The sequence below is a fragment of the Aphelocoma coerulescens genome, chromosome 8 (genome assembly GCF_041296385.1).
Source record: "Aphelocoma coerulescens isolate FSJ_1873_10779 chromosome 8, UR_Acoe_1.0, whole genome shotgun sequence".
Lineage (NCBI taxonomy): Eukaryota > Metazoa > Chordata > Aves > Passeriformes > Corvidae > Aphelocoma > Aphelocoma coerulescens.
In genome coordinates, this window is record NC_091022.1 from 28,475,671 (window position 1) to 28,617,563 (window position 141,893).

At 45.0% G+C, this 141,893-nt stretch overlaps 4 protein-coding genes and 1 non-coding gene across 9 annotated transcripts; 4 read left to right on the plus strand and 1 right to left on the minus strand.

Annotated features, from left to right (window-relative positions):
* The first annotated feature begins 8,716 nt into the window (after positions 1-8,716).
* On the plus strand, positions 8,717-15,820 carry TMEM61 (transmembrane protein 61). 3 transcript variants are annotated; one of them, XM_069023482.1, is made up of 3 exons: positions 8,717-8,784; positions 12,182-12,589; positions 14,703-15,820. In XM_069023482.1, exons 2-3 carry the CDS (start codon positions 12,243-12,245, stop codon positions 15,046-15,048), a joined length of 693 nt encoding a protein of 230 aa, XP_068879583.1. In that variant the 5' UTR covers positions 8,717-8,784; positions 12,182-12,242; the 3' UTR covers positions 15,049-15,820. The 3 variants fall into 3 exon arrangements, with proteins under 3 accessions (XP_068879583.1, XP_068879582.1, XP_068879584.1); XM_069023481.1 differs by having other exon boundaries at positions 8,730-8,784; positions 12,131-12,589; XM_069023483.1 differs by lacking the exon at positions 8,717-8,784 and adding an exon at positions 8,992-9,199.
* Positions 15,821-16,457: 637 nt separating this feature from the next.
* BSND (barttin CLCNK type accessory subunit beta) lies at positions 16,458-20,218 on the plus strand. The gene is made up of 4 exons (XM_069022709.1): positions 16,458-16,747; positions 17,785-17,864; positions 18,213-18,455; positions 19,205-20,218. The coding sequence occupies exons 1-4, from the start codon at positions 16,571-16,573 to the stop codon at positions 19,479-19,481; spliced, it is 777 nt and encodes a 258-aa protein (XP_068878810.1). The 5' UTR covers positions 16,458-16,570; the 3' UTR covers positions 19,482-20,218.
* Positions 20,219-21,864: 1,646 nt separating this feature from the next.
* TRNAG-CCC (transfer RNA glycine (anticodon CCC)) lies at positions 21,865-21,935 on the plus strand. The gene has a single exon. It is a non-coding gene; the product is annotated as a tRNA-Gly (tRNA).
* Positions 21,936-23,597: 1,662 nt separating this feature from the next.
* Positions 23,598-28,983, plus strand: PCSK9 (proprotein convertase subtilisin/kexin type 9). Its single transcript, XM_069023485.1, has 12 exons — positions 23,598-24,036; positions 24,117-24,302; positions 24,402-24,525; positions 24,721-24,854; positions 25,204-25,345; positions 25,421-25,617; positions 25,736-25,919; positions 26,201-26,371; positions 26,840-26,988; positions 27,092-27,257; positions 27,506-27,687; positions 27,948-28,983. Exons 1-12 carry the CDS (start codon positions 23,899-23,901, stop codon positions 28,113-28,115), a joined length of 1,941 nt encoding a protein of 646 aa, XP_068879586.1. The 5' UTR covers positions 23,598-23,898; the 3' UTR covers positions 28,116-28,983.
* A 1,768-nt stretch (positions 28,984-30,751) lies between these two features.
* On the minus strand, positions 30,752-92,702 carry USP24 (ubiquitin specific peptidase 24). Of its 3 annotated transcripts, XM_069023486.1 has the most exons (68): positions 92,221-92,698; positions 80,045-80,210; positions 79,024-79,091; positions 77,441-77,584; positions 76,806-76,928; positions 75,870-75,905; positions 75,223-75,288; positions 73,652-73,717; positions 72,769-72,843; positions 71,642-71,800; positions 70,455-70,569; positions 69,814-69,917; positions 68,544-68,651; positions 67,971-68,066; positions 67,708-67,869; positions 66,444-66,488; positions 65,762-65,869; positions 65,001-65,150; positions 64,220-64,351; positions 63,606-63,717; positions 63,272-63,348; positions 62,250-62,390; positions 62,041-62,094; positions 61,746-61,861; positions 60,896-60,962; positions 60,626-60,736; positions 60,158-60,256; positions 59,908-60,078; positions 59,235-59,320; positions 59,000-59,093; positions 58,582-58,737; positions 56,155-56,252; positions 55,328-55,423; positions 54,946-55,174; positions 53,922-54,081; positions 53,484-53,639; positions 52,882-52,952; positions 51,997-52,157; positions 51,524-51,585; positions 50,980-51,171; positions 50,612-50,729; positions 49,162-49,306; positions 48,330-48,449; positions 47,984-48,109; positions 47,670-47,768; positions 47,372-47,454; positions 47,023-47,164; positions 46,596-46,715; positions 45,992-46,212; positions 45,435-45,559; positions 44,719-44,860; positions 44,259-44,409; positions 43,132-43,227; positions 42,366-42,469; positions 42,169-42,282; positions 41,328-41,424; positions 40,987-41,103; positions 40,140-40,232; positions 39,716-39,818; positions 38,731-38,852; positions 38,145-38,258; positions 37,826-37,891; positions 37,489-37,555; positions 35,459-35,537; positions 34,806-34,881; positions 33,982-34,068; positions 33,403-33,513; positions 30,752-33,246 (listed from the first exon to the last, which is right to left on the minus strand). In XM_069023486.1, exons 1-68 carry the CDS (start codon positions 92,524-92,526, stop codon positions 33,184-33,186), a joined length of 7,839 nt encoding a protein of 2,612 aa, XP_068879587.1. In that variant the 5' UTR covers positions 92,527-92,698; the 3' UTR covers positions 30,752-33,183. The 3 variants fall into 3 exon arrangements, 2 of the variants coding, with proteins under 2 accessions (XP_068879587.1, XP_068879588.1); XM_069023487.1 differs by lacking the exon at positions 66,444-66,488; XR_011152549.1 differs by lacking the exons at positions 30,752-33,246; positions 33,403-33,513; positions 33,982-34,068; ... (2 more) ...; positions 37,489-37,555; positions 37,826-37,891 and having other exon boundaries at positions 38,170-38,258; positions 38,731-38,832; positions 92,221-92,702.
* Between the last annotated feature and the right edge of the window lie 49,191 nt (positions 92,703-141,893).

Below are 141,893 nucleotides of genomic sequence, written 5' to 3' on the forward strand. Positions count from 1 at the left end.
AGCAGCTGTAGCTGGGGTGGCCCTAGGGAAATCAGTCAAAAAGGGAAAATGAGTTTTCAGTTACTTTAGGAACTTCCAGCTAGCTCTCAGGGAAGGTGAAACACCAACTGAGGCTTAGGCAAGGTTAGATTGGTGAGGCTATTTAAGGTGTAGGTGGACCTAATGTGGAAGGACTCGTTTAACATCCGTGGTGAGGAAAGCTCTCCATGGGGATTGGTCTACCCTGTCCAGCACAGAGTCCTTGGGGTGACTTTGCTCTTTTTCCCTTGCTTTCCTCTGTCTTCTCAAGGCTGCAGTCACCCTGTTCACGTTGGGAAGGGCTTCACCAAGAGAAGGAATAACTGGTGCTGCAGGGGATACATGGGCTGTATCCATGTGCTCTGATACCAGTCATGTCGCAAGGCCCCACTCCTCTGGTGATGAGCTATTGTAGGTGCTGGTGGGACCCATCACCACCTTGGGGGGAAGCAGATGCAGGGTTGGAAGTGAAATCGGGAATACTGACGATGGCAGAGTGTGTCCCATCCTTCAGTGGCTGTGCTCTGCATCAGGAGGCAAGGTCAGCTGCTGGTCAGCACGTTCACAGAGCCACCAAAAAAACCCCCAGTGCTGCAGAACGTACGAGAGCTTTCGTGTATTCTCTGTGACGTGTATTAAATCCAGCTTTACACTGCCTCTGAAAGGATACCCTGTCTGGGATTTATAAAAAGAATCACTTGTCAAAACAGAGAGCCAGACTGGGAAAGGAATTCAGCCCTCCCTTCACTGTCACCAGGGTAGTGTCCTCTGTAGCAGAAATGAAATGCCTGTGGCATGGTAGCAGGCGTGGAGAGCTGGTTACTGAAGAATTTGGGGTTCCAGCACTCAAACTACAGGCTGAGGGAGGCCACACTCCTCTGGGTGAGCAGTGGGGGACAGCGAGCTCATGGCGACCATCCGTTGGCTTCACAGCCCTGAGAGTGAGGAGGAGAAGTAGATGAAGAAGAAGTGATGGTCCCTTGTCTCCTTCTATCCATGAGATCCTGGGGACACCAACTGTGCTGGGCATGAGAAAGGAGCTGCAGTCATTGGAAGGCAATACATGGATTATTTCAGACTCATGATATAATGGACACCAGTGCCAGTGGCTTCCAGGATGCACCTTGTCATGAAGGCAGTTGTGAACCACAGCTGGTGGGGAGTGACTGCAGGGTACCCTCTCCCATCACTTGCCTCTGGAATCTTCTTGCTTGGAGTGGCAAGTGCTATGGGAACCTGCAGCAATCATTCAGGGCTAACATGATGGTGAGGGCTTGCCAATGTCACTGGAGAAAAACACTACAAGTTGTTTCTCTGTACAGGCCACATTTTTCTCCTGTTTTCAGCTCCCAGCAAATCTGCCTGTGTGTTTAGCCTCCCAGTACCAGATGTACTTGCAGGCCCTTTTCCTCCAAATAAAGCTAAGACTGGCACTGCCTTGGCTGTGGCCATTCTCTCTGTCTGGTGCTGTCACTCTGTCACCTGTCTGCTTTCATTTATTTCAATGTTTTAAAAATTCCATGGGCCCACTCCCAGGTGATGTAAACTGATAAAACTCCAGGCCATGCTCCAAAAACATCACTGTAACTGTAGGATCTGGCCTTTTGGGTTTACTTATGCCAGAGAAAAATAGAAAAGCTGTGAGCAGAGCAAAAAAAAAAAAAAAGGAGAAGAATGGCTGGAAAAAAAGAGTTTAAGATGTTGGTTATATAAGAGTTGTATAGCTGCTAAAGTCACCCAGAATATCCTTTTAATAAATGAAGAAATCACAGCCAGATAAGTTAATAATTAAGGGTGACAAAAATATACCATTGTTCCAATAGTAAGGAACTGTATTGGTCTCTTATTGAAGATAAATGGAGGCGTATTTAATGTGGTTCAGTGCTATGCTGATAGACTACAAATGTCCTTTTTTTCACTAGAAAACTCAGTATAAAATCAGGTCGAAAGCTGATTGCCAGTATTTGTTCCCTCCAAGTTGCTCGGCTCCTTTCAACAGCAGATGTGCCTTGGAAGCAACTCCCACGTGTATGGAACTGAGCAGAAGGAAGCTGGAGGCTCTGAGAAGAGGTTCCTGCCCCTTTCTGTGGAGAACGACAAGATGTGCTCCCACGTGTGGATCATCTCATGGAGATACAGAACGATTTTCAGACTGAGGACTGGATAAATCCACTGGTCCTCAGCTCTGCAAATCAGTGACTGGAAAAGGTGTCTGCACAGAAGGTGATGAGGGTGTGATTGCTCGGTTTCCTTTAATACAGGAAATTGCTGTAGAATCCAGCTTGGCAGACTTGGTTGGAGCCATACCTAGTAAAATGAGACAGCAATTTCAGTACCTCCTAACACAACCAAACCCCGTTTTTTTGATTGCTGCAGCACCCTGCCCATGGGAAACAGTGGCCTTTAAATACCCATCCACAGAAACCCTGTGACTCAAAACAAATAAATCTGAGAATGGGTAAATGCACTGATCCTGCCCCCAGCTCATGTTGAACTCCAGGTGCACTTCCAAGCCCTTCATGTGCTGAGCTGCAGACTCACACAGCTACCTTCTGTCTCCTCCTGCCCTCTCCATCCTTGGCAAGGCCCACTTTTTTACAGAATGCTTAAGGAAGCATTGAGAAATCAGCCAGCAATAAACCATTCTCATCCCAGAGCGGTTAATTACCATTATCTATGGTATCAGCCCAGAGCCTGTAATAAGCCCTGAACTTTTATCGCACTGAGGTGTCCACTTTCATCCAGGCTAATGCAGATTATAGGGCTGGGATGAATTTTCCCTCATGTTGGAACTGGCAGAGTAAATCGCAGGGCAGGAGAGTTTAATCTCTCTGTGAGGCAACCAGTCGCCTGCCAACAAGAGCTGACACTTCTCTGGCACAGGAGAAGCGCCAGGGAAGTAAAATCACACCTTTTCAAATAAGATGAGTAGCCAAAGAAAAGGACAGGATACATTTTGGGGAGCAAGATTAACTCTCTGGATGCTGGATGACTTCCCAGGGAAGTCGAGCAGGGAAGCCGGTGTTCTCCATCTGGGATGGCAGGTCTGTGTCTCAGGGATGCTTCTTATGGGTGCTTTCTGTGAGGTCCTGTTGCAGTCTGAGGTGCTGATGTAAGTCATCTGCATATGGTAGATAGAGACTTTTCAGTCTGAAGGTAACTAATTTAGGCAATGTCTTCCAGCTGTTTCTTCACATGCATCTTTGCAAATGCCTGTTACTCACATTCACATCCCCCTCTTTCTTCCAAATCAGTACAGAGTCTGTTTTTCTGACAGATCGAGGGAAGACATGGGAGCAACCTGCTCCTACACCTCCATAGGAGAAATCTCCTGCTAGTGCTGTTTCTTTCAGGTAGAAATCAGGAGGACATCAGGAGTGGGGTCTCCTCAGAGCTTCATCCCACAGAGCTAACCAGAGTGCGAGGCAAATTCCCCATTGAGGGAGCTGTGGCACTGGAGATGTGTTGATACCCTCTGACAGCCTGGCTCTGACTCTTTTAATGCCATTACAGAGAAGCTGCAGCCTGTTATTTCCCAAACTCACCTCCTGTCATTTCTTGCAGAGTTTCAAAATTGTCTTCAGTTACCTAGAAACCCGTGTAAGAAGATGTAAGTGTTCTGGGTTAAAACGAGGCAAGGTGTGCGGGCAGAAGTCACAGAGCTCTCACTTGCTCAACAGCTGATGTTGCAGATGAGCTTTGAAGAAAGCAGACAGGTTTTTGGGCACAGCAGAGCAGCAAAGGCGTCCCAGGTGAGTATTTCACTGAATTAGAAGGGAATTTCTTACAGGTATCTTGTACAGACTCTTTACGTCTGTGTGCATGCAAGTGTGCATATGCTACATCAAATGTCCTGGGAATGCTGCTCTCCTGGATTCTTAAGTACTTTAGATTTGTAAGTAAGTTAGGCCTGTAAGTAAGTTGCTGTTGTGGTATAGTAAATCCTGTATGAATCCTTTGCTACATTGTTTAACTTAACTGATAACGTAAGTTCAATCTGTTAGGTTTAAGTGCTGTTAAGTTTAAATGCTGTTTATTGAAGTACTGTTGTGCCTTTAGGATGTATTCCTTTTTATCCTTACATTCTCCCATCCTTTTGTCTCCCCCTCCCCAGCCCAGCCTCCACAGAGATAATTTTGGGTTTGTTTTGGTTTGGATTGATTAACGTTGGATTTTTTGTTTGCTTTTTTCTCTCTGTGCTTTAACCATCCAGTAAGTAGTAGAGTGAACCTTGTTAACAAACTTTGTTGTGCTGTTGCTTTTATATTAAATCTGTTTTTGCTGGTACCTTTGCCAGTGATTTTTTAAACAACCTTAAAACACTGATTGACAACACTCCTCCCCTCAGCCATTCCTTGTGTCTCTCCTCAGGCTGTCACGCCTCCCACAAAATGTTTGCAAGGTTTGCTGGCAGTGTAATGTCCCTCAGCCACCTCCCAGCACAGCACAGGGATGTGAACAAGGGCTTGTGGGCAGCCCGATGCCGAGGCAGGCAGTGGGATAATGCAGGGGCATTGGAAAAGGAAAAACAGCTGTGGCACATCTGGGACAGGTGTGTGTTGGACACCGAGGGCTCCACACATGGTGGCAACCAGAAGAGCTGGATGCCATCCAGCTCTTCTGGTTGCCACCATGTGTGCCACCATGTTTTTCTGTAAAAGTTGTAATTAATGCTGCTTTGAGCTTCTCTTTTGCACTTTTGTGCTGAAAAATAAACAAAGCCCAACCCATTCCCGACTCCCTGGAGGGCTCTGTAATAGCTGCATGCAGCAGAGGCACGAAGAAGCACCGGATCTCGGGGATGTCAGCATAGCTGTAGTTCATCTCACATCTAATGCTGAGTTCACTGGGAAGCAAATTTAGCCAGTTTTGTGTTTAATCAAAGTGCTTGCTACTTCTTTGAACATCAGCATTTGGAATGAAGGATACACAGGAGCTTCAAGCTCAGATATCCAATGAGCAGAGTAAAGCAAACTGCTGCTGTGTTCCAGCAGCCAGGGCAGGTCTCCCATAGCTCTCTCTGCTCAGGTGTGATAGATATGACTAACATCAAGCTTGACTGAGGAGCCTGCAGGGCTGGAAATCAATGTTTCCTCACTGCAGCTCACACTCCAGCAGAGCTGCAGCAGCTGTGGCATGTAAAACACGCTTCGTGGTGGGTTACCCACGTGTAACACAACCGTGGTACCTCTTCATGGAGAAAGAAAGAAGCTCAGACACGGGGCTTCCCCGAGGCAAAAATCTCCAGGAGCTCAGGAAAAGTTTTGTCTGACTGAAGACTGAGCTGAGACATCAGGATTTAACTCTTTTCTGCCCCCATCCCTTGTTAGGCAAATTTCAAAGCCTTTGTAGATTTTGTTGGAAAGTTCCTAGGAAGCTCCTTCTGTCCTCATCTGCAACACAGAGATTTCCCTTACAGGAAGCCCAAAGCTTTACCATACCTATTTATCTACACAACAGCCCCAACAGGAGTTGGCACCTCAGCCAGGAACTCCTGTACTAACACAAGTCCCAAATGAAGAGCTGAAGGAATTTGAGAACACTGCTTGTCCATAAAGCCCTCTGTGGATGATGCTATCAGTACTTTCCAAGTCCCTTTCCAAGACTTTCCACCACAGTTGTGTTCCTCAGTGTGGTGCAGATTTACAGGCTGCTGGCTGGGACATCATTGCAGACATCAAGCAAATATTTAAGCTTTAATACACTCAGAGGATTTGGGTCCCGTGGCCTGCTAGATGATGGACATAGCTAGTGCAGGAACCACTTCAGAAACTGATCTTAGACAACTTTGTACACCTCTTGCTCTTCTGTTAGAATTCAAACTCAGTAAAAGCCATTTGAACTAAATAATAAAATATATTACAAAGTACATATTATGGTACAAAAAGGACTTTGGCAGTCAATAAAGTCTCAGGGCGAAACCACAGCTGTCTGCAGAAGGAGTACTTCTAAGTGAACTAGCCAAAAAAACAGACGCCACTTTGTGGTCAGGGGGATGATCCCCTTTCACATCCAAATGCTTGGCCTTTCGTGCTGGAGAGCACAAAGGAGTGCTTCCAAACCCTCAGCTGCCCATGCAGCAGAACCACCACAGAGAGATTCGTGTCAAGCTGCAGGTTCAACCCCAAAGGACACCGGTGAATGTTGCATCATGTGAAGACGTAGGACAAATATTTTCAAAGCCTGGGTTTGCTGACTGGATTAAGTAGGAGTGCCTGAGCCAGTACATCAACCAGCACAACTAATCAGGCATTTTAAGAAGATGCAAATTAAGGCAAAGATAAACATCAGGAGGTTTCTCCTTTGCTTTACACGTGTTGGATGCAGGAACTCTCTCCCATCTGCACATCCTCGTGGCTACGTGCTGCAGCCCCTTATCAGCCTGGTAGGCTGCACTCACTCCTGCTGTGCCCAGTGGCCCATGCTAAGGGAAACACGAGGTGGGCCAGGCCCTGGGAATGGCTTCTCTATGGATCTGGACAACATGGACGCCTTATGCCTGCAGAGAAATGACCCCTGAAGCCACATCAGTGCCCTTTAGTGACTCTGTCACAGGGGGCATGACCAGAGGTGCTTGCTGGGGGCAGCTGGGCATGGGGAGAGGAGTGTCCTGTGTGCCAAATCACTGATGGACACCTGTGGCCTGGCCCAGGTCCCACAAACAAGGTTTCTGGCAGGGAGCCTGTGCTCTGGACTTGGTGCATCCAAATTCATTTTTGACTTGGTGCTCTTGGTATCACCCCCCTGTTGTGACAGGGCAGAGGGTCCATGCATCTGCACACACACCCCTACTGGAAAAGCTGACTTTATTTATCTTGATTATACAGTGAAATGCACTATTTTACATGTGATTTGCTGCAGCAGCAAAATTAGGTGAACAGTGAATCAAAAAGCAGCACTTTTTTTGTGCCAGCAGCATTGCTCAGGCTCAGCATCCTTACCTGGGGGAGGCAATTACTGGAACAATCTCTTTCCCCGTTCCTCCTTTGTTCTTGTTCCTGCAGGGGCTGTAACTGTCTTTTATATCTCCTTGTTTTCTCCACTGCAGTTTCACCATACATGGGATGTTTTACATATTTTCCACAGATATTCTGTCTTTATTCTGGAAAAGCCCTTTCCCTGTGCTCTGTGTTGCAGCACCTTGTCCACCAGCAGGAAAGTTCTCGGAGAGGGAAAATGCAGTTTGGCCAAGGTGCTGCTAAGCAGACAGAGGTGCTGGTAGCACTCAGCACTTCCAGCCTCTCCTTTGGGGTGGAGTATTTGGCATGGGTTTGTGGCTGCCTGTAGGCCAGACCTCTGGGGAAGGCAGAAGGTTGTGGATGGTTATGGGGCTTAAAAACCAGTGTGCTGGCACAAAGCCACCTCGCTCTGCAGCCCTGTGCTGGGAATAGCATGGAGCTGTGCACTAACGCCACCTTGAAGTGCTTCAGATGCTGTTTGAATCAAATTTCAGTTAAATACAATATCTGATCAGGTAACGAGCAGAAAAAGTTATATTATTGTCCCTCAACAGGGTAACTCCTGATTCACAGTGCCCCTACATCATTGGGTGCTGGCCTTGGGGGCTCCTGCCCCATGCTCCTCTCTGAGGGAGACCCACCCTGCTACAAGGCCACTCCTGTGTGAGCCAGCCTTCCATGTGCCTCGGTTTGCCATTTGTAAAACTCCACAGTGTCTGCTGTAAACCTGCATGTTCTCAGCTTGGCTGAGTGGCTTCTAAGCCACTATTCCACAGCGGGGCTATGCATCAGCCCCTGCAGCCTGTGCAGGTAAACCTTGAGCTGCTTTCGAGCTGGTGAGGTGAGGAGCTCCAAGCAGTGCAGGAACAGCAGCCCAGGGTATCCATAGAAATGGCTCTGCCTGTCAGTGATGCTCAGCTGTAGCCCGAGAGCCGTGTGGTGGATCTGTGGATGTGTGAGATGCACAGCCATAGCACAGCACGGTACGGCAGCTCTTGATCAAATCTCCCTCCAGCTCCGTGATGAGGAGTCGTGCCTCAATCCAGATGCTGTCATACTGACCATCCTGAAACGCAGATCAGAGCACCTTCAGCTTGTTTAATATCCAGGTGTCCTGGGTGCTGCAGGATAATGGTTTTAAACTAAAAAATTATATTAGCTATTGGACCCCGACAAGCTATAAAGAAAAAAGTTTTTTTTCCAATGAGGCTGATGAAACACTGGCACGGGCTGCCCAGAGAGGTTGTGGATGCCCCATTCCCAGAAAAATCCAAGGCCAGGTGAGATGGGGCTCTGAGCAGCCTGATCTAGTTGAAGATATCCCCGCTGGTTGCAGGGGAGTTGGACTACATGGCCCTTAAATGGTCCCTCCAAACCCAAACCGTTCTGATTCCGTGAACGAGGGCAAGGGACAATATCAGCGTTTGACAGAGAGCTGAGGAGAACTAAAGTGGTCACAAAGCAAGGCTGGGACAGAGACCCTCCTGTGCTGCAGCATGGCTGTCCCACGCACGGGACAGCGGTGATGTCTCCAGGGCAGGGGTGTCCCAGCCGCGGGGGACCCCTCAGGGGCCCTGCATCCCGAACTGCCGGGAGCGCCGCGCCCCGACGGGACGGACCGGGAGCAGGAGCGCGCTGCGGGGAGCCGGGAGCCGCCCGCCCGCCCGCCGGGCTGTGCCGTGCCGGGAGGGAGCGCCGGTCCCTGCCCGCCCCGAGCCGCCGCCGCCCCCCGCCCGCCCCCGGCCCCGCCCGCCCCGCGGGCCGGGCTCGGCGGAGCCGCTCGGCCGGAGCGGGGCTGCCGGCGGCGGTGAGTACGCGGCGGGGCCGGGGCGGCGGGGGGACACGGGCACCCCCCGGCTGGGCGCTGTGCCGGGCGGGACAGGGGCTGTGCCGGGGGACAGCCCCCCGCGGGCGCCGCCGGGGACGTGGGGCTCAGGCATCGCCCCGAAGCCTGGCTGAGGGGAGACATGTGCTCTCCTCTGTCCGCACCTGCCTCGGCAGGCTGAGCACGCCGGAGTTCTTGGATGTTCTTCCCAGGCATCACTGTTACTTTGCTTTGAATGGGAACCAAACCCTCACCGATAACTATCACAACAAAATAGCAAATTCGGATAAAGGCAGGAAGGGATCTCCCTAAAGACATGCTCACGCTTTGGTGCATCTCTCCCCGGCGTTCTTCTTCTGTGATTAAAGGTCTCCAGCCCCGCTTGGAAGGACGGTCTGTGAGTGCCGTGGAGGGACGGGTGTGGAGGTGGATTTCTGCTTGATGGCGGTGGGAGAGGTTCAAAACTCTTTTCTTTTCTCGTGTTGCTTGAAAAGAGCGTTTTTCTGAGTAATGCTTAGTAGACCCTATGAATCACCATCTGCATAACTTTATATGGGGGCTGCTATTCTCAGCATTTCACTGGAACTATGTAAAACAATCAGCATTCGTATCTGTTTGTACGTGCAACGTGCAAATCTATTCCCTGGAAAACTATTTCAGAGCAGGTCAAAGGAGGAGACAGAGCAGAGCAAAATGTCAGGGTGGCTCGGAGCGTGGAGAAGGGTGGGAGCCGGCAGCTGCCGTGGTCGGATGGGCAGCCCCTCCGTGAAAACTTGTGCTGGGAATGCTCATGGGCAGGGAGAGCTGCTGTGCAGATGCTGAGTGCCCCGGGAGCGGCGCCGAGAGAGGCTCCGGGAGCAGGGACGCGGGTCCTGCTCCAGCCTCGCACATCTCTCCTTGCCTCTGCTCCTTCAGACTTTCCTTCCAGCGGTTGGTGTGCTGAGAAAACACCGTGGGTCTTTCAGAGAGGCTCAGGAGAGCTGTGCCAGGCCGAGAGGGGGCTTGGCAAGGGGACGGTGCGGTGGCAATGTCACCCAGCGGTGGCAATGTCACCCAGCGCGGCGGAGCTGCCCCCGCACAGGCGCTGCGGGAGCACGTGCGGGGAGGCTGGGGGAGCTTTCAGCCCGCTGGATTTGTCAAGAGAGAAGAGTTTATTCTCTCGAGCTGTCAATCCATCATCTCCCAGAGGCTTCTCCACCTTCCCTCTGCCTCCCCCTCATTGCCAGAGCTCCCAGATGTGCTCAGTGCTGGAGGCTGCAAAATTCCCCGTGCCCAGGCAGGGGAATCACAGCGTCTCCTAAATCTGACCAGGGAATTCAGAGCATCTCCCAAAGCTCACCAGTCTGACCCTAGAATGAGGAGAGTGTTGATTGCAGGAGTTGAACATTTCAACTCTTGATGCTGGTTCAATCCAGGATTTCGGTTTGGAGTGACCTGACATTTCCATGCAGTGCGATTGAGAGCTTTGCTGTAGGGGCTTTTTTGGGTGAATTTTTTTTTTTTCTCCAAACAATATTGGCTGAATTTTTTCTGTGAAAATGCATTGCTATCCAAAGGAGCTGCATTCACAGGTCAGTGGGGTCCTTGCACTTTCCTGAGCATCTCCTGCTGCAAGGCAGCCTGAGTCCAGCTCTTCTGTTGTGTCCTGCCCACATTCAGTGATGGTTTGGGGATGCTGATCCCTGATGGCATCTAATACCATGTCCAACAGCCCCTTCTCCATCTCAGCTCAGCCAAGCCCCTGCCATTCAGGAGGGAGCATCCAGACATGCCCCCCATTACAGAGGGAAGCTCTGCCTTTTCTCAGCCCAGGAGCATGACCTCCTTCCCAGCAGGTGGCCACTGGTCACCATGAGCCTGGACAGCAATTTGGGCTTGTGACCCTGGGACAAGCCTGGAGTGAGCTGTTGGGGCTCGCAGTCCTGCAGCTTTCCTAAATCCCGCTTCTCATCAGATTCCTTCATTAAATGTCAATTAGATCAGATAGTGTTTCTTTCACTACAAGGTAATTTGGCTTTCCATTTAGTCGGCCCATCTGATAAATAATGGCTTGAAATAACGTAATTCCACCTGACCTTGATGACACCAAGTCCATGCTGGACTTCTGCTCCCTGCCCAGCTCTGGGTCTGCACTTCCAGATCTCAGGGTACAATTTAAGACCCCTGTGGAGGAGATGAACCCTGCCTGGAGGAGCGGAGACCAAAGCCACCACATTATCTTCGTGTTACTGACACACAGGCAGAGTGATGAAGGCAGAGGTGACAGCTGAATGTGGGTCGTCCATCTGTCCACCCACCTCTGCTTGAGCTCCTCCTCTGTCCTGGCCATCCTTCACGTGCAGGTTCTCCACTGGCACTTGCCACCACGCGAAACCTTCACAGTGGAGTCACCCAGGTCTGAATCTGTCTGGGAGTGTTGGTGCTTAACTCCCACATGGGCCAAAGCTTTTTGTCCACTGAGAAGTGGGAGCTGAACCTGCATCTTCTTGCTGGGCAGTGAGCAGGGCCAGGGGGGACATGGTGGGACCTCTCTGCCCCCTTGGTTAGTTGGGAGCTGGGGATGCAAAAGCTGAGGGAGCAGATGCTTGCTGTTTGCTGGAGAAAGTCATGGGGACTGAGATCAGAAACCAGTTCCCCCTCCCCAAGTTTTCCAGCACCAGGGAAGCACGGTTGCTCTCTACATGTGACATTTAGCTGAGAGGAGCCACCCAGCAGAAACATGCAGCACTAGCTCATCTGTTTGGTTATCAAACCAACCCAGACCACCCTGATAGGGCAGGTGAAAGTGGTGATAACACCTTCGGGGTCGGTCTTGACAGAAGAACTTGAGAAGGTCTGCACTGGAGCTGACCCAGGGGAGCAAGATTTTGTGTGCCAAACCTCATGTGGATGAAGATTGAGCAGATTTTTCCAATGCCATCAGTTCTGGAGGAGAAAACAGGCACACTGATAGTTTGGAAGTGACGACATCTTAAATTTATGTCCCTCTCTCTGACCTCTTCCATAAGTCATGCTTTGAAAACCCAGCTGGCATTCCTCCCAGTTTGGGAGGAAGTCTGGAATAAAACCCAAGAGAAGAGCTGTGAAAGCGCCCGGAGCTGGGGTGTCCATCCTGCCTTTGTGGGAGTGCTATGTGATTCCTTGAAAATCAGGATGTTCTTATGAGGCTGTTGGGAAGTTTATGGGTCTAACCTGGTGCTGACTTTGCTCTTCCCAAGGGCTTCCCATCTGAGATGGTGGAAATGTCCCTTCTGATGGTCAGTAATAATGGCTAAAGAGGCTGCAACCCCAGGAGAGGTTCTAACTCAGTCATTTTCTCCTCTGGCAGGTCTTCCATGACTTTCTCCTGCTCAAACCTGGCCCCCCTCTTGTCTTACAGGACGTGGGGTCTCTCATGCTTTGCCTCACTCTTCTCCCCTCCTAAAACCTCCATCTGAAGGATGGCAGCCGCCTCTTTCCGCTACGGCCTGACCATCACGGGGGCCGTGCTGCTGGTGACAGGGACACTGTGCTTTGCCTGGTGGAGCGATGGGGAGGTGGGCTCCGGCAGCGGGGCTCGCCTCCTGCCTCCCCGGGAAGCCGAAGCTGTTCCCAGCTCCTCCTCCTCCAGCGCCCTGCTCCGCTCCGTCAGCTTCTTCTGCTGCGGCATCGGTGGCATCCTCCTCATCTTCGGCCTCCTCTGGTCCGTCAAGGCCAACGCCAGGGTGGTGTCCCGGCGCTACCAGTACCATTTCCCCAGGGACCTGCAGTACTTCACGGCGGAGCCTCCGGAGAAGTGGAACTGCAGGTGGGAGCCACGTCCCTGCCAGAGCTTGGGTGGGCAGAGGTGGAGGGTGGGCTTGGCTGTCCCTGAGCCTAAACCTGTTCCCAGCCTTGCTCGCTGGTGAACTCACAGGAGCAGCAGCACTGCTCAGTGCTGTCCTGCTGCTCCCCGAGCAGATGCTCCTACTCATTAATGTCACCCCGAGCCCCCGCAGTCCTCTCCCTGCCCACCCCCTCTGTGCCCACGCTGGCTGTGCCCGTGGCCAGCTCGGCTGCATCCAGCTCTCCTCGCCCTGCAGGGCCATCACGTGCCGAGGGACAAATCTCCTTAGCAGGGCCACCAAGCAGAAGAATGCATTGGTTTTCTGGCAGAAGGTTTGGATGTGGGGGTGGGGAGAGGTCACTCAGAGCTCCAGTCGTGGTCTCCCAGGTCTGCAATGCTCTGTAAGATGAAGGTGTTTATAACATCTTTAAGGGAAGCAAAATCTTTCTTACGAGGGAGTTAAATGAAAAAAAAAAAAAAGGAATAATAATCCTTGGAATGGCAACAAGATAGGAATGTAGGCAGAGGGTCATTTATGAAGCCAATTGTAGGGTATGGAAAGACTCCTTGCCCTGCCCTGAGCTCCTCTGCTGCTTTTTGGGTTCCCTGAATCTTCCAGTGTGAGCCTGAGATTTATTCCCACTTCTTGATTTAAAAGTTTTTTGATCAAAAGGGTTTTTTTTTTTTCCAGGGACTGCTATGGAAGCAGAGCCAGCCAGCCCTTCCCAGTGCTGCTTTGTGGGGTCACAGCAAAGATCTTGGCTCCAGCATAAATTGGGCTCTGGGGAAAAGCAGCACTAAAAGAAACTCTTAAGAACATTAAACCATAAAAACACAGTTGGAGTGGGAGGCACGTTCCTGGTTCTCCAGGGGTTTCAGTGCCCATCTGGATATCTGTGAGCTTGTGAGCCAGTGTGGGTATCTGGGGGGAGGCTCCTTGTCCCAGGGAGGGACTTTGCTGTGCCCCTGTGGGGAATGTCCCCTTCCCTGAGCTCCCAGCTCCCATGCTGGGTGGGATGTAGCACTGCTGGTGCTGCAGCAGCTCCTCCAGCCCCAGCAAAGCATCCTGTGCTGGGATAAATCCCCCTCTATCCCTCTAAGGCAGCATTCCTGTGCAAGCTGAGGCTGTTTGGCAAAATCCCTGGCGCAGAAACCCAGGGCAGCCTGTCTGGGACAGGGATCTGCCAAGTTCAGCATGGAGGCATCCCTGTGGAGCACATGGCTTTTCCTTTGGACCAGCTGTGCCCTCCCATGCCTGCTGCCTCCCCAGCACACAGGGCTGGGTTTCACCTGCAATGATGAGTTGCTTTCACAGCATTCCCAGCTTTGGGACTGCGCCGTTCCGTAGGGTGCCAAGCAGGGCCATGTGCAGGGCAAAGGTTGTCCGGAGGTTTTCGCTGTACACAAGTTGTGTTTGCTCAGCAAAGCTCTGCTGGAAGTGGCACTAGGCTTGGCCAGTGCAGGGAGGGCTCTGGCTGGCATGGGAGTGGTGTTTGACCACAGTGACCTGGGGTGCCCGGTGCTTGTCCAGGTTCTTGTGCCAAACTGCTCCCTCAGCTGTCAGCAGCCTCTGCTCTTCTGGGGTGAATTAGGGGTTAGGCATGATGAGGATGCACTTTTGCCTGTGGGACCCTCTTGCAAGACCTCCGTGGATGGCTCTGCGCCCTCATGATGCCAGGAAGCAGCTGACATGGTCACCCCTTGACCCTGAGCATGCAAAACCTGCCCATGTGCTGTCCCCAGCACAGATGTTAATCATGCTCAAGGACTGGGGCTGATGGGGTGTTGGGATGCTCCAGCTGATGGATGCTGAGATGCTGCAGTTGGCGGGACACTCAGATAGCTTTGGGTGACAGAGTACAGGAATCCTACAGTTGACAAGTGCTGGGGTGCTCCAGTTATTGGGTGCTGGGGTGATCCAGTTGTTGGGTGCTGGGATGCTCTGGGTGATGGGATGTTGGCATGGCTGTGGTTGATGAGTGTTGGGATGCTCCAGTTGGGTGCTGGGATGCTCCAGTTGGATGCCGGGATGCTCCAGCTGGGTGCTGGGATGTTGACGGTGTGCACTGCTGGATTTTTCCCTCTTCCCTCGCAGCACCTGGGACTCCAGCGCCATCCCCACCTATGAAGAAGCCCTGAGCTGCAGACCTGCCCACGGCGCCCCGGCCTACGTGCAGCCGCCGGGGAGGAAGGAGGAGCTCACGCCGCCCCTGTACCGCTACCTGGAGGAGGACGAGGGCTGGCAGGGCGGCCGCCGGCGCAGCTCCTCCGACAGCGCCTTGTTCCGCCCCAGCCCGTCCTGGCTGGACGCGCCGCAGCCCGAGGAGCCGCAGGCAACGCCTCCCCCCAGCTATGAGAACATCAGCGTCCGGGGGTCTGAGCTGGGGCAGCCCGGGCCGGGACTCTGCGGGTGGCTGCCCAGTCCCTCAGCTTTAAACTGAGCCTCTTCCCTTGTGGGGGTGAGAGGAGGGTGGGCGAGGAGTGGGAAGGGTCAGCCTGGCTTTCCTGGCTTTCCGAGCGATGGGTCTGGCGCTGTTGGGATTGTGGGTCCTGCGGGGGATGTGTTCGGAGCGTCGGGGGTAACTGGCATGTTTGAAAGCTTTCATATTTTTAATAAAGCCACTGCTGGTTTCAGAGGCTTTGCATTCCCTGCTCTGGCCTGCCCTGGGGAGTCAGGCCGGGGGCTGCCCACTCAGTGTCGAAAGCTGCAGCAAAGAGCGAGGAATCCGGCCAGAGAAAGCCCAGCTCCGTCTGCACCATTCGCTTCTCTGCCTTTGCAATGCCCCTTCCAGCCCTGTCTCCATCCCTTCCACCTTGCTTCCCTAAATCCTGACTTCCCACGCCTCACATCATGTGGTGTCAGAGATGCTCAGTGGGTCGTGCCTGTGGTCAGAGCATCCAAGCGCACTTGGCATTTCAGGCAGCCTCCTGTAAAAGCCATCCCGAGTGGCACAGCCCCCTCCCTCCCTGCCCTCCGCGGATGGCTGTGCAGCCTTGCCCAGAGGAAAGGCCAGCTGTGGCAGGGGCTGCTGCCAGTTCCCGCATCCCACCAAAGTAAAGGGCTGCCCCGGGCCCCCTGCAGCCCTGCAGGGCTGCACAGCGGCTGAGGAGCCACAGCCACGTCTAAGATTCTGTTTATAGTATAATTATTTGTCATAAGCCAGGTGTATCAAGGGAATAAAACAAGGGAATAAATCAAGGAAATAAAACAAACATTGTCTGGCTGTCGGATGTGTGGTGGGAAGGTGACACCTTTAAACACCCCAGCTCCGAATTAAGTGAAAACAGGGCATAGGGATACTCTGTCTTCATTCCCCCTGGGTGGACCAACCTCAGTCCATCCTTTTCTGGCTTTAGTCCCCCCTTCACAGCCCACTTGCCACCCAGTGAGGCAGCCTTAGCACTCGGCCACAGCAAGACAGGGTCTGTTCCAAACCCACTGGCCTCCAAAAAGACCCCAGAGCACTCTCTCTTTTCCTGTCGCAGCCCCACAGCCCCTGAGAACATGCTGGGCCCTGGCATCCCCCTTATCTGGGGCTCTGCCAGCTCTGATTTATGACCAAGTCCAGCTCCAGTGCCCAGGGCTGGGAAAATCCCAACAGGACCAGCTGATCTCTGGGTCCCCACCTCTGCAGCCGTGCTCCCCTCTCCCTTCCTGTCCCTTCCCCGGGTGTGGGGTCCGGCTGAGTGTGCCTGCAGGGAAGGTTACCCGGACACGTGCCAGGCGGCTCCACTGGAGTGTGAACGGCGGGTCAGTGTTTGCATTCATTACAAACCCATTAAAAACTGGCTGGCTCAGCCCTGGGCAGGACCAGCTCAACGTGCAGCTGATCCTCAGCTCCTGGCAGCCTCCAGAGAGAGAAACCACTCCTTGCCTCACCCTGCAGGTGTGCTCAGCAGGCAGCAGCCGCAGGTGAACGGGCTTCCCGGCACCTCTCCTCCTGCCTCTCCCACTCGGAGCCCATGGCAGAGGAGAAGACTTTCCGCTACGGGTTCATCATCTTGGGGTTCTTCCTGGTGATGACGGGGATGTTCATCATGAGTGTGGAAAAGCCCCACATCTACATCACCTTCTGCGTCCTGGGCGTCCTGCTCGTAGCCGTGGGCATCACCTGGAGCATGTGCCAGTGCTACCCAAAGGTAGGATCCATCCCGCTGCTGAGCACTCTGGGGGGCTCGAGGGCTCAGCTGGGTTTGGGGGGCTTTGGCTGCTGTGGATGTGTAGCCTCAGGCTGTGCCTCAGCTTCCCCAGGAGAAGCCAACTGCAGCAATCTGGAGGGGGAATTGTTGGTTTGGGAAGCTTGTGCCCTGCTGATGCCTGCAGGATGTGGCCACTCTCCGTCACCCCCTGCACAGCCTTGACTTCGCTTTCAAACCGGCAGCAGGGAATAATCCCAAGGAAGTAAACCTGTGTTTATCTCTCCCATGGCACCCTTTCCTTGGGGTCTGGGGCTTGGAAGGCTCCCAGGACTTCCAAGAAGGGACTGTTGTGGCCATGGAGGTTGGAGGGCCCCAGCCCCCCGAGCCCAGCCCTCACTTGCCAGTCTTCTTGGCAGAGGGCACTGCCAGCACAGAGGGCAGCCACGCGCCCTTGCCCTGGGAAACGGGTCTGGCAGAAAAGGGTTTTTTTCCAAGGAGAGGGCATCTGTAGGACTGATCTGGGCACTGCTGGATGGCCTGTCAACAACTTGGCTGCCCTCCAAAATGTGGGGGAGTGACCTCAGGGCCTGGGAGCAGCTGGGACCTCTGAAAGCAGCTGTGTTCTCTGGGACTGGGGTGAAGCAGAAACCAGCTCCCCTCACGGCTGAGCTCAGTCCCGGCTAGGAGGGAGATGTGGCTTTGCCACTGTGCTCGAGGCTCAAGGATGGGAAACCCTCGATGTTGTCCCTGACCACTGAGCTCCCGTGTGGGCCTTGGGGCTCCCTCTGGGCTTGAGGCCATGTGTGACGCCACAGGGGGAAAGGCACTGAGAGCAGGGCTGGGCTGGATTCATTCAGGGCTGGGCTGGATTCATTCATTCCTTACTGATTTCCCTCAAAAAAGCTATTTCCAAGCAAAACATCCAAATATGGTAGGAAAACACCCTAAACCCAGCTGAAGGGACACTCCAGCCCTTTTCCCCTATGAGGGCTGAGGGTCCCTGTGATGCCCAGGCTCTGCCCTTCTTTTCCCCCCAGATAACGTTCATCCCTGCGGACCTCGAGGCCAAGCAGTTCCTGGACCACAAACCCATGATGCTGTCGCAGAAGGAAACCCGGTGGGTCCCACAGTGGTGTGATGTGTGTGCCCTGAGGGCAGGGCCTGAGACTGGGGACAACTGCACTGATTGCAGCACAAAATGCCAAGCAGGGATCAGGGTGGGAGAGGCAAGGGCTGCCTGAGCCCCCCCGAGGCTGAGCTTGAGTGATGCTGGGGGATGCAGAGCATCCAGTGATGTTCCTGTAGGCATCTCCTGGCTCTGCTGCTGGTGTGGGCAGTGATGTGGCCTTGGTGGCCTCTAAAGCCACTTCCTCTGGTGATGGAGCCCTGTGTGCCTGTGCTTGAGCATCTCCCAGCTCCATGAGGTCCAGGACTGCTCAGCACCCTGTTATCCCTTTGCCTGCAGCTTGATTGCCCCCTGCCCCAACCAAGAGGCCACCAGCACCTACGAGACGAGCCTGCCGTCCTATGACCAGATCCAGAGGCAGGTGGTCAGCTCAGCTCCACTCCCACCCATGGCCCAGTCCAGATTCCGCAGCTGCTCCCAGTCAGCCGTGCAGGCCAAAGCAGAGGTCCACCGGGAGCTGGGGGGTGCTGGAGACCCCCTCCAAGAGCTGGGACCTCGGCTGGAAACAGCAGAAGGCAGCTGGTATGTGATGCCTGTGGGGTTGGGGTGGCACTGGTGGCATGTGGGGTGAAAAGGGGAGGGGGGCAGACCCCCAGTATTGGGGGAGGGAGAGGGGGCAGAGAGGTCTTTGCTGCTCTCACAGCACTGAGCCAGCCCCCAGACCCTTGGCCCCACTGGAGCCTGGATGGTGCCTCATCCCACGAGGAGTCTCTGAACCAAATTATTTCCCAGGAGGAAATGGAGATGGCCTTTGGTTGTAATTTGCATTTTGCTTTTATTTAATTTTATCAGTATAAACAGTGTCCCTCACCAGAATAACCCCAAAGTTTCTGATCAGACTTTGATAGAAATGAGATGCCCAGAACGTGACCCTCAAACCAGGTGCCACATGTGATGCCCAAGCATTGGTTTGGGAGGTCCCAAAGGGCTCTCCATGTGATGGGGATTACTGTGCAGGCTCGGGGCATAGGACTTGGGCACCTGCCAAAATGTACCTACAGCTGGGACGGGTGCACTGCTTTCCCCTCAGGATGCAGGAAACGCAAAGACAGCCACTACTTCATCCCATGGGCAGCAGGAACCTGGCAGGCAGGTGTCCCCATAAAGGCAGGCACCAGGGGCTGGGATAGGGACATCCCAGGGCGCTCCAGCCACCCAGCAAGGGGACTGGTGATGCTGGGATGCTGCCTGAGCAGCGCTCCCGCAGCCCCCGGCTCCGGGGGAACCGCAGCTCCGGCCCAGCCGTGTTTGGTGTAACCCTGTCCCCGCAGCCCCGCCCGGCCAGCCCCGGGGGATGCTCCGCTGGCATCCCTGCTGGAGGAGATGGACACGCCATCGCTGGAGGGCTCCGTGCCCGGCAGCCCCACGCCACAGAGCCGGACCCTGCCCTCCGCCGCCCGCTCCCCGAGCAGCTCCCCGGCGGGGGGAGAGCACCCCGGATCCCCCCGGAAAGGCCCTGGGGAGCAGGATGACCTCTACTACGGGCTCCAGGAGGAGCCGGATGCTCTGCTCAAGGACAGCGACCGCCTTTTTGAGCCTGAAAACTGATTTCCCCGAGGGAATGGCCACTTGGCATGGGCTCCTCTCGTGGAGGGGACACACAGGTCACAGCCTGGAGGGAAGGGGGCTGTCCCCGAAAGTGCAGTGGCCCCGGGTTCCTGCCTGTGCCTGTGCCATGCTGCACCCCTTGTGCACACCCAGCCACTCAGGAGACTGTTACTCCCCCAAAACCGAAAGGGGAACTGCCACCTCCCTAGTTCCACAGCATAGGGACAAGGCTTCCTTGCTGGGGCCCTTCGGGTGGGCACAGAGAAGCTGGGCTGGGCAGGATCTGGGCTAAATACTGTTCTTGGGAAGGGATAGGATTGACTGTGCTGCTTGGAGCAGGATCAGGTTTGGGTAGGTAAAGATGTGCTCAACGCAGGTGGGTTTTATGAGGCAGAGATGTCCTCAAAGTCTTTTTCCCACTTATCCAAGCTCTGCAGAAATTAAAATCCAATCCTGAGTCTCCTGCAGCAGGCAGCCTTCCTATCTCCAGGCTGGGAGAGGGGTGATGGAGGTGACAGACCATGCTGTCCCCTATCTCCTGCACAAGGACCAGCTTCCAGGACCCTTGGGGGCAGAGGGAGGAGGACTCAGCTGAGCCAAACCCCTGGTGATGGCACTTGAGGTGGTGGCTTTGGACACTGTCTGCTGGGTCAGTGCCAACAGCTGCAGGTGGGTTTGCACACTGTCACTCACTGTCCCCAAACTTTCTGTGAATAATAAATGTTTGTTCCAAACCACGTGGATGGACCTCAGCCGGGTTTGTCACCACCACAGGGACAACACAGGGGCTCTCCACAGCCTGTCTCCAGCACACAGAGATGGCAGCACAGGTGGGAGCCACAGCCTTTGGCTGCCTGGGACAGCAGGGATCTGAGAGGCTGAGCCTCCCCTGGGGCAGCTGGGTCTGGATCAAAGCATCAGTGGATCCAGCAGCATGGGGATGCCGAGAGTCCCTTGCTCTGCTTTTGGAAAGATGGGCTGGATGCTGCCTGTGCCTGGCATGGCCCCAGGAGGCTTGGGAGCACGTCTGCTGGCAGAGGAGAACTTCAGCAAATTCCATAGGATCACAGAGCTGAGTTGGAAAGGAGCTTAAAAATCCTGCAGTTCCAACTGCCCAAGCGCAGAAGTGGGGGAAAGCTCTCCTCCAGCACCTCCGGGGGATGGAGCACGAGAGCCCTGGAAGGATGTTCCCATGTTCCCCCTGCCACCCAGGGAGTGCTGTGCTGGTACAGTGCAGGATGTGCAAGAAAAGGCTGTACCTGAGGTGTCACACCCCTGTGACACCCCTGCTGGTGTTCCTGCACCCCCCGCTCACCTTGGTGTCCCCAAAGCAGCCTTTGGTGACAGGGAGCACCTACACACTCAGGGTGTTTATGGCCAGCAGGAGGGTGGGGAATGAAGGCTCAGTGTTGGCTAAACATTGCCACAGGATTGCGAGAGGCTCTCCAGGAGGAAGCATTACCAGATTGATTACACGTACTCCTGCCTGTCCTTCCCTGTGCAGGGGAGAGTGGTGGCTCTGGGAATGCTGTTCAGATAGGGCCATGTCTCACTGAGTTTCAGAGGGTGCCCGGGGCAGGATGTCACTCTGTGTCCCTGCTCCTGTGGAGTGTGGGAGTCTGGTAGAGATGCAAAATTTTTTACCTAAAGAACCACTGAATGTTTGGGCTGGAAGGATCATCTTGTTCTGAGCCCCCTGCCATGGGCAGGGACACTTTCCACTAGACCAGGTTGCTCCAAGCCCTGTCCTTCCTGGCCTTGAATATTTCCAGTGTGGGACATCCACAGCTTCCCTGGGAAAACTGTGCCAGGGGCTTCACAGTCCAAAGTCCCTCTCAGCTCTCCTGTAGTCTCTGTGCTGGAAGGGGCTCTAAGGTGTCTCTGGAGCCTTCTCTTCTCCAGGCTGAACACTCTCCCAGCCTTTCTCACAGAAGAGGTTCCTACCTCAAGGCTTGGTACTCCCTCCCACTTCCGACAAAAGAAATCTGTTTTTCAGAAGTATTTCTCCAGGCAGGGGCAGGGGAGGGGGTTGACACGGGGCCTCCACCCTGTCCCCCACGGAACCCTTCGCGCAGCTGGATGCGCATCCCGCCATCCCCGGCACAGCATCCTTGAGCCGGAGGACTCTGCTCCCGCGCCGGCCGAGGTTAAACATTGTGGGAATCGGGACATTCCTGCATGGCATTAAACACTGCGAGCAGCCCCGGCTCTGGCTCAGCTTATGCAGCAGGGGGGGACCGCCCGCCCGCCGCCCACGCGTGTGACCCTCCCGCGGGGACCCCGCGGCCGGGAGCCGATGGACGGGGAAGGGCCGGCGGTGCCGCCCGCGTGGGACGGGGTCACGGCCGAGCCTTGCCGGCCCGCGGGGGGAGGCGACACCAGCGCACCAGTGGTGTAGTGGTATCATGCAAGATTCCCATTCTTGCGACCCGGGTTCGATTCCCGGCTGGTGCAGCGCGGCGCTTCTTCCTTAAGGAGCAGGATTCCCACACAGGCGAGGGTCTCCCATGAAGTCTGTGAGGAGTTTATTTTTATCAGCGCACCCGGCCCTCTGCCCGCACGGCCCGGAGCCCCACCTCTGCCCCCGGATGGGCGGCAGCAGGGATTTAGGAACCCTTCCCCCTTGGTGAGGTCGTGTCCGACGCCTCCTCTGCTCTCTCATTCCTCCCCCCTCGAGAGAAACCCCCCCTTTCCACAGACACAGACGCCGGAGGCCCCCTGGGGTGCTGGGACCGAATCAGATCTCTTCTGTACAAAGCGCAAATTTGGGGTTATTTGTGGATAATCTGTCCATTAAAAAAATAACCTTTCTGCAGATATCCGCTCCCGGAGAGAGCTCCAGAGCGAGGCATCTCTCACACTTCCTGCTGAGAAGCTGGGGCCAGATGTTGATGTCAGGACCTCAGTGGGTTCCTCAGCACGTGGAGCTGGGGGGAACTGTGCCACCCCCTCCTCTTTGAGCTCCTTCCATCCTTCCCTGGGACACAGCTTGTCCCCTGTGCAAAAACGAAGGGAGCGACTGCAGGAGGAGGGAGACTGTCCCCCTTGAGATGGGGTCCCCCCGTGCTCAGCTGTCCCGGAAGCCTCCTGAGGACCCAATGGTGCGTTGTGGGACGTAGCGGCACTGAAGAAGCTGAGCCAAAAATCAGGAGTGAGACTTGTCCCCATGATCAGTGTCCTGAACACCGACCCCTTCCAGTGTCAGCTCTCTGCAGCAGAGTGGGTGACAAGCGGGGTCTGGTGTCCCTCCAGTTACTCAAACCAGAGTTCAGGCACCCACTTGAGGTCTCAGTAAAAAATCAGCATGGTCCATACAAGCTGTTCACATCCGTATTAAACACACACATCCATATAAGCCATGCACATCATTACAAAACATTATACACGCCTGTATGAAACATTGATGTCTGTGCAGACCATACACATAATTATAAAACATGTTCCTACGTAGAACATTTATGTGCATACAGACCACACACATCCATATAAAACAGATACATGCATACAAACCACACACACAATTATAACACGTACACCCATGTGAAATGCATGTTCGTACAAACCGTGCACATCCGTACAAAACACACGCATCCATATAAAACATGTGCGTCCATATAAACCCATATAACCTCTGAGGAGCTTGTAAATAACCAGCCAAAACATAAATATATTCCTGGTTTCCTGAAAAGCCGGGAGCAGGGACGGGGTCTGCCAAAGGTCACTGGGGGGATGTGGGGCAGTGTGGGATCCCGATGCTGCGGGAGGGCAGAGGTGGGAAGCGGCGTGGAGACCTGCCGGAAAGCGCCGATATCATCCCGCAAAAAAGAGCATTTGCGATGTGTGACGACTCTGTAAAAAATGCCCAAACAGGATTAGAGGATTTCACGGGAATTTATTCGTGGAGCGAGGCAGTAGGAGGCACATTAAAGCTTTCAGCCCTTTCTGCAAACAGTCCTTGAGCGGCTGCGCTTTGCTCGCCAGAGCCCCCAGCGATCCGCCGGGACTCGGGGTGAGCAGCGGCCCCATTTGCCCTCTCCCCGCGGCCCCACCGCCCCGCGCCCCCTCCCGCGGCCCCGTTAATGCTTAACCCGCCCGGCTGGGCCCGTGGGGCCGGCGGCCGTGGCGTGATCTCCGCCCCGCCGCGCTGAGCCCCGGCCCGACGGGCAGAGCCGCGGCCGCCGCCGCGCTCCGGGACCTGCGCGGGTGCGCTCCGGGACCTGCGCGGGTGCGCTCCGCGGGTGCGCACCGATCCCTCGGTTCCGCTCCAGCTCCCCGGCCCCGCTCCAGCCCTTCGGCTCCGCTCCGGCCCCTCGGCCCCGCGGGTGCGCTCCGGCCCCTCGGCGGTCGCGCAGGGGGTCCCCGCGGCGCTGAGGGTCCCGGCGGCTCCCGGCGCTGCCCGTCGGGGCACGGGTGCGGGATGTCCCCGCGGGCGCTGGGGCTGGCGGTGGTGCTGGCGCTGGCGGAGTTGATTCTGGCCCCGGGGGCGGTCGAGGAGGGGGAAGCCGCCGTCGGGGCTGCCCCGCCGGGACCCGCTGCTTTCCATCGCGCCGCCAAGGTGAGGAGGGTGGGGTGGGGGGACGGCCACGCTCCTGTGTGCGTTCCTCGAGCCCCAGCCCGGTGCTTGTGTCCCCGCAGGCGTCGTGGCGGCTGCCCGGGCGCTACGTGGTGATGCTGCGGGCGGGCAGCGAGGCCGAGGTGCGAGGCACTGCCCGGCGGCTGCAGGCCCGGGCGGCTCGGCGGGGACACCTGGCAGAGCTGCTGCACGTCTTCCACCTCCTGCCAGCCTTCCTGGTGAGGATGAGCAGCGACGTCCTGGACACGGTACGTGGAGTGGAGGACAGCAGGGTCGTGGCAGGGGACAGCAGCTGCGGTGGGCACTGGTGGGCAGTGCCAAACCGGAGCTTTGGGTCCTCCCCGCAGGCGCTGAAGCTGCCGCACGTGAAGTACATTGAGGAGGATGCCTATGTCTTTGCCCAGAGCATTCCTTGGAACCTGGGCAGGATCGTGCCGCCACAGCCCGGCTCAGGCGCCTACAGCCCTCCCAGTAAGCGCTGCGGTGTGTGAGGGGGGCAACCCTGTGGAGAAGAGTTGGGTCCCCTCCCCTCCCCTTTACTTGAGGGATGGGAATATTACTCTGCCCCATGGTGCTACGGGTCTGGAGCTGCACTTTGGGAGCATCCCAGGTGGCCTGTGCTGACCGTGGTGGTGGTTGCATTACCCCTGGATGCATCCCTGGCAGATAAAGGTGACCTGGTGGAGATTTACCTGCTGGACACCAGCGTGCAGAGCACCCACCGGGAGATCGAGGGAAGGGTGACTGTGACTGGCTTTGAGAGCATCCCCGAGGAGGATGGCACCCACTTCCACAGGCAGGTGAGCTCCGAGGTGCTACATGCTGCATCCTGGCCAGACCATCCTCCTGCATCCATCATACCCTGGGCAGGCTTGTGGGGCTTTCCAGGGCAAGGGAAACACTTGGCCTGGGGCAAAATGCTGGGCAGGACGGGCAACAGGAGCTGTGGTTCTGGGGGATATTGGGACCCTCAAGGTGGTCTGTTTCGAGATAGGGCAGGGCTTCTTTCCAGGAAAGCATTCTAGGGTGGCATGGGTGTGTGTCAGGTAAGAGGGAATCAAGGTGGGAAGGGGTGGGAAGGTTGTTGTGGGATTGCAAACCTGCTTTGGTGCAATGGGCTGGGGCATGAAACTGTGGTGCCTGTGCCAGGCCAGCAAGTGTGACAGCCACGGCACGCACGTGGCCGGGGTGCTGAGCGGGCGCGACGCCGGCGTGGCCACGGGCGCCAACATCCGCAGCCTCCGCGTGCTGAACTGCCAGGGGAAGGGCACCGTCAGCGGGACCCTCATGGGTGAGTGACCCCACGCCCCGGAGAGGAGCAGGATCCCTCCCGGGGCCTCCTGCGATAGTGTCTTGTCCCTCCCAGCCCTGGAGTTCATCCAGAGGACGCTGGAGGCCCAGCCCTCCGCGCCGCTGGTGGTGGTGCTGCCCTTGGCCGGCGCCCGCAGCCCCGCGCTCAACGCGGGCTGCCGGCGGATGGCGCGGATGGGAGCGGTGGTGGTGGCAGCTGCCGGCAACTACAAGGACGATGCCTGCTTGTACTCGCCTGCTTCCGAGCCAGAGGTACGGGTTGTGGGGGTCCCCTGAGGCTTGGGTGCCACCTCGTCCCGCCAGCTCCGGGTCAGCCGCGTGGGCTGGGGCTGGGCGTGCCATCCCGCCCGTGCTCCCCTGTCACTGGCAGGTCATCACGGTCGGTGCCACCGACAGCGAGGACCAGCCTGCCTCAATCGGCACCCTGGGCACCAACTTTGGCCGCTGCGTGGACCTGTTTGCCCCGGGGGACGACATCATCGGCGCCTCCAGCGACTGCAGCACGTGTTTCACAGCGCAGAGCGGGACGTCGCAGGCGGCCGCACATGTGGCAGGCGAGCTGCGCTTTGAGGGGCAGGGAGGGCTGGCCCTGCACTTGCTGGTGCTGGCACAGGGCTTCAGGCGCGCCTCAACTGGGGGCATTTTTGTGTGCCATGATGCATGGCTTTGGTCTGCCTCACTCGGGTGCTGCAGCCTGCACAGCTGGCTGGGCGTGTGGGCGGTGGGCGGCAGAGACGCCTTCTCCGCTGTCCCTGGAGTTGTGCTGCCCATGGGAGCGGTGTGTAGGTGGCTGTGTCCCCTCTGGTTCTCACTGCAGCCTCCCGGGCTCTTGCAGGCATCGCTGCCGTGTTGCTCAGCGCCGAGCCCCAGCTGAGCCTCGCCGAGCTCCGGCAGCGCCTCCTGCGCTTCTCCGCCAAGAACGCCGTGGACACAGCGCGGCTCCCAGAGGAGCAGCGGCTCCAGACACCCAACAGCGTGGCTGGGCTGCCCCCCCGGCTGGGAGCAGGTAAGGACCTCGCTGCCTGCTGGGCCCCAGGCCGAGCTCTGTCCTTCGCAGGGAAGAAGTGCCGGGGTGAAAGCACGGTGTGCAGGCAGAGAAAGCCCCCCGAGCTGTGCCGGGGACGGCTGAGCCTGGGTGCAGCCGTTTGCATGGATGGGGGGCGATGGAGCCTGGTCGGTGCCTTGGGCGATGGGTATCACTGTGGGTGTCCCTGTGGGTGTCACTGTGGGTGTCACTCTGGGTGTCCCTGTGGGTGTCACTGTGGGTGTCCCTGTGGGTGTCACTGGTGTCCCTGTGGGTGTCACTGTGGGTGTCCCTGTGGGTGTCCCTGTGGGTGTCACTGGTGTCCCTGTGGGTGTCCCTGTGGGTGTCCCTGTGGGTGTCACTCTGGGTGTCCCTGTGGGTGTCCCTGTGGGTGTCACTGTGGGTGTCCCTGTGGGTGCCCCCCGTCGCTGACCCCCGGCCCGGTTGCAGACCAGCAGCTGCTCTGCCGCTCGGTGTGGTCGGCGCGCTCAGGGCTCGCCCCGCACGCCACGGCCGTGGCTCGCTGCGCCAGCACCGAGGAGATGCTCAGCTGCTCCAGCTTCTCCCGCAGCGGCAGCCGGCTGGGGGAGCACGTGGAGGTGAGCAGAGCGTGCCGAGGCAGAGGTGCTGCCCCTGGAGTGCCCGCTGGCCTCGGAGGGGGGTCCCCAGCCCCTCCGTGACGCGGTGCTGCCCCATCCCCAGGACAAGGACGGGCAGAAGCAGTGCGTGGCTCACAGCACTTTCCGGGGCCGGGGTGTTTATGCCATCGCCCGGTGCTGCACGTGGCCCAGGGCTGAGTGCCGGATCAATGCCAGCTCCCCGGCGGCCGAAGGGGCCGAGTGCTCCCCACGGGACCGTGTGCTGACTGGTAACACCCAACACACCCGGTTACAGACCTCTGAGACTGATGAACAAGGGGGTTTCTTCCAGAAAAACTCTGGGATCTGGGGGTAAAAGGGTGGGTGTGGGTGCTGGGGTGGCAGGGAAGGGGTACATGTGCTGTGTGCATGAAGGGGGGAAGGTTCAGGGGTCCCTTGGGACATCCCTTGGCACCAGTGTGTGCCCTGGGATGCTGCCATGGCTGCCCCTTGCCAACATCCCCTCTCCCCCGGGCAGGGTGCAGTTTCCACTCCCCATCCGTGGTGCTGGGTGCCGGTGGCAGGCCCGTGGCGGGGCTGGGGAGGGGGCCCAGTCGCTGTGCCAGCAGGACAGAGGCGATGGCACACGCCGTGTGCTGCCCCACTGCCAGCCTCGAGTGCCGGCTGAAGGAGCACATGGCCCCGGGATCCCAGGAGAAGGTAGGAACGGGCCACGCTCCTCCCCCATGGTGTTGTCCTTGTCTCTGCCTGTCCCTCTGCCACCCTGATGGGTTTTGGTTCGGCTTCAGCCCACTGTGACTGTCCCAACCCCAGCTTTCATTGGTGTCCCCACCTGTAATGGGACACGCCATCCAGCTGGGTGACACCACTCACATCACCCTGAGCTGTGGGGACATGAGGGATGGGCAGGGCCCTGGCCTTTTGCTGACCCACGGACAATGACCTCTCCTGCCTGTTAGGTGTCGGTGTCCTGTGATGATGGCTGGACGCTGACGGGCTGTAACGCCCTTTCCCAGAGCCCTGGCTCCATGGGAGCCTACGCCGTGGACAATTCCTGCGTGGCAGCCGCTGTCCCTGGCAGCAGCTCGGCCGTGGCCATCGCCATTTGCTGCCGGAGCCGGCACTAGGGGTGGCCTGAGCCAGGCAGGAGGTTCCTGTGGCACAGCAGGGATGGATGCTTTGCTGGACCAGTGTGTCCCTGGCTCACTGCATTTCCAGGGCTTCCAGCACAATCCACACCCCAAAATGTGGCTGGTGATGACCTCCAGGCTTTGCTGCTGTGCTGGTGGGGGATGAACTCATCTCGGCGCACACAGCGGGGTCAGGATCTGGGGCGAGCATCCAGGGTGGCTCTGCAAGAGCTCTCCAAGCACCCCCCATGCAGCTGGAGCCCTGTCCCATTGCTGGAGTCATCCCAGAATCCTTTCCCTGCCATGCACTGGCTCTTCCTATAAATGCCTTGACTGAACCAGCTATTGTCACCCAGCATAGGACAAATCCACCACCTTTTTAGAGGAAAAAGTATTGTGAGGATTGCTCCTTCCTTTCCTGGTTAGTTGCTCATTAGTTGCCAGCTAATGCTGCTTAGCACCTGGAAAATCCTAGTTTAGCCATTTTTGGGCAGTTTTATAATTGCCTAATCATATTCCTGGGAGAATTCTTTACTTCTGAGTCAAGTGTAAGGGCTGTAGTTTAAACAGCCTGCTGGTTAATTAGATTTTTATCTGCATTGCAACAGTCAGCTACTGCTTTGTTAGTGCTTTTTTTGTTGTTAAGTCAAAGTTAATGATCTGCTGGTGTTATGTGTTAACAGTTTCGGGTCTTCCCAAGACACATAGAGCTGTAGGAGGCTGTAATTCCTTTAAAAAAACAGAATGAAGAAAAGGCTTTCATAGCACCTTAGTTTTTACATTTGTACCTTAAATATTCATTTGGAATTTTATAAATAAACATTTTTAAAATTTCTTTCTAAAATAAAGTTCATAATTACCTGTGCTCTTGTGGTCCATTGTCTTGCTTCATAGACATCCTCCCTGAGGAACTGGTCTGGAAGAGGGAAGGGGGACCCATCCAGCAGGGATTCTGCTCTCCCAAAGAGCTCTGCTTTGTTAGGGAGCAGCCACAGGCCCCCAGCTTGGATCTGATCCCTGCCTGGGGTCCAAGGTGCTCCTGGATGACCACTGGCACCTTTGGAGGTCAGCACAGACAGCACAGGCACCCTTGCCCAGAGCTGGGCTGTGCTCTGGGACTGTGTTGTCCACACACATGTGAGACCAGAAGTTTGTTTTAACAACAGTGGTGCAGGGCAAGAGCTTCCAGTTATGGAAACAAACATCATCCAGCTTTGGGGAATGTGCCCTTGAACTCGTGTTGCTGTTGTTCCTTCACTTGGGAAGCATTGGAGTCCCCAGGAAGGAGACAAAGCTTGGCTCAGAGAGATGCCGACAGCAGGGAAAGGCTGAAAAGCACCAGAAGCCACCAAAGCTGGGTCTCAGTTTTCTCTCAGTGTTTAGCAGCCTCCTGGTACTACAATACATCATTTTTGTGGTGTTATCTGAGGATAGATGAAAAAAAATACAGCTTGATACCACAAGCAGCAGGTTAACCTGTCAGACTTGGCTGGGCTGGGTGTTTTTTCCCATCCAAAAGCCCTGTGCAGCTCTGCTACTAAGGCTTTAACTGGCAAGAGAAGACAAACCCAGCACAAAGCACCACTTTGAAAGGTTGAAACTAATTCTAACTTGTTAACTAAAGCTGGCAAAAGCCCAACCCTAATCTAAACATGTAATTATATAACATGGACATAATTACAGCCCATAATTTCATCAGCTGGAACCTGAATTTTGCACAAAGAGGCAGAAAAGAAAAAGGGATGCCAGCTTGAGAGCTCCTGGACAGCTCTGACACCGAGGGTGATTTTTCAGCAGACGCCTTGGGCTGTCACCTCTCAAAACACACATCAGGATTTCAGCTCTGCTGACTTCCCTGCGAGAGGGGAGGATCCAGCACAAGGTGTGAGCATGTTCCACACCTGATAAGCCAGAGAGAGCTTCCCCAGCTCTGTTCAAACCTTCATAAGCCTGGTGGAAGGAAACGACATTAAAAGATTAGCCCTTGCTTTGTGCCTTGTACATGAGTAGGAGGAAAAGCCTCTCACATTCAGGAGAGCGGGGCTGATCCCAGGGACGCTGATCCCAGTCCTGGCAGCAGTTTGCAATGCCCAGTCCATGCTCCCAGGAGCACCAGTGGAGAGCAGGGGCTGGGTCAGGCTGGAAAAGTGAAAGTCCTTGTCCTTAGAGCAGGGGACAAAGGCAGAGTGGGGATGGCAGCCCTGGCTGTAGGTCCTGGCTCCCGGGTGAGAGTGGAACACCAGCTCCCTGTGCACCTCTTTGCCCCTTGCCCCAGTGGGAGGCAGGATGAATTCACGCCCAGCTCGACCACAAATCTTGGATCTGACACACAAAATCCACTCTAATCCACCACTGTGAGTGTGGCCAGGGTCAATCACTCTGCTGAGGTCAGGAGGAGCTGCACAGAGACACAGATGTGACAGAGCCCCAGCACACACCGTGGTGTAAGGATATACAGCAGGGCAGCTCCAGGGCCACTCAGCTACTTCCATTTACTCTGGACAGGAGCCAAAATGGCAATCAGGGCATCCTTGAGGAGCTCAGCATCTGCAGGGCTAGCCCAAGGAGGTTCAGGATAAGAGGATCAACAAGACAAGAGCATGGCAGCATGTGCAGTCTAAAGATTACACTAGTTTTCTGTGAAAGGAATAACTTTATTCCATTGACCAGGAATCCCAAGACTGTTCATCAAGACTGCCTATTTTTCCAGTGCCAAATGTCTATGCATTACTTGGACAATATCTCCCCGAGTGCTCACAGGCAGGCTGTGGCTGCTCCTCACTGAACATTTTGTAAGCTGTATAAAAACATTTTCATCCAAAAAGATTGGCAGTAAAAATTACAACATATAAATGCATCACAATTTACACAAAAACTAGTTTTTTGGTGGTTTTTTTTTGTTTTTTTTTTGTTGAACTCTATTTTCCAAAAAATAATCTTCAGCAGGTTCAAATGACAGCAGCTGGAAACAAAAATAAGTGACCAAGTATCATCTTATTGCAAATTATAACCACTGACTTTGTACAAGCGTGAGCAGAACCGTGAAAAAGTTTGTATTGGTTTCAAGCATACAGTGGTGATGAGCCATCCTGATGAAATTCCCACCAGTGCTTCCCTGGGCCTGTGGCTATCGAGGATGTTGTTTCCATAGGAAATAACAGGAACCTGAAGTGACAAGTGGTGCCAACCCATAGGAACATGACCAGCTTCTCCCATCACCATCACCGCTGTGTACTGACTTCTTGGGAAGGTTCGTGACCCATGACCAAAGTATTTGGGAGTGGGGGAAGGAAGGAAGGGGTGTCCGTAAGAAATGATTTATTCAAAATGAATTGAAAACATCACATTTCAAATGTCCCAGCACATCATCAGAAACATTTATAAAATGCTAACTCTGCCGTGTGTCTATGAAGACGTTGTTTGGAAAAGGAAAGTGAGAGATTCACTACGGTGCCCCCCTGCCCCTGCAATCCGTGACGCCGGCTCTCCTACCCCACAATAAGTTATAAAGCTGTACAGCTGACATCACATCCCATGGTTACTTCCAACAGTGAAATGACTGGTTACTTTCAACATTAGTGCACAACAGTGAAAAGCTGTCTGCTGCTCCGTGTTTTGGCAGCAGCGTGTGAAAAGAAATAAAAAAAGGCACTTTTTGGCTGGTTGTGCCTTTAACTTGGCAAATTTGTCTGTTCTGGAGGTACCCAGACACTCCTTAAGATGTCCCCCATTTCTGTGCATGTTTTGTTTATATAATTCTTTTAAAGTAAGGCAGAATCCATAAATAAAGGCAAAAAGCAGTGCAGAAAATGTGACAAACACAAATGTACAAAAGATGAAGTTAGTTGGCACAAAAGAAGCTTGAATCCAGAGCCAGAAATCACTGAACTGCACTTGACAGAAAACAAAACTGTGCTCAAATCATCCCAACTGGTTTCCAGTTATTTGTGAGCAAATTAAAAGAGCTGTGATATTTTAAACGTTGCCTGGTCAAGTGAAAATACAAACAAAGCCAATTCTTTCTTTCCCCACGTTAAAATTGCTATAAAATCTGCACAACAGTGTTCCCAGCTCACTCAAGGAATTATTCATCATATACAACCAATACCAACTTTCTCAGTAATTTCAAAGCATAAGCAAGTGATTGCAGATCCATGACTGAGACTACATTTTATTCAATATGTCTCCAAAGGTTAAAAAAATTTAATGAGTAAAACTGCAACAGAATTCCTTCTTAAAGTGCTTTTTTCTTTTAAACTACTCATTAACTTTTTCTTTTTTTTAATTCACCAACATCCTTGAATAATAAATGCTTGCATACCTAGAGAACAAAGCTTTTCTTTTACTGCCCTTCCCAGCTGTCTGAAGGGCTTTTAGAAAGGTACCAGGAAAGATGACTCATTCCAGAGCTCCTTTACCAAATCATTCTGTAAGGAATCACTCTTCTTACAGAGCAATCCTGCTGATCTTTCTCATCAAGAGCTTTGAAAATTAGCAGGGAGACATATTAAATACAGAAGTCCTTATGTAAACCCATTCTTTAACTAATATTTTACAATGAAATGTAAGTCATCACACATCTTTACAGAAATTTGAATATTCCTATTCAATATTATCAGAAAGATTAAAAATTTGCCCTCCATACATAAGGGCAGTCTGTTTCTTTTTTTTTTTTCCTGTATAAAAACCAAAAGATTTTTTTTTTTTGCAGCATCACAGAAAAGCAACAGTTTTACATTCACTCATTTAATGTTCACATAAAAATTCAACCACTAGCGTTTGTATTTGATAAAATCTTCTTGACAAACTTAGTTTCGGTGTTTTGGACTGTCACAAGCTACTGCAGGTGAAGATGCAGTTTTCTAGAGCATTTGTTGATCTGAAGCCTTCGTGGCTAAAAAAATGCTTTTATCTTTCAGGGAAGCAACCTCCTCCAGCATCTCCTCTGGTCCTGTAAAGCCACTGCTCCCCCAGACTTCCAATGGCATCAGCAACACGACTCCAGTTCCAGTAGGTACCAGGCATTGAATGTTTGAGTCGGTTCCTGTGTTCATAGGGCTCTCCTCTAAGGGTCAACATCATCAAGGTCACTTTTAGGCTCCCCAATCATCATAGGAGACTCTGAGCCCTTTCAACACACAAGGGACAGGGAGAGAGGGACACAGTTACTTTTTTAAGATGCACAGTTGTTGTGTGTATGGTCAGTGATGGTTCTGACCCGAGCCCCAGGGACCAGCTGCCCCACAGAGCCACACAACAGAGGGTAAATCTGCCCTTGTTTTACCTGCTGCAGGTGCCTCTCTCCATTCTCGTTGGCAGGGCTGCTTTCTGACCCATTGCTGCTTCCAGACTGATCCTTCTCATTCAGCAGGGCTGTGGCATAGGCCAGGGTGTCCTGAGTTGGAAACACCCCAAGAGAAGGTCAGTGGCCATGGTGATCCCTTCATTTCACAATTATTATTTTTTAAAATTTTTATTACTTTATTATTCTTATTTTAAGACAATAATAGTTGCTGTAGTGAGACAGCCAAGTCACCACCCATAATTGTGAATATTGACTGATATCACTCAAGGGTTAGTTTGTTTCAGGAACAAGCACAGGGCCTGAGCTTCTAAAGGAAAAGCTGTCTTAAGTGCACTGGAATATCACAGAATCATTAAGGTTGGAGAAGACCTTTTAGAATCAAGTCCAACTACCAACCCAGCACCACCACCATGTTCACCACTAAACCATGGCCTCAAGTGCTATATCCACATACTTTTTGAACACTTCCAGGGATGGTGACTAAAGTTGCCAAACCCAAAGATGCTTCCAGGAAAGGAAGTAAGCAAGTTTAACATCTCTGCCAGGACTGCCACATACCTGTGCTGAAATAGTGCGCTGGAAGGTTTTTGCAGTGGATGTTTCATTGGACACGTTACTCTGGGGAGCCCAGTAATGTTCAGACATCTGCATAAAAAGCCAAGAAAGCCATAAAATTGCCACTTGATTTTTACTTATGTAAAGCCTCAACCACTTGTGATGGTGGGTGAACTAAGACTGGAACAAGCTTCCTGAATCCTCTGGCAATGAGCTGGAGATGTGGGGCACAGACACTTTAAATGCAGCCACAAAGGTTGTTTTCCCTCAGCTGAAAACCAGCAACCAACTTCTGCTGAGCTCCAAGTTTTCCAAGTGTCCTTGGATATTTATGAAAGATATGTTGGCCAAACTATGTTCAGCTTAGAGAGAAGAACAAACACTACACGTGTGGGAGGAAAAGCTGTATCAGTCAACAGCTGTGCTTTGTGCAAAGCCGTGATGATTCTGTAAGGAATCCAATCATTTAAACATTCTCCTGCATCAACACACAGGCAATGGAAAACTGCTTTTTTAAAAAAACTGAAGCCTTCTAAGACAAATACAGTGGCACTGAAAGCTTCCCACATAACAAAGAATAATCACTGCAACCATTCACACTTGGTTTTATTCACTGTAAACGCATTTATGCCTGGAACACGTGGGGGGGCTACTGAAGTTCTGGCATTGCATCAGATTTAGCTGCATCCAAGTTGTCCTTGGAAAAAATGAAGTAGCTTGTATTTTGTCTTTAGAGCCACCTGAGAAAGCCATGCAGAGGATGGAGATTATCCATCCCTGATTATTGTTGTAAATGAGTGACAATTTCCCTGTTACAGCCAAATTACCTTTTTCTGTAGCCACTGCACAGCCCAACTCCAGTGGTGGGAATTCTCCTTGAAGTAATCTTTTGCAGTAGGGCACCTTGGGAATTGCAATTATGTGCATTAGTCAGGAACAAGGCGCTCTGGCCAACACAAAAAAAATACAAAGACTCCTCTCTCTTTGCACTGCTGCCCTCTGTGTGCACTGTTATCACTGCAAACAGACAAACTCTACAGTCCTGTTGTTAATTGAATTAGCAAGAGCAATAAGGTCTAGTAAAATTTACTCAAAGCAGTCTACCCCACAGGTTCACATATTTCAGAATTATGCTTTATCGGGACATATGCCAAGTTCTAAACAAAGAGAATTTAGGAATGATAATATTTGAAAAATCTGGGACAGTTTCCCAATGTTTATCTGGTGTTAATGTCAGACTCCTGCTCTGCAGAACGACCTTTTCCCTTATAAACATCAATTCTAATTTGTTACCTGAGAAATCCCTTCAGGTACCAACCAGCAAAGATTTCACTTCATACTGGCACATGTACTACCAAGACCTTTGAGCACCAGTAACAAAGGATAAAACTGATCAAAAATGGGAGTAGTACGTTTTGTAATAGTCACAGAGGGGCCTGAGGCAGGGATGAGGCTAAACTCTGACACCTTCATTACTCACTTCTGAGCCAGAGTAACAAGGAACTTGACACACTGGTAGCAACGACTGCTGTCCACGTGGTTGCTGTGGTGCATCAAGGCTGCAGGGAGAAACACATGGATTAGAAACCACAATCCAGATTTCTGTGTACCAGCCAGTCTGAAAACATAAAGATGAAGCTAAAAATTTAAGTTAGGGAATAGAATTTGTTTCTACAGATGTAAGCATAATTTGTGTTAAACACACTGCTGTAGTGCTGGCAGTCTTGAGTACTTCCACAACTCTATTGGATTAAAAATAGAACTGCTGCATTTTCACTTTGATCTTTCAAATGCAGTACCTGAATTTTAAACAGCCCTAATGCAGTTATTCTTCCCCTATAATCCACTCTATGTTAGATAATCACTATGGTTACATTTGTCTGAAGGAAAAAAAAAAAAAATTGTCTGAAACCCCCAAAAATGAACCAGATCACCAGCTTGCACCTGGATCAAAGTTTGCAAAGCCAGAGGAATGTTTAAAGCTTCTTCACGAAAACAAGCATAGCAGAATTCAACAGCCATGAAACTGTTTCATGGGAGACTTGGGCAAAACCCCAGGCCATTCCTACCAGGAAATTTTCTATACCACAAATTCCCACCTCTTTAAACAAAATTCCTTGACTGAGGAGAAGCACAAAGATTTCCATAGAGCTGCCACAATCAGATTTGCTACTCAACAGTTGCTCTGTCCATAGCAGTCAGCAAAGAACACTGTACTGAAACCTCCAAAGCTGGCAAAAATTGCTGGGGAACTGCAAATTGCCAGTTTTAATACAGCTGAAGCAGAGCAGATGATTAAAATTACAGCACTGCTGTACTGCAAATTATGCACAAACATCCTATTAAGGACCACCAAAACCTATCATTTGCTGGTTTCCCTTTCCTGGATTAAACTAGTCAACATGAGGGATGCTGTTCAATGCTGTTGTGAGGAAACTTCAAGGTAAAACTACAACTTTCACTCCCAAATCTCAGGGCAGTTCTTGAAGCCTTCAACATAAAAATCCAATTGAACACTTGCACTTCTCCTCTCCAGAGGAGAAAAGGTCATGTATTGCCCAAATTACAGCACACAATTGGTCCAAGTGGGACCAATTTACCCAGAAATTAAAATAATCACTTAGCTATTCTCTTACACTGCTGCATATTTCCTTCTGTTCCAATCAGCCATACCTGGAAACTACTAAACAGGGGAGCACTGACGAGAGAAATAAAGAACAAAGCTAAATATTCCTTCTCACTAAAACAGAATCCAAGATAACTGAAGGTGAAAGTCCCAATCTGAAGCAGCTCCTCACCCAAACAGCCATGAAAGAGCTGCTCAAGCTGCACTAACCCATCAGAGGTGCTCTCTGTGTTACACCACATTTCATTTACACACAAAAGCCACTTCTCCTGATGCACATGAAATAAGCCCTCATTACTTCTGGGATTTTTCTGTTGCTTTTGAATGCTTCAGTAACTTCAGGAAAGTTTTGTATCAAATGGAGAGACAGCACTTTGTATGAGCAGCAACAGGTGGGAGCCACCTCTCCTGCTGTGAGGCTCTACTGCAGTCAGCAGGGCAAGCATCCTGCTGTGCTGAACCAGTTTCTTTCTATGGTAATTAGGGTGCTGACAAAACAAAAAGATTGACAATTTCTTGAGATATGTAGGAAAGAAAAATTAATTTTAAGGTTGCAGGATTCATACAGTTCCTCTGTTATGGTAATCAAAGGTACTTTTCTTCCCTCCTGTTTCACACACAGCCCGGTCTGTCCCTAATTTAAGTAAGTTAGCTCTCTTTCCCACTTCAATTCCTTTCCAGTTTGCTGTCACTATAATATTCCAGTGCTTATTTTGGATTTCTTAGAGCATTTCCTGGAGTGGCAGTTGCTAAATCAAATGTGTTGAGTTCTTTTCCCTGAGAAGTAGAACAGTTTAGGAGGATTAGGAACCAGGAGATGGCATGAATCACCACCACCATCAAGGTCAGTAGGAGACAGGAGTGTTCACCCTTGGCTTACTTGCCTATTAATCCATTTTCAGTTTCAAAAGCAAATTTGATGCGCTCTACTTGTAATGGGTCTTCAATAACCTGTTAGGAAAGAAAAATATCAACTTAGGTAAGTTGTGTGTGATGCTGTAGCTATTCTATGGAATGGTTTTAACCCCTCTCACATGCAAAATAAGACCGTGAAGTTTCATGTGTCACTGGATTATCAAGACAGAAATTTAGGGAGTAATAAAACTTCAAACTGAAGGATTAAAATACGTGTGGATGTTGAAATTACCAATGCAGTCCCGACTTTTTTTGTTATACATCAATACAAAATCCATCCTGTCCAAGTCTTTACCCTTCACTTACCAGGATCTCATGGAGTAACTGGAATATGTTTTTCAGTTCATGAGGCGGAGCAGTTTCCAGTTGAGTCTGTGAGTAAGAAACAAAGTTACTTAGCAGAATATACTGATGAAGCACAGAATTTCAAGACAGCTTTACAAGATTTTTGAAAATCTGTTAATTTATACAGTAAAGGCCCAAGAAAACCTAAACCCCAACACCTCCCCAGATCCAACAAACTGTAGTGATTGTTCTGCAGCGCTGTTATAATGCACAAGACACAGGACGAGCAAAGCCTGAAGGAAGCACTTATGGGAAAAGCTTGTCCTGGTTTTGTGTGTACCTTGATGAAGTGCAGCACAGTGAAGGAGAAGTGCTCGTTGCAGAAGCAGCAGTACACCACCATCTCGATGAGCACCGACAGTGACCCCGTGAGCTCGCGCAGCGCGTGCATCACCTGCGGGCACAGCACACCCTTCATACAGCTCCCTTCGACAAAATAAGCCTGTAACACACTGTTTGTCCTTCCCAGGAAGGATGCAGCTCTTTTTCCCAGTGCCTGCATGGCCCAGGAGGCTGAACCCCTGCCCTCACAGCACTCCTTCAGCTCCTGATGCCCACCTGCAATGGGGTGGTCAAGCATGATCCATTAAATCAGAGCAACTCAAGTTAGCACCTGCACTTGACATGGCAAAAAGCTGCACAGGCCTTTGCAAACTGTGCATAAAACCAGACCCAAAGCTTAGGGATATACTAGAATATGAAGAGATCAAGAAACTAAAGGTGCCTTCCTGTTTAGGCTCAAAATAACCACATACGCCCCTGGCTGCCTGCTTCTGAATATTCAGTATTTTTCATGGAAGGATATGTCAAAGGAATACATCAGACCAGCTTTTGGGTTCAAGCAGGGCAGAATTTAGAACAGGTACCTCCATTAAGTAGGGTTTTCCCTCAGACAGGAATAACAAGGCTTCCACTTCTTCATGGAGTGCCAGAAGCGGCCCTGAAGCGGTGATGCTGAGAGGTGGACGCTGCTTAAAGAGACCAGGAGCTATAATAGCAAATACAAAAACAATCCACTCATAGATTAGTTTGTTCTAACACACCTTGAAGACACTGCTGCTCATTTGGCACCACGAAATCCCTCATGACACTCATCTCAACTAGTTTATAGCTGGTGTGCTACCACTCCAAGTAACAAATCTCTGGCACACTGAAGTGTCACTTACTTTAGTGACAGCAGACAGAAGAACTGCAGGAAGGTAAAGCAAAATGTCCACAGACTATCAGTACTTTGAGTTTTAGTTTTACTCCTAATCACTTTTGCACATTCATCATATCCAGAATGTTTATAATTCTCCTGTTACCTTCTGATTTTTGACTGCTTTCAATCCTAGACAGAAATTAAGTTATTCTTCTAAAAGCCAACTTCAAATTCCTCCTTCGGGAAACTGAAGATTTTAACTTATTCTTTATTATCTTTATTTGGATATTTCTGCCTCTTGTAAGAGCTATCTAGGAGAGTGTTTCATTGTTTATTATTCAGTAGCTTAGTCTAAGTAGTCCCCTTTAGACTAGCAAAAGGCAGCACAAGCAAAATACAGCTTGTGAGGCAGTGAGCCTGTTCATCCAATGACACAGCTTGATTAACTCATATGAGGAAAGATCTTTTGGGCACATAGGGAAGGGCAGAAGACACAATAATATATTAGTATCAAGATTTTAAGCCACCCCCAAATACTGTTTGCCACGGGCTCTCAATACATTTACAGCAAAATCAGAAGCAACCAAGCGTGTATTAACCATTACTGCCTTAAATTCAAAGTTACTGTATTTTCCTCACTGATATTAAGTTACTCCCAGGCAATGTAACTGAAATGCCAAGTCGCCAAAACACAAAACCACAATTCTTACCAACATTTCTTTGTGAGGAGACGTCAGAGTGCAAGACAAGTAGTGCTACAGTGTTGTGAAGATATCCAAACTCACGTGCCTGTGCTGAACTCCACCTGCGGTTCTGCTTGAGCCAAAGAGAGATTTAATTAACTTTGGTTTATTTAATCAATTTTGTTAAGCCAAAATAGTGTTCTTCCAGTCCACCACCATGGTTAATACTTTGGAGTGGGTAAAAATTTTGTTGTTATCAAAAATATCATGCTCACTTCTGCCAAAACAGTTCTTTCCATGCTAATTATACATAGGTCGGCTCATACTTGCATGAGGTTTATAGAAAAATCAAAGGATCTGTCTATTCTACCACATGAAAAGTATTTATTCATAATTTAAACATCATAAAAAACGTGGGGATGGACAAAAGTACAGCACAACACAACTGTACCTGATTGCTCTGCCGGTTGGGGCCAAGGAGAAAGTTGACCATGTGCCTCAGGGCAGAGTGTCTGAGGAGAAGACTGCTAGCCCTTATTCCCTGCTGTGGAGACAAAACCAACAAGTTACTTTCCTGTGCAGGTGAAGAATTAGTGCTCAACAGTAAAATGCACAGGCTAAAAGCTGCATTTTCCACACCAAAACCCATAAAATCACTACACAGATCAATAAGGTAAACTGCTAAAGAGCTCATTCTAGGCAGCACGTTACATACATCAGACCAGAGTCAGCAAATGCACACTAAATGTCTTACAAGAAACAAAAAAAAGGGCAAAAAGAATAGAGAAATAGAAATAGTTCAGTCAGTTATCCTGCTCCCTATGGGACAAGAATCCTGAGTGCTGGATATATATTTTTTAAATATATATGTATATAAATATATTTATATAAATATAGAAATATTTATATAAATATACTTAATATATTCATATATACATATACATATATATATTTTATATATATAAATATAAAAATATATATATATATTTCTATATATATATATATATATACACACACATGCCTATACACCCTCTCAAAACACAAAACCAATATTCAGATTCTGGAAATGACAGTTTCTATTGGTATAGTTTGCTGGCATATTTTTGTGTGATTTTATCCTAATCCACGATTCAAAGCCATTTACTTAAAAAACAAAACAGAATAGCCTTGATTACTCTTAATAAAAGTTCTGAAAGAGTTTCACTGTGTTGCTAACCCTCCTATTAAAAAGGATCACTAGCTGCTTTATTATTGTCCTTTAAAATTTAAATAGCCATAAGGGAATAATGGTTTCTTACCTTCTGTACAAAGTTATTGAACAGCAAAAAGTACTGAGCACAGTTTTTACAGTTTTCAGGTACATCTTTATCCAGTAGAGCAAGTAGCACCTCCAGTAACTGGTGTAAAGTTTTTAACTGTGGGGCAAAAAAAAAAAAGATTTTGAATGTAAAGAGCTGTCAATTGCTTAAAAACCCAAAGTGTTTCAAATACCTCCTCGGCAGGAAGAGATGAGCATTAACCCGTTCCAGAAATGAAGAGCTACAACCAGGACCAGCTCACACAGCTCTACAAGCACAGCAAGAGCCACCAGGGAGAGCCAAGCAAGAGGATGTTTGGAGAGGAGGTGACACTCACTGACCTTCTCCTGATAAAGCAAGGCACTGTCGAGGGTTTTTTCAAGGATAGTGGCCACAGCAACTCGCACCTCCCTCACGCTGCATTCCAGGAGGAAAGTCCTGGAAGATAAAAGGTGAAGCTGCAAAGAGAACTGGAATCAACATGTAAGCACAGCTGCTATGACTAAATGTGGTGTTTAGTATTTATTATTTTAATAGTCCAGATACATTTTGTATGGTACTTTTGTGGGTAAGCTTTAACTTACATTCATGCATTCCTGCTTGACACCAGTAAGGCCTATAACACCCCTATTTACATATTTATTCATTCAAATAAAATAAAAGCTCTAAAAACTCTCATAGAATCCTGCTTTTCAATGCAAATTAGAAGATAACATTTTCTTTACACTGACACACTTTTTCAGCATGTCAGATTTCCAATAATTTGTTTTCAAAACACTAATTAGCCAATCCTTAGCTTGGCAAGAAAAAAAAATCTTTCCAGTTTAACTGTGACCTGTGTCAGGTAAGTATTTAACTTACCCCAAGCACTTTTGCCATGTTCTCCTTCCCCAGCACTTGCAGGACTGACTCGACAAACTTATAACACATTTTGAGTCACTCCACTGAACTCAACACCTGCACCCTCCTCCATGTACACTGCACTACCTCATTTCATTTTCAGAATTACTCAGAAAGCTGCACAGAGCAAATACTAGGAAGAGTTTTGTCTGAAGTATCTGTTTAAACAATATGCACAGTCATCTCTTTGGGAATACATCAGTATAGGCCAGATCATGTCATTAGGAAGCTCTATCCACACATGAGACACAAAACACTTCAGACACAATTTCCAGGACTTACTTTACAAGCTCCCGGCCCTCTGGCCCAACGAAATACTCAACCAACCACTGACAAGCATCAATGCTTTTGGAGAGCAGTGCATCTATAGTGGCAATCCATTCTTCTGTATCAGCCCTTCATCAAAACAAGGACAACTGTCAGCAATCCAGGAGAAAAAACACCTCCAAAAACTAAACCATGTTTCTCATTTGCCTTACCTGAGTTTCTTCTTGGTTCGGAGATAGGTTTGGAAGAGGAACTGGACTGCCAGCTGTAAGCTCACCTTTGCCATGCAGGGATAATAGGGATGCTTTACCTTAGTCTGAAAGAAATATCAAGTTTATATCAATAAATATTGAAATATCAATATCAGAGCAGAAGTGTGTCTGCAGCACACATGCTGTCTCTTAAACACATCAACATGTTCGCTTCACTTGGAAAAAACAAACCCCAGGATTTTTCTGTGCTAAGTCAGTCTCCAGTGCTGACTGTGCTATTTAATAAATATGCTAAAACAGGAGCAAACTTGCTCTAAGGCCAACTAGATATGTGGATTTCAAAAATTTAATAAATGCTGTTTGTTTATGACTCCATTTAGAAAAACTTAATTAAGAAACTATCTCCAATTAAACGCTATCAACTTTGAGGTAATTAATATCAACTTTTGGACCTTCCACATGGAGAGGGACTTCTGTCCCTCTAGAGCTCAGTTTGCATCATTACAAAAGGTGGTTTATTAAATAAATTTTACTGGGGAAAAATGATGTTTCTCCCAGTAGTACTAGAAGAGGAGGCTGCAGTTTGCTTTGAGACAGATGTTATCATCAGCATCAAAAATTACTGGAGACAAGGAATTGCTTGTTTGGAAAAGCAAAATCATGTCAACCCTTCTCTTGCAGTTTTCCTGGTTGTGACCCAAATAGCTTCTGTGGCATTTTACCCAACATACTTTGAACACTCTAAGATTAAAATCCATGTACTTACAGCATTCAGGGATGCTAATGACAGAACAAAACTGAAGTAGTCGCTACTGTATACATCTCTGTTTTTCATAAATTTCAAGTTTTCATCTCTCACCATCTATAAAAGTCAAAGAAGGCAAAAAAATAAAAAATGTTGTCAAAATACACTTCTCTAAAACTTCATCTTTTATGTAAACGTGTGGTGTTTAAAAATCAGTGTCAAACTTATTCTGTTTCCTTCTGAATCACTACTTCAGCAGAGGAGAAAATAAATACAAGAGACTTAGAAGATTTGGTATAAAACTAGTGATTTTCTTTCAAAGATATAACAAAACAACAGATGAGTGACTTAATCATTTGGCCATTAAGGGAGAAAAGGAAGAAATTGCAGATAAGTTCTAATTTTTGCTTGTTTTTAATAAAAAAGCCAAGAGAACATGCCTAAAACTAGAAACAAATTTGTCTAACAAATTAAGATGCAGAGCGCAAGGAGCCCTGGTGTAATTACAAGCTGCAGCCACAATAAGGTATTCAAATGCCAAACACCTCTTTTATCAAATGAGATTTTGCTGAAAGACTCTCAATAAATTTGAGCCAAGTTCTGTTCATTGTAATTATACAGTCCCAGATAGAAGAATGCCCAAAATGACTGTTTGCCCTGAACCAGCCCATGTGGAGGGCCAGACACAGCCTGCAGAGTTTATTCTCCCTGTGTGTGTGTGGTGCAGGCTCTCTTCACTGCTCCTCCTCTTCCTACATTCTTGTAGAACTCAAGAACTTGGGGATGACTGTAATTTGCCATCATCTCCATTACTCCTCAAGCGTACTCCAAATGAAGCACCTTCTCTGCTGTTGTGTCTCCCTGCCTGCATGCTGACTGCTGCCAGACCTCATGCTTGATTCATCTGCCTGCAATTTCTTCAAAGCAAAGAACTGATGGGCCAATTTTGCGAGAAGGTTGAGCAAAACTTACAATAATGCCTCACTAAATAGCTTGTTAGTAACTTCGTGTCAGAATCCAGAATTGCTTTCTAGTTTTGCTACAAGGGAATTACTTCAAGGTAACCTTTAAAAGTTCCTGTGTTTCTCTCACTACGTGCTCAAATTTTACATGAGCAGAATTTAGTTGCCACTTTCAGGGTGCTCTACCTGATATATCCGCACAGGCATTTTCTCTACAAAAAGTCCCTTTTTTTCTCCTTTTCGAACCAGCTTAGTCAAGATGGAGAGACGGTCGCTGTTGGGCCTGTGGGGTCGAGGTGATGACTGGGGTGAAATTTCTGGTGAAGAAGGAGCAGATCTGAAATATAAACAAGCTGAAGGTGAATAATGAAATCCTACAACAAATCTACAGTTTAGGTATGAAATACCAGTGCAGCCAGACTGATCTTAAGGCAAATTTGATGACAGCCTGAATATTTCTTGAGGCTGTCAGTCAGCTTGAACTTGCTGTCAGAGTAGTAGTAGACAAGCAGCCTAAAAACCAACCCAAAACAACAGAAGGGTCAATATATTGCTTTGCTGGACAGGAACTATGCAATTCTTAGTTGTGGGGAGAGGTCTAGTGATCAACATGAGAGAAACCTTTATGGATACAAGAAGAACTTACAAGGAGAGGTCCTCAGCTTCCTGACGCACGACACTCACTCTGCTTTTCTTTGGTAAGACAGGAGAGTTCTGGTCAGACACTCTCTGGTAGAACAGCATGTAGGCATTCCAGTAGCGCCGGCGCACGTCGGGGTAGGGGTTTGCTGTGGGGGGAAAAAACACAGTCCATGAAGGCCCTTGAAGGTTTCGTACCTTTCCCATTCCTATATGGAAGCAAAACTGGGGGTAAAAGTCATGTGAACTGCAGCAGTATAAGTCTGTCAGATCAAAACCTCAGTCTGTGTCAGTGCCTAAAACTGTCTGAATGATGAAACAGGTGAATATAGGAAATGAATTTGGAATAAATTCCTTAAAGTGGTGAAAAGTTCAACAATATGATGCCACACCGTGTTCTATGCAGTCATTCTCACTAGCCTAAAATAAGGGCTGTTTTGTGTTTGGTTGGGGTTTGTTTTACACTGTTTTAACAAGGTGCTATTTTGCCTTACAATCTCTGCTCTTAAGTCTACAAAGTGCTGGGCGACAGTGAATATGGTTCAATTAGGCCATACACAAACTGTTATGTGCTTCAGTAAAGGGAAGGCTTTAGGGAAAAAGTGCTTCAGAAGGATTATCAGCACAAGTAACTCAAAGTACCTATAGTGGACTAAGCTCTACTGCTGCTGAAATCAGGATGAAATATGAAACTATTGTAAATCAGTCTGTACTTCTGCTTACATTGATCGTAGACTTTAGGTCTATACTCTCCACCAAAACATTCATATTCCAAGGTTTCGTCAGTCAAATCAAATTCTTCAACAACAGTGTCATTAAATTTATACCACTTTCCTTTTCCACATCCTCTGTGATCAAAACAGAACATAAACACAAGAGAAACAAAGTTACTTGATTGTCTCAGTAAAAAAACAAACCACCCTGAATATCCTAGAGGCGACAAGCCTGAACTCACATTTGTTTTGACAGTAAGAGGAAAGCTTAGTTCAATTGATGTCAAAGTTGCATTTAAAAAAAATAGCTTTGATTAAAACTATGAGAACTGTTCAGCCTGCAACTCAGTGCCACAGGAAGCCCTCAAACTGCAACACAAGGCACATAAGAATTAATTAGAATTTTGTACTATGATGTCCCATATTATTCTATCATTGCCTCATGATACGTGTTGAGAAAGGGAAGAGCGGTTCCAGTAGAGCTCTGGATGGCTCCATGTACCTTTCCAGGACAAGAAGTCTTTAGACAGCTCTCAAACCTCCCACATGAACCTTCTTGCCCATTACCTCCTGTCCTTGATGAAGGAGTAGTAGTGCCCTGCGTGTGCCTGGCCGCTGTGGACAATCACACCAACGAGCTCGTAGTTTTCCGTAGGAGCAACTTTCTTTCTTGGGGAGCCTCCTCCTCCCTGGTCTGTGTTCCTGCCATTTTCCCCCACTTCTGAGGACGAGTCCTGACGAGCCATCCCTGACACAGTGTAAGGTTCCATGTTCAGCATCCAGGGAAACTGTTTGAAAAGAGATTTTGGATTAATCAAGACGTTGCAGTGTGTGCACGCTTCCTGTAATTTTATGAGAATGGTATTAATACTTCCCACACTGGGAACACCAAAGGAAAACATGGAACTTCAACTTCTTATGCTTATTACACAGAAGTTAAATAATAAACTCTCTTAAAGGAGGTTTTTTGTCTTGCTTTCTGAAAGGACCCTGAGAATGCTGCAAGCAAGGAAAAGCTCTAAGAGAAAATCACTTATTTTCTGTAGCACTACCATGTTGTAAGTGCATCACATACTTAAAATCTTTGTATCAAAACGTGGGGAAAAGAAGGAAAAATGAATAGGAAGAACAAGAATGCACTACATGAAATAGTTGGGGACAGTTTTCTTACCCTTATTTGTTCATCATATTTAATAGAACGGCCGCTCTCCCAGTCAAAGCCAAATCTCATCAGGTGAATCACCAGCAGGCTTGGTAAGACCTTAATGCAGGTGCGTTTCACTGTAGTTCTCTTAAAAAGAAACCAGAATATCACCTCTATCTGACACCCCAGGCAATCTGCAGCACCCCTCTAGAGATGCACAACAAAAACCCAGCCATGGGAAGCAGAGTGTCCATAGGACAGCTGGGATACACCTCAATATGTCACAAAATATTTTCATCCTGCCATCCCCCTAAATTTTTAGTTTACAACATGAGTTACAGGCATTGAACCTTTTGTCTTTAATGTAGCAAGAGTGAGCATGGCTTCCATGACCATGCTTAGAAAACATCAAACTGCACATGAACCTTCTTTCACAAAAATTAAGAATCAATACCTTTTCTTTGCACTTTTCACAGTAGTACGCATTGCTCCCTTCCAGAACCTCTCCTCTGACAAACTGATCCAGTGATATTTCCAGGCTTTGGCATGAAGTCACACCAAGGTTGAGAGCCATGAAGGCTTCCTCACGTTCATACCTAAATTCAGAAGAAGAGCAGAGTAGAACTTAGCCAGCTTGCAGGAACAAGAATATGCTTAGGAAAGAATATTGCATTTGCCCCACAGCTATCACAGCTGTGATGCTCACAGGGGCTTTTGTCTACTTTCCAGTGCTACTTTGACCTACATTTTAATAGTTCTGGGAGCACATAACTTGGTAACTGATGCCCTAAATGTAACATTACCTGTGAGGACAGTCCTTGCAGATCTTCTGATCAGAGAAGATTCCTTGAAAAGTATTCTTAAATATTTGGTCTCTTCCTATTTTCTGTTGGAGATGTAAAGTTAGACATCAGTTGGATATATTGCAGGGTGGAAGACCAAGAAATCAGGAGGAATTTTAAACTTCTGTGTTTATACTGTGCAGATTATAAAAGAAGCCAAATGGCTCTCTGCCTTCTTTTCTGAAGATCAAAGCAAAAAAAGAAAAAAGGTACGAAGGATATGCATATGACCCAGGAAAGAAATTGCTGAGGTTTTTACCTTGAGGTACTCATCCATTTGATCTATAAGACTAGTGAAGAACTCATAAGCATCCTGTTGCTCTCTAACATAAAGTTCCTTATTCCACATCTTGAAAATCTATATAAAGTATAAATATATGTTAAAACGTGGTTATTTCATAGCTATATCACTAAGAAAAGTAATTTTTAATATAAATTTGTTATTTTAACATATTTTTATTTTTTGAATTAGAACTTACTTTATCTCTATAAATTCTGCAATGAGAAAAGGCTGAATAAATGATTACTTTTAAAGTAGAAAAGCTACAGATTCTAAACAAAAAGATGTAATACCTTCCAAAAGTTCTCAGGTACATAATACTGTAGCTTGCTTTCCATCAAATGACCAAAAAGAGATTGAACTTGATAGAACACATTGTCATCAGGATTGTCTGTATCATCATCAATGGAAAGCAAGGCCTGGAAGGAAAGAAATTAAATTGGTTTTTGGAAAAATCATTACTGTAAGCTGTCATGGCACACAGCAATAAAACTTATAATTTATATAGTTATTGTGCATATTTATACATACACAGTTGACTTTTATTTTTACAACCTATTTACAAATGGTGCTAAGATGAAGTAGATCAAATGAAAGTAATTCCAAAAAGAGGACTTTATTGGATGCTGGACTAATTACCTCTGGGAGACCAGGCTGCATATACAGCTGCTGGAAAACAGCATTCATGTAACAAGTAGCACCACCATTCTTCAGTCCCACAAATCCAGAAATGGAGCGACTGTCCACTGGTGGAAGATACTAGAATGACAAATACATTTTTTGTCCCAATAACTTATAAAAAAACATGAGACTCCAACAATATTCTATAGCTTTCATAACCACCTTTATATTGTAGAATCACAGAATGGTTTGGGTTGGGAGGGACCTTAATGCAGTCCCACTCCCTGCCATGGACAGAGATGCTTCCACTGTCCCAGGCTGCTCCAAGCCCTGCCCAACCTGGCCTTGGACACTTCCAAGGATGGGGCAGCCACAGCTTCTCTGGGCAGCCTGTGCCAGGGCCTCACCACACTCACAGGGAAGAATTTCCTCCTAATATACAACCTAAACCTACTCTCTTTCAGTTTAAAACCACACCCCCTTGTATATGAGCTGGTAAGAACAATTTAATGGAGAACCAGGAAGTTAAATTCTGAAACTGAAAGAGTGCTGTATGTGGTCATTTAAATATTTAACACATTGCACAACACTGTTGAAAATGGCCTAAATGTAATAACAAATAAAATTTGTGATATTTAAGAAATACTTCTTTCTTACTCAGATAATTACAGACAAAGACACACTGGAGTATTTGCCTCTAAGAAGATCAAATTGATCTGCATTTACCCTTATCTGCTTTGTGTCATTTTAAATTGAAGACCACGGAAATCTCATGAATGAAACAACAAAGTAAACCATGCACAGGACTCCAAACCATGCTAACACAAATAAAAAAAGGCTTCTTGCTTACATCAAACTCCTTGGTGAGTGCAGGGTCACACTGGTGGTGCATAGAAAGCAGCTCCTTTGTAATTAGCTGGAGATTGGAGGGTGAGCTATCAGCCAGCATTACCAGCACTTCATAAGCAGCTAATCTGCTGTCTGCTGTACTGCACCTGGAAAGACAACCACACCTGAGATCTACTGGCTAGATGACTCAATTATTTCTATTTCCAGAAAGCTGTATTACTCAGAACAAGCAACAGTTAATGTTCTAAAGAATACTTTAAGTGATAAAACACTCCAGAGGGACTACAGAGTGCTATATTTTTTTTTTCTTTCTTGGGGGTAGGAGAATGGGGAAGAATCCAATGAGAAGAGTGGCAAGAGGAACACTCCTTTAAACAAGCCTCCTTTACTGACCTGGATACACTTGCTAGCATTCAGTAGCAAGGAAAAGGAGGTAAATGAAGACACAGAATTGGTTGCACTTCTGAGGACAAACACACAGATACTCTCCATCATGTAACACTGATGGAGACAAAATGACTTATTTACAGGGAGGGAAACTCAGAAAGAGCCAGACCAGACAACATCCTTGCTACAAGAGATGAGCTTAGACCTGAGCTAGGCCAGTACAAAACACTCCCAGCTCTTTTCAGTGATCATTCAACACAGCAGCCCTTTCTTCTGAAGGCCAAAGAAAAGGCTTTATTTACTCTAAGCAAACAAAAGAGCATGCTTGGGATGAACTGCAATGGAGCAGAACACTAAGGCATATGAAATTCCACTCATTCCAGGGCTTCAAATGCTCCACTGGATCTTTCTTTTGGGTTTGTGGAAAGGTAGTGAGGTTATGCCTGATCTAACACCAACTACTCAGTGCAACACAAACAATCCAGCTGCATTAGCTCAGAACTCCACAGGAGCTAATTTACACCAACCCTTTCAGATATTGTATGGCCACAACAGCTGTGACAAGAAGGAGAAAGCCCATTCTTTTTTCTCCAGTTGATCTATTCTGGGCTATATCAGCTTTCTCAGGTGCAAGGAGACTTGCTTGGTGTTAGGTTTTTTTACAAAATGGGTAGGGAGAAGGGAAAAAGAAAGTAGTGGAACTTTTGAGATTCTCTTTTACAAGGAGCTTGGGAAGTTAACTTCCTGCTCGTGTTCCAATTTAGCCAACTTCCCAAGCAGTAACGAGCTAAAAGAATATTCCTTGGACTCATGAAATCAGCATTCAGTTGTGCCTGAAGTTCATCACTGATCTAACAAAGCACAGACTTTGAAGTACAGAAATGCAAGGATACTGGGTCACACAAAAACTTCTAAAATGCTGTTTGGGCACTTATGTAGGAAGTATAGAAAACTGGAGAAATGCTCCACCATTGGTATTAAATCCTGCTGTCTGTAGAATTTAATACTGACATTTGCATTCATGAGACCCAAGACAAAACTCAACATAAAAGAAGCATTTTTACTTTGGATGGAAGTCTTGCTGACTGATTGCAGCACTGCCTGCTGGGGAATGGCTATTCAGAATAATCCTGGATGCTCGGAACAGGAAATCATCCAACAATGGCTTAATCAAAGATGAACCTGAAACACAGCAATCCACATCTACTGTTAAATACTTGTATTATCACTGCCAATGCCAAAAGGTGTTCCACAACAACAAAATCACTGCATAGCACCATATCAACAAATAGTTTATCAAATGTTAAAGGGACCACCAAAATCAGTCCTTATAGCTCTGGATCACTTCTACTGATGTCTTCACGTGTGCTGTCCAGTCATGTGTTAACGCAGAATTCACACTGGTCTAGTCAATTTAAAGAGGAATACTTACCAACCATTTCCTTCTCTGCCCCACAAAGTGAGAGGAGAGTCTTGATGAGCCTCAAGTGTCCTGCTAAGAGGATGTTATCAGCCTCACTCGTCTCGCACTCCGCCGTACGGTTGGGCTCAAAATTGTCGAGCCAGGTGATCTCATCTTCTAACATGGCAGCTGGGCTTATCTTCAGCTGCTCCATTTCTGATGCTGCAAGAAAAATAAAAGGGAACACAGAAAAAATTAGCAGCTTTGGAAATGTAGAATATAAATACAAAGAATTTCAAACAGTTTGGTAATGGCTTTTTCCCCCCAAGTAAATCCCTTCCACCAAGGAACTCAGTTCACTTTCCAGAAGGAATGAGCTGCCTTGCAGCTACCCAATGCCAAGAACAGACCATGCCAGGCACTAGCACAGGACAGTCAGCACACTGGCAGGTCACTCACAGTTCAAGGTGTAATAATTCCTCTGTGAAGGCAATTCTACATCTTTTCTACAGAAGGAAGACGAGCTTGGAAGCTGCCATCAGAATGACTGAATCAGGTGTCCGCACATACTTACATGTCAGGTCATCCAGTAACTGACATCTCAGGTCAAAATATTCTGTACACTGGGACAAAAGTCTGAAACAGGTGTAAAACGAAGAAAGGTATACTTAAAATCATAAACTTCTCTAAGCAGTTGTCTTTAAAGTCTGTGTGCTCTGTCCATCTAACCCAAAGCAGCATAACCATCTAGGTGTGCTTCTGCATGCTGCAGCTTTAAAAAAAATTCCTTCCCAACAGCTCCTTCTGAATGTTAGGAATCATATTGAATCCTGATTTCTTCCCTCGCCTCATAGCAATTCTAATTAGTTATCAGTTGGCAACAAAACAACAACATGCTTTAACTTCTCAGTTACTTCTCTAGAAGTGCAGAATGTCTACTTCCAACACTTGGCAAGTGCTAATCCCTTTTTCCTCAGAGCTTCCACAGTGCCGCTTCTTTCAAAATGCGTCAGATTTGCTTCCTCAATAAACAAACATCTGAGTTACCTCTGGTTGATTCCTCTCATGATGCTGGTTGGTGACCAAAGAGGCAGCTGGGCACCAAGAACAACGCTCAGGAGGAACTGGTTTGGCTTTTGTACATCTGGGTGAGCTGATGTGTCTGTCTGGCTAAGGGTGTACAACTGGTCGCAGGCAACGCGACGAATCTGAAACAGAGTCATTGTCAAACACCAGCAGTTACTCAAAGGTTGAAAAAAATCCCCACACTTCTGTAATGTTAGAAATCTCACAGAGAAAATGGACACTGAAATGGTGCAAACCAGGCTATTAGCTCTGCACCCACTAGCCAGGGTTTCTAGAAATTTAACAAATCTTGTCCATCCCTGAGTGAAAACCTCTGATAAACATAAATTATAAATTCAGATCGAGAGGAAAGATGCAATGCCTTCATGCAAAATAGATGACACATGATGAAATGAAGTGAGCATAAAAATCTCTCAGATTTCTCTAGATATCCAGGGTAATCTTAAATTGGAAAGAATCATTTTTGGAGGGTTCCAGCACTTGGAATAAATTTTCAAAAGTTCAGAAGAGTCCATTAAATTTTACCCAAATCAAAGTTATTTGAAACTTTCCCTGAAATACTAGTTTTACAGAATTTGTGTCACCAAAATGAGACTATTTTCTTTAGACTAGTCACAGCACAATCCTGTGCATCTCATGTAAACCTAGCAAATGTAATACTACAGCATTTTCTATCAATCCATCACCAGATACTGGGATTACTAAAAATTACAGAGGTTACTTATTCAAACATTAGACTGTGGGAATACTTGCAATAAAAAATTTTATGTTCAGACCATATGAAATTATCAAAACACACACATTTCAGAAGGAGCATTTAGGAAGTTTTCAGAGGAAGACCCTCACCTCAGCACTTGGTGATCCAAGCAGAATATCAATGATGAAATCAGCAACACAAGGCAAATTGTAAAAAGATCCTGGAACAGAAAAGTACCAGGCTATCTTATTAAAAATAGTATTTTAAAATAAGTCTTGCAGTAAAATACCACAGCACCTAGAGGACATCAGTACAGAAAAGCAGTAAAGGCTATTTCCTGATCTCCTTCCCTCACCAGAGGCTGCCACCACAATATAACAGCATTTTCCTTGCCTTCCTGCACCACCATTTACACTTCCTGTACACAAAGACTCAAGTGCTAAACATGAGCTATGCAAACAGCAGCACTTACAGAATTACATACTTCAAAGGCAGTGCAAATATTTATATTCTGGCAGTAAGTCAGCTTTCCCAAAACATTTCACTAAGGCACAGCACTGCATGCCTTATTTCAGTCCTGGAAAAATAAAATCCCTGTAATTTTAAATGAAATATTGTGGTTTTAGCTTGAGCTGTCTCAGCTAACAAAACTACAAGTTTCTCACTATTTTTTTTTACTTGACTGTATCCATAAGCCTCCTCCCACCTGGCTTATACTCCAAATAGTGAATAATCCAATTTTTTTCCATACCTAGCTGCTGACTACGTAGCTGAAGGCAGGTTACTAAGAGAGACAAGGCTTCCCCAGCAATGAGAGCATCTTTGGTGGACACAGACTGCTGCCTCACACAGATCCCAGCGTGCAGTGCTGTGGGCTCCCCTTCGCTTCCTGAACTGCAGTTACTTCCTGCATTAAAAAAAAAACAACAAACAACTGCTGTAATTCATTAATTCTTTTTCTGATGTTTTCAGCTTTTGGTCAGTTCTCTGCAATTTGAAAACTTCTCTGAATGCCCGATGAATGTACATAAATTTGCTCAGATTTTTTGTAATTTAATCATATAATGTCCCAAGCTGGAAGAGACCCAAGAGGATGAACATCCAAGGAATTCAGCTTCAAGCTCCTAAAGTGTTCAATTAAGATTAAACCAAACGCTTTTGGATTGGTTTAGGGACACAGTTAACCCACCTGAGCTGCTAAGTCTGTTTCTAATCCCAGCAGGGATGAGAGTGTTGCTCTCTTTGATGGGCTGACTACTTCCCACGAGGTCCAGGCGTCCCGCAGCAGCGGCCCACGAGAGGCGCATGAAACAAGCCACTGTGGAGGTGAAATCGTTCACCTCCATGGTCTGGAGGAACAAGAACCAGCAGTTACTTCTGTGGTATTCAACAATCTTTGTTAATCTCAGAGAAAAGAGGAATGTATCTTTTGGATCACGTCAAATTGACATTTACATTTGTTTTCCTCTCTCTTCTCTACACAGGTTCAAGGCTTCAAGAGTCTTTTTGTTCCCAATGAGAGATTAGTACTGCTACCTTAGGAGAAGTAATTAATTTTTAAATTCTCCATGAGGGTAGACACCCTTTTCACCTATCTGGAGTCAGGCATGCTGATTTCAGTCATTCAATCTATTTGGGAAGCACTGCCCAACAGCCTAACACAGCATACTTGTCACATTAGCTATGAAGTTTCTTTCAACTGGACTCAATGGGTTTTCAACTAACATTTTCTTAAGGTACTGAAACTCAAAAATTTCCTTTTTCTCCACAGTACCATCAAACAAATTTAATTTTTAATGAAATTTTTTTTGAAAAAAACCCCAAAAACCAAACTCATCCAATTCTAATTCAAAGAATCATGGATTATAAAGCTGCAAGTTCAAACAGGAACTTTATGTTTTCAATTCACAGAAAATTAGGAAGAAAAAGATCTTAAGACTTAAGCATGACTGAAGATAAATCACAAGTAAGATTTCTGTATACATCTACTTCTTGTAAGCACTTTTGGGGTACTGCTTCCCTTGGCAGTGCCAAAATAATTCATGAGAATGTTAAAATTCAGATCAAGACTGGAAAAGAGACCGATGGTCAAGATTTTCAGAGGCTTTTAAATGGAGTCAGGGCAAAAACCTGTGTAAAAGACAGATTGATTAAAAATCCAGCTGCCACTGGAGATGACACTGCTACATCAAAATCATCAAACACTTCCTTACTTGTATGGCAACTCTTGCAGCTGGGATGATTTCTTCTACCCTGATGGAGGATCTGTCAGACACAGAGAGCTGGCGGTAGGAGGACTTCTCAGGAGTTCCACAGATGGACATCTGCCTGCTGGCCTGCCGGCTCACATTGCGGAAGGGCCGTGAGGACAGAGCTTCCACCCCATCCTTAATGAAATCCTCATCCAGCAGGGTGGGCATTGTCTGGCCAACCAGCAAGAACCTACATTCACAGAGCAAAAACATCAGGCTTGTATTTGAACACTCACAGAGTGAATGAAACGTAACTCGAAGTACCAATTAATCTTAAATACTAAAAGCTGCACGCTAAAAGCCAACAAAGCAGCACTTTCTCTAATGAAGAGCAATTACATACCTTGCAAGTTGCAGGCAGATGGAATAGACTCCTTGTCTTGTCTCATAGTCTACTTCTGATGGGATGGAATCTCTCTGCATCACATTCACCACCAAACTTAAAAACAAATCAACAAGACAGACTCCATTTGGAAATGTTTCACATTAGGAGAGCTGCAATTAATTTGTCTCTATCCTTCCTTCCTCCTATTCACTCAGCTGAGTCCCAGTTCAAACTGACTTCTTTAGAGGCCAACATCCTCATTTTCCCCTTTTATATCTACAGATGGAAGCTTTCTGCTCCTGCTGGAAAATGCTTCAGGATCTCTTGGGCAGAGGAGTGCCACCAATAGAATTACTAAGAGCAAAGTATACTCGATAAATCTCACATAATCAGCATTGTCAGGGCCTCCAAACCACTCACACTGTGCCTCAACTCTTATCTGAAGGGTCTGGATTTTCAAGGCTGTAATTAAAAATTTAATTTGGTTCTCACTCCATGATCTATACTTTGACTGCTTAAAATCTCCACTGGTGTCTACACAGGGGAGTGCAATATACACACTTGAACCGAAACACTTAAATGTCACCAAACCATCCAAATATAATCCAAACTTTAGTAAAAGCTACACTTCACAAGCTTACTTGTGCCTGATTTGATTTTGAGGTTTAACAGCATGTTACATATGACAGCTACCGGACTATGCTAAAACAGCCTTGGGTGGATTTTTTTCTCTGAAAAAGAAGCTGACAGGTATATTAGTGTGCTACAGTGTGGAAATGGGAAACCACACACAACTGCTAACTAAATGAAGTGCTACAAATTGAGTCAAGGTTTTGAAATCTAACCTCAAACCTCCTGCTCTGAGGAAGTTTTCACAGAAAGACTTGGCACAGTTTCTTGCCATTTCATCATCTGCAGTTGGCATCAGCTTGGAGCTCAGCACCTACAATAAATGAATAAATAAGCAGATGTAAACCACCACCCCTCAGTGTTTTTTTATGTGTTGAAGTTTGAGAGTGTAACGGAAAAAGAATCACTACAAATGAAGCTATTAATAATACACTTACACAAAGCTGTAGTCAGTAAAGAGAAATCAGATATATCCAATAAATCTCAAATATTCAGTACATCGATGGCAATTACAGATGTTTATTCTGAACCAAAGGGCATTTTGATCTCATTGCAGTTTACAGGTTAAGGGAAAGGATGAAGTACATGGAATGTCATCTTCTGGTTCACTTGGTGCTCCTTATTAACCCAAATTATCCTTGCTTCCAGATTTTCAATCAACAGTATCCCACAAAACACCCTACAGATGGCTTACTTACTGGTTCACACCTTCTGAAATACAATTGTATTGCTATTATTCTGGTGTTCCTTTGTAAAAGATGGCTCAGGTAATTCTAGATGCCTTATGATCACCACCACTCTATCATCCCCCTCCTCTTTTAAATCAGCACTAAACTTCAGAGTGGAAATCTCAGAAACATGGCCAGAAGGAAGTCTGTGGTCTCTGTGGGTCAGTTCTCATTTATGTTTATAATCCATTTCACTTCACATAAAAAAAACCCCAACACCCAAACAAACAAACAAACCAGAAAAAAAACCCACAAAAACCCCAAAACCATCAACCAAACAAACCCCAGCCCCTCCCAAAACCCCAGAAAACGCCCCAGATATTATTTACTTTCTTGAAAAGTCTCTTTGAAAGCAAACAATGCTGCAAACAAAATACATCCCTTCCAGGTTCACAGGTCAGAAGAATGTTTTACAGAGTTCAAGGCATGAAATCTTATCACCCCCTGGACATCTGCAACATTCAATTTTCATCTCTTTCATATGTTCTGCAAATTTGCTGCACACATTTTTTTCAGAAAGCAGTTCAGACTGGTTCCCACATTTTCAACAGATCACCAGCTGAGGGGATAAAAAAGCACATATTCCTTTTCCTGACAGAAACCATCTTCCAATGGGCTTGACTGGAGCTGAGGAATGAGTCCACTCATATAATCTACACATCTAATCCAATTTATTACTTCTCATCCCTTGCCAGAAAAGCAAGCATTTTCTGACTTGCTTTCATTACTATTTTCTCTGGCACAGAAGCAGCAGATAACAGTCCCATCCTACTGCAATATAACCTGTCAGTTCAACAAGACACCCTAAACGTTTACATTTGCTTTGAGTTGTAGAACTTGTCAACATATTCCAAAGACATAATCAAGTATCTTTCACTCCAGCTGTACAGAAAAGGGGGGAATCCTAAGGCAGGAGTGTGATGACAGTGTAGGAAGATGAAGAGCTAACATTAGACTGTAGAAACCTAAAGGGAAGCAACTACGAGACAATTCCTACAGTCCTACAGGAGACAATTCCTCCTTTTTCCATGAAGGAAAGGGAGTAACTTTGTCTCATGTTCTGGAAGCAGCTGGCAATCAGTCCTTCAACCTCAAGTTGTTCAAACCACATTTGTAATGGGCCCTTAGAAACAGCAGGACTTGCAAGTAGAACTAAACACTGTCCAGCTTTCAGTGTGCAGGTTACAGTGTCCTACAAATGGACACCAGCTGAACTCCTGTACTCCTTAAAATCCATTCACTGAACTCTAGGAGAGAATCTTTACATGGTCCAATCCAGCATTTTGGCTAAAGCATTTAGGAGATGCTTTGGGGTTAAAAAGTTCTATGTATTCCACTCTACCTGTGCAGCCAAAACAGGCCAGAGGCCTCTTGGTGAAAGCCCTGCATGTTTGGATAGTGAAAATTCTTCCCAGCTGAATGCTTTGTAAAAATACTCTTCCATAGAGAGAAAATAGGAGACTTATACAGCACAGAAGTTTCTGACAAATTTAATCAAGCAAAACTAATTCAACTTAAAATAGCTCCCATTAATTTCTAAGTGCCAACTTTTTTTTAATACATGTTTTTTATATATACACACACTAAAAATTGCATATTCAGAGATCTAGAGATTCAAGCAGGAATTTTACCTAAACAGTAAGACTGATGTTTTTTTGCTCCTCTCCACTTACTTCAGAACACTCCTTCCACCTTGCAAATCACATAAAGAGGAGCCTGGTTTCTCAGTAAAGTCTCTGAAGGGGAACTTTCTGTCCCTTCCATTCTGTGTAAAATTTATCACATGCATAAAAGCAGATGGTGTCATGACATTTGCATTATGACCCCATCACAGTGGACTCCTGCCCAAAAAACTTAAAAATACTTAAATCTTTGTGCTCAAAAACACTGAAAGAAGCAAATTTGTTTTCTTACCTCTAAATTGTAGAGCACTCTGAAGGTGGACATGCCTGGAGCAAAAGATCTGAAAAGACTTTCTAGTATTGAACTGGCACTGGGCTGATGTTGGTGTTTTGAAGACAAGGATGGGGATTTTGAGGACTGAGAACTGGATTCTGAAAGCAGTGTTTTCTAGGAGGAAAAAGCCACAAAAGAAATATTTTGAGATTCCTGTGTTTTGCTGTAATTGGGAATACATTTCTTATAACCCCTGTAATAACCCTCTCACCTCTGGCTGCTTGGAAATGAGTCAATAATGAACATTGACTTAACATGAACATTATTTTGCAGTAGTTTCAAACCCTCTGTTATTATAATCTGACAGGGAATTTAAGAAACCTGATAGTAAAATCCTCTTTGTGTAGCTCACCATGATCAATTATTTAACCCATACCTTCCTTCCCAGGGAATCAAGCTGATCAAGAGCCTCCTGAATAGCTGGGTCAGTGGGAATCAGGAGCAGAAGTTTCCTCACTCGCAGTGTTATCCTGAAAAGAAATCAGAAGTTATTTGCACAAAATGGGCTCAGCCACACTAGCCTGGTGGATGCTTGCACACAGTGGAGTGAGTACTCAAACGGGGCACTGGGAGCAGTTCTTCAACATCTAGCAACCATTTAATTTGCTTACCTTGGCTCCTCCAGGTTGGCAAGCTGGTAAAGCATATCAAACACATTACACACGAGAGCCATGACTACTCCAGGGAGGGATTTCTCCTGAGAATTAAGCAGAAATACAAAGGTCTTTTCCTCCCTTCTCTGTTACATGTAAATTTAACAGAGCTCTTCACTGAAGCAAATGGCCCAGATGCCAAGTCCCAGCTACTTTCTAGGCTGAGACAACATTTAAATTTTTACATTATTCCATTTCCCCTTTAACAATTTTTGAAGTCAGCTCTTATGACAAGTAAAATACAAAGCAGACCAGGAGTGATCTGAACATGCCAGTTGATGCTTCTTAGTTTATTTTCATAGTGTAGCTTTACTAGTAATGAAAATGCAGAATTCTCTACCCTCAAAAACACATAAAAAATTAAACCAGATGGGTCCTGTTTGTTTAAAAGACCCTGCAGAGATGAATAAACACCAAGCAGGCTACCACAGGTGAGAGAGTACAGATTATAAAGTCCAACCTGCATGCACAAGGCAGTTGTGTACTTAGATGATTTGTTTCAATTGCAGTTTGAAAGCAAAACCAGATTACTAAAGATTGGATGATCTCACTGGAGCTCCTACTCTCTCCCCCAACTATCCCTGCTTCAGGAAAAATCTGAGGGAAGGCTTCAGGTCATATTATGCTGTACCTGTTCCATTGCATAGGAGGAGCTAAATACACTGCTGCTGTTGCTGGAACTGGTTGAGGAATCTGCAGAGCTCCCTGATGGAGTCCCACTTCCTGATGTTTTTACTGTAAGGATTTGCTCATCAGAGAAGCCCAGCTGGTGGAGTAGCTTCTGATCTTTGTTTACTGTTAGCTGCAAGAAAATATTTATCCTTTAGTTCTGGAAGAGACTCAATCTCATAAAGAATAGGAATTCTTTGCAGTTAACATACCAGGCTGTCATTGGCAAATATCTGTATGTTATCCACAGGTGAATTCAACATCTTTGCTATCTTCCACCTGACACTTCCTACAGTTTCATTGCTATGAGCCTGTGAAATTAAACAACACTGGTTCAGTAAGTCTGCTCGAGCAGTAAATGCCAAGAAAAATTAAGGTCTTCCCAAAACAAGTCTTCCTGCACAGGGTGGCAAAAGTATTGCCCATAAGAGTGACAGGGCAGGGCAGCAGAGAAATGCTCTAACACCAACAGGACACAAAAACCTTATTTTTTCCACCCTAGAATGATGATCAAAATACATTTGGTCCACAGGCACTTCCATATTCATATTTTTAACATTTTCAAGAAGAGTTTTCAAGCTGACTGGAGTCTTTATAACAATCTTACTCTATTTATAAAACCCACCAAGAGTGGCTACATAACCAACAGCCCATGGCACACACAAGCTGTGCCCACCTACCTCTATGGTGAAGGTATCTTTGGTAGACTCATAAGTAACATTAAGGGTTAAAAGATGTCCATGGAAAGAGGCACCATGAGGTAGAATAGTTCGGGGAACAGAGTAAAGGTCCTGCAGGAAGAGAAGGATGACAGTAAATACCACCCTTGAAAACAAAGACATTTCTGGGATGGCTGGTAACTAGGGTTGCATGTTAAAATAACTTTTACTGTTTTTAATAAGGTGAAAGTTGTGTTCTTAGCCTTGCCTAGAAGGAAATACACATCTTACCTCTATTGTTATCACGTAACGCTCTGCCAACAGCAGCAGTCTCTCAATTATTACAAGTTTAGTTGACCTAAAGATAAACATTGAGAACAAGAGTAACTTGTCTCGCACATTCATTTCCAACGCCCACGGGTAACTACCATGAATTGTCTGGTTTTGAAGGTACCTTCTTAAACTTGGAGTTAATTCAGCAGAAATGAACTAGGAAAACAGGCCAAGAGGCTTGTGTTGTACTGCTTGAGATGTTGCCAGCTTCAGAGGAAGCTCCATGTTTCTAAAGGTCCTGCCCCACGCTCCTGTATTTAGGTTACTCATATTCAGGTATGACTAAGTAGGTTTGAGGCTAAAAACCCATTTCTCTCCTAATTTAAAAAGAACCAAAACCAAGCTCCATTGCCCCAGAAATACTGTGTGATTAATATGCTGGTAATAAAAATAAACCTGTGGGTGTTTTTTGCTTTGTTTTGTTTTTGGTTGGTTGGTTTTGGTTTTTGTGGGATTGGAGGCAGGGTGGTTTTTTTGGTTTTGATTAGTTGTTTTGGGTTTTTTGGTTTTGATTAGTTGTTTTGGGGTTTTTTGGTTTTGATTAGTTGTTTTGGGTTTTTTTTTTTTTTTTTATTTCTACTTGGCTTTGGTTTTCTTTGTTTCATTGTTTTTTTTTTTTTTAATTTAAACAAGAGGTTTTTCCAAATCTCTGGAACCCTATTACATAGCAATTGGAATATTCAATTGAGAAACCACCAGAATATACAACTACCCATTACTGAGAATTTTAATTGGCACTCGAAATCTCGTGGAAAGCAGCTGAGAGCAAATTATTCCTTGATATTTATTCCTTGAGAGGCTGGCCTACCTGTAAGGAGACTGAACTGATGTTGCCACTGTAGGCATAGCAGTTGCTGTAAGCATTTTTGTAGCTCTTGTAACAGCATGTGTTAGTGTTGGACCTCCAAGTGCAGAGCTGGCTGCCTGCAACACAGAGCAGAGCAAGGGCTGCTTTACAGGGACAGTCAGGATGTCCTGGAAAGCTCAGAGGACAAAAAATATTTGTGGAAAGAATTTATTTTTTTTTAAATGGAATTAGCATAGACAATTATTCTAAGATACAGAACCAAAGGGATGTAGAATAATTAAAATTTGCCCTTTACCTCTAATCGTGTGTAGCAATCAGCAATGAATTTCTTGTGCAGTGATACTGAATCCTGAAGATAAAATGTACAAATTAATTACAACTTAAACTAATATCATGGGAAATACTCATAAACTACCTAGAACCCAACAAATTAAACAGCTGAACATGCAGAGTATCAAGACTCTATGAATGTCAAAGCACATTCATGTACAAATATATGCCTACCTTTTTCAATCTAGGAGTTAGATTAATATAGCTGTAATTTATTATCAGTTGAATAGCTTCATTGGCAATTTCTTCATCTGGTGACTCCATTGCAATCTTCCAAATGAAATCCATTCCTATTAATTCCAGTTTTTCTACGCTCTACACAAGAAAGAACAACAGTAAAACATGACTTGATTTCTTACAGGGACAAAACTGTCTTACATCTTGTTGGAAAAGCACCTTTTGATTAAAACTTAAAAATTTTCTTTCCCAACATGCTGCCAAACTTTGGCACAATGTAAAGTTAAACCAACTGCTGCACATCTGTGTATTTATACAAGAAAAAAAAATTGTTTACTAGTGGAAAAACACATTCCAAAGAGCAATTCCAAATCTCAGTCAAGCCAACTGAAAAATTAAAAAATTTAAAAGCATGGAGAAATTTAATCTAGAATGGAATTTGTTTCAAAAAAGGTCAACATGGTAACTAACCACACAATAAATCATCACAAAACCTGCTATGATCCTTGGCAAAAAATTCTGCATTTGAAGTAAGTTCTCTGTGATAAAGATCTAAAACGCTTATGGAAAACTACTTAACATATAACCATTAATTTAACAAAACCATTGAAGGATCAGAGTCAAAAATTATAGTAGGTTAGAATTTAAATGTGATAAGCCTAACTCCCATGCAAAGAAGAAAAGTAAAAAATAATTAAAAAACTACTTTCCCTGCTAGGGAGAAGGAAAAATTGCATACTAGAATTCATAATTACTTAAAAAAATAGCTCAGTCATTCCTCCTGCAAAGTTTTCCAAGCTACAAACCAGCTTCCAGCTACCAATTGCTGAATTTTAAATGTTGAAATTGACTCGCCAAGTTTTCGCTTCAGAATTTAACAATGCTAATGCTACAAGGACAATCTGCACGTTAATACAAACACGACCATGTCAAACAGCTGCTACACAATCCTCATTTCACCTCCTCCTGTCCCTAAGAGGCCACAGGGAGGACACAAGAACTTGCCAGAACACACTCACCAGCTGAGTTCCTTGCCTCTTCAGGCGATGGTCACACAGGTTCACATTTTCAAAGAAAGTCTTAAATAAACTAAAACCTTTAAGTGAAAAAAAAAAGGTGCAGATTTTTTATTCAAGTCAGGCTTAGTTTCTATGCTTTTTTAAAGAAATGAAGATACCAAATACAGGAGACAAACTTTTCCCTCTACAGCTAATAAAAACCAAAATGATAGAAAAAGACTCCATTATTATATTGATTTATAGAACTGGTTAGATGTTTGATTTGAAGGCTTTGGAAGCAAATTTCTGCTATATATTTCAACCCCAAATCTGTTCACCAAAGCCACTTTCTTACCATTCATAGTAATTTCATATGATTCCAGTTTAAGAATTTTCTCTTTGAAGAGCTGTTGCTGTACATCACTCTCCAGATCATGCTGCCCTTTTGTAAACCACTCAAAGCACATCTGTGAATGAAAGGCAGATATATTTTTTACCCCACTGTCACATCAAATATTTTAGTTTTATACAGCAAACTATGTCAGATACCACAGTAACTCATCTTGTAGAGGCTTTATCTACAGCAAGAGGTTCAAAATCTCATCTCCTGGTAACCTCACATGTTATAGAGACTGCATTGCAGCTTTAGGGTACTTCATAGTCACTTTCCAGACAAATAATGCTGAATGTCTCTTGTGACTGCACCAACCTCCACATACCCCTTTTCAAACCAGCATCTCCAACTGATCTCCCAGCCAACATCCCTCCTCCAGTCAAATTTAATGTTAAAAGAGCATCCTGGCCGTAAGTGAACACCTCTGCTGCTCTAGCCTACACAAAGCATAAAATGCATGACAAGTTTGTGTTTGCTACTCATACTCCACATGTCTCAACAAACACACATGCTGCTCATGATCCATTAAAATTCCTTCTGCAACCACAGAAACCGACTTTTCAAGTTTTTCTTACCTCTCGATCCAACTCACAAACATCTTGGCCAGTTACAAGGCATTCCCAGATCTCCCTGGCACGATTCCAGCCCAAATAAAGGGTGGCTTCTTGCAGAAAAAATGCCAAAAATTTTAGATGTGCCTCCAAATACTGAGAAAGAGGAAACAAAAACTCAAGCTTAAGACTTTTCTTTCTGAAACAAGAACTCTGAGCATTCATTTCTTCTTTTTTTTTTTTGCAAATTTAGTTGTCAAACAGTACACTTTAAAAAGCCTGGAAACAAAAACTGTTCGTGAGATTTATTTTTATTTTAAACATACTTTGTGGCTACCTTTCTAAAAACAAACCAACAAATCCCCTTGGATTTGCTCTTACTTTGCTGGTGGGGATATCATTTGACACTAAGTCAAAAGTAGCGTGGAAAAAATGATTATCAAAGCATTAGCAACAAACTGCTATTTGTGTGTGTGGCTTCTATGTGCTAATTAGCAAATCTGTTTCAGGTATTAAGAGCTTCACAACACATTCAAGGGTATCACCTCTACCAGGAACTGAAGCTGGTGAAGAAGCTGTAACAGGCTTGGAGACAATAGATCCTAGGATGGGGAGATCTAGCTCTCCACCAGGTAAAGACTTGGCTAAGGAACTGTCATGTTTGCACAGCTTTCCTCTGTATAATAACAAGGCTACAACAAGCCTTCCTAGATAAATATTAGAGCTATTTATAAATAAAAAACCTAGAGTAATTATTCACCAGTGAATTTCAAAAATGAAACAACAAGGTAAAGAAATTTGGTACCTCCCGGTAAGTGTATCGGCCATCCACCAGCGTTGCTCCAACCAGCCCTCCTGGGCCTGCCACAGATGCAGCCAAACGGTGACAGGATATCAAGCTTCCTGTCACCAACTTCACTATTTCAAAGTTCTTCTTTAAATCTTGAATAATGCTCTTGGCAATAAAATAAAAAAAGAGAAAAGACGTTTTTAAAATAATAGAGAAACAGGGATGTGCATACAGCAGTCTGCTCTTCGACAGATGTGCATCTCTTATCAGAAGGGGTCATGTTCCCCCCTCAGAGTCAGCTGTTCCCCTTCCAAGGGCCCAACCCCCCTGATGTTTGTGTTTTCAGCATGTGCTGAAACACACGTTCTGCAGATTGCAAAGTCCCACACCTCCACACAGCCACTCTACAGCACACATGATTGCTGGTAGTTCAGTCTGTTTTCCAAGAGTCAATGTCAATTCAATTACAAAGCAGTTGGTCTAAACATTAGCCATTGTTCATTTCTTAACACAAACATGCCTGTTAATTATTCTACAAAAAGCTGAGAATAAAATAAATTAGTCCTGACACAGCAAACAGATTTATATGTACACACACACACACTCACAAAGGGACAGCACAGCACCTCTACGCCAACAGTTTATGCTACAATGCTAAACTACTTTTAGAATTGTTTATTAGCTAATTTTTTTTTTTTTAATTCCAACTTCCATGTTTGGCAGAGCTACACAGACACAACAAAGGCTTCAAAAATCTTGTCAGCATATAGCCTTACCTTGTCTTGTTTTTGGTAAGTTTGCTTAATAAATGAACGTGTGATTTCATGGAGCTGACGCAAGGCTGGCACCACCCACACAAACTGAGGATTATTGTGCTGGGACGACTGGTAGCAGGAAAGGTAAAAACAATTACACATGTGGCACATGCTCAACAATAGATTAACTTTCCTCTCAGACTCCTGGAAGCCTAATGATATCTGATAATGCTGCTGTTCCAAAACAACAGCTATCACCTCTGCTGGCTTCAGTTACTTGTTCCTGCTCCCTTTTTGAACACACTCAAAGTGTCCTTCTTCACTTTCTACAAGAAGTCCCTCGATATAAACATTTGCCATTTTGCTATCCCTATTATCAAGCCCAAAAGTACCAGCTCCTTGCTAGAGAACATGCAAATTAAGTAGCCAAAAAGAACTCAATTGCACCAGGGAGAGATGATAACCACCACCTTCCTCAATTATGGGAGATGAAGCAGGTCCAAAAGGGCAAAAAAAGGCAAATCCAGTCAAATGATGTTACTTACTGCTAAAGCAAGAGCAACAGAGGAAAGAATCTCAACTACTACTGAGGCTTAAGAGACAAGAAATTTCGGATTGGTGCTGCAAGCAGCCCCCTGGATAGGAAGCAAAGGATACTTAAGCTGCATTTTGAAAGAGATCCTACAAAGAATAACCCTCCTACCTCATTTTTAGAACTGCTCATCACTTTTCTGGGAGGCTTCATTTTCTGTAAAGTTTGACCACACAGACCAGTACTGAGGTTGCTTGTTCAGAGAAGTGATGTCTGGTTTAAATACTGACAACACCCAAATACCACCTACACACTCAGAGAGGTTGAAGGAACCTGCCCATAACAGACAGCTCCCCACTGAAGACTCCCTCACAAATTTGAGAAAGCTGCCTTAACATTACATTCCCTCCCAGTTAATGTCTTCGTTTCCCTAATGAAGGGAAATAAGAACACCATGTATTTTTAGAAGTCTGCTGTATGCTTACCCCAATCCCTTCTAGTTTACAATTACAGCTTTTGTTAGTGTTTCCCACTGCAGCACCTCTGTAAAAGCCCTTGCCAGAATATAATTAAAAGGAATGAGATTAGGAAAGCATAAGAGGAGATCCAAAAGAAAAAAAACCTACAAGACATTGAGAACCCAAAATTTGAAATCCATATTCATGAACACACAGAGAAGTGTGATCAATATCAACAGCCAACACACTATGCCTCCTGAACGTCTAAAATCCTCTACAGAGGATTTTAGCAGACAAAACCTGATTTATCATGAAAGAAATGAACAAAAAAAGTAAAAGCCTTTTTCTTTATTTACAGCACACTTCAGGCTGGAAAAAAAAAGAAGACAGGAGCATTCCTGCAGGCCTCAAGAAAAACTGCCTGCTATGTAACGGTGCAGGAGAGAATATATGGAGTCTTTTAAGCCATGCACATCTCTGCTGCTGCCAGGAAACAGTACAGGCAGCTTTGGGAATGGCTTCTTTATGCTACAGGAAGAGAGTTAAGTATTTTACTAAAATACAAAACTACTACAATTTAAATATCAATTTGCATTTTGAGACTTAACGGTCATGCCAGAACACATGCTTTACTCAAAAAAAAAAAAACTAATCTAGGCTTTCACATGAAAGGGACAGTTAAAATACTGACATACCTTTACAGTGGTTCCATTTGCAAATTCTAACCTTGGGCCCATCCTGGTAGTTTCCCATAAACTGATCACTCCTTGTGCTGAAAATTTGCTTAAAACAAAGGCAAGAGACTTACTATGAGTCTCATGATCAACAAAGTGGCTCACACAAAGCCTACCCCTCTCGTGGACTCCCCAAGGTAAGAACTTACAGATGGGACACACAATTTGTGCATCTTGCAAGAAAAGGGCAACATTGAGGCTAGATAAGATTTCATTTTGGAAAAGATAAAATAATGAACCAACCCTCTTAATATCCTCTATGCATTTGATGATGTAGCTCCTTTTGATTGCCTCTTTCACTGCATAAGCATCACTGAGGATTGTCAGGTGTTCCTCCAAGGCCTGCTGGATAAGACTACACGGTAATGTTGGAAGATGAGCCAGCTCCCAAAGTACCTCCAGAACCTGGAGGAAGAAGGGCAAGGATAGTCAGGACCTAGGGAGTACAGAGACTAGCAACTCTACCTTTAATAAACCAAAAATCCAGAGGAAAACCATCCACTTGCCTTGCCAGTGGTTGTTTCCACTCGTGCTTCTCGGCCGATGCGTCCGATGAGGCTCAGCAGCTTCTGCCTCACTCGGTCACTCTCTGTCTCCCAGCTCTGGACAGCAAAGAAATAATGGTTAAAGCACCTCTGTCAGATTGTTACATCCCAAGTGTACACAAAAATATAATCCACTTTTGCTTTACTGCAGGAAAATCAAAACACAAACAAGTATGTCTCCACCACACGTATTTCCTTATTTCTGTTGGTGGAAGTTACAGCACTAGTTTGCTCAACTCTTTTTCAAATACTATTAGGGATTAAATATAATAATAATAAAATCTCACTTCAAGTTCCTTAGGACTGGCTACCTAATGTACTTAAAATCCAAATCACTTAGCAATACAGTAGCAGATTAGACTTCTGGGTTAGCATGAAAATGAGTAGCAAAAGTGTTATTTTTTTAATAGCAAATTTTACATTTATATAGAAAATATAAATGTATTTAAGGCATTTGCCTTTCAGTAGGCTGGATGCACAAGTACATCTCACCACCTCTCTTCCTAAGGAATGTAAATTCATGTGAAAACTTACCTTTTGGATTAGAACAAATAAATGATTGAGCTGATCAGAGCTAAACTTCACAGCAGCTGCAGCAATAATGGTATGTATGTTCTCAATCACAGTGGAGGATTGTCCCGACTGAAAAGGAGGAGGAAAACACAAGAAGGTAGGTCTTTAACCCAAACAAGATAGGGAAAAACCTTCATGTAAGCATTATCTTACTATTCATACTAATGAGTGAGAATAGAAACTTTTGACATGTGGAAACTTTGGCCAGAAACAAATCTTCCACTGCAGGAAATGGTTTTCTTCTCTGTGCAAATGTTGGTATTTTAGACTAAACTCATTGAACATTGTCAGCTCTGCAGTGTGTGTGGCATAATAGCAAGTTTTTAACACTTAGCAGAGTTGAAATGTGATTCTAGCTCCCTCGCTTTTATTCTTTAATAAAAAGCAATACTTCCTCCCCCTCTCTGGCTGCTGTTACCATGGTGCTCCCATCCGTGTGGGAGGAGATTTTGTATTGCTCACTTTTGAGTAAAGCCTGGGAGAGTTCCAAAGATTCAACACCCCACACGTGAACCTCACCAAGCAATGGAAAAGGTGATGTTTGCATTACTGCCACTGCAGCAGCTTGAAGCTGCTGTAGTGATGGCAGTCTTGTACTTTCCTGCTTTAGAATTGTTTCCAAAGACTTCTCATCCAGGGAAATGAGGAGCACAGACAGTTCAGTTTACTCTGAACTTGTGTTTCTAACATGTCAAAAGTTAGATAAACAGTTGCATAAACACTCAAACCACCTTCCCCACACAGTAATAAGCTGAATATCCTTAAAGTGAAGGCCAAAAGATGACTTGCCAGTCAATTTTATGGACATACAGGAAGGTAAATGGGAATTCCTACAGTTGTAGCCCACTCTCTTTAAAGTCACTCTGACTTTAAATTCATACCTCCAGCCACAAACATTAATATCCTAGTTTGGTCTAGACAAACACTCCTGTCACCTGTTTCAAGCTGACAACCTCTTATGCCAAGTCAAATACTTTTGCAGTCCCTTAACACTTGTTGCTAAGAAGTGAACTTCATCATAGGATTTAACAGGTGTGATACAAGAAACTACCAGAACAATGGGAGTAAAGGAAGAAGGAGAAGGAAGTCTTTGCATTAATTATACTGCTAAAATCTCAACACCTCCACATTGCAATAGAGATGTATAGATTACTTTAAAAAAATCTCTTCATCAGAGTTGTTTGCTTCTGTAAGACAGTCTAAAAGCACCTGCCTAGTCTTGATTGCTTACCTGAATTCTCCAAATTTTAGTGAGCTCATCTAAGGATAATTTACTGCCCAGCAGCTCAATAATTCCCTTTATACGATCACAGTATTGTGCTTGGTCTATATTACCTGTGAAACAAAGAAAGGCAACTAAATGAATATATTTCATTTAAACAGTAAATAAACAGTATTAGATACATTAAATGAATTTAAAAGAACTAGTTGCTTTAAAAGAGAGAACAAAGCTATCTTTATTTGGAAAGTCTGTAACAGTAAAGAAAGACAAGTCTACCAGTACAAATAAAAAGAACTTTTCCATGGCTTTTCCATTTTTATTTTGTTTTGCTTCATACATCTGATAGCATACCTACAGAATGTTACTACTTGGGGAGAAAAATACCTCTTTTCCCTCTTTTCTAGAGGATAACAGTATACAAACTGAGAGTAAAAAACCCCAGGTAGAGCAGAAGACATTTGCACAGATGTCAAGCAAAGGATTAGATGATAGTAACAGAATTTGCAGGATTTTACTTCATTTTGGAGACAACAAAAACCTTGAACTCTCTGGTTAATACTGCTTATTAAAATGTACTGAAAGGGAGAGATGAGGTTTTTAAATTTAAGTCATTCAAAGCACGTGCCAAAAGGCTTTGTGAGAGTTCTTACCTTCCAGAGCAATGGACAGGACTGAATTCTCCACAAGCCAGTTCAGCAGTCGGTCTGTGTCTATGGCATTCTTCACTGACTTGGAGACAGTGCTGTCTTCTATTAATTTCGTTACCTAGAAATTGCAACATGTGAGATTTTAACAAAAAAATTCCTGCCTGCATCACACACACAACGAAATCCATTCAAAAAGGCTTACAATGAAGCTTAAGTGTGAATCCTGAAATATTCTGAGTACAGAAGGTGTTTGAGATTTTTCAGGTCAGTTGTTTTTGGCGGGGTGTTGGTTTTCTTGATTGTTAGTCTGTTTTGTTTTTCAATAAGCTGTTTAAAGGCAAATTCCTAACCAGAAACACCATGTCATCAGTCTCTGATGCAGCAGAATCTTATTCTCAGTCTGACACAGAAAATCTGGCCTGTGCTGCCAGGTATTTTTCTACAGATATGCCAGAAGTAGGTTATCTCAGGCTTGTTACACTCAAATCAGTGTCCTATTTTTTATCCAGTACTGAACTGATACAGGCTCCTCACTCTAGGGAGAAAGAGCACATTTCTGCTAAAATCTTCAAAAGCTGCACTTTTATAAATTCACCACGGATACACAGAATTTATGATTAAGAACCAAACAGCAGTGAGGTTTAACATCTCAATTTTCTCATAAATAAAGGAAAAAAAGCAGAAAGGATGGACTCAAACATTACGGTATCCGTGTGCAACTATAATAAAAAATACAATTACATAGTGCAATGACCTGATATGAGTGGACTAAGACATCAATATAGGTTTAAGTCTCATTTGGGGTTTTTTTCATTTCCTCTCAACAAAAGGAGAAAAAAGGGATGTGCCACAGGATGCTCAGGATTATCCAGGAGTGAACAGTCAATGAATAGCATAGACCAGTACTTATAAATCAATCTAAAATTGCACTTCTTAGAATCATGCACTTCTCAAACTGTGTCTGATTGGGAGGCCTTGCAGTGGCTACTAATATTAACCACTTCTGTCATATTAACTTGGTTTGGTGTTTATTTTGAACTGAGCTTTTGCTAAGGCAACACAATTTGCAAGGAAATATTGCGCCATCTCTTTTTTTTTTTAGGCTGTGGTTTCAGTGGCTTATTAACAACCCATCCCACCCAAACACAGGCTCCCATGTGCACACAGAGACAGACAAAAAGCCAACCTACTTCTTTGAGGGAATTCATTTTTGCACTGAAGTGGGGGGATTTCAACATGCGCAGCAGAATGTCCAGCCGCAAGTCATCGACCGCCGTGACCAGGTCAGGTTGGAAACGCATACACAGCAGTTTGATCCCAGACAAGAGCTCAGGGATACTCACCAGTCTCTGTTTGCAACAAAACAACAAGAAAGAGACAAGTAGAGGCATTGGTATTTTTGCTATTCTGCTACAGATGTCAGTGACTCACAAAGAGTAGGTTTAGTGACCAGACTGTTTAATCAAAACACAGCAGCTGGTACATCTGAAAGTATTACTTGAAATTACATCTGAAAGTATTACTTGTACACTAGAAATTTTAAGGCAATAAAACCTTTGGTTAAAGCTGCAAGTTTGGTACAGTAAATTGCTCTCTTTTGGTTCAACAACCTGTGTAGAGGCATTGGTATTTTTGCTATTCTGCTACAGATGTCAGTGACTCACAAAGAGTAGGTTTAGTGACCAGACTGTTTAATCAAAACACAGCAGCTGGTACATCTGAAAGTATTACTTGTACACTAGAAATTTTAAGGCAATAAAACCTTTGGTTAAAGCTGCAAGTTTGGTACAGTAAATTGCTCTCTTTTGGTTCAACAACCTGTGAATACCTTCCTGTTTAAAATTAACAACTTAAATCTAAGTAAAAAGCCAACACAATTTAATAGAACTGAAGGCCAAGTTCAGGGTAATGCAGGAAGTAGCCACAAGTTACACAGACACTTTACCAACAACTACCAAATTCTCAGAAGCAAACAGCTAATGCAACAGTAATATGAATTTAACAGACTGCAAGACAATAAATATCTTTGAGTCAGAGAAGTGAGCATTCAGCATGCTGCACAAGGGGACCAACAAAACCAAAAAATTGATAGCAGCAGCAGCAAAATATTTTTAAAAAGGGTCATAAATCAGATATTTACTGAAAAGCATATTGAATGGAATTGGGTAAATGCATTTTCATCTATGTCATTCAGTCAGAATTTAGAACAGGCTGCATTCTTGCCAGTGAAAAGAAAGCTATTGTTCTAGTTTACACTGACAGCATTTCCAAGACAGGCAGGAAGTTCTTCCTAAATATTTAATATGTAAAACATTACCTTGTCTTTCAAGTCTTTCTCTTCCACATTCTGTACATATTTAATCATTTTATGAATGACTGGATCCAGCATGGGCTAAAGAATGTGAGAAAAGGCATGACAATCATTTTAATGTTTCCTGAAATCAATAAAATTACTCGAAAGACGTGACTGCAGCAAAAAGGAAATACTTAGCTGAAAGCTACCATTAACCCAGAGATAAAGCAAGTCCTACAACAAAGATAAAGCTATCCTGGTAGCTATGTCCAGGAAAAGAAAAAGCAATTAGATTAAGAACCCATTTCAGACCACCGTACTGCAGGTTTGCACAGAGACAGACCAACAGCCCTCTAAAAATGCAGCAGTTATTAGGTGCACGTGCCTCTCTGACTCCCAGGGGATTCTAAACTACATCCTCTTCAAATAAAGTCTCTCAGTCACTTAAGTCAGTAGTTTTTTTGGTGGTGAGGGCAGGTGTGAAGCCTGGAGTACGTTTGCACATACAAAGAGATCCTGGTGAATTTTTTGCCTGTACCACAATTTTTGCAGTGTAAACTCTCATATCCATGTGCTTGATCTCAGCCAGAAAGTTAAACTAAAAGCAAAATCCATCCATCAGGCTGGATTCTTTTCCCACATGGTTTATACTGATGAAGCTTACTAATGACAGTGGTAAAGCTTCTCATTGCTACAGATGTAGATACATGACTAAAGATCATTGCTTGGAAAACGAGTCTGAACATTGTCTGAGCCCCTTATTCAACACCTCAAGATGCTCAAAATGGTTCTTGTACTTTCTGCAACGTGAGGTTTGAAGGCTTTTCAAATTAGTCACCAGTTTCACACCAACACAGTTGGAAATGAATTTTCAGTCCTCTTATAAGTCATAACAAAGACATTTTACCTGTACTACAGAAGAGTTAAGATATTCTGCACAAACTCCAAATGGTTGAACTAATGCAGAGATTGCCTGAAAGAAAGACAGCAAGTATTTAGGTGCATATTTAAGAGATCTTTTCAAAGTTAGTAGCCTGTAGCTTAAAAGGCAAATGAAGGTGAACAAGTATTATTTATCTCATCATATATTTCCAGTCATTTGCTACAACTGTTTTTGGTGTGCAAGTCCTTTACAACACATGGTTTAAGAAAGATTTACTCTATGGCACACAGTAGAGTATGTGCTATATATTATACATGGCATGCAGTATGTGTTATATATTTTTGTCTGAAACAAAAAATGCCTTCCCAGTTTTCACTAATCTTGGTCCTCTCATCACTCTGTTCAGTGTTCTCTGACAGATCCTGTTTCAGTCACAGAAATAAACAGACGGAAAGGAACATATCACATTTTGCTTGCTCTCTACAGCAATCAGAAGTGTGAATGCAAAATTTAAGGTTAAAGCCATATGGCAAATTTTTTTCCCCAAAGCATTATGTGGGAGAAAGCTTTTGTAAATGTGTCATATACATGTCAAGATCTCTTCAATGCATGATTTTAAAGTGGTATCTATCATCAAGAAATTAAATGTATGAAGGTATTTGTTTGCCAATAAATAACATCAAAATCAGTTTGTTTTCACACTGGATCAAGAGTTGTGGAACCAAGTGTGCAGCAGTGCAATCCAAGGCCCAAATCAAGTGACGTTGACCCAGATTTCCTTCCTAAGCAAGCAGTTATTAATCATTAAACAAAGTCAAGTCAAAGTTTCTGTTACAGGACTGGGATGTAAATCAAGTTTTTCCTTATTCTTCTGTCAAGCTCACATATGAACCTATCTCTATATAGAGCAGAAAACATCAATATCCCAAGAAAAAAAGTTGAATTCTCTCCAAGTGGCATGTCACTGAAAGCAGACTGATTTTATACAGGGGGACAAGACTCCACATGACATCGTTTTCCTTTAGCCTCCTCATTCTCCAAAACTTGAAAGAATTGGAAGTCTCCTGAATATAGGTTAGGAAGCTAAAACTAACCCAAGTTAGACTTCATCACTAAAAATAGTTTAGCTCTGTTGAACCAGTTTTAAGACACAGCTCCTAAAAAGTTGTTTAGGATTAGACACTGTCTGTCTTCCTAAGGATTTTTTTCCTTAAACAGCAATTTCTGTAATAAATGACAGAAGTCAATTCACTTGCAGCTAAATGCAGCTATGGGTGCAGTAAACAGAAAACCAGGCACATACTGATGAACATACAATGAAACTACTTTGATTGATGTCTAACCAGAAGGCTGAATGCTAGCAGAAAGGTACACTAATTTCTCCTTTTTTCTGTGAAGTCTCAATTGCTTTTCAGTCAGGATTCTTATGTATAACCTCATTTGACCTCCAGCCTGACAGCACTTCTCCAGGGCTCTATGGGAGTGTTGCCCTGGTACCAAAGAAAAGGTAAAAGCACTGCCAAAAGGGACCTTGCTAGTTGTCCATGAAGGGTACAATGGAAAGGGAAAAGTCTCATGGCACAAGATGGACTTACTCCAAGTTCAATATCTTCTGAATTGAGTTTGGACTGAATTGCTGAAAATCCACCCAACTCTGCAAACTGAAAGAAAATAATCAGCATTACATAGTGAACAACAGTATTTTATCTTTTAAATAAGAGATTATGGAAAATACTCCACTGACAGTTCCTGAGATGCCAACAAGTGTCCTTTACCATGGAACATCCCATCCAAAAGAAGCTTTATATTTTCATGGGAGTTCAGGGGCACACAGGGGAATGCAATGCAATTACACATGGCACCAGAGTTTAAACATCAAGCTAGAAACTCTGTCTTGAGTAAAAATGGACATAGGGAGGAAAGGCAGACCACATACAGCAACAGCTGACTGGACTGCCACTTTTTCTTGGGGGACCTTTGACTGCAGCCTCAGCTGGGCTCTCAAATTCCTCTAGTCATAGAGGACTTACGTTAGGGTAAGGTGCCCAAGGGAAAAGGCAGCAACTCAGCAAGCTGTATTATACAAGGCAGGATTAAAATCTCAAACTATTTTTCTGTGGCTGTCAGAAAAGTGAGGAGTGAAAAAACAAGTCAGGGCAGGGTGGGGGATGGGAGAAGAAATTATCTCTGAAGACCAATGAATTCAAGTGACAAACAACAATTCTGGTTTACATTTACCTACCCTGTTTACCAGATCCACCAGCCACCCATGAGGTTCCTTGAACAATAAGATCATGAACAAATTAGCAGCTGCAACATCAATGCTAAACATTTGTCTTCTGAAACAGACATTTGGACAGACACGTTCAGCCCATTAGCCCACACCTCAAATGGATGTACTATTACACAAATAAAACAATGCTTGTAACAGCTCCTTTATTAAGTGTAGCTGGAGCTCTGGTTGGTTCTCATGAGCATCATCCTGTTTTGGACTCTGCCTGACATCACTGCCCATGTGCTGTGGCAACAGATCACACTGTGGCTGCTGACTCACACTCAACTGTATTTACAGCACTGTAGCAGTGTGGAACATTACTAAAGCACCTTTCCCAAAGCAGCAGATGTAGGATTTTCTTTCTGTGGCCACAAACTTGTTTCCTGAAGGAGAAATCGACTCCATTGATGCTGTTTTGGACCCACCCATGTGGAACAACTGTGACAAGACAGTGCAAACCTCAAAAACTGCCTCCTTGCTAGTGTGTCTGAGTTGAAGATATTTTATCCTTGGCTGTCAGAAAAGCACAAATTCTCTGCTAGAATTGAACACTTGGAGTTATCCTGGTCATTTCACACTCAACAACCAAACAGATGTCAGTCCTTAGAAACACAGATCCACCTGTTGTGTGCTTCATGTCTAAAGCAACACACAGATTGTTGTGCTACTTTAGACATGAAAGTACATCCATTTCTAAATGTAGCTTTTAACAGGGAATCAGAAGAATTTGAGAGCACAAATTAATGTCTACAGATCAACACATACTCAACATCTATTTGCTATAATTTTTGGGGACATATTTAAATTTCGGGGGCATATTTAAATTACCTACTAATCAAACAATCTTATCTGAAACAAAGACATCCACCCTAAAATAAGATTTTAGGGCATGGCCATGCTTACCTTCTGAAAAGTGGATATGGGTGAGACAGCATGCATGTTCCCTTCCCCAAAGACTTCTGCCCAATTTCTCTGGCACACCTTCATTCGATTCTTGAAATGATATTCATTGTCGGGATTAAATGCCTTGAAAGAAAAGCCCATGGCAATGAACAGGTGGCTTATGCCAGTTTCAAAACTTATCTTAATAACATTTGATTGTTTCAGTTGAGCATTCTCCTGGCTGACAGTTAAAGATCTAGCAAAAAAATAAAGTTGAGCACAAGCTCCCTGCTCCTGCCTCTCACTTCTCACCATATAAACCATTTTGAAGCTTCCATTCTGTATGGACAATATCCAATAACCACATGAGCCAGAGGTCCATAAAACAGAGAACTGAACTCAAAGTATCAGTTTTAAAACATAAATAGCAAAGTGACAAAAACGTGATTTTTTTTTAAGAACTGCTACTTTTCAGAAGTTCTGAACAGCACCCACTCCTCTGAATTCCATACTGGATGTTAAATATCTGCAGCAAGCAATGGCTGCAGTTTTTAAGACAATGAATTACAACTTACACAGTTGGAAAAAGCATCAGCTGCATAAATACAAAATGCCAAATGCCCAGGTATTAGAAACTGCATCAGAGAGGCAAATACCATTGTAAGCACACCAAGCAGGCCCACGGGAATAGGATCTTGTTTTACTCTTTCTGCAACCAGGTCCACCAGCAGCATGAGCATGTTGTAGATTCCTTCATGGATTTCGGTTCCCCACTTGTGAACAGCACTGGATGTCAACAGCTAACAAGGAAAAAAAAAAGTAATTTTTTACAAGTTTGAGCACAATCACAAACCAGGAGAAATTTATCAACTCCTGAGACTGTTTTCATGGCAAATGTTTCCTTGGAAGGCACTCATGACTGTCTGGTGTGTTTTTCAGATGTTCTTTCTGCACTAATGGCTTAAGAGTTAATTCAATTTGTAATTTTGCAGAAGAACACCTTAAATCACAGTTTATGACAGAAAATAAAATCTATCAAACTGTTTTCCATTTGCATGCACTAGTAGAGACCGTAACCTTTGCAAAGAACAACGAATATGAAATGAATCTGTTTGCAGATTGAACACACAACTATTAAATCTTGAAACAGGCAGCCACAGAGCTGCAGTGATTCAGCTAAGGTAACCATTTACCAATTCACACTTTCTGAGCATCTTCTATTGGAAAACAAAGCACATGTACCAGGAGAGAGAGTTATTTAGTGCTGCTTCCACCTACTGAAACATGTTCTTTAAATCTGGTTTCATGGTTGTTTATAAAGGACACTTGGCTGCCATCTGCAAACTTCATTTAATTTCTGCTGTATTTGAACAGAAGCAGATAAAAAAACTTAATCGTTTAAATACAATTACTTTTTGTACCACTAATCAAGTTTCTTGCAAATATTTCAGCAAATTGTAATTCAGCACATCCTGAACTTAGATTTCTACAGATTATCCTTCTGGAGGAACAATCTACATTGCTTATTTCTTATGCAAACAATACCAAGTGATATAAAACTATTGCATGTAAGATTAGTACTCTGATAACTAAATGAAAAAATATTTTTTCCCTTGAATTTCTACCTTCCTTAAATATAATCATATTCTCAGTATTTTAACACTAGGACAGAGTAACTTTTTAAAGGGTATGTATGTGTTCTTATACATATGGTCTAAAAAATGGGCAGGAAATTTAGGCAGTACCTGAAGTGGATGGAATAGTGGGAAGCCAATTATTTTGGGAAGCTCTGTAGAGAAAATTCACAACAGCCCAGAGAAACACAGGGCATTAAGAACTGAGGTGAAAGATAAAATTCTAAATGGACTGTGAAAAGAATTCAGCAACCCTCTGAAGAAATAAGAGAAAGAATAGTTAATGGAAACCTGATCATGAACTTGCCACCAGTGGCCATATCCAAGGGTCTCTAAACCTCTCTTTGGGCTCTGGTAATTACTACAGGGCTCTTCATCGAAAGGGAAAAAAAAAAAGAAAATGACTTATGTGCTAAAGTTGGCCAGTTACAGAACTGGGACCTTGTATGATTTAAATCTCTATGATTTTAACCTACGAAAGTAATCTGAGTGTGATTTTAATCCAAGAACCCACTTAGTAGCTGCCTGAAGTCTGGATTACAAAACACTTTTTCTACCATGAGCAATGCAAAGAAACACTGAACTGGCCTACTGTGCCTACTTACCTTTTTAAATGCTTCAGGCATGCATCTGTCCATAAACCTCTTGCAATTCTCATCGGAATCAGAAAGACCTTTACAGAAAGGAGAGTGCTTTAAAACAGTACTTTAAAAAAATTACTCTTTAAGATGACCTCAGGGACCTGGTTGCAAGTTTTTGGGAACACCAATCCAAACCAGCAGTCATAAAAGTGCTACTGTTCATTCATAACTAGCATGCTTTTCAAGCCACAAAAAGCATGGGTCGAGAGAACCTGCCTTTCAGAACTAAGAATTCATTTCCCAACACCTTTTACAACTTCTTCAAGCATTGTTAGAACCATAAGTAACCTGTAAACTTCAGAGTTTACAATTCATACATTACTGATACTTCACAGCCTCCCTCCAAAACCAAATGAAAGCACAGCCTTTTAACACGGGTTGGAAACAAAGAAGCAAACCAGAACCACTTAACTGCTATTCTTCCAAGAGATTACAACATTCCTTTAGTCTGCCATCAGGCGTGACTGAAGAACTATCTTGTACTCTCATTATACATCAGTTGTTGGGTGTGGTGCCTCCATAATACTCTTAACCCCAGCCAAAGTACAGAATACACAAGAGTCAAATTCAGATCTAATGCAATGTAAGCATTTCACCAGGGAAAAACAACCACTTATACAAGCATGGTACAGCAGGGATTGAGATGACAGCTTGTTTTTATGAATGGAAAATAATCAGCACAAGGAAAAAAAAAGAGTCAGTAATTTAGTTCTGAAAAGATGTAATTCCCTGAATCATTAGAACATAAAGAAACATGTGTGCCACTTTTTGAAAAAAACTTAAGCGAACAAATTACTTTAGAGAGAAAGAAAAGAGATCAATGTTGTTTTTACAGCTCACTGTTAACCACTTTCCCAGAGATGTGATTGTTGAGCAGGGTGCAAGTATACAGCAGCAAGATTAAAGCAAAAGACACAACTGCCCAACATTCTGTCTGTGACACCCTCTGAACAGATAATCTGTGTATTTGTGAAAGGGAACTTACCCAGTCTTGCCAGGTAGGTGGATGCAATTAGGCACTTGCCTAGAGACTCCTCCCGCTTGTAGGGTATGGACCAGTGATCTGTCAAAACTCTGCTCTCCAGTTCATACAAGTTGGTTGTTGGAAACTCAATCCCTTCACCAGAGCAATTCCCATTTTCATCATTTTTCTGCGGGTGGAAAAAAAAAAAAAAGTTCAAGTGACACAGTTTCCTAGGCACATTAAAGGGTTTAGAAAAGGCAGCTGTGCCTGTAACAAGCATGTCAAATTCTCAACCCTGAGGCTGCTTGTGTTTTTCAAATTAGAATTTAATGTTTCAATTTGAATTGAAAGGATTACATACCTTGATGTATTTCGTGTAGGTGATAACTACTATGTTTACATAACTAATTGATAACTAATTGCCTATTTAAGAGGCAAATCTGGTTCCATAGGATATCAGATCCTAGAGCCAGGTGATAAGTACTTCCAGTCCCTGTGAGACTGTAGAGTACAAATTTTGATCTCCATAGATCTGTGTATTAATCTTCTGTTCAACAACTCATGCAGAATATGGGAATAGTTTACTCTAAGGGAAGTCCATTTCATCCCACCACATTAGAAATACAGGATACTGTTTCAGTACATCAGGATTTTCTTTTACTAACTAGTAATCTAAAGAAAAATCTACATCAAATATGGCTGTCCAACAAGGTAATGTAATTGTCCTTCTCTTGAAGTCATAATGACTGCAGCTAAGCTTTACAGGTTTCCTGCTAATGCCACTGAAGAGCAGCTATTTCTGTGTATAGGACACAGAATTACCCCCTGCTCTCCACTGAGTGCCATATGAGGTAACTGCCTCAGCACCACCAGAGAAAGAGTAGACAAGTTATTCATTTATTTTCTTTTGTTTATTTTTTAACCTCCCATAGATGCCAGCTACCCAATGTGTCAAAGAGTTCACATGGACTACCTTTCCCTGCCTCCACAACAGCAGGCAAAGCCAGCAGGAGAAAGGACAGAATGTCTGGATCAGGCCTGGCAGCGAGCAGGAGCCACTGTTGGAGACAGTGGAAAACAAGAGCAGTGATGGTAACAAGATCCCACTGAGAGAGAAGCCAGGGACATGGAGGGAAGGCAGGAAATATATTTGAAAGTAAAAAACAGACAGTGTCAGGAAAGTGAATGGAAAAACAAGAAAGGAATAAACCAAAAGAAAAACTGAACTCTGGAGGAGATGGTATACAAAGATCAGAATCAATGTATGCACACAAGTGTGCTTCCAGCTCTCTCATGGCATTTGATACTTGTAGGATTAGACTTGTTTTAAAAAAAGTAAATGTGTCATTCACTTTCATAATGGTTCAAAGATATTAAGCCAAGGGAACAGCAATTGTATAAAGCCTAACCTTTAAAGTTCATGGACAACATGCAGGCTGGACTTACTAACATGTTCTGAGAGCAGCAGTACAATTTATAGGAATGGAACACAGAACAGTGCTTAAAAAAACCCCACACATTAGTGTTTGGGAAATAAAGAGCCAGCTTTCTCCAACTCCCTACTAAACATTTAGTTCTCAGTTTGTCTTTATGGGAAGTTGTACTTTAGCAGACCTGAATATCACCTTCTGAAACTGTCATCACCCGATCCAGTGCTGTGCACGGAAGCCTAATGTAATTCCCATCTAGCAAATCATGCCCTGTTTAAATACTTCAGGTTTTGGAGAAGAGATATTTGAAGGTCTAAATGAAAAGACACTGAAATTATTTAGAAGCATTTTTTAGGAATTAAACTGTTAATTATACAGCTTCTGTAAAGAACATCCATGCAGAACACAAAACCATTTCCTACAGAAAACAATGTGCAGTTATAAAGAAAGTGTCCTCACAGTAACAGAACAGGAATGAACTTTTAGTACAATGAAGGCAGACTGAGTAAAATATAAACACCCAATTGCTGGGTGTTCAATGACTACAGTTCAGCCTCGAATTGTAGCCAAGGAAAGCAACATTTCAACAAATGTGTCAGATACAGAGCTACAGTTGCTTCATTCCCTGGAGGAAAGTGTCCACACCAAACAAAAGCAGTGATAGCAATTGGTATCTTAAGAGATGCAGAACAGCAATGCAGACCTTCAGCTGTAGCTGAAAAACTCCACTTGTTGTTCTGCTTTCCCATCCACATCCAAGCAATGCTGCTCTTTAGTTACCTGTTTCCACACAAGTGATTGCCAGGGTCCATGACACAGAAATTCATATGGAAAGTGAAATAATACATGTTCTTCACTGTACATTCAGCTTCCATTGTCATAAATTATGCTTAGAACACATCTGGACTATTGCTACCAATAGTGCAGTGACAAGATGGTTTTCCACAAAAAAAAATGAGTGTGGTATTTGGAATATTGCCCTAGTAATGAGAACTACTTGCATCGAAGGAGCATGCTCTTGGCACATTCCAGGAAATAAGAAGCAATGAGGCTTCTTGCTTGACAGTGCTCTGCTACTAAAACCATGTGCAGAAAACATCAAGTTCATTTATTAATTTTAGAACACATCACATCCACATAGCTTCACAGCTACTGTGAAACCTGTGACAGTCTCAAATACACACCCAGGCAGTTTAAAACCCAAATTCCCCTTCAAACCACTAATAAATTTAACACTCTGCATTTCTGGGAGATTACAGCTATGTTCACATTATCTTAGTGCAGACTGAGTCGTGTTTCTTACAACAAATCTACTACAAGAAACAGTCTCTTTAAAGACTTACTGCTCCTCTTTCATAATTTGTGCCCTTCTGCACATGAAAAACCCCAAATTGTTCACCACACATTTTTTAATCAATTTGGGCACTGCTCTTTTAAGTGTGGGGTTTATTACCAGCAGCTGCTGCAGCAAGGTGAAATGTCAGCTCAGTTCTTGCATAATCTTATGTTGGCTGGTGATCTGCACACAGATCTCACACTCCAACACAGCCTGGAGAACTCACCTGCTCTGCTGACATTCACAAATGCAACACAGCCCTGAACACGTATCCACAATTAATGCTCTGTAACTGAGGAGCTCAGGAACTGTCACTGCAAACTCTACTGACAAAGGTTCATGGAGCAAATAAAAGCTTTAAAAGAAAAATTACTGTACATGTGAAAGTAAATAGGATACAAGGCCATGTCAGCCTGCAAAAGGTGAATTTCTGAATCCTGTCTTTGGGGAATTACATGGGGTTTGTTTGCTTGTTTATATATATAAATTGTTTATAAATGAAGATATTAAAAGAACTATCTCCCTCCCCTCAGATAGGTGACTTCAGAATGGTGTCTGCTACTTGAGGATGACCTGTCTCAGGACTCTGCAATTCTGGCTGGACAGACTTAACACTGGACTGGCCCCCGACATGAGAAGGATTTATAGGGATGTTCTTCTATAGAATAGTAAAGAGGAAAAAAAAGAACCCAACCCTATTCCTGGTAACTAATGGGTCATCCAAAGATAAACTGTCTAAAAGGCTGTAAGAATCACTCTTTTCTGCAGCAGGAAGTCACGATGCACATCACAAATCTGTGACTATTTCTGCAGCTGAAATACTGAGACCAGAAAACTTCTGCTGACAAACCTTTAACATAGTTTTCCATGCCTTCTGATATATCTCTTATTGCACAAACGCCCTGAAAATCCCCTCATTCTAACAGTCTTGACTCTTCTGGCTTATTTTCAAGGTGTGAAAATGCAGTTATGGCTAAACAGACACACAGGCTCCCAGGAGAAATATCCTCACAGGAACAGGCTCAAGCACTGATTCAAGATTCCCTCTCTGGGGATCTGGCACTTCCCAGAGTTGCTTGCAAGGCTTAATAAACAAAAATTGTTCAACATCTGATCAATAAAGCATTGCTTAAATCTGTAGCATAAAACCTTCTATTGAAGAGTAACACAGAACAAAGATTAGCACAAAAAGTAAAATATGAATTAACTTTAATTACCAAAAGGTCACAGTTTAAAGCTTCAAAACGCATTCATGCAGTATTCAGCTAATTAACTCATCAAACACTGCTTAACTGAAGCCACTGACACTTCCCATACCAGTCACTTTACATAAAATAACAAGGAGTTTAAGACTTGTTTTAATTCTAATTGGCAGCTTTAGTAATGAAATTACAGTCAAATTATGATTTAAATTTGTTAATTTGGTTTTGATAGGAGGCTACCAACAGAATCTATTATCACCAAAGCTAAGTCACATTATGTGCTCATGAATCTAGTATAACTTAGGAAACAAACCCCCAAAGTCACGTTTCTTTCAACAAGCAACAGGATCAGACTAAGACACCAGCAGACCAAGCAGTTACCTCCACCTCATGCCTCTCTAATAAGTGACTTTCACAAAATAACCATCATTTTATCGCAAAGAAAACAGATTTTTGATGTTTCATTGCATTGTTAAAAAAACAACCACAAAACCTTGTTACTATGTACCTACAAACAGGACAAAGTTTAACTGCTCTGAAAAGCAGTAATGAAAAAAAAAATGCATAAAGCCAGAACTAGCAGACAAAAATTTTAGGTCCACCTTTCAGTTTTTAATCACAGACGTAGTCAACATAAAGAAATCAATTTCCCAATGCTTCAGCTTCCCCAGCTGCAAAGTGTCAGCAGGGATGCTCCCCTCTGCCACTGATGCATCACAGACAAGTGTTTGCAGAGCACTGCAATGCTCAGGTGGAGGCAAGGTGAGAGAAATACATCAAATACCCATAAAAATAGAGCGTTTCTCTGCTCTGATGTACTGTGCCCATCAATTTGTGGGAGAAGCTATGAATCCTGAAGTCATGACCTGACAGTCCCTCCATCTGCCAGACTATTGATTAAAGCAGCTTTTACTTTCACGCCTGGGTGTCAAACCTTTTCTTCTTTTAATTAACTCCTAAAGGGGGATATTCTGTTACCCAGAACTGAAAGAGATGGGTAAGGATTCAAAGCCTTTCAAACAACTCAAAGCTACCACCTTGCACTTACACATGAACACGAAGAACAAGGACTGTTTTAAAAAAAAAGTCACATTTTCATACCTATAACCTACTTTCTATTTATAAACTGGTAATCCAAAAGGTTAAAGAACTTTCAACTCTTGTTAAGTGGTAGATGTGGGAACAAAATTGGAGTATTTCCTAGCTGCCTGTTCCTGAACTCAGATCAAACCCATTGGACCCACATTGCTAAGAGCAAGCTTGGTATCCTCTTGTGAATGTCAGTATCAGTAAGACTCAAAAAATGGTGACATGTAGGGAATTTCCACATTATGTTTCTTATCTGGCAATAAGAAAACCCACTGTGATTTCCTGAATGTTTTACTGACAAACAGGCATTTACTTGCAAAGTATTGTCACAGTTTTTAAGTCCTAAAGAGATACAACATCTCACCCCTGAATTTTCATCCAAAGAAACATCTGGATGCAAAAATTTTAAATGCAGCAACAGATAGGAATGGTTTTTGTTATTTGTGTTCTGCTAAGAGAACATAAGCTTGTTGGTGGGATACACAGATGTTTTGTTTTTTTTGTTCTTTTCTCATAGAAATGAAGCTCTTCAAATTTTTACTATGGACTACTTCACACAAACAAATGCAGTCTTGTCATGAGAAAAAAATGCTACCATTTTGTCATGCTAATATATAAAAGAATGATACCAGTCTACTACTAAAGGAAAATAAATCCTCCTTTATAGACTCCACCTAACTGAAGTTGATCTCGACTCTCACCCTATCACAGAGATGCCCTAAGAAAAACCCAATTTATTTAGTGAACTTTCTCACAGGAAGCTTTAGACACTGACCTTAAGTGAGAGTAGCACAAGGACACCATCAAGGATGCATGTTTAGACTAAACCCTTAGTAGCTGTAAAGGATTATAACAAACTATAACCACAAAAACCCTATGGCTCCACCTTTCCTCTGCTCCCCACCCCTCACAACCAAGAACTGTGTAAGACTGCTAATAAGAACACAACAGGAATTCGAAAAATAAATTCAGCAAAGCTGGAAATTAACTCAGTTTCTGAAAACATGGGTTGTACTCTTTCCCTGATTTCCAGGGTGATGGTGTGATGTTACCAGGCAATACTCCCTGATGTACTTGCCTACTTGTTCAGAGATAAACATAGTCCTGAGTGTCACAGCAAAACAAAACAACCGAGGCTCTGTAAAACTAGCACTTGAATTAAAACCACCGTTTAACTTTGAAAATACAAGGAGCCTCTCTGCCCTTTTATACTGCTATTACCACAGTATTCAGTGAAATCTGAGGCAGATTCACTAGAACCACTTTTGGCAACGTATTTTGAAGTCTGATAAGTTGTAGGCGAGGAAGAAGTCATGGAAAGCACTGTTAGGAATGCCATTCATAAGGAACCAAGGAAAACACTTATCTTCCATGTTTTTTCACTATTGTCTGCAGATATATTTAAAAACTTACTCCATTAGTGTAACTACAAACAGCCAGACTCGGAGTCTACACCATTATTCCTCCCAGCCCTTGAGTTTTCATAAGCACAAAACCTCATGCTTGTTCCCAAATAACTCAGAATAACTTGGTGTGATATCAGAAAAACACTGTGCTTTAAAACAATAAAACAATGAATCACAAACGCTTAACATTTCAGTACTTAAAATTAAGTCAATACTTATATCTCCCTTTGCCAAAACACCAGGAATTAATAGAGAAGTGCTGTAAAAACCACTATATAAAGTATTTATTGTAATGTTTTAGTGACCAAAGGTCAGGCTCTGGAAAGGAAAATTAATTCAATAATGCTGCTAAACACTCATCTGTACTTCTGCTCTACAGATGTATACCAATGAGCCAGAAACCAGAACTGACAAAGCAGCTGATTTCAACAGTATATAATTCCAAAATTGTGACTAACTAATATGGAAAAATCTTTAAATGCCTCTCAAGATCTCTCTGCTGGGCATCAGAAAAGCCAGAACTGTTGTAAAGTAGTGAGCAGGAGGATCAAGTGGCAAGAAACAGTGGGAACATTGGCTTTTAAAATTAATTTTAAATTTGGCTCCTGAAACATATATACCAAAGGCTATTCCTACAGCAGCACAAATACATGTTTTTTTCAAAATAAAAGCTTACAAAAGAAACAGGCACTTCCTCTTTGCCCTCCTCATACAAAGAGCTACTGTTCCTTAATCCAAAAGCAATCCAAATGATTTGCTGGAATTAACTTCTAACACTGGCTAATTTGTTTTTATTCTCATTCTTCCTCAGTATTTCACTTCCTTATGAAACAGCTGCCACAGAATAGCACTGTAAACTGGGCAGATGACCAGAAAATGCTTCCAGAGGACATTATAGCAGAGAGACTTCCTGCCCAGCTGAGAATTTGGCTGTGTAGAGCTGTCTCCCACCTTCACTGACCCTGCAGGCATCACCTTCATCACCAATGAACCAGTAATTACAGAGTGCTCCTCTCAATCCAGCAATTACTCTAACGATCACATTACATGATAATGACTTTGTGAGTTATTCAAAACAAAGCTTACATTTAAAATTAACCAGCTGCATCTCTCAGTATCACCCCTATTTCCCTAACTTCATGTAGCATCTCTATTAGCCTGTGCTGTATCAAGAATGAAACCCAGAGTATTTTCTTTCAAATGCTTTCAAGGAAGTGTTAATGGAATCAGAATATAAAAAGAGATTCCACACCAGGGCCACTCATTTTTGAAAACAGTGATGCTGAAAACCAGGAGTGCTAAAATACTAATTCCACTTGACATTCTGATGGCATCCAGCCAGGGACTCGATGCCAGAATCCACCACAGAGCTTTATTTGATTGCTTAATTGTTTTACAAGGCAAATTTGTAGACAAGCCACACTGTAAAACTTCCACACGAGAATGCAAGAAATATTCACTTTTGCAAAGCTCAAGACTACTTACAAGAGAGGAGACTGACTTTAAATGTGCAGAACTGTAGCGTGAAATCCATCTCATTTGCTTGGAGGCTAAATACCTTCTTTGTCTTTAAATAAATACAGCTCCTTCCATTCAAAGATCAAAGAACTTCACAAGCCTAACGTCCATGGTTCTCCTAATAAAGCACACCCCATTATCCTCATTTTACACATTAAAAGCTAAACCAGAGGTTAAGTTACACACCCACCGTGACGCAGCACATCTGTGGCAGAACTGCTTTCAGTCCTGAACTTTAATAATGAGGAGAGGTAGGGTTTGAACACCACAGTTCTGCAGCATGACTAGTGAGAATGTTCCTGGCACTGGCACTCACTACAGTCGCCGGCCTGGCCTTTTCACAAAATCCCTTCTCTTGCAGTCAAACAGCACCTCAAAAGCAATCTTGGACAAGTTTTATTATAAACCTTACCTAGTAAAATCTGGCATGTACGAGCTTTTGATCCAGTTCAACTAAAAAAACATAAATCAAAAGAGCACATGCTGAAGGGGACAGGAATAGCTGGAGGGTAATATAATCTGTTCATCACAATTTAGTCAAAAGGTCATAGTAATGGCTCTCAGAAGCTGTTTTAAAAGCAAATTAAGATTGTTTTAGTGAAGGTTACACAAACCATTGGTATATCTTTAATATTTTTACTTGCCCCTCCCCACAATTTCAAGTTCTCTGGTCACAATCCCCACATTTGTTCAGCCTGCTCTTCTCCATCCCATTTCTCCAAAACTCACTAAAGCCAGCAATTGTGGCACTTGTGGCAATTCACGGACACACTGACAGACATTGTCATCGCACTCATTTATAGTCTTGTCTTAAATTATAAAGGATTTAGAGCAGCAGTTCATAAAACAGCTTATCTGTCAGTCAGATGAAGAGATGAGCATAGCGTCCCTCACCCGCCTCCCTCAGCACAGAATCACACCATGACAATCTGCACGTTGCCTAAGGAATAAACACAGAAATCCCACATTCTTGCCAAATTGCAAGATTTACTTCTGTCAACAGACATAAACACAGAAGTTACGTCAAACACACGAAGTTACCTCTTGGAAAAGCAGGTGACCTCAGTCTATCAATGTGGTTTGGTGTTACGAAGGGTAAAACTTCAAATCAGCTGTAAGCCTCAAGCTGAACTTCCTGCGCTTTCAGGAAGACTGCACAAATGAACTGAAGCCCCCTTTGTATTTCCAAGTTTGTCTGGCCTTTTCCTTTTGATGAGTTAAGTGTGGTCATGCTACCACCATCAATGCCAGAGGCACACCACAGCCATCAACCTAAAACTGAAGCAACTTGGAAACACTGGCCTGCTGAAAGTGAAGTTTTAACCTAATGAAATTGAAATTTATGCACATCTTCAGCTCAAGCCTCACACAGAAAGAAAGCACAGGGCATATGTTGGGCCAGCTCACAGCAGCTATCTTGCTTCTGGGCCAGTTACTCCGAATTCAAGCTTCTTTAAGACTTCCAGACAGCCTTGAAGACCAGCAGTCTGGACCACTAAAAGAGGATTCATACTGATTTTTACTATCTTATCTAAAGAAAACATGTTTTAACTAGTATGATATGTATCTGGTTGCTGTGCTCTTTTCAAAGAAAACCACTAGACAAGCCTTTCTTTGATCCACATGAATGCTGAACAGATTCTAACATTATGTAATAGAGACCAAATAAGCATATGCAAACATAATGGATTCATTACTGATTAGGGAAAATGTAAAGTGTTTAATCATTCATAGACCTATTCTTATATGCATGCTAAAGTGTGTGCAGCCAAAAAAAGCATGTAAATTCAAAGTACAGACCTGTTACACATGTCTTGAAGAATGACTGAAGCATTCTTGCTATTTTTAAATTATAACATCTAATCCTAACTTTTGTTCATGAAGTGTTAGACTTGAACATTTTACTTGGGGGAATATTTCTAGGAATTCTTCTCCTGTGATTTATCTCCTGCTGCTGATATATAAAATCCAAAAATCTAACACCCCATTTCCTCCCCACTGAATAAAAGTTAAAACTGGTGTTATGAAGAGAAGGAAGAATACACACTCGAAGAGCTGTTAGAAAGAGATGATACTGAGAGGAAGAAAACCAGAAATAACATCTGAATTACCACAAGACAGCATGGGGTACAATATGTTTCACCATAATGTGTATGACTACAATGAATAATATAGCTGCTTCTGCAATGGCAGATTCTGTACAGCTTCATATGCCATAAGCTTCTGCTGAATGGAAAACTACTGATTAACCTGATTAATTACTGATTAACTGCTTAAAGAATAGCTGTAGCTTATTAAATGTAATGCTAGATTACAGCTGATGAATAAAAAAACCCAAGGACTGATCATATATCACTTTCCCCCTCTCATAAAATGTATGCCAAAAGCTGTTAAGTTGTACTGCAGTGTTAGACAAATATGCACAGGCAACAATTCCAATCTCAAGGCTTTTATAGATATAACTCTTTTATTACAAAAATACTGTTTTGCATACACGTGCAGGAGTTGACAGATGCTCATATGCAAATGGATCCAATTACTAAATTGAGGCATGAACTTATATAAAGTTTCATGTAGCAAGACACCTCAGTCCTTCTGAAATGCCTGCTCTGTGCAGGGATTTATCTACATCGAAATGTTTTGACTTCCCTCCTGTGGGTTAAAAAGAACACAAGTCAGAGCAAACAAGAACGTGAGTGGCAAAGGAAGCTATTACAAAGTTAAGTAAATTTGATCAGAAATACAGGATGAAACAATGGGGGGGGCGGGAGAATCCTCTGAGAGCTGTCAAAGTGCCATTTGTAATGGGAACAAGAGCAGGGAAAGAAGTGCTTCTCTGAAGTTTACACTGACAGCTTCTCTCGAAATGTCACACTGACAAGCCAGACTGTCCCAACTATAACTACATCCACCCTAAATGCCAACAAGAACTCTCGTTCACTCTCAATCCTTCACAGGAAAGGTTAGAAACCACTTCCCTGGCGCTTCAGTCAGGGAAGTTTAACAGTGGCTCTGCTTCTGCGCGGCACACGTGCCACCCCACGGATCAGCTTCCTCCACGAGCACACACCAGCAGCTCAGAGGAGCTCAGGATCTAACCCAGTTAACTCAGTGAGCAGGATCACCTATCTTTATTCTGCAGGACTGGACGTCAATATGCTGAGGCTACGGATACAGATGATCTGTGCAAGCGTAGTTACGCACCTGATACGCCCATGGATTCTTCATAAATGTATTTATAGACACGTACACATGCACAGAAAGGGAGCACTTCTCTGGCACAGAAAACCCTCAGGATACTCTTCACTGGAGCCTTGGAGGGTACATGAGGTTCCCTGGTTTTGTTCACGAGCTTAAGCATCTGCTCTCGACCACTTTTTGAGACAGAGACTATGCAAGGTGGCCCTTTAGTATTACACAGGGGGGCTTTCTGCTGTTCTCACCCCACAAGTCCCACACTCTGGACACTACTAATTAGGTCTTTTCTTATGAGCATTCTGTGAAGTTTTGGGAAAAAGACCAGGAGGAGGAGAAGGCTTTGTAGGAAAGCACTACAAGATTGTTCCAGACAGCAAGGAGAGCACCATGAGTGTATCTGCTGGCTGAAGGGTTCAGAGTTCTGGAAGAGGATGGAAGAGAGAGAAAGGCAAACAAGGAGGAAGGAGAGAACCTGGGAAAGGCTGACATTCTCCAGTACTTCTATCCACTTCAGTTTTATTTTTGATCACAGCCCTAAATTATGACTTAAAGCTCTGTTTTGAAAAACATTTGACCTCACTGAGTTCCTATTTCAGAACTTACGCTCAGCTTATCCAAATAAAACTGTACCTAAGGTCATACCCACGTTGCGCTCTCCTTCACATTGTGCAAACAGTTAAAAAAAATAGACAGCCCTTAGTCACCGGGATTATGCAAGAAGGCACAAGAGGGGGAGCGAAAAGCAAAGCCCTACGGTAGCCACACATTCCTGGAATGCCAAGGAAAACCCCGGGTGCGCTTCACCTTGCAGGGATCGCAGGGAACGGGCTCGGGAGCGCGCCGGGCGGGCGGCAGGCTGGGAATGGAGGCGGATAAGGAGTCCCGGGCCCGGGGAGTGACGGAGGGTCCCTGGGCACGTCCCGCCGGCCCCACGCCCGGGCCGACCCCCGCCCGCGGGGAGGCTGCGGGTGGCTCCCACCGCCCGGAGCCGCCCCGGGACCGCCCGCCCGCAGCTCACCTCGGTCTCCACCACTTCGTGGTAGGCGGGCGGCGGGTCGAAGCCGCCCCCGCCGCCTCCGCCGTCCCCGTCGCCGCCGCGGGGGCCCTGCCCGCCGGCGGGGGAGCCGTGCCCGCCCGGCGGGCCCTGCCCGCTCTCCATGGGCTCGTAGCCGCCGTAGTGGAGGCCGGGCCGCTCGTTGGTGAGCAGCGCCACGGCCTCGTTGATGTCGTTCTTGGCCAGGCGCAGGGCCTTGCGGATGGCGGCCGCGTCCGAGAAGCCCATGCAGAGCAGCGTGGTCATGTGCTGCTCCTCCTCGCTCTCCATGGCCGCGCCGGGGAGCGGGGCAGGAGGAGGAGGAGGAAGAAGAGGAGGAGGAAGAAGAGAAGGAAGAGGAGGCCGGGGGCGGGGGGGGGGAACCCCGCGGACCGAGGGGCGCCGGGCTCAGGCGCTGCCCGCCCCGCGCGCCGCCATGTTGCCGGGAGCGCCGCTCCCCTCCCGCCGCCGCCGCCGCGGCGGCCGCCCCGCCCCGCCCCCCCCGCGCGCGCCCCGGCCCCGCCCCCGGCCCGGCCCGGAAGCGGCGGCCAAGCCCCGGCCGGGAGCGCCCGCCGGGCCCGCGTCACGTGACGGGGGGAGGCGGTGGGGGATGAATGGACCGGCGTGGGAAGGGGGCGTGGCCGAGGGGGCACGTGAGGGCGGGCGGCGTTGTCAGGGCAGCGGGGACCCGAACCGGAACGGGAACGGGCACCGGGATCGGAACGAGGACGGGAGCGGGGCCAGGGATGGGAACGGAAATGGGGATGGGGATCGGGAATGGAGATGGGGACTGGGACTGGGGATGGGGATCGGGAATGGAGATGGGATGGGGACTGGGACGACGATGTGGACCAGGACTGGGACTGGGGATGGGGACCGGGAATGGAGATGGGGATGAGGACTGGGACGAGGATGTGGACCAGGACTGGGACTGGGGATGGGGATCGGGAATGGAGATGGAAATGGGGATGGGGATGGGGACTGGGACGACGATGTGGACCAGGACTGGGACTGGGGATGGGGACCGGGACCGCTATCGGAATTGGTACCGGGAGCGGCGCCGGGACCGGGCGTTGTCTCACGGGCTGCCGGAGGTGGGCTGCGCGGGATGGGATGTCGGGGATGGGCAGCCCGGGATAGGCTACCAGGGCCGGCCTCCTGCCGGTGCGATTAGTGCCGCCGTTAATTACGGCTCCGCTCGGTGTGCGGCTGCCGGGGGGCACGGCCGGCGCGGCGGTGGCGCGGTCACGGCGGAGCACGACGGGCCCGGCGGGCGGCAAAGCGCAGCCGGGGGGTGTTTGAGGGCAGGAGCGAGCGGCGGGGCTGGCGGGGGCAGCTGTGCCCTTGGCTGAGGGAATGGGGTCGGTTTTATGGCCAAGCGAACTCCCGGCCTCTGCCGACAGCTCCTGCCCCTGGAGGGGCGGCTGGGAGTGGAGTGGAAGTGCTGGGAGGATGCTCTGGCTCCCGGGAGCACACCGTGGAGTTACTGGAATTACCTTCTTTAAGAATATAATATTAGGAGGAAATTCTGCCCTGTCAGGGTGGGCAGGCCCTGGCACAGGTTACCCAGAGCAGCTGTGGCTGGGTACCCTGGAAGTGTCCAAGGCCAGGTTGGATGGGGCTTGGAGCAGCCTGGGATAGTGGAAGATGTCTCTGCCCATGGCAGGGGGTGGATCTAGACGAACTCTAAGGTACCTTCCAACCCAAACCATTCTGTGTATACAGAATGAAGCAGAGTACAATTGGGAAAAAAAAAATTCTAGTGCCCAAAGCAGAGAGAAAGTTGTATCTATTGCTTAAATACACTTGGTGAAATCTTGTACTGCACAGAAGTCAGTAGATCTGTATCTCCTGGCACTCTCCCAGGGAAAATTTATTACCTCATTGTAACAATGTATTTTCTGTGTCCAGAGAAGAGGAAGGAGGGAACAGATTAAAGATTTGTCAAGATCAGTGCTGGTATCTGTATATAAACATTTTGTTTCGGAGGCTCATGTTTTCAGGCAAACTATTTTGTGTTAGCAGTGGTTGACACCACTGAAGGCACTGGAGTGAGGAATCCAGAATCCCCTGTCTGATGTCTCAGATACAAATCACATTCAGCATAAAATAAAGTTTCAATGGTAGGGGACACAAACAATATTTAGGTCTCTAACATGAACTTTCAGAGCTCGGTGTTGGTCTCTGACAAACTGATGGATCAGTCTGTTGGACTGGAAGGTTTTGGATTAAGTTTTAGATTGCACTATGGTACCAGTGATCTCATTTTCCTTATTTACTTTCCTGAAAGGTAATCACAGCTCCTTCATCCTGCTCAATCCTCTCTGGTTTTTTTTTTTTTTTTCTCTAAGCTGACATTTAGTGGAATGGAGATAATGTGCATATGACTCTGATCTTCACCTTCTGGATCTTAGGAAGGTCTTTCTTTCAGGCTGATCTCCAGCTATAAAAGAAATTGTTATGGCTCAATCTTGGCAGGCTTCAGAAAACCTCCAGCACTGCAAATGCATTCAGTTAATATGCAGAATATTGACTCACTGCTTACTCATGTGACTAACATTTAAATGACACTTCCTCATTTTAAAGGATATTATAAATGATGGTTTAATCCTCACAGCCTGATGAAGTCAGTTGGCATCATTTTTCTCCTACTAATGCAAGAAAAGTTATTAGGAAAAAGTAAGAAATTTATTAGATGTCATTATTGCTGATAGATTTTTTCAAGGAAGTGCTCCTGTAAATTTGTGCTAATTAATGAAAACTACCACAAGTGATGGAGGAACTGATTGTAATCCCAAGTGACTAAGGAAGGAAGAGGATGCTTTGCCATTAAGTTACTTATGCTGTGTAGTCCAGCTGTCCTGAAAGAAGTTTGGAGGGAATTTGAATTTAGCAATATGTCAGAATAACACTTGGACTCAGCAGCCTAACATAACTGACAGTGAGGGGTGCTGGTCCTCTTTTTTTACCCCATCAAATAACAAAAACAAAAGCATTTTTTACAGACTTCACTGACAGCACCTCTCTTGAGACTGCTGGAAGGACAAAATCACACATGCCAGCTTAGTGAAGGAATGGGTGCATCCTTTTCTAGACGTTATTCAGCCTGAAAATCCCAGTTTGCAAATGTTTTTCATGCATTGCCACATCTAGAAAAGCTGCAGGGAGAAGCACAGCAAACTTGCCTGGGAACAACAAAAGCAGTGAGTGATTTTTTCTCTGTGGGGCACCAGGAGCTGCAAGGAGAAAAGGGAAGGAAATAAACTGAAGCAGGGAACAAACATCCTCCAGATCTGCCTTTGGATAACTTGGAGTTTGTGCCTGTGTAGTTGCCAGTTAGATATGACACACAGTTACAAGTTATTTGATTGCCTTACCATGTGGAAGGTAGTGCTTTCTACTGACTGCATCATATTGTGTATCCTGAGGCATATCTGACATGAGAAACCCCTGTGTTACAGAAAAGCGACATTTTTGAACAGGAAGCACTGTTTTGGTAAGTGGTCATGCTGTGACATCGAACCTGGCCTTTTGGGTTGACCATGGTGTGGCCAGGTAGACTAAAAATAGAGCATGATGGAGAACTGCAATCACTTCTGCAGAAATGTTACAGTAGGTGTGTTTGAATCATTTGTCTTTTTAATGAGAATGCTTTCATGCTTTTCTTCATAAGCTTGTTTTAAAGCCAGCCCTGTGTTTACAGCTCTTTTGCTATTTAAACAGTGAATGCAGTGTTTCTCTTCAAAGAGAAACAATTCTATTGTTCTGGTGGAACATACACTCACAGCCGAACTAAGTGACTCTCTGCCTTATTGAACTTGGAGGTCTCCCTTGTTGTTTACAGCTGCTGGGAAATTCCAGCAAAAACCTCATGTACTTGGAAAACACCAATGCCACCCTGATTTTGTTTCCCTCTTTGTTGTACTGTCCTAGCCATGATTGTTGCATAAATACTCAGAGATTTTGCTAGAAGGGAATTTAAGGTTCATTATGTTGCCACCAAATCTTCAATTTCATGTGTATGTTTTACTCAGCATAAAAGACTATCTTTCTCATATTTTGTTAGAAGTACCATAGGAATATATTGCCAAGGGAAGCTTAGCATGAGCTGAAACTTGCTGTTTATAAATAATGACTAAATACAGCAAATCAGGACAAAATTTAACGACAGGATTCTACCACTCTACAGTACATAAGCGCAGAAGGAGTTGTATGATCTCGTTACTATCTGAAAAAGCCAGTGTCTGGGATATTGCAGAACCAAGCATTTGTATAGTATTGCAAAGAATTAATTTAGGTTTTCTGGAATGATTTTATCTTTCCTTCCTTCCTTCCTTCCTTGTATTCCTTGTCCCACCCAGTCTCTTCCAGTTTCCTGTTTCTAGTTTATTTATAGCTTAATGTAGTAGGTAGATTTTAAGGAAGTGCCTTGGGAAGTAGATAGTGCAAATTCCCCTGAGTTATTGAAAATCACATTTCTTATATGTAGATACTGATGAATTGTGTTTGGTTGCCTTTAGCAGAGGGGCTCAAAGCGTCTGTGTAGAGAAGAACTCTGTAACCCCCCTCCAAGGTACAGTTGTGATGGAGGAATAACAAAGTAGATGCACAGATGCTTTTGACTCCTCAGGTAGCTGTGCAGCCTCACGCAAAACAAGGATTTTAGCAAACACAGGGAGTGTGTGAGTCTGTTCACAAGCACCAGCTGACAGATTCCTGCAATACACTTCTAGACTTCGTCTGTGGTAGGAATTTTTGCTGCCTTCACAGCTTTTGTCCATCGAGAAAGGAGATTTGAGCTGGGGCAGCAGCCAAGGCTTTGCCTGCTGTCAGTAGTGATTTGCAAAGAGGCAGCTTCCCGTGCTTTCAAGCTGGGACTTGTGCACACTAGTAATCATAATTACAATATTACTCTAACACTGTGCTTTAAGATGGGTATCTAACAAGCCTTTTGGGGGATGGAGGGATACCATTAGCTCCTCAACGTGTATTGATTTTTGCAACAGCTACAAACCATCATGGGGCTGAAAGGGAAAGAAGGTGAACAGATCTTGTGGTGTTGCTGTGCCTCCTCCAGCAAGTCTGTCCCCGTTGTTATTGCAGCGTCCAAAGGGAACAGGAGCTGAACCGTGACCGCTTTTCTGCAGCAGAAGCTGGGTACCCGCTGGCCTCCTGAATACAAAAATGAAGTTTCATACTGTTTCCCTTGAATGGAAGCAGCATGATGTGAGCGTGGAAAGAGTGGAACAGTATGTTAAGGGAAACAGGACTGAAAGGAGAGAACAGCTGACTCCAGGGGCTGAGCAGATCTGCCCTCTCTGCTTCACTGTGTGGGTTTGTTTTCGACTCAGACCATCTCGTGGGTCTTGCAACACATCTCCACAGCTCTGGGCTGGAAAATGAAACAACTGCAAAGAGGTTGTTCCTTCTTCCTGAAACAAGCGTCACAGGCTGTGGGAAATGAAAGCTAAGGCTGAACTTAAGCTGAAAGCACTCAGATGCAGAAGTGCAGAGTGAAACCATTCAACAGAGTCAGATTTGGAACAGAGCCCTGAAAAAAACCTGCAGTTATGACTAATCCATTTTTAATGTGTGTGGCTGTAGGTAAAATCACTTCTTTAAAAGATCATTTCTCTCCTTGTATTGGTTACAGTTTGTTACCATCATTTTAGATAAATGATGTGTTGACATGTGAGTTTGGTTACAGATGGGCTGCAAGGACAGGAGTATTTCTGATGCTGGAGAGGCTCTGGCTGAGCTGCTGGTGAAGGGGAGAAACGATACAAACAGGATATTCAGTGTCAAGCTGCAGCAGCACCCCGAGGGACCCACGCAGGGGCAGGCACTTGAATGCTCACTCTCTCCTGCAGCCAAGTTAGCTCAGGAAACTTGATGTAATAGTTGACTGTAGAGCCCTGTTTGTGCAGAGACGGGCTCAGGCAGTGACATTTTAGAAGTGAAACAGTCTGAAATGGAGACTTCTTGTTGCACTGAAGAAGTCTGTGAGGCACCACACAAAAGCCAAGCTTCTGGGCACTTTTATTTTGTCTTTGGGTTGTCCCAGCCTTGCTTGCTGGTCCCCTTGCAGGGACCCCTCAATGCTGTCATGGAGGCACTGATGTGAACACACTGCTGTAGGGAGACATGTGACACCATGAATGTCCTGGCTGTTGTGATACCAGCCCAACACTTAGAGAATTTGCAATCTTATAATCAGTAGAGCTGTGAATAGGAGTATGAAATCACTGCGAACACGAGTTGACTGTGGTGGGGAACAGCGTGGGGACTGTTTAGGCAGGTAGAAAACAGCACAGCAAATCCAACTCTGATGGGATATACTCGACTTAAAGACTCCCTCAGTGTGGCTAAGGGTGTGGTGACAGAGCCTGTAGTGACAGGCAGTGCTCTGAGGGTGAAGGCTGCTCTCCGTGGTGTGTGTGTATATCTGATATCCAGGAACAAAAGCAGTTGGCATTTCCCTGGTGTACTCTGAAACGTGGTGCAATGTGATAGAGCAACAGGGAGCTCCTTGCTGGCTTCTTGCCCTCTGCAGATTTTGTCTGAATTAGGTGCTGACCTTTAAAACAAGACCTGCTTCTTCTGTTTCTCATTGTCTAAATTCTGCGCTGAAGCTTGAGAAACAAGTCTGTGAAGCTGCAGGATTTTTTTTTTTTTTTAAGCTCTAATTAGTGAAACACAGAATAGGTTGGAAGGCGTCTGAGGGAGAGAATCACCAAATGGAAACCTTTTTACAGATCTGCTGCCTTTTATTTTTTGTTTTACTCCATTCCATGGCAGCATGGGCCTGTATGGTGCTGGGCTTAAATCAGCACCAAACAATGGTTCATATCAAAGACTGGTCCCTAACCTTCTAAAGGGCACCTCTGCCTCTTGATCAAAACACAGCCTTGTTTGCCCCCAGTGATTTGGAAACCCACAGCTGTGCTCCTGCTGCCAGGGTTTCATACTAGAACACTGCAGCTGCTTGGCACCAGCAGGGCTTTGGAGGTGAGAGTGGTGAAAACCATTATCCTGACTAAAAATCTGGAGGTATTTAGGCAGAGGGGCTCTGATGGAAGAACCTCTTTCCCTTTTTGAATGTTTTTAACATTACCATTGCTTCAGCTGCGTTTTCACAGGATTTCTCCATTTCTCATTCAGGCAGATTCTGACATTTCATGCAGATTATGAAGTGCTGGCCGAAGGGCAGCTGGAACTGGGACTCAGCTCTGGGTGGGAGGCAGCAGCTGTCCCGTGCCAGCGAGATGCCTGGGTGCAGTGCTTCAGGATCTGCAGGTGGGACTGCAGGAGGGGTGGAAACGTGTGAATATTTTTGGTTCCAACACAAGGCTTAATTTTTCAGAAGCACGGAGAGGTTCTTCGAGGCTGTGAGAGCCTAAAGCCTTGGATTTCTCCTGCCTCATCTGCCTGCTGGCACGCACAGCCGTGTTGTCCCATTTACGAGGCATTTGATCTGTCGGTGACTCATTCCCAGGCTTGCTATCTGCACCAGCAAGGTGCTTGGGGCTGAGTCGCGCCCATGCATCAGCTCTGTTACTGTACCCTGTTATCAGCTACTCTTTTCTCTCCTGGGGTGCTCCCAGCTTTTGATCTGTTCCCGAGCTGCAGCAACAGCTTTCCTTGTTTTTTAATGCTTCATTACGTTGTGCAGGGCCATCAGCCCTCCCCAAATGCTGCAATCTCTGCTGCCTGTGCCCTGCTCCCACAGGTAAATCCAGGCTTTTCCTTGAAAGCATGAAATAAAACTCTTATTCCACTCAGCCCTCAAATAATCATGGTGGAAATCAGTTTGCTTCAAGATGGCAATTTCCATCAGGCACTACATGGCGGTATAATGATAATTATTCCCTTGCCTCTCCCTGCTGCATTTAGCTGCTGCTTTTAAAAACCTATGGAGCAAAGGCTGTTTGCTTCATCCTTAAAGCACCTGGTGCTGTGGGCTCTGACCAGTCTGTAAATCCTAATGTTACTGAGCAGTCCTGAGTGCTGTCTTCCAGCAGAAGTCCCCTTCTGCTGGCCAGGCTGGATCTTGCTTAATTCGAGGCTGATTCTGTCAAAGCTAGAGACCCCAGCGGAAAGAAAGGTGCTCTGTGTGCTGAAGGACTGAAAGAGCTTTCTGTGTTTTACAGTTGCCTTTTTTTTTAGAGTGGCAAATGGGCAAAGGCAGAGACACACAATAATTTAAAAAATATTTGGTTAAAATCAGCTAAATTCATAGTAATGCTGGTAGAAACCAGTAGCAGCACCTGAGCTGGTTCTGCTGGAAATGGTACTTATCAGATGACCTAGCAAAACCTTGCTGGCTTGTAGGATTTGGGGCAGAAACTCCAGCATAACAAGCACATTCCTCTGAGAGCCTTCAGAGCAGCCAGTTCCTGCTGATGTGGTGCAGATCAGCGATCCAACTCGTTTTGCCCCTGCACTCAGGGGTGGGCCTTGGCTGTGCTGTGGGGTGGAGGACAGACAGACAGATAGACAGACAGAAGGGTTTGCTGCACTAGGTCATGCACGGGGAAGGCTGTGGCTCTGTGTTTGTCTGCTCATGGGGTCCAGCCAAGTGGCACAGCCCTGATCTGCAGCACGTCCCAAATGCTGGGAGTCCTGACCACGGCGTGCTGGTCTTGATGTGATTTAATAGTGAGGAATTGCTTTCCTTCCACTGGCCAGGTTGGGCTTGTTTTGTTTCTGCCTTGAAACCTCTCCTCTCCCTCACACTGTGATCTGTGCCAAACTGTTTGGCAAGTTAAAAGCTCTGCCTGCTGCGTGGGCAGGAGAAGGGCCGCAGCGTGGTGCAGAAAATGTGTGAGATGTGGTCCAGGCTTGTGGAGAGGATGAGGCGAGGACCTGAGGTGTCATTTGTGTGCTCAGTTCGTGACTTGCCCAGCCTGTTTCACAGACTTGTAACCACTGATCCTTGACTATGTTTCAGGCCTGGCCTACAGTCACTAATTGTCAGTGTCCTGGGGCTTCTCCCAGGTTTTAATTGTCCCTTTTGGTGTGATGATGTGGGAAGGAAGGACGTGCTGGAGAAAGGTGGCAATGTTTTCGCTGCTGACATTGTAATTGTTAGGGCTCCCATTAAAAATGCTTATTGACGTTTGCCCTCCTGTGAAATGTGTGGGTGAGATATTTATAAATGTGCAGAGAGATTCTGTATCTCTGGCGTGTGCTCTGATTTAAGAGTAATCCCCACCAGGAGGGGAGAATCTGTCCAGTACTGCAAAGGAGGTTAGTGGCAGAGCTGGAAATGATCCACCACTTGTGAGCCTCAGCGTTGCCTGTAGGATGGGGTGTGTTTCTGGGGGCAGATGTGGAAATGGAGAAGCAGCATGCTGTTTCCCCACTAGCTCTGTCTGTTCCAGCGTGATCTCCCATCTTCAGGGCAGAGAGAAGCCCTTTTCCTGCTGCACAGCCCCCTCTCCTGTTCTCTGCTCCTTCTACACAGCAAATGCACTCAGCTCTCTCCTGGGCTGCATCCAACCTCAGCCTTCCCTTGCTTCTACTTTCCCTTTCTGGAGCAGATTCAGCCTGCTGTGCAGGAGGGAATGGTCCTTTTCCTGGAGCAGTCCAGTCACAGGCACACAGGAGTTAGTGTCTGTACTTTTCAAAAATTCTTCTGGAAGTAGATACAGCCATTTGCTTCCATTCTTCCTCTCCTGCAAGCTGCAAATGACCTCACCTTTTAAAAGCAGGCAGTTTCCTGAAGAGCATGACTAATATAGCAGGATTATTGGTGCATCTGATTGTGTTTTACCTTTCCACACAAAGACTTGTTGATGACTAATAACAAAGAAGCTTCTCAGCCTGTCCTCAGTGGGAACAAGATTCTTCTTCCTGGCTCCCAGGTTTTTGTTTGTAATGTTGTCTTTTCTTGCCTTCATAAGCTTGTTTGGAAATATCTTGCACTCAGCTTAAGGATGCTGATTAACGTTATTTTTAGAAAAAAGTTGCTTTCATACCTGTTAGGAAATTTCCCTGTTAACATCAGCCTGAGGTAAAACTTTAGTAAACCTAGGAGCTTGAATTTGATGATCCTTGTGGGTCCCTTCCAACTCAGAATATTCTGTGATTTTATGAGGTTGGGGGAAATTACCTACCCTTGAGGCCAGCACTTCAATATCCAAAAGGCTCAGGTAGGATCACACAGACATGGATGCACCCCAAATGGACAGCAGGAGCCTAATTGCTGTAAGAAGGTTAATGTGCTGTGGTTGTAGTGGGGAAACGAGACACTCTCTGCTTGAGAGCTCTGCTGGCTGGATCTGCAGGACACACTGCCCTCCCTTGGCCGTGGATGGGCTCTGGATCTGGGCTGAGGAACCTGCCTTTCCTGAGCATCCTGGTGGCCAAGGGAAGATTACTGGAACGTGCTGTGATTTATAAACTCGGTCAGAGGTGCAGACTTTGTAGGTGATTCCAACATTCCCTCCAGGAGTTCATGACAAGATTTATGTGAAGCTTCAGCACTGTGTGAAATCAACTGTGAGAAAAATAGCTTAGGAATGATTTTATCGTTGTGTGCAAGAAAGTGATGTAAGAAACCACAGAAATCTGCTAGACTGATTCTTAAGCATGCAATGGAAGACTTTCATCTGGTTTTGCTTGTAAATGAGCATTTTATGTAAATGTTGGAAAATCATAATTATGACATAAACTTTTCAGAGAATTTGTACTTCCAGATGTAATGGAGATGTGGGAGCAATCTGGGAACAGAGACTTGTTTGAAAGAGGCATCTCTGACTTCACCCCTTTTGGAAAAGATCCTGTCCCTGGTGCTGTGATTCAGGCTGAGCTCTGCACTGGTCCATACAGGTATTCTAACAAGTGGGGTGTAATGGTCCCACATTTTCCCATTTCTGCTACATGTTGTTCTTCTTCCTGCCCTTGTGTGGGTTATGTTGTCCTGGCAGTGTCTGACATTGTACTCAGCCTTTCTCATGGCCTGGAGAACCTCATTAACATTCTCTACCTCTTTTTTAGATTACAGAAATTTTGTTTTACAGCAAGAGGGAGGTGGGGGGGGGGAGGAAAATTTAGCTGTTTTCCAGTGTGATTGTGTTCTTATGTTTTGTCTTTTGCCAAAATAATTGCTGTCAGCAAGAAAACTCGCTGTGAGTTGGAAGTGCATGTACTCACGGCACGTACCCTTGGAGGAGCAGGAGCTGGAAACAGGCAGTGCTTGGGTCAGAGTGTCTCAGAACAGCCACTGTCCTGAGGCTGCACAGATTGATGGATATCTCTATATTCCCATGGAGTCACAGAGCTAGTTCCAAAAAAAAAAAAAAAAAAACCCAACAACCAAACACCCAACCAAAAAAAACCCCTGTTTTCCCAAATATCTCATCTCTGTTACCTGCCTTGCTCAAGGGGTCATGTCCCTCACTGTGCACCCCCACGTGGGCTGCAAATCCCCCTGTGTGCCTGTAGCTCTGTCTCCCCACCATCCCTGCAGCGGGGAAGCCCCCAGGGAATATGCTCCCAGTGTGTCAGACTCTAGGCAAAGTCAAAATCTAAACATCTACCCAGGCAATGGGAGAGCTGGGTTTTTGGTGTTGCTGGGGAGTTTGTACACATCTCCCAGAGACTGCCTGAATCCATGAGCTGCTGGAGGAGGCCTGGGCAGGCTGAGGGAGGGCTCAGGGGAACTCTCCCTTGGAAGCAGAGGGGAAGAGCAGGGCAGAGTTACGCACATGGGAAAGCTTTGTGTGCTCGTACAGGGGGAGCAGGCTCGCTCTCAGTTTGCTTCTGCAAAGACCTTGACACGTCTCTGTTTAGGAACCCACTGTCCTAGGGTACAGGACACCTCCTCAGTGCTCTGCTAGGCTGGTACTCTTTCTTATACCTTTAAAAAAAAAAAGAAATCACTTCTGATCCACAGCACCACACAGCAGAGAGTGCCTGTCCTTGAAGAGCATTCCCAGGCCCAGATGTAAAGAATCCTTACTGCACACATGTTCAGAGGAAGGGGTGTTCAAATGATGTCTCAGTTTGCTTGCCTTTGGCAATTTCTTCTCCAAAAAATATATTATTTGTGCCTAATTCTTACAGATGGGCCTGAGGTTTCCAATTTTGCTTTCTAGCAATCTTGGGGGTCAAGTAGGTGCAGAGAGACATTGGGTTAACATGGAACTGCTTACCTGACCCACTCTTGTTGTCCTGTGACAGCTAAACCACAGAATTAGGTGTGAAAACCTCTGCTGGCTAACAGGGCTCATCTGGCACTTGCCCCCATGATTCTGGGGGTCATGGGGCAGTCACAACCCCAGAGCACTGGAGTTTCCCTGTCCTGCTCAGACTGGCCACACCCTTGGCATGTGGGTTTGGTGAGCAGGAGAGATACTCTGTGCCCATTTCTGGAGTTTGCATTTTTCTCTAGCAGCCCATAGGTTTTCTCAAGCCAGGACCTACACTTGGCATTCCTGGCCTGTGGACCACCAGAAATCAGATTATGGTGGGAGGAGCTGAAGTGCCAGAAAGGGAAAAGTGCCATGAAAAAATTTCAGCACAGATTTGCCATCATGGGAAGAAATACCCTCTCTCTCACCAGATCTCCGTGCCTCTGCTCCTAACATCCCTCCTTTTTGGGCAGTGTGTGTATAACCTCAGTGTTCTGTGAGTTTTGTGTCATCTTCTTTGGGAGTCTGCCATGCAGGGAATGCTCACCTGTACTGGTGGTGATTTCCTGACTCCCATTCTGGTGGGGAACCATGTGAAAGTGGGAAGTTCCTGCCTCCATGTCCAGCCTTGGTGCTTCTTCCCATGGCCACTCACACTCACAGCTCCGTGCTGGTGCTGTCTGGCTGTGCCAGCGTGAGGGAAAGGCACTCTCCAAGCCTGGGATCATTCCAAATCTCCACTTGGTATCTTTCTAGTGATTTACATTTTCTGAGTTCGGGCCTTTGAACCGGCATTTTCTTTAAAACTGTAACGGAAAGGGAAAGCTGGAAAAGCATTCAAATGATTTTTTTTTCTTTTTTTTTTTTTTTTTTTTTCAGTGCAGCCAGGTAGGATTTGAAGTCAGCCTGGGATTGCTGCTGATAGAGGACACTGTGGCAGCTTCCCTGCTGAGGGATGGGGCTTGTGAAACTCAGGTTGCCGGTGCCAGCCTGGACAAGCCCCCAGGCAGCCTCAGGGATGTCCGGACGATTTGATTTGCAGTTCTCACTCCTCATCTTGACCAAACCCATACCCTGACCTTATTTATAGCTGCGGGCAAGATCAAAACGACTTAGTAACAGTTGTTTATTCAACTTCCATTAGTCACTCACGTAATTAGGAGATAAGGGAAGGTGCCTACCCCGGGCGGGAGCCCTGCCGCTGTGGCTGCTGCCACCAGAGGACACTCTTGGATAGCCTATGGATCCTTCCCAGCACGGCAGGGCGCGTTCCCTCTCAGGTTGGTCTCAACTCCATCATCCCGCACTCACAGCCCCAGCCTCCGTCTCTCCGCCACCCTCCGCCTGCTGAGCGCGCTGTCCTTGGCACTCCTTGCTCTGGCACCGGTTCCTCTGGAGCTGTTCCCTTGCAGCCCCGACTATCCATCTTCCTCGGGCAGTTTTATCGCCCAAGGTCACCGTGTTGCAGTGTCTGGTGCTTTTGCTCTGTCTCTGTCCCCAGGGGCAGGTAGCCAAGACACCGCTTTGCTGGGAGCGTGTCAAGGACCTGCCCGGAGCTGCAGCACTTGGCACGCTCGGGACCAAGAGACATAACCCAGACACAACCTGCCCTGAAGTTTGGAAGCACTTGGAGTAGAGATTTGGGTACGGTCCTGTTTAGGAGATTAAGTTCAGTCTGGGTTCAGATCACTCCAGTTCTCCATGCTAAAAAAAAAAAAAAGTCCTATAATTGTATTCCCTGTAATAAGTGTGAAGTGTAAAGTTCATTGCTTTTGAAGTTAGTGCCTTGATGGTTTGTGCAATAAGACTGACATGTCCTTACTTGCTTGAAATAAATAATAAAAAAAAGGGCGTCAGATTGCTTTTTCAGATGCAAAGAGGAATTCCTTGAGGAGCCTGAGCAGGTGGGTATGTGCATGTTGTGGTTCTCTTCCTTCTGAGGAAAGCAAGTTGGGTAATTTGTGGGTTAAAAGTGCCTCCTCTGAGGGGAGGTCACTGAGGGAGGGCAGCATCCATCGCTGCTGGGAAGAGGTTTCTCTCAGCACCCCACCCCAGGAAGAGCAGTTTGTCTGTGCTGGCTTTCATGCAGGCAGCCCTGGGGACAGGGGGATGGAGAGAGACTGTGAGCCTTGCCTGGGGCTGGTCACTCCTGGTGGCAAAAATGGATTTTTCTCCTTACAAAGGCAGGGCTTCCTTCGGTTCAAATTCAAATGGACAGAACCACTCTTGAGTGTCCGCAGTTAAACCTGTGGTTCACACTTTGCTTGGGACCTGCTTCAGTGCTGGCTGCCCTTGGCTGCAGCTACTCTTGATTTTGGAGTCACTGAGCAAAGTGATGGAGAATTGTCCCTGCTCCAGGCAGCACAGAGAGATTTTGCAGGGCCTCGTTCTGAGTGTAAAACTACTTCATCTGTGAGAAATCTTGTGATTATTATCATTTTGGAAAGGATGTTCCATTTTTTCTAGGATCCCCCAAGGCATGAGGTATCTTCTGAGTTGCATTGCTGCCTGAAGATCAGGACAGTGTTGTTATCATCCACTGCTCTGTCTTTCACTGCTAACACACAGGTTTAGAGGAAACATAATTCTGTATCTCTGCTCATGTCACTTGGCATAGCTGCCTTGAATTCAGGCTTTAGTCCACCTGAGAATCTGGTCCATCTTGAACACAAAGAGCTTTGTTTTATGTCGTGGTATTTCTCCAAACACCTTTGCCAAGTACTAATATTGCACCAGAGAGAAAGTACACACTTGTGCTTTGGTGGGAATCAGTGTGCTGAAGAACTCCATGTCTTGTGCTTAGACCAACAGGGCTTCAAACACCTCTGGGAAGTGTTTTTAGGTGGCAATTTCCTTTCTGTTTGGGGGATGTTCTGTTCAGAAAGTGCCCTCAACAGTTACTGTAGGAGAATTTCAGCTTGTGAGTGCTCTTATACTTGAAGTGTTTAAAAAAAAAAGGATGGTGATTTTAGAAATGAAGAGTAAAAATGGTCTGGCAGTCAAGTAATATTTAAGGATGAATGTGGTGTAGGTAGTGTTCCCTATTTCCCAGTAATACATGAGGAGGCGGGAGGCAGCAGCCTGTGTTAATTATGCTTATGGTGAGCAGCCAGTGCTTCAGCCAGGACTGACTGTGCTGATTATGATTGATTGGAATGCCAGAGAAGGCTCAAACTCACTGTGTCTTCTCAAAGTATGCTGAGATGATGATACCAATTCGTTAAAGTTTTATATTCTTTATGGTGCTTTGTCCCTTGTGACGGTAGAAGCATTTCTGTAATCCAGACCACGTTGGATTATTCCTAGAACATTTCTTTCCTAAGGAGTGTTTTTACTCAGAAAACTGCTTCAAGTCACTGGGAGCAAAACTTTCCTGTAGAGCCCCAGATTTCACGTGCATGTGGCAAAACCTGGAAATTGATGGAAAGGAAAGGAAGGTGCTGAAACTTGTAAGAGAAACCCCCCTGCTTCCCTGCATCCCACATTGCTTCCTGAAGTGGCCAAGGAGTTTGGCAGGGCCTCCTGGCTCTCACAGAGACACTGAAGGGTCTCCATGTCATTGAGGTTTAGGCCATGTGTTGGAAAGCTAATTTCCTCCTGTAGTTAAAGAAGAAATAGATATTCTGACGTGAGAGCATCTGGTCTGAGGATAAACTTCTCTGGAGAGTTTTCTTGGAGTTAGAAACCATGTTGTGGAAGAGAGGCTGTTTTTTAAAGTAATGCTGTTTGCCTGAAGTTACCTTTTGCAAATATCTTTGCAAACATGTGGAGGAGGAGAGGCCAGGGCCTTATGGCTGGAATCTGGGGCAGAGGAGCAGGAAGACACCAGGGATCTGCTTTCATGGAGCCAGCACATGGAAGCCCCTTGCTCTGTGCCTCAGGTTCTCAAACAGGGAGGTTTGGTAACAGATCCTGCCTTGCAGGATGACTCCCACAGTGTGGCATCAGCATCTCTGTTACAGGGCCCCAGCAGAGCAGATCTTGCAGCAAGACGTGATTTAAATTATTTAGGGTGTTGTCATGTGATCACAACTGATTGAGTTCCTGTGGCTTCACAAGTTGCCATCTGTTATCATCCCCATTATGAATTATGCATTATCTTAAATCAAGGCTTAAACCAGAGGAGTTCAAACAAAGTCCTCACAGAGTGATACCATAAAACTGTCTTTAGGGTGTTAGTACTGGATCCAAACACAGCAGCCACACGAGAGATCATGCTGGTTTGGTAAAAGCTCAATCTGCTGGTTCAGGCCATCCAGGAAGGCTCCCTTGTTTGTGCTAGGCTTTATGCTGGGCCAGGTGTCACCTGCTTTACTGTTGTAGACTCATAAAACTGGACAAAATTCCATTGCCTGTGTCCTGGCTAGGTGGACAGAAAGGAGACCACAGTCCCACACCAGAGTGTCCCACAAAGATCTCAGCATCGTGTGGTCAGGGAGCTGCTGCTGAAGGCACAGTGACCACATGCCAAATTTTTGGATGGCAGGCTGTGGGAAGCTGTTGGCTTTGGAAGTGCCATGAGCCCTCCTGTAAAACCTGTCAGTTTATGTGTGTGTGGTGGAGTCAAAGTGGCCATTTGCAGTAAAACTCTTCAAGACCAACTCAGACATTCATCAGAGTCCTCTGGCCTGGAAGTCTCGTGGCCAGAAAGTGAGTTCCTCCAGAACATTCCCATTTCTCAGGCTGATCTGCAGTGCACCAGCTAGTCAGTGCCCTTTTCCTGTGAAGGAGATGTTCCTTGAGCCACTCCAGCTCATGTGTGGGTACTTCCCTCTCAGACCAATGTGCTGTTGCTCCTCCAAAGCTCTGGAAGCTGCTGCTGGCCAAGCTGTGAAGCTTTTCCCTTTTGGTTGTGTAGCTTATGTTGAATCTGCATTTAGGGTCTGCTGTCCTTCCAAGGGTGCAATTCCCTGATGTCCCATCCTCTCTCAAGTCACATTTAGAGGCCAGGCTTTCTCTGTCCGTGCTACACCAACACAAGGCAGCCAGCTTGGCAGCCCAGGGTGATGGGGCAGGCTTGGCTCTCACTGTGGGCCTGGGGCTTGCTGAATTTGTACACATTTGCTGGGCAGCAGATTGGGTCAGTGACCTTGTTCTGATGCAGAGGCAGGCAGTTTATTACCATCCATTTGAGATCCTACAAAATAAACAGTTCTCTCTGTGGGAACAGGCACCAGAGATTACTGTAGCTAAATCAAGACTTACTTGGCGAGTGTGTGCAGTGGGGAACGCAGAAAATTCATGGCATCCCCAGAAGCCAAGTGCTTTCACATAGATTGTGTGGCTGTCCTAGGGAGGACCACTGGGATCTGTGAGCCAAGCAGGATGGATAGGCAGGGAATGAATGTCTCCTGGCGTTAGCAGTGGTTGCAACGATAATTTCTGTTTGGATTTTTGGGTCATAAATCTGTTTGCGTCTGCAAGGACACTTCCAGTGGCTCCAGCTTTATCCTAGTTTTGGGAGCTGTTTTTCTACAGCTGGAGGGTGCTTGTTCCATCAGCTGGCACCAGGGCTGACTCTATGGCTCCTGATTTCTGCCCTTGGATATCTGAGGGCAAAAATCCTTTGACTTCAGAGGGAGTTGCTCACACAATGTCCCTGCTAGAAATAGAACTATGTCTCTCCTCTTGAAAGCAGGACCAGATTTTCTGTCTGCAGCTTGATGTGCAAAGCCTTTCCCCTGGGAGAGAGCCAGCCCTCTTTTTTTCTCCCAAATTCACAAGTGTCCATACCTCTTGCAGGTTTACAGAGGGCTGAACAGTCTCTTCTACTGAGACAGGAATTCTGAGTATTTCTTAACCTCTTTCGGAAAGAGGGTGTTGGATAGGAGAGCAATGGTGCCAGTGTCAAGGTTTTTGTAAACTGGGTTTGGTTATACCAGAGATCTTCTGTCACATTTTGTCTCTGTGACTTTGCAGTTTGGAGGTGAAGAGAAAGAAAGGTGACGCTCTGGATGCTGGGACCATAATGGATCAGCAAGGAAAGAGTAAGAAAGCAAAGGAGAAAGGGTTGTGATTTAGTGTGGACCACCAAGATGGGAGAAAAGTGAGACAAATTTTTGAACTAAGTCTTAAATTGCTCCAAACCACAGGGTGCTGTGCCTGGGGGAGAGAGGGAGGGAATGGTTGTGCAATTTCACCCTCAATCATGCAAAGGCAAAGCACTGGACAAAGGGATTGCCTTAGATATATTGCAGTTGGAGCCTGGTAGAGCATTTGATACAGGGTCTTACAAGACCTTGCCCTCCCTCCGAGATTGTTTGGCTTGTTTTGAATAGGAGCTCAGTCATGTGGATTAGTAGAAATGACAAATGATACATGGCTCTGGTCATGCAGATTTGCAACCAATGTGACTGATGAAAGTTTTTGGTTCATCCATTTCACTGAGGGCTCCTCCTGTGCATTAGCAAAGCAGTAAAGGGCTTTTTAATGACAGTTTTAGGTGTGATGTTTTTCAAACATTACTGAGTACCTTGTACGTGAAGCATGACAGAAACCAGGAAGTTTGGTCATTTTGGTGGGAAAATGATGGAGTGTTAGAGGAGGAAAAGTAGTTTTTCGATATGAGAGAAACATCTGAAAGCAAAATTCTTTAGGAAGGAGGAACCGTGAAAGCTTGTGAAGGATACAGCAGAGTGAGATACAGCAGTGGGCCCTTGGGTGTGTGTGACAGACTGACAACAACGTAACAGGAGTCAGGTTATTGGGCTGGGCTGGGACTGGGGACAGTGGCAGAGCTCCATGGAAATTACAGAGATCTGGCAGTTTACCTCTGCTGAAGAGCTGGGGTAGAACTTACTGACGAGAAATTACCCATCAACTGGTTTGAAATCAGAGCTGAAAGTACGAGGGATGAGTTAAATAAATCCACTTGCCCCCATACACTAAAGAAGGAACTCTGCTTATTCCAGGCCAGAGGAGAAGGAGAGAGGCTGTGCAGGAGTCTGCCAAAATCTCCAAGATGTGGGAGTATTACTGAGCAGTGTGGGAAGACTTGGCACACTCAAAAGGAAGTGGAGTATGGCACTGAAGCCCATTCCTCGGGAGCAAGAGGGCTGGCTGGGAGGCAGCCTTGCTGACCAAATCATCCTAGCTTCCTGCTCATCCTAGCTTTACAGCCAGTCCATTCCAGGAGATAATTGGGTGGTCAAAGAGTTACTCTTGAAAATATTTAGTTTTATACCTTCATTTTGTTCCTGTCTTTGTTTTTTCCCTAAATTTTATTCCCTAAAAACAACTGTTGGGTTGTTAAAGGCTGCATTTGTTAAGCAAGGAGTAAGCAGCTGCGTTTCAAATACTCACTGAGCTGGTCCTTCTGGCAACTCTTTGAGAATTTTGAACCAAGAGAAAAGGAGAGAAGAAAGGAGAAAGTGGAAGGGAGTGTTTATACTGAAACCTTTATTTAGTTCCAAAAGCCTAGAGCAAAGCATCAAAACACAGAGTGCCTCATACAAGCCAAGACAGGGAATAGAATTTCCATTTTATTCTAGATGAGAAGTAGGTCTTGTTATAAAGGGGGTTGGGTGACAAAGCTAAATGTAATTTAAATTTCTACTCCAATCTATTTTTAATTATTCATGTGTAGATTCTTTTGTAGGGTTAACAAGGAATTTGCCAGGAGCCAGGCCACAAAGGCTTGAGTTGTAGTTTTCCAGCAGACATCCTGAAAATACACTGTCACAGGCAATCAGTGTCCTTGGGGAGGTGGCCTGTTAGCAGGGTGTTTACTAATTGGGATCATTCTGCAGCAGATAATTGTTTGTGACACCCACGCTGATTGGACCCACAATATCTTCCCATCCTGCAAATGGTCCGTGACAGTTTTGATGAATTTGAAGTTTGAAGTCTGAAAAAATCCAAGGGAGGAAAAAAGAAATGCTTCCACTGGAAAATACATGTAGGAGAGCAGAGCTGTGCCCCGGGTCAGCCCCCAAAGATGGAGCCACATGAGCACACAGAGAGAGAGGCCACTGGTGGGTCTTGTCACACTTTCTTTTTTTCCTCTTGTGTTAATTAAGAGACTGGAGGAGGACCAGCCATGCCAAAGTAAAATGGGGAGAATTGGTTTATTTTGGACAGGACAGGGGTGTCCTAACCAAGGACTTTTGGGCTTATGGGGAAACTGCAGATTTGTTGAAATGTCTGAATGAGTTCAGATGTGGGTCAGGCCTTGCTGCCAGACAATAGCAAAGGTGGTGCAGATATCCCCAGCTAACCAGCAGCTCTCTGGGCTGGCAGCAGTATGTGAGGGTTATAAATACCATTTTACTGAGGAGATACAGAGATTTTTAAAATTTTGTTTCTGGGGGCTGGACCAAAAGGTATTTGATATTTTTGCTATTTTTGACTGATACATTGGCATGTGCTTTATGGCCAGTTTGAGAATCACAGAACTGCAACAGCATTCTTGTCCAGTCCCCTGCTCAAAACTTATTTGCCCTTCTGTCCCAAGCATAAATTGCATTTTCAGGTGTTTGACAGAATTGTGGTTGTCATGTTTTGACTGGTTTGTATCTGTACTGCACCAAGATGAGCAGGAGAAGCAGCAGGTTTAGTCTTTGCAGTTCAGAGCTCAGAGCTGCAGTTGGAAGCTCCAAGCAAGTGCAAGTGCACAGCGTTTGCCAGATTTCAGAGCAAGGATGAAGTTGCAGGGCTGGTTTCGGGCCATGGATAATGGTAGATGGTTCTGGGCTTCCCTGCTCCCTAAAGTCCTCAGTGGTCAGTAATTTTTCTATACATATTTCTGGAAGACTCTAGGAAAATTAGAACTGGACATATGTCAGGTCTAAGAATCACTGCTACAATTCCCATATCCACTGTCTGGACCTTTTGATTGGGAAGTAAAGAATTAAAGAAGCATTACTCTGTAATAAGGTTGGCAAGCCAGGGAAGTTATTAGTGCTGTTAGGAGAAACCATATCCATGTCCTGGCTAGTAATAGGCTAAAGTAATGGCTAAAGCATAGGAGACAAGGATTCAAAGGTGTCCAACAGCAACTGAGCTCATATTCCTGTCCAAAACAAAGGTCAGTCATCCTCCTGAGCCAGAAGCTGTTCCTGGAGAGAGAGCTCTCCTGCTGCAGAAGTCATGCTCCCTTCCACAAGCAAATGAAGTTCCAGATGCAAATTGGCATGGGAAATTATGAGAAGCCATCTAGATCTGAGCTTTGTAAATGGGAACTCTCATTTCTACCAGGTCCTCCCTGCCCAGCCCAGTGTGAGAAGTGTCCCATGGATGGAAGGCAGGCTCGCTGGATATTTTAATGATGGTTCTTGTAGAAGTAACCATAATGAGCTGCGTGGTGGTGTTTGATAGGTAGAAAATCCCTCTTTTCAGTGGTCTTATCCAAGTGAGAACAGTCCTCTGAAGATCTGTCTGGATACTGCAGAGTATTCTCCACAAACTCATCACACTGGGCCTGTGACTGCACTGCATGAGTTCAACAGCAGTTGGCAGAGTCAGATACTGGGAGAGAAATCAGTGCCTTGTCTTTGAAGCAAAGCTAAAGGTGCTTCTCAGGACATCAAAATCATAACACTGAGTGTCAGGGCATGGAACTGTGCAGCTTCATCATTTACACAGACGCTGTTTGATTTTGTACAGAATCCCCAATGCAATGAGAGCTGCACCCAGCACAGCACGGACTGGACGGGTGAGTGGAAATGCACAGGACCTGCAGGAGGAGATCCACTGCCATGGAAAGGCAGGTAGTGCCTGTCAGATACTGACCATTTGACATTCTACCCAAGATTTCCCCAGGGAAACCCTCCAATCAGAAAAGAATTGTATTGCCTAAAATAAAATTTTCAAGTTTTTCTCAGGACCTTTGTTAGCCTTGTGTTATGTTGTGGTGCAGTGAGGAGACTTGCCCAAGAGCCATAGAGAGAATGAAAAAGTCCAAACTGGAAGTGTCCAGGTGTGCATTACAGTTGCCCCTTGTATGTAATGAATGGGATTAATTAACTGTTTCTAAAAATATGCTAAAGGTTTCCGCAGCAGTAGGAGGCAGGATACTGCTCTGGTCATGCAGCATTCCACCAAAGCTGGCAGGATCACTCAGGAGTGGTGTGGTCCAGCTTTCTGGCTCCTATCAGCAGATTATGATTTAAATGGGATCAAGGACTCAGACTTTGGAGTGGGAGCACTGGTTACATGAGATGATCGTTTTTATGGGTCTTAAGAGAGGCAACCCGTCTCCTAAAACCCGGCATCCCGCACATTTGCTTAGCTCTGATAATCTTCCGGAGCTTTAGCAGATTCACAGGAAAGGGTGGACCTGGAAGGATTCCTGGAGGCTGTCAAATAAGTATCCAGTGTTTCAATTGCAATGAGCTCCAGTGCATCTTCTGTAAATCTGTTTCAAGTTGTTTTTTCGGGGTCAGTGGAACACAGTATAAATCCCAGCTCGCTCAAGTCCTTCAGGCAGAGAATTTGCAGAATACATATGGAAATACTTTTGCCTGGTGTTCTCTGCTCTGCACCTCTCCCAAACAGAACTTACAATTGTGTTGCAGTATAAAAGCGAAAAACCTCCGAGCCTGGAGTAATGTATACGATTCAATAATACATGAAATTCAAAGCCACACATTAATCACATTCATGTTTAACTTTCAGATTTAAACCCCTGCAGGTTGGCTGCCCTTTGTTCTGCTAAGTGGAAGGGGGCATTCCAGCCTCTCCGTGCAGAGTTCAAAAGCTGCCTCGGGTAACAAGTGCAATTGGCTTTTTAGGCCTCATTGTATTCTCCCTTCGGGGCATAGTGAGAAGCTACTGCACAGGTTGGCCCCTTATCAGGCTGTTCAAAGGGGGAAAAGTTTGGATAGCAAAGGTTTGGCAGGTCACTGCGAGGGGCTGCTCGCAGGTTCAGGAGGCCAGGAAAAGTGATGATGCTGCAAGTCAGAATCCAGCTGCATTGGCAGGTCTGGGCAGGAAGGGCAAGTTATATAACAAGACTTTCTTTTCCTCCTGCCACCATCCAGTTTCCAAGCCCCTTGTTTTCATTAGTGTCAGCTCATTTGCAGATTTTTGTGAGCAGGATTTCGAACGGGAGCACTTGTCTCTGACATGCCCTTGTGTGTGTTGGATTACTCTTAACTGGTCCTGGTGGTTACCTTTGTCCAGGATTCACTCATCCAAGCGCTGCAGCTTCCTTGCCTCTGGCTGTTCAGACCCCCTTCCTCCCCCTCCCGTTTCAGTCCATTCAATATGCTGTTGCAGTATGGCTTTATCCTACCCTTTTCCCAGCAGCCTGGCTTTCCAGGGCTCCACACAGGCACATTAAGCCACAGGCAGCAAAGACTGTTCTGCTGCCCTTCAGAAGAGAGCTGCCAAAGGAACCTGCTTGCTTGCTAATGCCTGGTCATAACCACTGGCCTTGGTCATAAACACCAGTGGGGTGCTGTGGCTAACTGGAGAATGAAATTATTTGCAGTAGCTGATTTGCATCAGGGTTATAGTCTGGGCTGATCCAATCACAGCAAGATGCAGCAGTAGTCATGGCTGTGCTGTGGCTGCAGATACATTGGGTAGCTTCAGGTGGACAAATCTGGGGGCTGGTAGCAGTCCAGCTACTGTGGTATTGTGGGAGTTAAGCATATAGCAAAATCCTCACCAGAAACCTGGTAAATGACAATTAATCTACAATATTTTGGCCATCAGGGAGTTTAAAGTGCATCCACAGGGCTGTAATGACAATGTTGTCCAGCTTCCGAATCATAGAATCATGTTTGGGTCGACAGGGACCTTCCAGATGATCTTGTTCCAACCTGCTGCCATGGGCAGGGACACCTTCCACTATCCCAGCTTGCTCAGGACTCCATCCTGGTCCTGAACACTTCAGAGATGGGGCATCCATACCTTCTCTGGGCAGCCTGTGCCCATGTCTCACCACTCTCACAGGGAATAATTTCTTCCTATAACCTACTCTAAACCTGCTTCTTTCAGTTTGAACCCATTCCCTGCTGTCCAACCACTCCAGGTCCTTGTAAAAAGTCCCTCTCCAGTTCCCTTGTAGCCCCTTTAGACACTGGAGAGTGCTCTAAGGTCTCCTAGAGCTGTCTCTTCTCCAGGATGACTGACTCAGCCTGTCTCCATAGGAGAGGTGCTCCAGCCCTTGGATCCCAGTGTGTCAACCCAAAGAAGGTCAGAACTTAAGATGTTCTGTCTGAAAGGGGGAGACTAAATGAACATCCCAAGAGTGCTTATAAACATCCCAGGAAACAGGATATGGAGCAGACTGTTTAGGAGTAAACATGGGTCAATCACTGAGACTACCCATCACCAGCCAAATGAGCCTGAACTTTGAAGTTAAATGGTCTGAATTCCAGAGAGTCCTAACATTTTACATACTGGAGTGAAATGCCAAGTTCAAGGCGTATAGGAGGTGTAGTGTTGGATTAAGTGCTCTCCATACAGTGATGACCTCTTGCTGCTGGGTCATCCAAGGACATTTTCCATGCTAAATTCAGCCTCTGATGGTGCACATCATTAATAGTCATCAAAGTGGTTGGAAGAGTTTGATCCTGAGAGGGCCTCTCCAAAACTTAAAGGAGGAGAATAAAGAGGTCTTTTAACAGGGGGTGGAATTCAAATGTTTGTTAAGATTGAGTGGTAAATTCATCACTCTCACCTGCAAAATTGTGGGCTGACAAATTGGGCTGAGCCCAGTTGTGGGCTGAGCCCACCAGCCGACAAAGGCAGTGTGGCCTGAAAGACTTTAATGTAAAATACAAATACTGAGGTGCAACAGAGGGCAAAATTTTCTGGTGTTGTCAGTTGAAGAGAGAATATTTTATGCAACAACACCGAATTCAAGTTGCAGTTATAAAGTATATACTGTTCTGGTAGGGCCACACTGGGGTTTTAATAAAGCAAATGGCAAAGTTCCCACTGATAGGGTTTGGCCCTCAGCAACTTCAGCTCTGGAAGTTGTTCTGTATTATATGTAGAAAGAAGAAGGTTTCCAACCTATCAAGCTTTGATGCAAAAAACTTTTTCCTATTTATGTCAAATGAATGATTGGTGTTCTGTAAGCAGCATGCAAACATTTCCAAAAGGCTGGATTACTGAATAGTACCTTGGAGTTTTAGTGGGAGGTCACACAAGTGACTTTCCAAACTTACTCCCTGTGCTTCTGCACTATCCAAATATATGGAAAAACGTGGAGCAGGCTTTCCAAAGGCATAAAGCACCCCACCCCCACTTTGAGGGCTGTGTTAACTTGAAATTGGTATAGAGCCAGGTGTCAAACTTAGGCAGTCCCTGGTGTTTCCTAGCTGCCATAAGGAACAGTGTTAGGACATAGTGAAAGATCTCAGAGAGGTTCTGTTGGCTTAAAAAGGAGCAGGACTCAGCTCAGCTTCTGATCTAAAGGGTTTGACACAGCAGTAAGCATCTGTCAGCTGCCCAGTGATAACTTGCTGTTGGTGTATTCTGACCCTGTGACAGTCCACAATAAATGGGAAATAATTAGATTTGGTGTTTTACTCTGTAAATCATGAGAAAGCTACCACATATCTGAAAAAAAGCCTCCCCAGGGACCTGAGTGTGCGTGGGGACTGAGGGAAGCTGCTGTGTGGTAGTTTGTTATGTTGCAATCACTCACAATTTCTGAGTCAGAGTTCTGTGATACAGCAATTTCCAGCTCCTCTAACTTCTCTTGATTCTTCTGTTCCTTCCTCTCAATTAATTTTTCCCTTACAGAAAGGAGGGGAGATTTCTGTCATAGGCCAGTACTGAAATTGTAACTTTGATGCCCATATAAGATTTCTTCTTCCTGTTTTCCTGACAGATGGAGATGAGCCGTATCCCATTTTCCTATGGGAAAAAGACCCATCATGGTGCTTTGCTGCACCTTCTCCCAGCTTGGAATAATAAAATCTGCAATCTGCAGCTTTGGTTTATGTCCATAAGGTTAGGATGGATGCTCACTTGACCACTGAAGGCTCCTGTCCTTCAAAGAGGGTCATAGCTGGAAGACTTCTTTATGATCAGCCAAACTAATCCAGGTTCTGAAACTGTCACATTTGGTTTAAAGTTTATAATTAGTAGATTATGAAGAGGGAAAAATTCCCATCACATTGGGAAAAATCAGAGAAGAATAATTTTTTTGGTTTAATTTTTTTTTTTTTTTTTTTTTTTTTTGGTGGGAAAATGAACTACAACATTCTGGAGAGGAGAAACCTGTGGCTCTTTGATTTACAGCAAGACAGAGGTGACACCTTCTAGAAAGCTAGAAAGCTGTGCAGGTCTTGCTTGGGACAGGCTCAGCTTCCTGACAGAACTCTGTCAGAGCATAAGATTGGTTCCAACATCCCAAACGTTGGAAAATATAGATAGGAATACACTTTGAATGAGCATGAAGTAAATCTGAGGTTTTGTACCTCAGGTTATATTTAAAAGGACTTTTTTTCTTAAAAGGCAGTGTCTGATGAAAGACTTGCAGTCTCTTTTTGGTTCATATGCTGGGAAAAGATATTCTGGCCACACTGCAAGCAGCCAGATAGTTCACAGAAAGATTCAGTAACTTAACATGATCTTACTTGTATAGAACTTGCTGTTCTTTGACCCAACTAACTCAATCCAGGAGGGCTTTAAAAGGAGAGAAATAAGGTGTTTCTAATTAAAAATTTGAAAAAAATAGAAGTTTTCAGGAAGAAAAAAAAAATAAACAACAGGAGAACATCCATTGAAGAATTATTTAATTTTAAAAGTTGCCTAATTCTCCCCATGTTTCGACATGAAAGGTGGATCTGTGGCCAGCTTGTAAAGTGCAATCACTTGGCTACTGGCCCACACACATGGGTAGCAAGTCAACTTCTGCCCTACCTCCTCAGCACTCTCTGGTGTGCTGCAGCGTGGCAGGAGGAGACAGATGGACGTGAGCAGGAGCACTGCAGAACTGGCAGAGTCAGCAGTTGATTGGATGCCATTTTTACAGCTGTTGGATGTTTGTGTTTGGGAAAGGAAAGCTGATTCGTGAGTTTAAGACAAGGACAATTCCAGTCCTTCCAGTGCCTCAAGAGGGGAGTGATTGGGTGGGAGTCACAAAGTCTTTGAGATTTTGCAACTTGTGTGCACAGTTCTTAAGGTGACAGATTGGGAGAAAGGCTCTTTTTATTGTTAAATCATTGGAGGGGAAAGCATGTAGGATATTTTAAAAATAGGTTTAGTTTAGGGAAAAACTTATTTGATCTTGAATTTCACTGCAATTTTGATCATTCTCTCTGGCATCTGGTGCCCATTTATAAGGTACAAAGTAAGGAATCAGTTAAAAGCATGCGCAAGCAAATGTGAAATTTGTGCTAGTACAATGCACTTGGGGATTTTAATACAATAATTGACCCCTTCCTTGTTTGTCTGTCTAATGTTCACTTTGTTCTCTCTAGATCTCACAAGATATTGAATTTACTGGCTAGAGAAGGGCTGCAGACTAGAGAAAACAGAAAAATTTGCTGAGAAAGCAAAATACGAGGTTAGTGGAAAAATCTTGTTTTCTCTGGGCAAATAGTACTTATTCTCTTTGTGATCAACACCAGATACTCTCCAGCAATGGTTTCTTGTTTTTCACTCCACCCTGAACGAGTTCCTATAACCAGAACTATTGCTTCAGTGGCTTTACAGATTTGATAAAAAAAAATCCACAGAGCCATAAAATCCATTTCAGATAACAGTAGATCAGGACTGAGAACTTGCCACCTCACAACTTCCCAGCTACCAAAGGGATTTACAGACAGCAGTGACAGATGTAAGCTCTCTTCCTCTTACTCTGCATCTTTGTCATGCTGCAGGCTTCTTATATTTTGCAGGTAGATCTTAAATTTGTAATGGAAAAGGAAGCTGGTGAATATGTTGTGCCTGGCAGGCTGGGAGGGAGAAACGACTCCTGGGTGAATTGTTGTGCTCAATAGGAAACAAACGACCCGTGCTACAAAAGCCCCTGTGCTTCTCTATGACATGGGCACTGCAAAACCTTGGTGCTGCCACTGCAGTTGGAAGTGTTTGTTCCTTGGCCCAGAAGATGCAACTTTTTGATGTACCTAAGAATTTAGAGTGCTGGCCCCATGTCTCAGCGCTAGGGTAGAGCTGGGGGTGGACTTCACTGAGCTGCTCTGAAAGCAGAAACAGGGACAAGAGCCACAGTTTCAGTGGTGTCTTTTTGTCTCCATCCTTTGCTTGTGTCTCACTGGACCAGACTTTTCCAGCTAGATCTGCCTTTTCTAGGCAAGACTACTTCAGTCAAGGACTGCAATGATTTTAGTATTTCCTCTTCTAGCTCTAGGACTAATGTTTAGGTGTCTGGCCTCTGATTTAGTTCCTTGCTTCTCAGGTGCCAAGTAGCTATTTGGATCCTGTAGCCAGGCTTTCCTTAGGCTGGCAGAACAAGTTACCATCATCACCTCATTCCTATCTGTAGCCATGTAGCCTCTTTGTTTCTCAGCCTGTTGGTTTTACGTGTTCCCAGGAGCAAGTGTTGGGCAGAGGAAGGATTGCACAGCCAGGCCCTGATGCAGATTGTCCACTTGTCTGGCTAGGGTATCCCGAGTTCTGAGGTCTGATAATTAAGTGTTTCATTAAACCTGACACTACGGTGGAGCCTGGAAAAATGTGTGATGTGTGTTAGAGCACTTTCACATGCTGGAGCACAGGGCTCTGCTAGAAACTACCATTGGGGAAGAGCTGAGTCTGCTGTGTTGGATGAAACCTTGTTCTGAGAGGATCCACTGGGTCCTGAGCGAGGAGAAGGTGCAGCTGATGGCAGCCTGTCCCAGCACAGGCTGCTCCACCTGTAGCCTCTTCCCCAAAAACTTCCCAGGTGGAAGTGGAATGGGCTGAAAAAAGAACAGAACTGTCCTTGGAGGAGCAGAAGGAGACAAAAGAGGATGCTGAGGAGGGCCAGAAAGTCCCAGGGAGCTGGAAGACTATCAGAAGGGAAAGACATGACTGGAAGGATCCCAAAGACTTTAAATGTGGGAGGAGATTTTCTCTGGAAATTTAGATGAACTGAAAGGCATTTGAGCATGGCTGGTTCCCTGTCAGCTCCTTATCACTGTACCCAGGCATCTCTCCAGAGCCTATCAGCAAAAAGAGGTTTCTCCATGAATCATTTGCACTGAGTAGTTCTGCTGCAGACACCATCTCTGCAAGACTCTCTTTGGTCCTGTGCAGCTATACTGTTCTACATCACATCTCCCCTCAAAATCTCTTCTGTTCCAAGCAAGACACTGCTCATCATGATCGAAACAGTCTTATTCTAGAAAGAACGAAATGAGAATTAAGTGGTAAACAGTTCCAGTAAAAGGAGTTAAATCTTAGAAGTGGAGTCAGGTTGTGCTGGAGTCAGTCACATCAGAACTGAATTTTCCCAAGTCCCAGCTGGCTTTATGAGTTGTACCTGTAGGAGAAAGAAAAGCCTCGCATGATGCTGAGAACTCCCTGTCCTGGTGCCTGTGTGTGGACAGGTGATCTGTATAATCACAGCTAGATAAAGGGTGTTCTGTGGTTGGAAGGAAACTGTGCAGCTTTTCTTTTACAGCAGTGGGAATCACTTCTGGTCTCTGCTTTTCTATTCAGCCTGATGTTTATTGCTCACAAACAATGGAAATAGCTCACATTTAAAATGCTTGCTCATCTTAAAACCAAGACCCAATCAAAAAGGAACTCTTTGAAAGAAGTTTTCAGCAATAATTTATTTCACTGTAATATGAACAAGCTTGAACCGAAACTTTTATGACCTATGACTTGTCAGATTTTTCTTCACAGACCTTACCCTTTAGCACATTTTTCATGATAATACAAACCAATCTGTTTATTATTTTCAATTTAAGAAAGTAAAAAGTATCGCATCCTCATGAAAATTGCTTCATTGTTGGGCTGTTTGAGTGGTCAGTGTAATATATCATTGTTTGATCTGGCAGAGCCATCTATTTATAAGCTAGTATGTGTCAAACTATTTTTTTGGCAAAACTGGGAAGACACCTGGTTTAGTTTAGATTCCTCGCTATGTAATTCCAAACATCGCTCAGTCCTCTTGGATGGAAAACGCGGGCTGGGATCCAGACTTAAGAGTGCTGCTGTCATTCACAAGATGCTCAAGGGCCTCTGCTCTCAAGGTTCATGAGATCATAAATTCTTTTTTAATTTTTCTTTTTACATAGTTCAAGTCTAGGCATGAACCCAGTGCAGGGCACATATGAAATGTGAGTGAGGTGCAGTCAGCCCCATCTGCTGTTTCAGAGTTGCCTGGATTGACCAACAGAGGCAGCAGCAAGGCAGCCACTGAAAGTTTGCTGATGAGATCAGGAGGAGTGGGTCACCTTTGCTGAGCTGTCATAAAGCTTGGGAAGGCAACACAATCCTGGGCCAATCTTGGGAATAGAAATGAGAAAGGCAGTATTATTGGAGCTAAGTACATTTAAGGAAACTGGTGATTGATTTGCTGTTGAAAGGCACTGTTCAATAGCAGTGCAATAATGCCTTTACAGAGGTGTCTTTGTAGTTTGTTCGTTCCCTCTTGTTGTATGTGACGTTATATATGACATTTTTTATATGACATTTTATATATGACATACTGTAGCAGTACTGTATTTTAATACAGTTCCCCTTTTTGAGTCAGCTAGATCGTGTTATTAGAAAAGATGCAGGCTGTGCCTGTCACTGTTCCGTGGTTGTAAAGCTCAAGAGCTTATATTGATGGATTCATATTGATTTCAGCTGTAATTGGTTGCAGATCTCATAAAGGGTGCTGGGATCATCACTGTCAAGTGATTGGTGTGATGAGAGTTGTAGTGTGCAAGACTCTGTGTGTGTTCAGCACTTACATAAATGTAGTAGTAAAGATGAGGGAGAAGGCAAGGTGAGAGCCAGAGAAAGAGAGGAGGAGGAGGAGGAGGAGGAGGAGGAGGAGAGAGGAAAAAGGGAAGCACAGATCCTGACCATTTGCTGTGTTCCTGGTCAAACCCATAAACCTGGTCCTTTTTGTCCAGTAACATCAGAGCATTGAACCAGCATCGTGATCAGCCTTTAGCAGGCTTTGTTTTTCCTCTGTGGTGGATCTTCTGTCTTCTACCCAAAAAGGAGCCCTTTGCAAGGAGCTCACCAGTTGTCTAAATAGGCTCCAGGCCCTCTTGATTATTTTCTCTTCATCCTCCTGGTGAGGGAGATAGGTGGTCTGGAAAACAGAGGCCAAGTGAAACGGTTCATGCCCAGAGCAGCTAAGCAAAACTATGCTTTGAGGCCAACTTATTTTTCATAATTTATCTTGTAATGTAAGCCAATGCAGTAGTTTAAGGCAAATTTATTTTAAGCCTGAAAGGGCAAAGGACTTGTATATTTAACCACAGGCTAAGTCTGACTTAAGTACACTGAAGTCAGCAATGACTGTTACTTCAGTGGCCTCCTATCTCTTGTTAGGCAAAGCCCTTCTGTTCCTGCAGCCCGCCCTTAGACACGCCTCAGTAATGCAACCTTGACATTGCTCTGGAAAGAAGAAATAAAGTATGGTTGTGAGTGGATGAGTGGTTATTTGTGATAGCTGAGCACTTATCAATGTAGTGAGTACCACTGTGTTGCCATTTCTAACCGGTGTTGGGCACTGAGTTATGTGCTGAGCGAAGAGTTGGTCACTCAACCCCAGCACGGACCTTGGCCAGCTTGCTGAGGGCTCTGAAAGGCTGCTAGGAGGAATGGCAAAGAGGAAAGGATGTCTGAAGTACTTCCCTTCTTGTTACTCAAGGTTCTTGCAGGCTGGATTTCACCAGCTTGCTGAGGTTGTGCTCCACAGCCCGAAGTGTCCTGGAGTGCTTTGATGCTGCACTGCTCCTTTGGCCAGGCCTGCTCCTAAAGGCAGCCAGGGTCACAGCAGTGGCAGCCTCCTGTAGCAGACCACAAGGATAAAACCTCATGAAGTGGGAGAGGTACACTTTAAACCTTCTTTTGCCCAGGGTTAAACCTTCTTTAATCCTCCTTTAGCCCTTCTCATCCACCTCTTCCAATTTCATACTGGAAAACAACTTAGGATGAGGGAAGGGGATTCTTCAGCTCTCCTGTTGAAGCTGCCAGGGCCAGAAGGAGCATTACTCCTGTCACAGAAGACATTCCCTTGTTTTCCAATGGTCTTAAAACTCTATGCATATTTTACTTTGTGTATCTTTAATGCAAAATTCAGAAATTGTCAAGTTACACGGAGTTTGTGTCTTGTGTTCTTGGATGCTGATATCTGTAACACATCCAGCTTGAACTGTAAGTAGCTGAGTGGTTTGCTGGATCTGGCCCTAAATATTTCTTCTGCTCGAAATATGAAGTGTCACCTTGCTATTAATGAAGCACCTTCTCTGATAGGGCCATTCCTTTTCTTAGTTGTCTAATACCAATTCCAGGCTATTTAAATTAAGTTGCATGGATATGCATGACAAATACATCAATTTAAAACCAGTCAGTAACTGTGCCAGCCCAGCCTCTGATGGTTTATGGATCTGAAAAGGTAGCTAAGCTAAGAATCTATAGAAGGTAAAAGAAAATATTATTATCAAGAGCCAGTAAAGGGGCTACATTTTGTGCTTTTGTGTTAGAGATTCTTTCCTGTAGCTCTTGCAGAAGCAGTAGGACAGACTATCCCCACTAAATCATTCCTTTGAGCATGCATTTAGTTTGAGTTGTTATCCAGTGAGAGAGAGCAGGATGTTGTGGATTGGAACCATTTCGTACTGACTCTGTGTGCAGTGGGAATTCAGTCCTGACACAGGGAGACACTTTGATTTTTCTTCTTCCTGTGCTAGTAGATCACTGTAGAAGTAGCACTTAGCAGCTACTTGCAAAAAAAATTAGACAAATTGTGAACATCCTTCATGGCTTTTGAATGTAATATTTAATTTTTAAAAAGCTGTGTCCACAGTCTGGGACTATTGCAGACTTCAATAAATTAACATTCCTTAATAAATGTGCCTTGAGTTGTTTCTTAGACTGTTGCCATTCTGTCCTTGGTGGATGTGGATGTTCTTTCATTTCCTGTGAGGAATGGCATTTTATTTCTTGTTTTGCCAGTTTTCAGGATCCCAAGATCTTTTATTATCTGAACCTTGGAATTTTGAGACACTCTGTCACCTTCACCACTGTAGGGCTTTGTTGAAAACTTTGTATTTCTCAGAAAAACTGCGCTGGCACCTACCCAAGAGTTGGAGAGAAGAGATTCACAGTAACAGGGATATTAACTGAAGAGTTTGCAACAGTTTTAAGAATGCCTTTTTACCCTGCAATGAATTACACATCTTTTTATGCTCCCTTAATACTTCTGACTTCGCTGCTTCCTATTGTACCTATCCATTACAACTAATGAGCTCTTTTATATTTATCCTTAATTTCATAAGGGTAAAGAGGATGCAGGCTGTGGGAACAACTAAAGTATTTTGCCTTCCACGTGCAATATGGAATCCCAATACAGGATCCTTCCTGCTCCTGAATGTCTGCCTGCTGAGCCCTGACAATGAACACCATCTCCAGTTCTGTACAAATCCTAGCAAAAACTATGGCCTGTTCCAGTGGTGAAGGCATAAATTTGTTTTATGAGTGTGTTACACAAAACACCACAAGCTAGTAGATTCTGATTTTTATTTGGTGGTAATCTTGATCAATAGCAGCTAAACCATTTACAGAAGAAAAATAAATGGAAAGAAAATTTCACATTTATATTCCAGCTGTGCAAAGGGATCTTGGGTTTTCCCCCATTCTCTCCTCCCAGAGCTTGTCAGCAGTAGGAATTCATAGTAATAAAAGCCAGACTTATTTCCAATGCAGGTGTTTCTGGAGTGATTGTAATCTTTTTGATTAACTGCATCTGCAAGAGATCTCATCATTACAAGCAAAGCAGAAGTTATGAAGGAAGGTGCCCCTAAAGTAGCGAGCTGGCAATTAAAATAATGTGATACCCTTGGGCACATGGGATTGGATGGGAATTTTGGAAATACATAAAGGTGGGTCTGAAGATGTCGTTATGCCACCAAAATCTTTGAAGCTTGCAGCAACATCATGGATTGGCAAAGGCAAAGGAGCCCAATGTGATTAGGTAGTGCTGAAATCCAGCTTTTGGAGATTAAGCTGCATTACTAAGATCAGGGGCCCTTATCAAACTCAATCCTAGCAGATTGCCCTAAGTCATCAGGGAAATGGCTGCAGAAAAGCGCTGATTTTGTCAAAATAGCATTTCACTGTTTGTGAAAGTTCCAGGATGACAGCCTTGGAGGCTGGGGTCCGGTTTCCTCATGCCAAGCAGCAACATAAGGTTTGGGAACCTTACAAACTGAGTGGTCTCACTCTGTGTTTGGAACAACAAGATTTAATTGAAAAGGAAATTCATTAACAGTTGCTAATCAAGGCCACATTTTCTTCCAGCATCTCAGTTGGGGCATGTGAAGTATTTATGAATGGCTGTCATTCCAAGCTGGAGTTTTAGAGAGAGCAGGGTAAATTTGCACATGGGCTGTATGCAACATGCCTAGAGGTTTTCATAGTCTTTACAGCCTCAACCTGAGTAGAGCTGTCACAAAAGGGTGAGACTGGAAAGGTGAAGTAGACCTGATGACAACATTGTCCCTTCCTGCTCACCTTCACTGCTGCTGGCAGATCTTTTTCCAGATCTTTCTTGGTTGCCTGGAACTGGGATTTCTTTTCCCTGATGTTTGTCACTACACTGAGCCCTCCAGTCATAACAGGATATCATCCCTACAGAAACCTTTTGAGGTGAGAAGTTACTTCCATACAACCAGATGCAAAAATGGGTGAATTATCCAGGGGATGTGTCAGGGCTTGGACCTCTGAGTGCTGGTCCAACCCCGTTTTTGAGATAAACTGTCCTGTTTTGTGGTGTAAAATCAGCTGACACCTAGATGTGTGGCACAAAGAATTAAACTGTCCTTTCTCAACCAGAGGCATGGCAGTCCTTTGGCTTTCCCATCATTACTTGCAGAGAGACAAATGAAAGGATTCAGTGTCATGCAGCCATGACCCAAAGTCAAAAGGCTGCCTAAGTTGTTACTGGAGGACATCCAGTTGTAGGAAGAAAAATTCTTGCCAAATCAGCTAGAGAAAGTTGACTGAAGTATGTTTGAACAGACAGATTGTTCAGCCATCTATGCAGCTGGCTCAGTAGAGGAAACGGTTATTCCTGGGTAATTGGAAGCAACTATGTGTATATATGTATAAAAAATAATTATATATATTGGACAGTCTTTCAAGCTGTCACTGTTTCTCTCAGTGAGGAGGCTGAATTCCAAGGGTAGTAGGGAGAAGAACTTAAACCTAGAAATTCAGTGTTGGTACCCTCCCACCCCAACAATCCCCTATTTTTTCATAGAGTATGTGGCTCTGGATAGTGCTGGTATTTGACACACTCCACCCAGCTGTCCCTGTTCTGTCCTGCCTTAAAAAGCCATACCAGATTTCCCTTGCCTCATCATATATCATCAAGCAGGGAAGGCCTTTTGGTTTAGTGAACCTGGTTGCTAAATCCAGGATGGGATTTCATCAGCAGCTGAGTATCGATGCAGAACCACGGCGTGTACTTGCTAGCAAAACATTTCAAATTCCCCATTCTGCATCAATTTGCATTTTGGGGCTTGGCAGCAGCACCAGATTTTATATTTTTTTGGGATAGCACAACAAGAAATTATGTTCCTTTTGAAGCATTTACCTTTCCCTGCCAACCTTCTCTGCTGGGCACATGGCAGGACACTGCTGCTCTGGCCCTGGCTTTTCTAGTGGGGACTGAAGGGTTAAACTGAGCCCCAAGCACTTGTTCTTCCTGCACTCCTCACTCTCCAGGATTTATGGTCATCTAGTCACTTGTTTAAAAGATTATTGGAAAAATATGTAAATGAAAGTTAATAAGTGTAGCAGAGCGGTGTAAAAGCAGACTTATTAGCAACAGGATGCAAGGCTCTGCACATGCTACATTTCTGTTGCTGGAAACATCATCAAAGAGCTTTCCAAGACTGCAAGGCCCAGATGGATTTTACATCTTTATGCACCAGCCCTGAGCCAAAGCTGAATTCACAGGTGAAGCTGACACCACAGCACATGGGGAGGTGTCTGGGTTGTGTGTCTGTCCCTCACCCCGGCAGCAGTTCTGGCTCCTGGGAGAAGTGGGGAGTATCTCCTCAGAAAAGTGTTTTTGGGTAGAGCTTTGCTAATAGCAATAATAATTAAAAGAATCAGTGCAAAGGACAGCTTTGCTTCTGCGTTGGGAATTTATTGAGGCTTTGGCCTTAAGGCTGAAAATACACATCACAACTATTCTTTTTCCAGGCCCACTGGAACTTTTCCCCCTCTAGAAGTTAAACATCTTCTGCCAGCAGCCCACAGGGCAGTGCATTAACCATGCTCTTTTCTTCCTTTGCTGGCAAAGAAGCTGTAGATTTAAATAGCAAAACACCAGTGCCACAAACCCCATCTGCTTTCAGCACCCACACGAATCATGGCAAGTGTTCCTCTGGCAGCTGGTGCCAATAGCCACCTGTCTGGGCAGCAGGACATGGAGCAGAAAGAGCAGAAACCTGTTTCCCCAGGGTTTGTGCTGTCCCTATTGCAGGCTCTGCTGTCCTGAGGGAGCAATCCTCCACAGAGTAACTGATGGAGAGATCTCACAGACATAATATTCCACACTGAGAATCAAAGACAGGTCTGTGGGTATACTCAGGCTTTTGGGAAAAGGTCCATATGGCAAAATTCGGGAATTATTATTATTTCAGTGGCAAGCAGTTAGGTGTACTTGAAATACTCTGCAGAACCCCTCTTGGATTCCAAAACAGAGGCTGTCAGCATACCAGACTGGATTCTGTAGTGTGGAGATGTAGCCAGAGGCCCCACTAAATTCCCTGTCTGTACTGGTATTTGCTCTCCAATCGCCCAAACACCACTGATCCCTTTTGCATCAGGAGCAGAGTGTTTGGGCTGCTGAAGAATTCAGCTCTGCCCTGCTCTGTCTGCTGGGAAGGCACCCCATCCCTCCAGCAGGCCCCATGCCCAGATCCACGAGTGCTCCAGGGATCCTGCTGTTCACATCCATCCTCTTGATCAGGAACCAGATGGGCGTGTTCAAGACACCTTAAATCCGGCCTTTGGAAACCTCAAACTCAGAGAGCCCTTACAAAAATAAGCCCTCAAACAATAACAACAAAACCAGCATGTGACTAAAAGCTGGAGTGAGGCACTGCCAGGATTTCTCTTGGCAACCCGTCCCTCTAAGAATCTGCTTCTTGCCACACTTGTGCAAGGCACATTATTGAACATTTCCTGACTATTTGCCCAGGATGCTGTAAATGCTGTCCAAATAGCAGGGTCTCGCCTGCTGCTTTGATACATCTGGCTAAATTGCATTAAGCAGCACGCCAGAGGCTGATGGAGTCCCCACAGGACGTGCTCCATCTGTCAGGCTCTCCAAAGAGCCCGGGTGATGAATGATAGTGCTAACATTAAACAGCCTGCCTGTGATGTTTTTCAAGTGTCCCTCCCCAGCAGCTCGCCTGCTGCCCTGTCTTCCAGGAGATAACCCAGCACAACAGAACATTACCTCATTAAACAAGCTAGCTCTAATTAAAAACAGACAGGGCATCACCTCCCCTGTATTAGCCTGAAGGGTCCACTCTGCCATTTAAATTCCTCTTTGGAAGATTAATATCCATACACGTTGTGAAGATTGACGTTCTTAGAAGCAGCCAGTTCAGAGCAAATATTAGATGTGATGAAAGCAAGCATCAACAACAAAAATTGCAATCATGGGGGCTTCAGATGTTCATGCCATACTCTGAGAGGGTTATGTGGATGTGTGTGTGTGCGTGAGGGATCTCTCCATCCCCAGCTTATAAGAAATGGAGAGATGTGATTTTGTGCAAATCCCATATTAATACCACCCAGACATATTGTTTAGGCCCAGGTTTTCTACCACTACACTATACCTATATATATATATATATATATATATATATATATATATATGGATATACTTTCACAGGCCACTCACAGCAGAGCCGCCTACAAACATCCTGCCACATCACCTCCTCTGTTCCTCCCATTACTCTGAGTTTCAGGGTAAAGAAAGGCCAGGTAAGGGATGCATTTGGCTGGCCCCTGAATGCATGGGAAGGAAAAGGGAAAAATGAATCATATCCATGAACTCAGAGCTCACTTTTCATGGCACTCAGGTTTTTCTTCCCTGATGGCTCTCTGGTTTATTTTAAGCCAAAGGTTTTAAGTTCAAAAATGACTTAATTTGGAATAATTTGAAGCAAGCCAGTAGCCTTATTTAAGTCAGTTACTACTTAGTTTGGCTTTTATTCCTACAGAATGTTTGACACTGCCATGATATATGCAGAATTCCCATTGCAGGAGTAGCCTGACACATTGGAAATACTTTTACTTCAGAATTTTACTGCCACTACCTGACTGGCAAATCTAATCCTTGTTTGGATTGGGTGTTCAGTTCATATTGAAGTGGTCAGTGGCAGAGATATGAATACCTATGGATTAACACTGCTTTCAGGTCCAGAAGCATCATGTTTTAAGAATAGCCTTTCCAAAGAATATTTATTAACCTTAAACAGGTGCAATCTGTTTGATAGACAGTTTCACAGTTACTCAAATTACAATTATCTGAAGTTACTATGATTTGTGTACTTAACCATCTTTTTTTTTTCTTTCATTGATAAGATGATTCTTGAAGCCATGAAAAGCTTGCTTAGCAGCCCACTGTACTGGAAAACCAGCACAAGAGATGCATTTTAAGTTGTCAAACATAATGTAAATAGTCAAATGGAGTTGTCTCTGGGTGGAAAAGCTCAATAGGGTTGTTTGGAGGAGCATGGCAGGGGAAAAAGTGCTTTAATATCTATAGTAAATTTTGAACATAACCCTTTGGTTTAAAATAAACCAGAGAGCCACCAGGGAAGAAAAATGGTGACTTAACTAGACCTGGTCTGTGACCTGAAGAAATGGCTGTCTGAAATGCAGGTGACATAGGCATTAGTTTTAGGTCATGGTGCCACCTGCACTTTGGCAGTATTTAGTGAAGATTGCTGTACAAAACCCATGTACTTGGTCAAGGTGGGGACAGGTTGCAGCTTAATTAGCTGGTGTCTTGGACAAAACAGCCCAAACCACTCAGTATGATCTGTAATTTCATCACACAGTTAGCAGACACAGGTACCCTGGAAGAAGGATTCTCATCCTCTGTGCCTGTCTCTCCCCTAGGAAATGTTTGGCTCAGAACCTAAGCAAGGGAATTGAGATTTAAAACTGGAACATCAGACTTCATGCTCACCTTAATGTGCATGGGGGAACAGGAGAATGGATTTCACGAGGAAGAGCCAGTTTGGATCCCTGCCCAAATCTTAGTCCCCAGTATCAAGGCTCAAGAATGATCAGGTGCAATAATAACAATAAAAAAAGGGTTTCTTATTTCTGTGTTCTCCAATATCTATTTCCTGCCAGTGTTCAAAGTGAGACTGTCAGGTACTCCAAGAACATCTGTTTTCTAGCAAGGCCCAAAGGATCAGGAAGATATTATCCTGATATCTTTTTATCAGGACATCATCAGCCCAGTTATGGAAGGTCATCTGGAGAGGGCAGGCAGCCCTAGCAAAGCTGGCAGCCTCTCGAGGTGCTTCAGTCAGGAGTTACAGCACAATTTCACTGGGTTCTTGAACCTTACAGCTCCACATGGACTCCCACCCCTCCATTTATAGTGGTGTTCAGACTTGCAGTCAAATTCTTTTAATTCATCAAGCATTCTTGTTGTTATGAGTATGATCTGGAACTCTTCACGATGCTTTAAAGTGTAACAGGTTTAAAAAACAAAACAAACCCAGGCAATAAATGGCTTTTCAGTTTGCTTTTTGAATAATCTGCAATAGTCATAAAATCAAAGAGGAAATAATAAAATCCAATATTCACACACATTATTAAAAAAGTGGAAAGGGCTCTTAAAAACTCTCTACCTCTGTCTGTGCTTCCTCCTTGGGAGTTCCTTAAGGGGTCCCTTAAGGGATATAAGTGGCAAAAGTTGGGGTAGAGCAGAGCAGATTTCTCCACTGGCAAGACCCTCACCTCCATCCTAAAATGGACTGGTTCTATATCCTCATCCTTTCACACAAGGAGATAACTGTAAATTAAACTGACACAAGGAGATAATTGCACATGAAACTACTTGCTCCTGTGGAAATTGCTAAAGGAGAGGGTAGAATTTGCTGATCTCAGAGTGTTTGAGCAGATCAGGTAATTTGGCACTACAAATATCACACATTACATGCCTGTGCCTTGGAAATATGTGCATCTAGTTTGCAAATTCAGCTTGAGTTACTGGTTAGCTGTTGCTCTTCTCTTTCATTCCCTAGCCGTAATAATCAAAAGGCCATGATATGCCAATTCCTAAAACCCTTTCTCCCTTCTCAAAACCAGGTCATCTTCTACCACCATTCTGCTGTCTTATATCCTAAAATTCAATGAAAACTTTTGACCAAGACCTTGTTTCTTCTTTGCTTCATCAATTGCTCTAATAGAAGAAATAGTTTTTTTCCTTAGTGGTACAGTACCAAAGGAAATTCCTTCAATGTGCTATTTTCCAAGCCAATGGCTAACACAGTATTCTAGCACGTCCTTGTTGTGCACAAGGAGGTGTGATGAGATGTAGAAGGATGAAACAAAGCAAATGTTGCCTGAAAAATGTTTCCTGGGGGCAGGACAAGGAGGATGCACCATCCTACAAAGAGGAGTCTGGGCAAGTCACAGCAGGTGGAAGGTCATGTCATTTAGCTCTGCCCTGACAAAAGCAGATGCTGGGCACATCAACTGTCCAACACACCAGGAGAGAGTGTTTTCACAGCCCTCCTTGCTTCACTCATCAGGGTAATTGGTTTCAGCTGAAATCAGTTCTCCTCCCTCAGAGCTGCCTCCTGGCAGAGCAGGCACCTCCACTAGCTAACCAAGGCCTTTTTTTTTTAATGCTTCTGTTAATACTTTAAGCTGCTAAGCAAGTTCCAAACTTTTAGGAATTCTGTATTATCAAGGCTTCCAGAAGTTCTGTTTCTCTCCATATGAGTGAACTCCCACCTGAGCCTCTGGCACCTTGGGGCAGTGCCTGTGCATTTGATGGGAGCTCACAAACAGCCTCGGCCTACAAAGCTGCATGAAGATGTTTGTTATTGCACCTGATGGACAAACTCTTGTAATCCACGTTCCCTTAGTGCAGAAACTGCTCCATCCCACCTAAGAAGCTTGTTTGAATGTAGTCATGTTCTTGTGTTAACTTCTTCAAGGCCTTTAAATAACGTAACTCTTGCAAACGGAGTTGAACAGAGAATGTTTATCTCATTGGCAAAAAAATGTGAATCTCAAGCTTTTTCCCTGCTGGGAGTCATTACAAAACCAGAAACAGCTCACAATAGCTTGAACTTATTCCCCTGGGATGTGGTAAAGCCCATCTTCCATCCTGGCCAGGCCTCACTCAGGGTATTCTGAGCTGTCTTGGTATTCAGTAATAGACGCATTTCTGAAGAGTTTTAACGGAGATATTTTCCAGCAGAAGACATGTCAAAATGGTCCTAAGCAGACCTTACAATAGAGCCAATCAGTCATACATTTTGGGAGGTTCAATGGTTAATTCCAACTTCCAGCTCTGCTGCAGGAAGAATTTGACACAGCTGGGACTGGTTAAATAAGAAACTTGAGATGACACCATTGCAGGCCTAAACATTAGCCCGGGCTAATGGCAACAGATCTCTCTCTGCTCAACACCAGAGGTAAGAATCAAAGTAGTCTTGGCTGTGTCTTGCTTGTTTGCAGACTGAGGATCTGTCAGGCTGTACTGCACAAATCCCTGAGCACAGCCTCAGTGGTGATCCTTATTTGCATAATTCAATGGGGCACCTCTCAACCTCAGTTTCTCACTGGTGCTTCACCTCCCTATTTTAACACCAACCTTTCAATTCCCACAATCCCCTTCTAAAAGGGAAAATACTCTGATTCCCCACAAGCCCTCCAGGATATAAACACAGCACTAACCTTCAGAGAGAAAACTTTACTTGCCTAAGAAAGGTTTTCCAGAGAATGAAGTAGTCCCTGACTGCAGAATGAGAGTTTAGCCATATAAACTCACTTTGGGGTCTGTAGTACAGGATATGAACATGAATGAAACGTTAAAAATACGAGTGGAGAATAAAAGCTCTCCCTAAATCTCCCTTATTGTATAAGCCACTATGAATTAAAGCCCTTTCAGCCTGATTTTTAGTCATCGACATAATTATTTAGGAACGTTTTCCAGACCAGTGTTTTTTACAAGTATTTTAACAACCTGCAATTCAGGAAACTGTAAATCAGAGAAATGAACTGAAATCAGCAATCACAAGGCAGGAGGCCCCTGGCTGAGGCTGTGACAGTGAATAGTGGCAGCACTGCTCCCTCGCTTGCCAACACTGGGAACGGCTGCTGGGGATAGGCTTGAGCTAAAATCCACCAGAGCCTGGGGTTCAACAAGGTTGAGAGAGTTTGACTGCTGTGCACCGAGCCAGAACACACTCAAATCCCATTCTTGCTGTGAAAGATGGGGCATTGCAATGCTCTTGGTTTGGGTTCTCTCACCTTTCCTCTCCGAGCAGGACAAACCTAAAGTTAAAGTCCTTTGCAAGCGTCTTCTTCCTTTCCCCAGAATGAATCAGTCCTGCTTCACTTTCATACACCAAATTGAGGCAATAGGTTTATAAACCTTAGGCAGGACAAACTATAAATTTTAGTGCCAAAAAAAATACAGGCGTGTGTTTTCTACAGGTGCACTCCATCATCAGCCTGGGTCAGCCTCACCTCAAGGCAGAATTCTGACCCCTATGCCATGCTCTAAGTATGGCCTTAGTTTTGCTGTAAAGTCTTTTTGTAGTCAAGTGAGACATCTTATTCAAAAGTATTGAATACTGGGGGATTCTAATTCAGCCTTTGCAGATATGGTTGAGTGGCAGCCCTTGGGTTCAGAGGTCAGCAACCCGTAAGGCAGATGTCTTTGACAAAGGATTCATGTGCCAGAAACCAAAGTCACACCTGTGCCGTGATTCTGAAATGGCAGAAAAGTGAGCCAGTGAAGTCCCTGCTCTGCTCTGTTCTGTCTGGGAGTGAAGTGATTCAGCTACAAGAAAAGTCTCTATAAAAATGTGGTACAATGAAAAAAAATACTTAAGCGAAAATAAACAACAGCAAAAGAAAATCACTCTATTTTATTTATTTCCTAGCTAGTACTTACCAAATATGTCACAAGAGGACTGACACTGCCCCCCTTACCCCAAAAAACATAATTTAAGCCTTGCAGAACCACTTATATAGCCAGATACCTGGAGCTGCATTAGTGCTTACTCACACTTGGCTGTAACCCCAGCCAAGGAATGCAGAAAAGGTGAGTTCCAGGAGCTCCTCTCTTAGAAAAGGACTGAGGTGGGGGAAAAGGATGAGAGAGAGACAAATCAGTTGTGAGTTTTACTCTTTTCTAAATAACAATATTTCTCGTATGAGAAGAGCCTTTCTATTGTTTCTGAGAGGCTTTTTTTCCACTCCTCATTCTTTCTCTAGGGTTTTCTCTAGATTTTGTGAGTTTCTGTTGTAGCACAGAATAGGTCAGTGCTCTCTAAATCTAAGTGGTGGCTTTCCTTGCTGAACTTCCTTCCATAAGGAAAATGCATTGGGGTTACCAGGAGGGCTGGCAGCAATTTCCTAAACAGTCTTTTGAAAGCTTTTTAAAAAAATAAATTAAAAATCATAGCAAATAACACACACAAACATATTCAGTACTCCCATCTCCTTGCACAGAAATGCTGGCAGCTGCTGCAAGGAGCTGAAAAAATCATCATTATACTCCAGGCAGCTTGAAACCAAATAATATGCACTCACAAAAGGTTTTCATTTTGGAGCTATTGTGCCTGGCCTGTTTGGGAGGAGGGGAGAAAGAGACCTATTGTCTCTTAAAAAGCAAAATAGTGGCCTGGTTTTAGTTCTGCAGGAATGGAGCGATCTGTGTGCTATTACAGTCAAGACATCCTCTCTGCAGATCTCGCTCCCTGCTCCACTGAGTTTGCAACTGGTTTGCCAAATCCCCACAGGGTAAGAGGCCTTGCACTCCAGCTGCTGGAGAAGGAATATCCCCCACTGCTCAGCATGATAAGAGAGTAATAAAAACATCATTTCTAATAGGAAAATGATGCTTGCAGAAGCAAATGGAGGCTGGCTGGCTTAACAGAGAGAAGGCTTTGGGAAGGACAAAGCCATCCTTAGCAGGCTTGGGGATGAGGACTTGAAAAGAGCAAGAAGTGTCCCAGAATCTCTCAAATCAAAGGCAAATAGTGGACTTTTATAGGCATTTGTAATTGCTGTCTAAAGTCCTGTTACACTTTTAATAGACACTACAATTCTTTATGAAAAAGTTGCTTAGTTGTTTCTAGAAGAGAAAACACTCCTCTATTCAAGCAATTGCTGCCACTTTTCTCAGCCTCCCTTTTGTTCCTGACTACTTTCTAAACAAAAACAACTTTTAAAGAGCACTACTGGTTGTAGGCACAAAGCATCCCCAGAATTTCAGTTCTATCTTTGTCAAGGACTTAACATTGATCACAACTGTGAATACAGAGCTGCTGAATGACACTTTTATAAGTCATTTTTCATTATACAGCCTTGCTCCAGCACCCTTAAAAATAGACAGGAAAGATTGTACCAACACTGTAAACCCAATAATTATTTCATTATGGCCTGCCTTGCCCAAGCCTGTTCATAGAAGCTCTCATCATGTTCCAGAGAAATGGATTTGTAAGGGAAAAAATTTCCTGAGAAGGGAGAAAATGCGAGTTTGCTGCATGGGCTCGGAACAAAAGCTTGAGGTGCCGATTCTAAAGCTCCCTGTCTCCAGCTGCCTCATGCTCTTGAGCTGGTCTCCAGGAGTTGTTCAACATCCACATGTTTCACCAGTTAGCCTTTGGAATAACAACATACTCAGTAGGCTTCTCTACCCTTATCTGTCCAGGAAGTCCCTTTGCAGAGAATTGCTCTTGGCAGGGAAAGTGTCAGCGCAGCTCAGCTGATGAGATCACCGTGAGTTACCCTTCAGCTTTGCTGGGATCCCAGGCTGCCTTTTTGGAAGACAGCAAAGAATTGTGCCTTTTCTATTGTTTTTGTACAAATAGGTCAGATAATAATTCTGCTTCATATCTTGATGAAAAGAGAGGAAGTATTTAAGGGGTCTTGCCCAGCCTTTTTTAGGTGAAATACGCAATGGAAAATCCTTGTTCTCAAGCTTTTCCTCAGCATAAGGAACTCAGAACTCTAGATTTAAAATGCTTTGAACATTTTGAGTGTACTGTCCTCTCACAGTAAGTGCTGCTTTCCCAAAGCTCAGGAACTAAGAGGTGCCACCAACTACAAACAGAAGTGATTCAAACTAGTCTGTGAGTGTCTCTGCTTACATGAATTTAATGCTAAAAACATTTTCATCATTTAAAAAATAATATTGCCTTTTCCTCACTTAAATAATCTCAGCTATACATAGATATTGATCTAATAATTAAGGAACAAAGACATTAATCCCTTCCATTTGTGTTCAGCTGTTTTTAATGAAGAACCTTAAGCATAGCATCAGAACAATTTGGACTCCTGGGATGTGTAAGCACATGGTGTCTCTTTCCAAACAAGGTTCACAGAAGTTGTCTCATTTGAAGCACCAGGACAGCAAAAAAATAATAATCCTATAAAGAAAAGGAAATAAACTGTAGGATTTCATATGTTTTTCATTGGTCAAAACATGATCATACTAAGAAAATGGACAGGTTGAAAACTAATGTTTTGAACTTCTCAATGCCAGGATTAAACTCCTGTCTCTGAAACTGTAGGAATTTGTCCCATGAAACAGAAACAACTACTTCAGCAGTGAGCATTAGAAGATCTATTATGATACTGAAATGAACTTGTCTGCTTGCATTCAGCTGTGCACAGTGGTATAGGCACGCACTGGTTGTTCATTGTAATCGTGTTTCTAAACCCAGATTCATGTATAAAGTGATCTGGAACTTCCCCCTGTCTTCCCTGTGGGATACTCCTGCTGACCTGTGCCTTTTCCACTTAGGGAAAGTAAAGGAATCTTGGTGTATTTCTGGCATCCAAGGAGAATGATGTGAAAACACCTTTGGATCAAGGTTGTCACTTCCTTGCTCCAGATGGTTTCATGTTCAAACATTTTGTGAGCCTTGGCTCAAACACTTTGCATTTCACGCTGTATCCAGGTTGGCTTTCACAAACACCTGGCATCAAAATCTTTAAAGGTGCATTGCAGATTTGTGATGTTTTGGAAGGTCCTTCTGTGACTACAAGAGCAATGTTGGTAGGAGAGATGGGGCCAGAAATGTTTCTTAAGCCAGATATTTTGTAGGACAAAGGACAAATAAAGCTCAGTTAAACACTGGAATAAACCTTCAAACAAACAAATCCCCAGTAAGTTAGTTCTAGGGATAGAGGACCTACAGGCAGAGGACAGGGATTGGGGAGCATGGAACTTCTGAGCTCCCTGAGATGTGGCCAGAAAGCCTCCAAATTACATGAAATGAGTAACTCTCCTACATTGCCTTGATTGTTTGAAAAATTAGTATTTCCAGCTTATTTTTATAATACAGGAAAGAAGTGTTAACACAAAGGACTGGACCTCCATAGCATCCTGTCTTTGCAAAAAGCCACAGTACATAATTCTCTTCAGAAATATACTGAGCTGAAAAGACTCAGAGGCATGAAATGGGTAAAGTTTTTGTCATGGTGGACAGGGTTCAGAAGTTCTTGGTTTTGAAGCTATCAGTGAATGTCTCTTTTTTTTTCCAGAATAAAAGGATAACACACAGTTTGTTTTGTTCATAATGATTTGTACGAACTTACATTAGAAATAATTGCCTTCTGATGAAATTAAAACTGCAGCCCACGTGGAATTTGAAAGAATTCTGGATGATCTTCTAATGTTGTTGAATACTACAGGTGAGTTAGTTCTGCAGTGTCTAACAGCTGTGAAGAGCAGTGGAATGGTTGTAAGATTAAATGGAGCTGATGTCAGTCAGTCTGACACTTTTATTTATTCAAAGGACAAGGTTCTATCCCAAGAGTCTTCAGAGTGTTGCTCAGTGTACGACCTCAAAGAAGCAATGCTGAGAATGACCCAACACAATGAAATTCGTGAGCCCATGAGACAAGACAAAATAATTGACATATCCAGAAACCCCAGATGTTGCTGATCTTAGTTGAGATCAGGTTTGAGGTTTTAGAAACCTGTTGATAGTGAATTAGAGATTTTTTTAGAACCATAGAGAAGAAACTTGCAGCTGAAACTTGGTGTATAGAGGCTGAGAGGGCTGTTGCAGAGACAATTGCTTGTCTCAGAATGAGAGGGCACCTTATGCTGAGAATTACAATACAGGTGGAGGGATGAGTTAAATGACAAGTCAGATAATAAAACACAACAGAAATTACAGGAGAGAAGAGAGGTATTAATAATGTGAATGCACTTTACAACAATATCCATGTGTGAAGAAATGAGTGAGCAGGATTAAGGATGAAAGTGGAAATTACAGTGCAACTTTAAAGAATTAGAGAAAATGCTGTGATCTCTTCAATATTGAGGTGGAAAAAAAGAGATACTGGCTGTAATCCAGACAGCTCAGCTGTTTTGTAGAAATACCACATTTTGAGGAGCTTTGAGAGACAATTACAATTCTCAGGACCAATAAAGCACCAGGGGCTGATAGTGTTCCTGCTGCATTATTGAAAACAGGAGGGCCTACACAGACTCAAAGGCTTTTGAAACTGATTTGGTTTGGAAACTTGAATAAATTCCGAGTGACTATGCCCAATTCTCTAGAAGGGAGAAACCAGAATGGAAGAAATGTTGCAGTATTTTCCCATCTTTGTACAGCCTAATATGTCCTAACTGCTTTACAAAAAAACCCATTTTTGTTCATGGAGAGGAGAGACTTCATCCATTAAGAGCTCAGGAGAAGACAGGAATGTGATCAGGATGGATCAATCGATCAATTGATCTGTCTCTCTCTATCTGTGTGTATGTTTGCTCTCTAGCTTTTAGGGAGGTATAAGAAATCTTGTGTATTTGTCACAAATTGACTTCCAGCACAAAAAGGGTCTGGGTAGCTTGAAAAATGAATTAGGAATGTGCAAATATGAATTGATTGTAATAGCAAATGTTGCACATTCTGCTCTGCTTGACCTCACTGAACAGTAAAGTCAGAGAGATGCTTAAGTGTCATTGCTGTAACTTTGAATAAGACTGGGTGGGATTAATGGACACATTGTGAAATTCTCAGTACGGTGAGAATTTGAATGGTTTACTGCTGCAGTGCAGGTGACAGTGGCCACTGCAGCAGAGCATTCAGAAATGTGCTGGACAGGCCTCTGGAACACAGAGGTCTGATTCTCATCCCGTGGTTACGGCGAGTTCCCATGTTCCAAGTGGGTCTAGTTTACATGTTTTAAGTTTATTGGTTCAGGAGTTCTCCACCCAGTTTTATGTGCAAGTTCATGTTTATGTATTTCCCCCAGTTGCATATGTATTAGTTCTGGAAAGTTCTCCCTTCTTTGATGCCCCATTGGTCTACTCATGTAATTCCCTCCCTTAAGTTATCCCTCTTGGATATTCCCCTGCTCTCTCCTCAGTCGATCCCCATTGGTTGTTTCCCTTTGTTCCACCCCCGTATAAAATACTGCAAGCTGTCTCACTCTCTTGTCTTTGTCCCTGGACCCTTCACTGGCAGTAAAGCAGCTGGAACCTACACAGAGATCCCCTCTCTCATCCTTTGCCTCTGCCGATGCTTTTACACCGCCTTTGTTTGGGGCTTGCTCCTTGCGAAGGAGCCAGCTTTCCCTGCTTGCTGCAGCTGACAGCTTTCCCTCCTTGCTGCAGCTGACAGCTTTCCCTGTTTACTGCAGCTGACAGCTTTCCTTGCAGGCTGCAGCTGAGAGCTCTCCCTCCTTGCTGCAGCTGACAGCTTTCCCTGCAGCTGACAGCTTTCTCTCCTTGCTGCAGCTGACAGCTGTCCCTCCTTGCTGCAGCTGACAGCTTTCCCTGCAGCTGACAGCTTTCTCTCCTTGCTGCAGCTGACAGCTTTCCCTCCTTGCTGCAGCTTTCCCTGCAAGCTGCAGCTGACAGCTTTCCCTGCTTGCTGCAGCTGACAGCTTTCCCTGCAGGCTGCAGCTGACAGCTCTCCCTCCTTGCTGCAGCTGACAGCTTTCCCTCCTTGCTGCAGCTGACAGCTCTCCCTCCTTGCTGCAGCTGACAGCTTTCCCTCCTTGCTGCAGCTGACAGCTTTCCCTCCTTGCTGCAGCTGACAGCTTTCCCTGCAGCTGACAGCTTTCCCTCCTTGCTGCAGCTTTCCCTGCAAGCTGCAGCTGACAGCTTTCCCTGCAGCTGCAGCTGACAGCTCTCCCTCCTTGCTGCAGCTGACAGCTCTCCCTCCTTGCTGCAGCTGACAG

Excerpts from the sequence above, each read along its gene's own strand:
- BSND (XM_069022709.1), top strand. The coding sequence starts at position 16,571 with ATGGCAGAGGAGAAGACTTTCCGCTACGGGTTCATCATCTTGGGGTTC. Across the intron at positions 16,748-17,784 it reads TGTGCCAGTGCTACCCAAAG|ATAACGTTCATCCCTGCGGA; the intron begins GTAGGATCCATC and ends TTTTCCCCCCAG. Across the intron at positions 18,456-19,204 it reads GAAACAGCAGAAGGCAGCTG|CCCCGCCCGGCCAGCCCCGG; the intron begins GTATGTGATGCC and ends CTGTCCCCGCAG.
- USP24 (XM_069023486.1), bottom strand. The coding sequence starts at position 92,526 with ATGGAGAGCGAGGAGGAGCAGCACATGACCACGCTGCTCTGCATGGGC. Across the intron at positions 59,094-59,234 it reads GCCAACCTGGAGGAGCCAAG|GATAACACTGCGAGTGAGGA; the intron begins GTAAGCAAATTA and ends ATTTCTTTTCAG. Across the intron at positions 46,716-47,022 it reads GTGAAAAGTGCAAAGAAAAG|AGAACTACAGTGAAACGCAC; the intron begins GTATTGATTCTT and ends TTTCTTTTTAAG.
- TMEM61 (XM_069023482.1), top strand. The coding sequence starts at position 12,243 with ATGGCAGCCGCCTCTTTCCGCTACGGCCTGACCATCACGGGGGCCGTG. Across the intron at positions 12,590-14,702 it reads CCGGAGAAGTGGAACTGCAG|CACCTGGGACTCCAGCGCCA; the intron begins GTGGGAGCCACG and ends CTTCCCTCGCAG.
- PCSK9 (XM_069023485.1), top strand. The coding sequence starts at position 23,899 with ATGTCCCCGCGGGCGCTGGGGCTGGCGGTGGTGCTGGCGCTGGCGGAG. Across the intron at positions 24,303-24,401 it reads GCAGCGACGTCCTGGACACG|GCGCTGAAGCTGCCGCACGT; the intron begins GTACGTGGAGTG and ends TCCTCCCCGCAG. Across the intron at positions 25,618-25,735 it reads CGCCTGCTTCCGAGCCAGAG|GTCATCACGGTCGGTGCCAC; the intron begins GTACGGGTTGTG and ends TGTCACTGGCAG.